Source organism: Mus caroli, unplaced genomic scaffold (genome assembly GCF_978045245.1).
Source record: "Mus caroli unplaced genomic scaffold, Mus_caroli_1 scaffold_9, whole genome shotgun sequence".
Classification (NCBI taxonomy): domain Eukaryota; kingdom Metazoa; phylum Chordata; class Mammalia; order Rodentia; family Muridae; genus Mus; species Mus caroli.
Window position 1 is genome coordinate 59,505,742 of NW_028227264.1, and position 101,271 is coordinate 59,607,012.

At 50.6% G+C, this 101,271-nt stretch overlaps 1 protein-coding gene across 3 annotated transcripts; it reads right to left on the minus strand.

Moving 5' to 3' along the window:
* Positions 1–3,283: 3,283 nt before the first annotated feature.
* Positions 3,284–67,800, minus strand: Pald1 (phosphatase domain containing paladin 1). 3 transcript variants are annotated; one of them, XM_029482796.2, is made up of 21 exons: positions 58,427–58,538; positions 56,956–57,106; positions 39,904–40,126; positions 36,796–36,898; positions 34,622–34,801; positions 33,713–33,877; positions 32,078–32,238; positions 31,852–31,927; positions 30,935–31,086; positions 30,543–30,642; positions 30,228–30,332; positions 27,361–27,456; positions 26,880–27,008; positions 26,286–26,402; positions 26,036–26,191; positions 25,563–25,745; positions 24,457–24,597; positions 24,175–24,246; positions 22,468–22,608; positions 6,864–7,019; positions 3,284–4,846 (listed from the first exon to the last, which is right to left on the minus strand). In XM_029482796.2, the coding sequence occupies exons 3-21, from the start codon at positions 40,095–40,097 to the stop codon at positions 4,694–4,696; spliced, it is 2,580 nt and encodes an 859-aa protein (XP_029338656.1). In that variant the 5' UTR covers positions 40,098–40,126; positions 56,956–57,106; positions 58,427–58,538; the 3' UTR covers positions 3,284–4,693. The 3 variants fall into 3 exon arrangements, with proteins under 3 accessions (XP_029338656.1, XP_021030024.1, XP_029338657.1); XM_021174365.2 differs by lacking the exons at positions 56,956–57,106; positions 58,427–58,538 and adding an exon at positions 67,714–67,800; XM_029482797.2 differs by lacking the exon at positions 56,956–57,106.
* Between the last annotated feature and the right edge of the window lie 33,471 nt (positions 67,801–101,271).

Sequence of the window (101,271 nt, forward strand, 5' to 3'; positions counted from 1 at the left end):
ATGGCTGAGAAGCACTGGGTCAGGGAGAAAGCTCTCACCACTCCCTTGAGATATGAAGGGGCAGGGCGGAGGGGGTGGATGGGTCAGGCACACACTAGATGCTCAATAAATAGTCACTTGGCACTCAGGGACTCCACTTTGTGTGTTGTGGGGACATGTCCCTGTAAGGGCCCTGCTCCTGCTGGGCCAACAAGCCTTCTCTGGGACAAAAATCATAAAACTGTAACCCTGTCTGTCCATAGCCGAGGGATCAAAGGCTTTGCCAGGTAGTCAGCAGTGTGCCACTGAGGGCCTCCCCAGGCAAGGATCACCCTTGGTACCACAGCCTCTGGTGAACAGGAGGAAGGGAGGGGTCATCTCACTCATTCATGGCTTCATGGGTCCCGTCACTCACTGGGAACCGTTCCAATTTTGAGGAAACTAACCCAAGGAAAGCAAAAAGCCAATAAACAGAAGGACTGAAACTTCTCTGTGAAAAAAACGTATACAAAAATAATAAACGCCAGCCCCAGTATAGGAGTTCCATGAAACCTCCTTGTAGCAGATAATTCTCCATTTAAGCTATCTCTCTCCCTAGGTTTGTGTCCCATAGGAATACGCATCTGCAAGACATTGACCAGCCAGGTGGTATACACTTGTCATCCTAGCAATTGGGAGGGAAAGGGAAGAGAATCTGTTGAAGGGTAGCCTGGGCTTAAAAAAAAAAAAAAAAAAGGATTGAGAAGTTACTAACTAGCTACACAACAACAAAAACAAAATTTGTCACCAAGGTATTGAGGAATGGTTTTTGCTGACAGGTAAATGAAGAGACCTTAACACTTTCTGGGTTTCTATGGGCTGGCTCCGGGGGTTAGGGTGCTTGCTGCCAAGCCTGAGGACCCAAGTTCAAGCCTAGAACTCACATTATGGAAGGAGAGAATTAATTTCTAAGTTACCCTCTGACTACCACATATGTACTGTGTAGCAAATGGGCCCCCATATACATACCCACGCACACCCTACAACACACACACACACAAGATAAAAAAAGTTTTAAAAAATCATCTCTTAACAACCCTAGAAAAGTTGGGCATAGTCTCACATGCATCTGTAACCCCCCATCACAGAAGGGCAGGGCAGAGACGAGAGGATCATGGGGGCTGGCTTGCCACCCCACCTAATTCAAATCAAGCTGCACATTCAGCAAGAGACCCTGCTTCCTGAGAACAGCTGCACAGACAGGTATGCTCGTATCCTTCACACGTGCACACACACCTCATACACCTTTGTCTTAGGGTTTCTATCGCTGTGATAAGTCACCACGATCAAAAGCAATCCGGGGAGGAAAGGGTTAATAAACAAGCGTGTTGAGATTGCTTTCCAGTTCCTCATCTGGAGGAGTCAGGACAGGAGACAGAAACGGGGAGGCAGGAGCTGTTGCAGAGGCTGTGGAAGGTTCTGCTCGATGACTGCTGCCCACATTCCCTCAGTGTGTGCTCTTACAGAACCCAGGACCACACCAGCCAGCATGAGATCACACACAGTAAGCTGGGCGCTTTCACATCGATCATCACTCAAGAAGATGTACCACAGGCTTGCCCTCAGGCCAATCTATTGGGGAAATGTCCTTACTTGCAGTTCCCTCTTCCAAAATGACTCTAGCTTGTGGCATAAAACCACCCAGCACAAGACACTCATGTACAAAAAGAATTTTAGGACTAGCCTTACGAGAAAGCAGAATTGGAGATTTTATTGCAGTTTTCAAGACAGAAAGGGGCTCAAGGAAGGAATAAGAGCATCCTGACAGCAAGGGTGTGGCTTCTCTAAGAGAGACTCACCGGAAGTGACACAAGCACAACTGTAGAGACTCTATAATGGAAGGTCTCACCTCACTGTCCCAAGATGAGCCATATGGGCCATTTCGACGGCTCAGGTTACACCTCCAAAGATTGCCAAGTCTCCATCTTGCTCCCCCTTTTTCTGACGTTTGTTTCAAGATGCGTATGTAGTATGATATGTGTGAGTCGGCTGATAAGTAGATAGAAAATTAGTCAATATCCCAGGCCACTAGGGAGCCTTAAAGTCAAACCACACCTGATTGTGAGTGTCCGCCATGGGCCGGGTCGCTGACTGTTGACTTCCCTCATAGGTGGGAGGCTAACTGGACTTTCCCCTGAGGGCCCAGCCGCTCCTCACAACCATCTGAAGGCAGTTCTGCTGTAACTGCATGTGTTCTTGGGGCTCGGGTAGGGGCGGTGCCGTAGTATACAGGCCCAGGAAAATGAACCCAAGTCGGGGCTCCTTCTAAACGGCTCTACGGAAGCCAATATTCATGATGGGGTGGGACTTTCCAATGAAGCTGCTTTGGTGGGAAGACAGCTATAGTGCACTTATATATTTAAAAAAAAAATTTCTTTAAAAAGGATGTGGTCCGTCATGGTGACCAGAGCAGTGAAAGCCACTCCCGTTGCGTTGAAGGTGAGAATGGACAGGAAGTGAGGCTGGACTCTAAGACCTTAAGGCCAGTTCCCAGCAGGACCCTTCTCCAAGGGTGGGTACATATCTGCAAGCTTCAGACACACAGTGCCACCCACTGGGGACAAAGGGTTCAATCATGAGGGCCAATGGGGGATGTTTGACATCCAAACCAAAATTGTATAAATAAATGCAAGAGAAGAGAACAAGGCTTCAGGGCACTGGGCGGGGCTCATGGTGTCTGCAGAGGAAGAGTGGCTGAGGCCTGTCCCTCTCAAGAGGCCCTAACTCCACTCTGACTGTCTTTCTCAAAAGCTGTAAAAAATCTCCAGCTCTGCTCCATCACAAGGCTAGACCTGGAGTTCTCATGCTCTCTCTGTCTCTGTCTCTGTCTCTGTCTCTGTCTCTGTCTCTGTCTCTCTCTCTCTCTCTCTCTCTCTCTGTGTTGGTTAGTTTTATGTCAACCTGACAGACGCTAGAGGCATTTGGGAAGGAACACACACAAACACACACACATACACACATACACACACACACACACACACACACTAGATTGGCCTGAAGGCAAGCCTCTGGTACATTCCCTTGATTGACAGTGGATGGTGGATCAGCACGACCACTTTAAACATCCAGTATAAGATGGTAGGCTGTGATTGATGACAAGGAAGGAAGATGTGACATCTATAAACACCCGCAGCCTCTAAACATCAGGGGCGCTGGTAACAAGGACATTCCATTCTCCTGCATCCACCCTGACTCTGGGGGACACATTTATCCGCACGGCTTCCATGCCTGCCTCACACTGAAGACCAATCAGCAAAGCAGCACGTTACATGTTTAGATGGTTTTAATGCTCAAAAGCTCTGTACAAAAACAAAAACAAAACAAAAAAAAAAAACCAGAAAACCATAAAGGAGTCCTCACAACACCCCTGTGAGGTAGGTAGGCAAGTATTATTCTCCAATTTTACAGACAGTGACACTGAGGCAGAGAGGTAAAGTGATCTGCCACTGGTCCCTGCATATCTCCAAGTCAGTGCCAACCACAAGAGTGTGAAGGGGCTCTCTGGCCTCTGAGTCACTGGCTAGACCTTTTCTGAAAAGCACTGACTTGCACAAAATAGACACCAGCAAACCTGAGAAGGCGTGGACAGACATACAGCAGCTTGCAAAAGAATTCAGCTAAGAGGGTCACCACTCTCCCCAGGCTGGGAACAACTTTGGCCTCTTCAAATAGCACAGCGAACAGCTGGCATCTTCCTGAAGGACAGACAGCAACCCAGAGATTCATCCTTGTCCTTCAAGGAGTAAGACAGGTAGCCAGGCTCCAGAATGTACAACCACTACTTGTGGCAAACTTCAGTCTCAGCCGAGACTCAATCAAACACAGCCCTCTCTGCCCCTCTTCCCATTGTGTGTAATAAGCTGCTCATAACTCAGCAGTGTCCCAGGGTGTCCTGGAGAAAGCAGACCAGGGGTGGGCAGGGGTGGGCCTGGACTCTTAAGGTCTGACAAGCCACCACGGCCTGTGTCCACAAGAGTCTCTCCTAAGAGTCACCTTGGTCCTGCTAACAGGCTTCCAAAACACGATCCTGCCTCTTCACTGTGTCAATGGTCTCTGTGACTTCCTTCCCCACACTAAGAGGGTCTCCTTGATGCTTCCAACTCCCTGGGCACATGGGCCAACATAGGGAAGGAACTGGGGAAAGACGGGGAGGAGAGAAGGGGAGCCATTCCCTCGGTCTTCCAGGCCGGCGACACTCACGAGCCAGAAGGAGCTGGGCAGAGCTGCCTTTAATGCAGACCTGCCTGACTCACCATCCTCCTCACCTACCTCAGGCAGCTGCCTGGGATGAAAGATTGAGAGACAAGAGCAAGCCAGTCAGAGGAAGGAAGTGAAAATACAAACGCGACCAGCCTGCTGTCCACCCAGGCAGTCTGACGACCAACAGTGAAGAGGGGACAGAGGTGGTGACTGGCTGTTTGGGGATCGAGCTCCCTGAAGGCTGCTTGCCAGTTGGTCTGTGAGGTACATGTGCTAGGCCTGGCCAGAGGCCATTACGCACCCCGAAGGTTGACAGAAAATGGTGGTGCCATCTTACACCCTACAAAAAAAACACCTCTTCCCAAAGGCTCTCGACCCCTCAAGTCTCACCAAGAAGCGGACAAGTGTCCATCCGAAGCAATGAGGTCCCCTCAGGTCCCCCAACCTGCCTAGCAAGGGGCAAGAAGAAGAAGGCCTACAGGAAGTCCCCAGCATCACAGGGCTCTGGGTCTCGACTCTGCTCCTGCCAGCGGTAGCGGAGCCTCGACAGGGGCTGCTCCTCGATGCTCTCCAGCTCAGGGAAGCCCAGCTGGTTGAGGATCTCATAGATGCCAGCTTTGGTTGCCACCTGGAGAGGGCAGAGATAGGGGCAGAGCTTCAGGGGTGGAGGTAGCATCAGGCCTACTGTCCTCAAACCGCCCTCCCCTTGCTAGGCTCGGAGGCATTTGGGTGAGTCTGGGGCCCAGAGCTGCCCTCAGCCAGCTCAGAAGCTACCACAAACCTGCATGCCCATCTATGACCACCTTGCCCCAGGCTCCCCTGGTACTGCATGGAGCATGCTGTGCAAATGCATGGGGCACTGGGCATGCCTGGCAGACCTCAGCAGCACTGGCCTGGCCAATCTAGCAAACCACATTTGGGCAGGAAGGCTGCAGAGGTAGTGCTGACGCCAGAGCCGACAGCAGCCCTTCCCTTTGGCTGGGAGGTCAGCCCAAGTCGTTTGGCCTTCTCTGACATGGAACTGGTAGTCCAGTAGCCTGGGCCTTGGCCCCAAGCTCCAACCATTCCCTACACCTTATTGGGAACAATTCCACTTGGATAAAAGAGATGATGTTGTCCTTGCTGTCCCCGGGCACGCTCACCCCTGCCTCTGTCCATCCCAGGAAAGGGACTGAAGTCCCCTGAGTTAGAGTCCCACTCCTGCCTGAGCCAGCTCCTCTCCCTTGATATCCATCCATATCTAGTTCTAGAAGTAGCCGGGGGGCAGAACAAGCATGCTCCCGACCTGGCTCTCCCTGAGTTCACAATCTAAGCAGAACTCAAACAAAAAGTGTTCTTGTCTCCAGGCTTGTCCTTGTATGTAGCTGTTAGCAGGATGCTTGCCTGGCAAGCATAATGGCCTTGGGTTTGAGCCCCAGTAATATATAAAGCTACTGGACATGGCGGTGAGCCCTTGTAATCCCGGGAAGGTAGAGGCAGGAAGATCAGAAGTCAGCTACATAGTGAGTTTGAGGCCAGCCTGGGCTACATGAGACTCTTACACCTACAATCCACCCTAGGGCTCAAAGAGGAAGCTAAGTGTGGATCTGCTCATCAGGATGGTCTCAAAACAGCCCTCATCAGATCTTGTGACCCAACACTCACCCTCGAGCACAAAGATTCACTTCACACGCTTCCCCACTCTGACACCCGAGATCAGCGCCAAGGAGCATCCTCAGCAGCCTGCTTTCCTGCCTCCCTGGCTCTGTTCCCTGCAGTTCTGAACATGCCTCCATCCAGTCCTGGGCCCTTGCACTTGTCCTAGAATCCACTGTGGCTCAGTTCCCTGGCTCCATCCCCCCACCCACTCACATCCTGGTAGCTAACTGTGGACCTGACACCATATTACAACAGCTGATGGACTGGGAGGTCAGCCGGGCCAGCTTCCTGGCTGAGGGTTAATTACAGGCTACTTTCCCGGGAAGAAAGATTCCTCTCTCTTGCCCAGCAGGTGCCGGGTTGAATTGGAAGTCCAAGCAGAGAAGGATCACAGAGGTCCCAAGAAAAGAGGAGCAATAACCAGTTTCCGTGACAATTGTTAAGAAGTCCCTGAACCTCTGCACAGACCCCTCTTACCTAAAGCATTCCTGGCTCTTGCCCGATATGGCAGAGGCACTACACGTACATCACAGAGAGGCCACCAACACTTTTGACACTATTCTACTGCTTACAAGGCTGGCCACCTCATCCATATCCAAAGTCATGGTTGGAAGGACATAGGATCAGGACAAACAACCTTGTCCTTGTCTTTATAGGGGACAGATGGGAGTTGAATAGAATAACAGACCAAAGTGTTCAGGTGTCCAGGCAGTGCTGGCCATAAGACACACAAAGCAAGCTACTAGCAGGTGTCCGTCTCACTCCCATCTCTTCCTCTCCCATCATTCATTTACTCAGCTGTCATACATCAGCTGTCTACCTAGTGAGACACTAGGCAAGGGACACAATAGCTAAGCAGGAGCCAATCCCCTAGGAAAGGAGGGGATTCCATATGGGACTCTGTCGCCTGGGACTTAGAGAGCATACTCAGGGACCAAGGGGAAAGATACAGCTGGCCTTATGAGCTCACCACCCCCAGGCCTGCCCATCTCAGCATCATTTCTCACCTCCCGCATCCAGGTGCTGAAAGGCCTCTGCCAGGAGCTGGTCTTCTCCAAGCGAAGGTAGGCATTAAAGAGGATCAGGTAGATGTAGCGCTCCAGGTACTGCAGGCTCCGCAGCTGCAACCTCTGAGCTTCCTGTGCCTCTTTGGTAGCCTTTGCCTGGAGGACAAGGAGGAGGATGTCATCAGGGACACCCACTGGTTAACAGAGACATGCTCACTCACAGCCTGAGCACCCAAGCAGAGTGATTTCAGTGGCAGGGCCTGGGGTGTTGCCTAGCCTGGACACAGAGGAGACCCACAGGGCCCACTAGTTCCTGGGGGTGTAGGGGCCTCAAACCCAGTTCCTACTGAGAAGAAAAGCCTCTACTTTCTCTCTGAAGACCACGCTGCTCCAAAGCCAGGCGGACTGCTAGGGGCATCTGCGGTATAGAGAGTGAGATGCCCAGCTCACAGTTCCCTAGGAAGAACCCTGCTGCCAATTCCTGACAACATAATCCCCAGTCTCCCAGGACTGTCTCCTCTCTCTTGGTACCCCTACATTCCTGTGGAGGCAGATGAGGCTCTGATCATGGCCTGGCAGGGACCAATGGCACAGAGCTCTGACTTGAGGAGACAGCGTCTACAACCTGCTCAGCCCAGCTCCTTTCTGACTGGAAAGGGAGAAAGCCCAGCTTGGTCACTGATCCCATTCTGACTTCCTTGCCTGTTTCTCCACAGGATCTCCTCAGATCCTGGATCTGAGGTGGGAAGGAGGGACACTCAGCCCTTAGAGATCCACCCATGTTTGGGAACAGATAAAAGAGAGGAAAAGGCCTGGGTGGAGCATGGGCCCATCAGCTCCAGGCCCGTCGGTCTCAGTATCCTTTCTCACCAGAACTCCCCCCACCCCACACCAGGTATCTTCTCTGGAAATGGTTCCATACCAGATCACGTGCCAGAGACTAGGAGATGGCAAAGTTGAATAACGAGAAGCTCCCTAGGGAAGATGGGCATCCAGGTGGGCAGCGAGGACCTGATAGTGAGAATGCGCACCCACTCGGGGCAACAACAAGGACAGTGACAAATGTATGAAGGAGCTGTGGCTTGCTAGCCTGGGAGGAAAGAAGATGCCACCAGTGTCACCTTAAAATGCAAGTGCCTAGGGTTCACCCCAGATCAGCCAATGAGGGTCTCAGAGGGGTGGGGTATGGGCGGGTGTGGGCACCGGGACTACTCAGAGCCAAAGCTGGGTACCATGGGATGCAGCATTGGAAGTCACTGAAGGTTTGGTAGTGTGAGCAGCCTGCTGGAGGAAGTCGTGGTGGGAGATTCGTGTTCAAGAGAAAGGGGGACTTTAAGGGGAAATGCTTGCAAGGTTCTCCTGGGCAGGGAAACACGCCAGGGACACTCAAAAGTGAATCCCAGAGGGAGGTCACCCAGACCTGCACTATCTCACCTCACCACCCCTCAGACCTCCACCCAGACTCAGCGCACCTCTCTGATCCAGAAACATAGTGTGGCACGGGGTGGGGGAGGGGATCCTTCAGGTGATGGCACTCACTATGGAAGGGCACAGTGAGCCCCAAGGGGCTGGAGAGAGCTGCTCTCCCAACAGCTGGGATGCAGATGGAAGCCCTCCCGTGAACACACACAGTGCTGGCCTACATACTCTGGGAAAACTCCAGGGTTGCCCCACCCCAGACGTGACATGGACCAGTGCCCTAAAACTCAAAGCTGGAGAAAGCCTGAGCGGCGCCAATCCAGTTTTTGAGGCAACTCAAGAGGAGTGGACAGCAGGATGTACCAGAACAGACTTGGGGACAGGGACAGCGCTCTGGCTCCCCAGGGAGACAGCCAGACTCACAAGCTGGCTCCAGTTCTGCCATTAGCCTCTCGGCCTCCACATTTCAGGGAACCAGTGAGAAGGCACCTATGAGCCACACTGCCTGAAGTACTGACTAGGCAGGTCGGAGGCCACCATGGTGAGAGCTACCCACCCCGCCCTCCGGGAGGTGCCAATAACTACAAAGCAGAGTGGTTGTGGGGCAAGGGAGTGGGGGTGGATAAGTAAGAGAGAGTGACCTTTAAGGTGAGGAAGAAGAGGTAGCAGGCACCCAGAGGTAGACTGGGGTCAGCAGGAAGGTATGTCAGGAGGAAGGGTGGAGAAGGGGGCAGCTTAGTTGGATTAGAAACGGGAAGACAGGGCTGGAGAGATAGCTCAGTGGTTAAGAGCACTGACTGCTTGCTCTTCTGAAGGTCCTGAGTTCAGATCCCAGCAACCACATGGTGGCTCACTAACACCCGTAATGAGATCTGACGCCCTCTTCTGGAGTGTCTGAGGACAGCTACAGTGTACTTAGATATAATAAGTAAACCTTTGGGACAGAGTGAGCAGAGGTCCTGAATTCAATTCCTAGCAACCACATGATGTCTCACAACCATCTGTGCAGCTACAGTGTACTCATATACATAAAATAAATAATCTTTAAAAAAAAAAGGAAAAGGAAAAAGAAATGAGAAGACGGGAAGACAAGCTGCTCAGTTTTGACTGCTGGTACTTGACACAACATGGGAATCACTGGGAAAAGGAACCTCAAAGAGAAATTGTCTCGATCAGGCTGGCCTGTGAGCATGCCCGTGAGGAAATCTCAGCTGGGGAACCCGACCTTGAACATTAGCGGCACCATATCACAGGCTAGGTCCTGGAATGCAGGAGAAGGAGAGCCTGCCAATCACTGCCGTGTATTAATCCAGTGCTCTCTGGTCTTGACTGTGGGTGGGACAATACCTGCAGCCTCCACTCCCCGAGCGAGCCGTAGACTGTATCCTGGAACCACGAGCCAACTAGACACTTTTAAGTACCTTTGTTGGGTATCTTATCATAGAAGTAGGAAGAGAAGCTAAGACGTGGGCTCAGAGCTTAGAAAAAGCCAGGAAGTTCCTACAAAGGGCCAGAGCAGCTGCCTGCAGGGGTTTTTGAGGACTGAATACTCTTTCAAGAATTAGCAATGTGGGGGCTGGAGAGATGACTCAGTGGTTAAGAGCACTGGCTGCTCTTCTGGAGGTCCTGAGTTCAAATCCCAGTAACCACATGGTGGCTCACAACCATCTGTAATGGAATCCTATGCCTTCTTCTTGTGTGTCTGAAGACAGCTACAGTGTACTTACAAATAATTTAAAAAAAAAACCAATTAGCATCGTGTGCTCAAAAAAAAAAAATCAATTTTGCTTAGAAACTAGACAGCAAGGCTGGAGAGATGGCTCAGAGGTTAAGAGCACTGACTGCTCTTCCAGAGGTCCTGAATTTAATTCCCAAATGGGATCTAATGCCCTCTTCTGGTGTGTCTGAAGACAGCTACAGTGTACTCATACACATAAAATAAATAAATAAAACTTTTTAAAAAACAAAACAAAACTAGGCAGCAGGTGAAAGAAAACAGAAAAAATTATATAAATATTTTAAAATATATATTAATATATAAACATACATGATTGTTATATATTTTATATATTACATATATAAATAGTATGCATATGCAAGATAAATATACATTTATATATTAATGTTAGTGCATATTATATGTTAAAATATTTTAAATATCCTATGTAATCTATTAATATTGATATATAACTTTTTTCTTTTTTTTGTTGTTTTGTTTTGTTGTTTTGTTTTGTTTTTCGAGACAGGGTTTCTCTGTATAGCCCTGGCTGTCCTGGAACTCACTTTGTAGACCAGGCTGGCCTCGAACTCAGAAATCCACCTGGTTGTGAGATGGCTCAGTGGTTAAGAGCGCTGACTGCTCTTCCAAAGATCCCGAGTTCAAATCCCAGCAACCACATGGTAGCTCACAACCATCTGTCCGTAACGAAATCTGATGCCCTCTTCTGGAGTGTCTGAAGACAGCTACAGTGTACTTACATATAATAAATAAATGAATCTTAAAAAAAAAAAAAAAGAAAAGCCATTTTAAACTCCTTCCACCAAGGTTCAGGAGAAGTGGCCAGCTCTCACCTGGCTACAGCCACACCACTGAACCACTGTCCCAAGACATCAGCAAGGATGGATGAGGTCTGAGGCCCATCCGGTGGGAGACAGAGGAAGCCTTTCAAGGGTAGAATTATCTCTAAATTCAGACATTGTGTGAAGATTCCGCCCGACACCCCCAGAGGTTCCCATGGGCACATCCTGCCTCTGGCCACAGGGCTGTGATTTGAGACAATGGCCCATCTGCCTGTCACAATCCACTTTCCTTAAAAGCATCCCATGCTGGGGCAGTTCCGGGAGGAGGCACCCAGCCACCTCCTGTACGTAAAAATAGCCCAGCTGTTTTTAAGTGGGTCCAGTCGGCCAGGCTGTCATTAGCTGCCTCGAAGCTGCACAAAGGTTTCCTGGACCCCTGAGACTGAAATCTGAAATAGAAGGGGCCCAGGAGAGACACCAGAGCTGTGGGGACCACAGGATTCTCATGCCTCTGGCCCGGCTACCATGGGCGTAGGTCTCGCTCCTCAGTATGTCTGGAAGCTCTTTGCTGAGCCTCCAGAAGTAAACATGAGGCTAAGCTTCTGTGCCCTCACCCACGCTACGCCCTCTGCCCGAGTGGCCTCACCCATGCTATGCCCTCTGCCTTAAGTGGCCTTTCTCTCCACCTGGCTCCAGTCAGCTTGTCCCTTCAGGCTGGCTCAGGACAAGCCCCATGCCCCACAGCCTGTTCTGGGCATCTAGGCACCATGATCTCCCCTCCCTTGGCCTCCTCTGCTCTCAAGTCTGGGCCTTTTCATTAAGGCAGAGTTTGTAAGTGCTTCACGGTGGTGGGCCGGGCCTTCCCCAAACAGCTGCGAAGTGGGGGGCGGGGGGGGTGGAGATCGAGGTTTGACATCAGTTTTCTGCCTCTCTGTCCCTCACTCCCACCCCAAAGGTCTACATTAAAACGTGGGATGCGGCGGGCACTTGGCTGTCACGGGAGCAACTCCCCGGCAGTCTCCTCCTGAGACAGTTTCCAGTAAGCTTTGCGAAATCTAGACTCTAGAAAGATGTTGGGAGGCTCCCCCACCCCCACCCATGTTTTCATACAACTGCCTGCACGACACTGCAGTGGTTATCTCAGGTACCCCCAAATTCATCACCCACGCCCTAACAGTTTCCTGAGAGCACCACCCCCAAACTGCTAGACCCGTAAGTGTGCCATTCGAGGAACCTTTTTCAAGCTTTAGGAGCTAAACTCTGGTTCCACATTCAATTGTCCTTTCCTCCATTCACATTTCAATCAGAAAACCCTACTGGCACCCCTTCAACACCTTTCTATAGGCTCCCTCATCAAGGGCTCCTAGACACCCCACACCAGCCACAGTCCCTGCCTGGCCCTCCTCCATGTACCAGGACCCTTTCCTTCATTTAAGAAGAACGGCTTGTCCTGGAAGACCAGCCCCAGTGGACTAAGGCCGAGTGGACGGCAAACAGGCAGATTTTCCTATTTTTACAAATACTTATCCCACCTGCTCTCTACCTCCCACTCACTACATAAGGCACCGCTGTGTCTGGCAGGGTCCTGGGAGCTGGGCTGTAGAAATGAGTCCATGCAATGAACCAGACACCCCCCAGTGCTAGCTGCTCCCCAGAGAGACAGGTCTCAGTGAGATGTTACCGGGGACAGGGGATGGTGGAATTGACCCTGTGACCCTTCTAAGTCTAGCGATGCACAGAGACCATGCCAGACACAGCAGGAAAGACCCCTGTAAGGCTAAAAGGCTTCCAGGCCAGCTAGCAGTGGGAGGAAAAGGGGGCAAGGACTCAGCTGCTGCCTGGGGCCCCTACTGCAGCACCAATTCGCTGACTCCATCCTAAGCCAGGCATGAAGAGCCTAAGGAAATAGTCCTTCCTCCTGTCACATCTTACATGACAGCTTACAACATTCCAAGGCTACTCTAATTGCAGGAGTTGGGCCCTGGAGACCCATTACCTGCTGGAATGAGGGCTCTGGGGGCAGCACTGGCTTGAGTCAGAGAGGCTGAGAAAGACCTGCCAGGGGCTCAGCGCCTGAGACAGCTCATTTTCTGCTTTTCTTAGGAAGCGACCTTAGTCCCTGGGGCGCTGAGCTAATCTTTCTGCCTCCTGGCAACTCTTGCTTGAGAGGCCTATTCCACATAACCAAGACAGTGTGCAGGCAGAAGCAACAGTGGCTTCCCCACAACCCGTCCGTCCTCTTACTGTTACCATCAAATTGTCCCCTGGGTCCTGGTGCCATCATGGAGGGAAAGGGATATAAGGCCAAGTGGAAGATAAAAGTTCTGACCCTGCTTCCAGCCTGGCACAGATCTCCCACAGGCCTCAGTTTCTTCTTCAGGTAAATGGGTCTAATAGGACCTGCCCTGACTTCTTTCCCTCCTTGCCAAGGTCTGGAATGGCCAGGCTCCAAGTTCTCAGAAAGTCAAAGCAGTACAGGTCTCTGCAAAGGGCATCTCCAGCCGACTATGCCTCAGCTTTTTCTCAAACTCATTCTGCAAGGAAGAGAGAAGGTACCATAGACTGCTTTATCTACAGACTACTAAGAGCGACTGTCGCCAGCCAAAGGCAGGGCAAGTGCCTACTGGCATTAATGTGTCTAGCAGGGCTTCCTTTGAGCCGGACCTTGGTTTCTGTCATAAATATTTTCTGCTTTCCAAGTCCAAAAGGAAACAACGGATTCCCAGCTAGGCCAACCTGCGGGCTGCTGGCCATGACGGAATACTTCAGTGGGAACACTTCTCAGACTGCTCCAAGCCACCTCTTGTCCACTCCAGCATCAAAGTGGCTCATCTCAGGAAACCGTCTTTCCTTTGCTTTTTCCATGTGAGGCAGATTTTAAAAAAAAAAAAATGTTTGTGTGCTGGAATTGATCCTGTGACTCTTGTAAGTCTAGTGTCTCCTCCACACCCCAGGACCATTTATATTATGCCACGTCTAACAAGCCAGCCACGCACAGCGTGGGCATGCGTGAGTATGTAGAGGTCCGAGGACAACTCAGGGAGTCTGTCATCTCTTTCCACCATGGAAGTCCAGGGGATCAAACTCAAAACACCAGTCTTGGTGGCAAGCGGCCTTACTCACTGGGCCTCTGAGGCAGTTCTTAAAACTCTGTGAGCACAGCTAGGTGGTGGTGGTGCACACCTTTAATCCCAGCACTGGGAGACAGAGGCAGGTAAAGCTCTCTGTGAGATCTACAGAGTGAGTTCCAGAATAGCCAAAGCTAAGAGAGAGACCCTGTCACGCATGCGCCTACACACACAGCACCCAGCCTAGACAAAGCCTCATAGTTGCCCTGGAGAATAGAGAGGCATGGCTGGGCCTCTAAGGCCAGCAACTGAGGTACCTCAACATGGATAAGACTGCCCCAGAAGGACTCCCACTTGACTCCCACCATACAACACCAATCACAGTGGTATGAAGGGCTCAGCCACCATCATGGACTGTCCAGAAGCCGAGAGAGACATCTGTGGGCCTCTCTTCACCTCACTAGAACATGGCTTAGCGTCGGCACATGCCAAGTGAGCCTAGCCTCAAACACAGCCCACTGGGTACTCAGAGCCTACAGTGTCCCACCAGTGAGGAAAGGGGAGCGTATGTGTACAAAGATCAGAATGAGAAGGCCAAAATCAAAGTCCCGGCATCTCAGCTCAGCAAGCTCTGGGAGTCCCGCTGTACCCCAGGGCCAGTTCTATTATGCCATGACTAACAAGCCAGCCACGCCCAAATTTCAATGCTATACATGCTCACGTCACGCATGGAGGGTCTCACACACACACACACACAGAGAGAGAGAGAGAGAGAGAGAGAGCAGGGACTTCCTATTTTCCTGCTTCTCTGTAGCCCCTGGGGGGTCACTTTATTGCCCAAAGCTGCCCCAATGCCGAATGCTAGCCATGTTCTCTTAACGGCTTCTGATTAACGTGAAAGTGGATTGCTGAAGCAGGCAGGGGTCTGGGAAAGACTGGTTCTGGAGGGTGAGGGGCAGAAGCCAAGTTACCACATGCTGTTGGGATCTTCAGTCTCAAGGCTGGGAGAAGCTGAGATGGACAGAAGGTGGAGGGAAAACTCGAAATGGGTGGAATGTTAACTGGGACATTCCCAGGCAGTGAGTCTGATGGAGGAGGTACATCCCAGATGGAGCCTGGGCCCGTTTCCATCCAGAGCAGAGCAGCATCTCCCACACCCACAGAGCCTACTGGCTTACTCGGTGCCAAGCTTGCCAGGCTCCGACAGAGACCAGCTGTGACCCTCCAGTTTAAAACCAGAAGTCAGGGGCTTGACTAAGCCTTAAGATACTGATGGTAAGATCTGGCTGCCAGTTTCTAGGGGTCAGTTCATGGGGTGAGCTGGGGAAGAAACGGCCCCCAATCTAGAGCCGCAGCAAGCCTTCCCCAGAGCCATCTAGAGATCGTGAGCTCAAATTCAGCATAGACCAGGGAGGGGTGTGAGTCTGGAGTAAAGACCTTTGCCTCCCAAGCCCGCTCTGCCACTAACTCACAAGGGAGTTCGTGTGGTTGCCCTCCCATTACATGGTCCACAGCCTCATCTGTAAACATACACTGGACTTCAAGGGTGTCTGAAGCTCTGAGCAATGTTAGAGGACACCCGGCCCAGAGATGATGGCCCCAGGGCCCTCCCCTCTGCTGAGTGTTCAGGTCTGCCACTTGAGCATAGCTATAGCCATCTTGTTCCAACTGAAAGACAGGGAGCAATCCCATCAGCTGAACTGAGTAACGTCAGCTTTTAGCAAGTCCAGGCTTCAGCAGCTCCACAGGTGATCCCTGGATGGAGTCAGTCAGCCAGGTGAAAATCTGCTGAGACCAATATAGACGAGGGACAGAAGAAAAAACTGGTCTAGTAATTGTGGAAGGCTCCCCCACCCTTGCCTTTGACTTATGTAAATTGGGTAGGCCAAATGGAATAGGTGACCAAAGACTGAAAACATATATGTTCCCTCACTCTGTGAGTCTTTTGGGATATGGGATCCAGATATGGAAAATAGTTGAGCATCCCCTTCAGATATATGTCTGGCCCTCAAATGGAGACCCTGATTTGTGGGGGACAAGATATGTACTTTTATGCTACATGGGGCTATAAAACATTAGCTCCCTTGGTAACGGGCCATAGTAGGGTCCCCTAGCAGGAGCACTGCAGCACTTATTAAGGGAGATCGAAATTTCAAATGTTTAAGCTAACAAAATGCCAACCAAGGCTGATATAAAAGTTTGTTTAGCAAGTCCCCCTGGCCTCAGAGAAAATGTTGAGCCAATGATTTGACTCACTGGATCAGTTCAAAGGTGGGGAATGTTGAGGTCTGACCACCCCACCCCCCAGCATAGCTGTAGCCATTTTGTTTGTTTTTTGTTTTTTGAGGCAGGGTTTCTCTGTGTAGCCCTGGCTGTCCTGGAACTCACTCTGTAGACCAGGCTGGCCTCAAACTCAGAAATCCGCCTGCCTCTGCCTCCCAAGTGATGGGATTAAAGGCGTGCACAATCACGCCGGCAGCTGTAGCCATTTTTTCCCATGCTTGTCAACAGCTATTTCATACTGTTGCTGTAACATGCCTGTCAGTCGCTGACACAGAGAAGTGACTTGACTCAGAGCAGGGTCATGCTGACCACATCCCCTGCTATGTCCTGTATGTTCTGTATGAGGGTTGTTAATCTTAGGAAATTCCACAAAGCTTTGTGTAGGACACATCAAGTTGAAAGCCAATATGAACTGTCTAAATGTCTTAAATGTCTAAAATGGCTTAAGTCAGAGCTGACCACTGGGCAACACTTCCTGCACCCGCGTATGAGCTCACTGTGGTTTTTATGGGGTTTTTTTTGTTTGTTTTCCTACATCAGGCTGCCATAAGAACAGACTGGTACCAAAAATTAGGCTCCCGAGTCCTTTTTGTGATCCTGATCGATCAGTTTGAGGTGTGTGTTCAATAAACTATTCTTGCTTAACTGAGATCAGTGTTCGTATGATTTGTATGGCAATTCCTAAACCCCGACACTGAGCCCAGCCCTCTAAGTAGAAGGGCTGAAGACTTCCAAACACTGTCCTCTGGCAGAGAGAGACCTGAACAGTCAGAGGCAGAAAAATCCTCTCCTTCAACATCTATGCCCTGATGATCCGTTCCGGCTCCTCACCTGTGTATCCACTGAACAGAGCCTATCCCGCTGTCCACTCTGATCCCAGGTGTTTCCACAGGGTAGCAACAGTAACTTTTCAGTTGGGAAATGCTTTACAGAAACCCTGTACTCTCACACATGTGTAGACCTGGACAGAACCCCTATTGTGCATGTGTAGACCTGGCCTTTGCTCTGGGCTTCTGAGCTGAGCATCTGGAACAGCTGAGGGGCCAGCTCAGCCCACCATGATCTCAGGCAGAACACAAGCCCAGGCCTTTCCACAAGGAGACATGCAGAAGACCTTGGAGGAAGGACTGCCCTTCTTGCTAATGGAGGGAGCATCCAAGTCTCCAAAAGCTGCGGTCCTCAAACTTCAGGGCCATGAGAAATCAGGAGTGCAGGTCTTCCCGGAACTAACCTTCAAGTAGAGCTGACAGACGTTCTATCAGTAACTATCCCTCAGTTTCAGTGTGTGTGTGTGTGTCTGTGTGTGTGTGTGTCTGTGTGTGTGCGCGTCTGCATGCATCTATGCCATTTTGTGGGTACCACAGAGGACAAAGGGGGATGAGATCCCTGGCTCTCCTTACAGCATCTAAGATCACAGTGGTCTCAGTGGATGGTTGCCAACACACACATACCCACACACACACACAACGGCATACTGTCAGGGTAAATGAGAACATCTGCCAGGCCCTGCGCACGGGGCTTTGTTGGTAGAGAACCTGCACAGCTTTCACCAAACCCCAGGTCCCATCCCAGCCCCGCATAAAGCAGATGTAACAAGGCAGACCTATCGCCCCAGTCCTCAGGAAGCAGAGGCAGGAGGATCAGAACTTCAAGGAATTCCAAGCCAGCCCAGGATACAGAAAACCCTGTGCCAAACATGAAAGCGAGAGCCAGGTACCCTGGTGCACACCTTTAATCCTAGCACTCAGGAAGCAGAGGCGGTGGATCTCTATGAGTTCAAGGCTAGGCTGGTCTACAGACGGAGTTCCAGGACAGCCCGAGAGAGCTTTATGAGTCCCTGTCGAGAGAGAGAGAGAAAATCTACAACACAAAAATAAGAACATCAGTCCATTATCAGGAGACATGTTAGACACACTGCTGTCTCTGTAGAAACCTAAAAAAAGTTTCAACAGGAAACCCGGAGCTGCATGTGGCCAGGGATCAATGACCAAGGGTGTGAGGTTTCTTCCTGTGGTCCTGACCATGCTTTAACTTCCCCCTCATTGCCAAGGTAACCTGGGACATGTGTACTCTAAACACGTGCGTGGGGCAGGATGTGAACTGCATCTCCATAAGCCTGGCTGCAACCAAGCAAAGCCCTGGAGTGGTCCAGGCCCCACGTCATTCCAATCCCAAGCGTCTGGGAGTACTGGCATCTCAGCACTGTGGAGCCTCCAGACACTCTGGGTCGGTCCCAGCCATCTGTATTTTTGACAAGCCCCCAGGGGAATCTGAAGTACTGAGGAGGGAGACCATAGGTCACTTTCGGTGGCATTCGGCCTTGGCTGCACCCTGGACTGCCCCTGGCAAATTTTCAAAGCTGGATTCACACACTGAGCACAAAGTAAACCAAGGTTGTTTCTAAGAAGGGCTCAAGTCCCAGATGCTAAAAGCTCCCCTGTTTTTATCCCTTAGACAAACAGATGAAAATCCTCTGAGCCTCAGGACCTCCTACTCTAAGGTACCCTTTAAGAACTTACCCTAGGGGGTTAGAGAGATGGCTCAGTGGTTAAGAGCACTGGCTGCTCCTTTCCAGGACACAGGTTCAATTCCCAACATGGAAGCTCAAGACTATCTGTAACTTCTGTTCCAGGTGATCTGACACCCTCACACAGACATACATGCAGGAAAACATCATTGTACATAAACTAACACATATATTATATACTACTTATATAATATATATTATTTAAAATAATTTATTTATCTAAGTATATATCTTTAAAAGAACTTGTCCTAGGGGTTGGAGAGATGGCTCAGGTGGGTAGATACTTGCACACAAGTGTGAGGTCCCAAGTTTGAATGCCCAGAACTCGTGGTAAGCCAGATAGAGTAGCTCTTGCCTGTAATTCCAGCATTCCTACAGTAAGCTGGGGAGGGGGAGACAGAAGAATGTCTTAAAGCTCAGAGCGATCTAGCCAACAAAAGACCCCGTCTCAAAACAAGGTGGGAGGAGCCAGAAAGGTGGCTTGGCCAGTAAGAGCGTTTGCTGTACAGGCAAGTGGTCCAAATTCAAGGTGGGAGGAGAGAACCTAGGACCCCCACATGCTCGCTGTGACAAGCCTCCCCTCCTGTCATACACACACCAACATAAATAAAATTACTTTTAAAAAGAAACACACAAGCCTGGTGTGGTGGCACACGCCTTAATCGCAGCACTTGGGAGGCAGACACAGGTGGATCTGAGTTTGAGGCCAGCCTGGTCTACAAAGTGAGTTCTAGGACAGCCAGGACTGCACAGAGAAACCCTGTCTCGAAAAACCAACCTACCAAACAAACAAACAAACACAAACACACAGACACTACCTAACTTACTGAACACCAGTGAGACCCTAGGTTCAATGGGAAAGTGATGGGGAGGAATTTTACCCTAACTTAGCTCACTTGCGCCACCTGGTGGCCACACTGGTAAGTAACTGCATTAACTTCTGATCCTCTGCATAGAGCCCCGGGGTGGGACTCTGGGATTCCATCTCATGGAATGAGCACCAACTTGGCCTCCTCCGAGATGTGAGGGGAGTCCTGGCAGGGAGATGGGAAAGGGCCTTTCTCTCTTGCTTAACTTCCTCCATTACACACTCCACTGCGAAGGCATCCAGGAGCTACCCTCCCTAACATACAGCTCGGTCCCCCTCCTTCCCCCCCATTCCCCATCCCTACCACCTCACCCCCCAGCTCCCTAACATACAGCTCGGTCCCCCTCCTTTCCCCCCATTCCCCATCCCTACCACCTCACACACACACCCCCAAGAGAAAAGCCAGCTACCTGTCTAATCTCACTTTTGGTGACAACACTGTGCTACCAGAGGACCTTCAGTGCCTTGAAACCCACCATGAACCTTTAGGTCTCCTGGCCTTTGCCCGTGCGGCCCCTGATGCCTGCAGTGACTCCTTGGGCTGTCTGAGGCTAATCTGTAGCTTCTCTCTGCAGTGCTGGCCCCCTATGCTTCCTGTTTTCTCTCTCTCGTCCTCACAACACACATCCAGGAACAGGAACTGAGGGCTTGTGAGCTTTGGAGTTGGGGTGGAGAGAACGAGGCTCTAACAGGGCCTGGCCCATGTCTTCTGGAGCAGGTCTAAGCACTGCCTGGGCCTCCAGCAGCCAGAACGGAGAGGCCTCAGCTCTCATGCAGCTCTCACGTTCTGAATGGGAATTCCAAATTGTGACCGTGAGTGTGTGCTGCCTAGTTTTATGCCAACTTGACTCAGGCCAGTGTCACTTAAGAAGAGAAACCCTCAAATGAGGCCCCACTAGATAGGCTTGTGGAAAGCCTGTGGTACATTTTTTGGATGGATGTTTGATGTGGCCCAGTCTACTGTGGGTGGTGACATCCCTGAAGAGGTGGCCCTGAGTTGTTATAAGAAAGCAGGCCGAGCAAGCCTTCAGAAACAAGTCAGTCAGCAGCTCCCCTCCATGGCCTCTGAATCAGCTCCTGCCTTCAGGGTCCTGCCTTGAAGCTCTTCCCTGACTTCCCTGGATGGTAGACTACAGGCTGGAAGATGAAATAACCCTTTCCTCCCCAAGTTGCTTTTGGTCATGGCGTTTTATCAGAGTAACAGAAACCCTTAGTGCGAGACTCAAAGGAACCTGGAGATGGGAATCTAATCACAGAGACACTGTGCCACCCAACGTGTGCCGAGTCCACTTCGGAAGCTCCTGGTCCGTCATCTCCTCCCACGCAGGGCAGACTCGAGTCTGAACTTTCCCCTAGTCTTATCCCACACACATGGCCTGCCTCCAAACAGGACCTGCCTTCTAACCCAGTCAGGATCTGACCTCAAGACCCCAAGCCAAGGCTGTTCTGGATCATTCTGCTCGTGTGTCCCCAGCTGGAGACTGAACAAGTTGCCTGTGATACAGCCTTCTCTTATCCGCCACAGGGCAGAAGCTGCCCTGAAAAAATCACCCAGCCGTGGCATTCACTGCCGCCTCTTGATGCCATACAGTACTGCCCCTACACACTAGCTACCAGGCTGAGAAACAGGGCTCTATGTTCCCACGACCAACCCAGTTTCCACACCCCCGAGGCCCGAAGCTGCAAACTCCACCACCTGTCCAGCCCTCGGGTCCAAAGAGAGGCAGAGAAGGAAACACTGGAGACCGGGGCAGACTCGAGGGCACATTCTTTCTAAATAGCTGCGAGCCCCAGATTCATGTTAAGTCTGAACCGTCCTGGAGACCTTACTTTTACAATTTAATGAATTATTAAAAAATAACTTGAGTGATGGCGCACGCCTTTAATCCCAGCACTTGAGAGGCAGAAGCAGGCGGATTTCTGAGTTCGAGGCCAGCCTGGTCTACAAAGTGAGTTCCAGGATAGCCAAGGCTACACAGAGAAACCCTGTCTTGAAAAACAAAAAACAAAAACAAAAACAAAAAACAAACAAACAAACAAAAAAAAAACTTGAGCTGGGTACTGCCTTTAGTCCCAGCACCCAGAAGGCAGAGGCAGGTGGATTTCTCTGAGTTCGAGGCCGGCCTGGTCTACAGAACGAGTTCCAGGTCAGTCAGGGCTACACAGAGAAACCCTGTCTCAAAACAAACAAACAAACAAACCAAAAATAAATAAATAGATAGATAGATAAAATAACTTTGGAGGGCTGGCAATATGGCTTGGTGGGTAAGGGTGACTACCATCAAGGCTGACCACCAAATCCATTCCCCCACAATCCACATGGTAGAAGGAAAGAATCAACTCCTACAAGTTGTCCCTGACCCCCACGCTCACGCCGCATGCACATAGATAAGTAAATATATGTAAAATAAAGTAATTTCTCTGAGCAAACAAACATCTAAGTGAGGACCAGACCTAGCCACCAAACAGAGTAGATGAACCTGTCCAGGGGCGCAGCAGCCACACCACGCAGCACTGACCTTAACCCTTGGTGACTGTCAGTCACACCACCAACCGCCTGATTCTGCTTGGCCTCTGAGACCCCAGGATCACACACTAGAATTGTATCCCATGCCACAGGGGTCTTGGGTATTCCTCTTCACTTGGCCCCTCCCACAGCAGGTTTCTAATCTGTATGTTATCCCCGGGGAGGGGGAGGGGGCTAGAGCAGGTGGGAGTGGTTAAGGGCTGCTGCCCTTTCTGTTTCCAGGTCCATATGCCTTTCTAAGAGGTGGGACCAAAACAAAAAGCAAACAAACCAACAAACAAAAGAACCAGAAACCCTGGAAGGGCCTCCTAAAGCCCACACCACCAACCTCACTCCCCCAATATGAACCACAGGCCATCCTGCAGAGCTAGGGACCCAGGGCCAGCGCTCACCTGTCGGTAGGTGGATATGATGATCTCCCGGAGGTGGTAGTGCATAGGTGTCATGGTCTCGCTGACAGTGTCCAACGCCGCATCCACCTCCTTCTTCACATGGTGGCCGTCGGGCAGCAGCTGTACCACCTTCATCACCACCTGGGGCCAGAGGAGGGGTGAGAGGACAGAAAGTCAAGGGGAGCCTCAGCCTGAGCCCTCCTGCCCACTTCCGGGCAGTAAGGGGCTATGGTATCACCTAGGTGACACATCCACAGGTTCCTACAACAGAAGGCACACATGGTGCTGACAGGGAGAACCAGGGAGATAATAGGAGAGCCGGGGAGATGATGGGAAAGCCAGAGATGATGTGAGAGCCAGGGAGATGATGTCAGTAAACCACAGGAAGGTTTTTTTTTTTTTGGTTTTTTGACACAGGATTTCTCTGTATAGCCCTGGTTGTCCTGGAACTCACTTTGTAGACCAGGCTGGCCTCGAACTCAGAAATCCGCCTGCCTCTGCCTCCCGAGTGCTGGGATTAAAGGCGTGCGTCACCACCTACACCACGCCCGGCTGCACAGGAAGGTTTGAGATGCCTCGAGTATATTATATCAAAGCTTAGGCAAGGCTCCTCATGAAGATACATCTTACTCTTTATTTTGTTACTGTTGAACAAGCTTTTTACCGACCCAGCTAGCTCACTGTGTTTGAGACAAGGATCTTACAAGCTCTAGGCAGCCCTCCAACTCCCCACGCAGTAGAGAGTGACCTTGAACTCCTCATCCTCCTGCCTCTCCCACCCAAATGCTGGATCACAGGTATGAGTCGCCACTCCCACTCAGGGTACTGGATGCTCAGCTTGATCCCAGGGCTCTGTGATGCTCAACAAAACCCTGAGCCACATCCACAGCCCCTCATTTCCTCTGCCTTGGTTTTTTTCTTATCTACTGCAGTGGGAAAGATCCAGCCCAGGGCCTCGAACAAGCCAGGCAAACACTCCACCACTCAGCTACACTCATTTATTTATTTGAAACAAAGTTTCACGGTGTAGCCCTACCTGGCCTGAAAGTTACAATATAGACCAGGATGGCCTAGAATATGATTTCTGTTAATATTTCCATCACACTAAGTAAAGAAAAAGAAGGGTGAACATCAACCATAAAAGGGAAAAAAAACGGGGATCGAAAGAGGAGCTTGCCCCGAGCCACCTCATGATTGACAGCTCTGACCTCTCTCAAGAGGTCAGGGCAGCAGAGTCCCAGGAGGGCAAGGGGCAAGCATGTGGCACATGAGCAGAGACTGACCGTGAGGTCAGCCACTGCTCAGCTATAGACCAAATGTGCAGAGAGGTGTCACGCGTCATGACGCGTGGCAGGTACAGGAGACAGAGGACTGGGTCTGAATGTTAGTGGCTGCCCAGCCAGGGCCCCTGAGCTGAATGAAGGAGGGGGACCAAGAGACCAGAGTAGCTTGCAAGCCTCCACTGGAGCGCCAACCACGGCTGGGTCTCAAGCAACTATGAGGTAGTTATGGACCATCCCAAGATTACCTAGCCACGGAAGGAAGGATCTAGACCCCATCTACTGTGACAGAGGCTTAAGAGTCAAGCTGTTTTGAGCCACAGTCTGCTTCCCAGACAGACAGCTGCCAACATGACCCAAGATTTCTGACCCGCACAGCATTCACAGGGACCAGGGGTGGGGATGTTGGGGGGAGGGACATACCCACCTGAAACTCGCCCTTGGTGAACTTGGCATCAGGCACGCTCACTAGTTCCTCCTCACCCACCTCGGGACAGCCCTGAGGGATGACGAAGCTAAGATGGAGTTTCTCCCTATTCTACACCCCCAGCCCCCACCCCCAGAAACCCTGCTGAGGGTCTGCCAGGACTGATGGAAGAAGGTCCCCTAGATGACATGAGACATGACCTCTGCCCTTCGACACTCACCATAGCCAGTACCCACCCCTGCCGGGGATGACCTCTGAACTCAAGTGGAAGGCCACACCCACCCCAATGTGCCAGCAGGCCAGCACGGCTACCACCATGGCAGTTGTGGTCCGGCCCTGGCCACTGAGGCAGCTGAAGACAAAGCCTGTGCCCGGGTCCTTGGTGAGAGCAGCTCGCAGGGCCTCCAGCAGTCGGTCAAAGTCCTGGGGTGACAAGACCACAGTCTGAGTCCAGGGGTGCCACTGGCCATCCAGATTCACAATGGAGACTGCCATCCAAATGGTAACCCCAGATTTCTGTCCCCTGGTGACTCATGATACACATAACGCACTCACAGCTCACTAGGTTACATACAAAACCATGCATGTATGAACAGCCGTGTTCATGCACACCCCCATAACTGTCTCTACCCTACGCACCCAAGACTGGGCATATAAGGAGACACACACACTTTTGGGACCCAGTATGCCAACCTTGATGCACGCATAAGTTTTCCAGTCTGGTGCTGTGTCCTTGCCTGACCAGCCACCAGGGGGCAGCACTCCACTGGCGATGCACCCAAAGAGAGCCAAGCAAAAGGCAACAGCCCTGACAACTATCACAGCAACATCCACAGGCCACACATGCCAGGCAGACACTGCCCACAGGTACACCAGCAAGTCCCAGAAAGGCAAACCACACAGACAGCCGCATCTGTCACAGACCTACAGCTGCCACACGGATACCACCTCAGTCACACAGGGTTTTCTCCATGATCACCCCACCCCACTCCGTGGATGTAACATTTACACGCAGCCCACAAACGCAAGGCAGATGCCACGAACCCTGATGGGAACTACGCCCCACACCACCATGAAACCGTGTATCATATATTTCTCCAACAGCCGTATGAGCACACGCCCTTCCCTATGACATATGGTACACATGCCTACAACACAGGACACACAGACTGGCCACGAAACACAAAGCACATGAAGATAGAAAACACAATGAGTGGGCCGTGCGTGTGCACATACGCACACATCCATAGAAAGGATGGGAACACACTTCTGAGGCCTCATATGGACCCCATTAGACAATCCCCCTGCCCCCATTATGGAGTCAAGCTGCTTTTCCCAGGCCAGAGAAGAGGAAGAGAGATCCGGTGCCCAGAGACTTGGCCCCTCACCTCCTCCCGAGGGGCGCAGAAGTCTGGCACAGGAATACGGCAGTACGTAAGGCCAAGGCAGGCCCCCTGGTGCTGGCTGAAGACCTCCTGTGGGGTCAGGCACTTCTGGAACCTGGGGGCAGTAGGGCTCTTGGTGTTGGGGACAGGTGCGCTCAGGTGGGCCTTCAGCTGGGCCTCCAGAGCCTGGACAAGAGCGGAACAGAGGGCAGAGGCCACTGAGACAGGCCAGAGAGGCAGGAGCCTGATGCAGCCATGGGTCAGAACTCAAGAGCCCCAGCCTCCTGTCAGAACCACAAAGCAGAGGCAGAAAAGCCACAGGAGTATGGTGACATGGGGACACAGGAATAGTAGTCCTGGAACAGTCCTAAGCCTCAGCTCCTCCATCCATATAACAGGAACACAGAGCCCTCTGGCTCTCTCCCTTCACCCCAAGTGCCTCTCATGCAGACCATGCAAAAGGCCAAAAAACTTACCTCCAGCTGCTCAGGGGCCAGGGCTGGGCCAGGAGGCCACAGGCTGTGCATGTGACCGTCACACTCTAACACAACCTCCTCCCTCAGGTTGATCCAGACCACCTGCCGCAGCTTCCTCTTGGCATCAGACAGGTAAGCCAGGATGTTGCCTAAGGCCTGGGATGGGGAGGGGGGGGGATGAGGAGCCATCAGGGTCAGGGCTCTCCTTTCCCTGCCCCCACATTTGAACCCCGGGCCTGAGAGCGGACACCTTGGCACTAGGCTGTGCGGTGCCATAGATAGGCATGCGAGGCACACGCCGGAAGTTGGCTACGTCCATCTCTCTGACGGTGCTGAGCGCATCCAGGGACAGAAGATCATCTGCTTCCTGTAGGGAGGATGACACCAAATTTGAAGCCCAGAGTCACCTGTCATAGCCAGTGGTGGTGACCATATCCCACCCAGTCTCAGTGAGAAGTGTGGGGTTGAGGTGGGGAAGAAATGGTGTCCTATTGGGTACAGGGCATCCTACTGGATACAGAGCATACATGGCCAGACACCTGCAGCCTTATTGATGCCCTGGCAAGGATGTGATGGTGCAGAGCCCCCAGAGAGGCTCCAGCTCAGATGTCCTACAGTCCAGTCTGACTCTGTGTCAAAGCTCTGGGCTCTGAGACTGAGGAAAAGGTACCAGGACAGCAGCCAGGGCATGGCACATTCTGCTCACACGAGAAACCCACCTCCCTCGCCACCCTCACCCCCACCCCACCCGGGGCAAGACTTCCCTAGCTCTACAGGAATCTAGAACTCCGTGGGGCCAAGGGCCAGCCAACCCAGCCCACTCCACAGACACTCAGCTACTCACCAGGGAGCCCTTGGCGATGAGGTCCCCAGGGACCAAGGGCCCCACTGAATTCAGCGCCACCGGCAGACGGTACAGCTCAGGATGGGTACACAGCCATCGACTGAAACTGAGGGCAAAGGCCAGGGGGTACTGCAGCCCGAGGCCGAGAGAGACGGGGCATTGAGGAGTGTGGGCCCACCCCGAGCCCTCCCTGCCTAGCCACAGAAAGGGAGCCCCGAAAGGTATCACTGTGACCCGGGGGAGAACGAGTAGGAGAGGGAGGAGCAGGATTTTTCTGCTCTGATGGAGATATGGAGCCCAGGTCTGGGTTGGGGGCAGAGAGAGGAAATGGGGGCGGGGGCAGAAACACTCACATGGACCCGTTCTTGGCCCTCCCAACCTTTCTCAGGGGCCAACATACACACACACAATCTCCCTCCATTCCCTGTCCCATGGGGTCCCTGTGCCTGGGGTAGGAGGGCAGGCGCTCCCTCAGCCCCACCTGCTCATGCAGATAGTAGTTAAATAGGATCAGATAGAAGTACAGCTCCAGGCTCCACAGCGCCCTCTGTTGGACAGCTTGCTGACTACCACATTCCTGAGGACAGGGAGAGGGAAGGGAGAGACAGGGTGTTAAACATGGGGCTGCCCCACCCGCTCCAGACATGTGTAGAAGAGTAGAAAAATCCCAGAAGGCACGCTCCCTAGCTCCGAGACAGTTCTGCCAGACTGGAAGTCCTTCCCTGTGTCTATCCCATTTGCCGTGGCTCATGGGTAATATAGACCCCTATAGTGACCACAAGACACTGGGCATGGGTGGCTCTAGTGCAGATGCGGCCTCTCTAGGCCAGTTCCCAGCCCTAAGACAGGAATGGGATGAGGAGACAACAGGACAACTACCTCCTCATCATGTTCCATTTCCTCTGTGTTGAATCCTTACTTTGTTTGTTTATTGAAACAGGGTTTCTCTATGTAGCCTTGGTTGTCCTAGAACTCAGAGATCTGCCTGCCTCTGCCTCTCTAGTGCTGGGATTAAAGGTGTGTGCCAACACTACCTGATTCCTTTCCCTTTCTTTTTTTTTTTTTTTTTTTTTTTCCCCCGAGACAGGGTTTCTCTGTATAGTCCTGGTTGTTATCCTGGAACTCACTTTGTAGACCAGGCTGGCCTCAAACTCAGAAATCCACCTGCCTCTGCCTCCCGAGTGCTGGGATTAAAGGCATGCACCACCACCGCCCAGCTCCTTTCCCTTTCTTGAGGGAGGCCCTCCTCTAATATCCACGAATACACACACACACACACACATACACATAAATACACATACATACAAACATACTTACACACACACACATTCCAGGGGATTATTATTATCCCTAGATAGCAAATGATAGGATTGCCTCTCTCCCAACCACAGCCCAGCATCTTTGGCAAGTGGGATGTCAGAAAGAGCCCATGCCCCACCCCCTGACCTTCAAGTGTTACAGTCCTCCAGCTAGGTCAGTAACCTAGATGGCCTAAGGAAAAGCTGGACCCCACCCCACCCCAACCCTTGGGACTCTGCACTTCCAGGGGCTGTGCAGCTTTTTCTTTAGAAAGCCAGAGATCGAGCATGCTAGGTCATGGGGTCGGGGGACACAGTCTCAATCACGCCCCTCTGCGTTGCCATGGCAATGTGACAGCTCTGCCAGCAACACATGAGCCAACCATAGGACGATGCCAGAGAAACAAAGATCCAGCATGAGCCCTGGGCCCTGCTCTGATGGCCTCCGACCCCTGGTCTAGACGAGAGGATAACCCTGGGTCTTGTTGATCCCGCTGCAGATGCAGGAGAGGATGAAGTGTCTCCAGACAAAAGCAATTACAGTATGGGGCCCTGAAGCAACTCATATGTCAGCAACTGGGGCCTGTCCAGTGACAGCAGCAGGTGACAGCCCTCTTCTAAGTGTTCCACGCATCTTTCCTCACTTGATCCCCAACAGCCCTACAGCGACTTATCTTCGAGTGGCCCACTTCACAAAACGGGCAACAAAGGCAATCTACACAGCAGATGCCCAAGCCCTCATCCCTGTAAGGGACACTACCAGGACGGTGACCAAGGCAGCTGGGTCAGGAGCCCCCAACTCTGACTCACCAGGCCCATGCAGGGTGACCTGGTCACAATCGTGTTTAAGTGACAAAGCCATCAAAAATTCAATGACAAAATCCAGGGATTCCCACTAAAACTAGAAGTGCAGGCAGCTACGCAGATAACCACACACTGCTAAAGAGAAGCCCGTGTGCTCGGTCGGGCAGCTGCGGGCTCGGGGGTAGCATCACTTTTCCCATTTCTCCATTCTGTTTTCCCCATCATGGAACACAGCTCTGGAGGACTTGGTGTTTCTGTTTGTTTGTTTGTTTGTTTTTGTTTTTGTTTTAAGTGTTAAACAAAGTAAAGGTTGTAAGGGCTTTGAGTCTTCGCATGCACCACACACAAACACAGTCAGCATCATCTTCTCCCGAGAGCTCTCACAGGAGCCGTGAGCCAGCCCAGCCCTCCTCCTGGAAAGCTGTGGAATGGACCTCGCCTGCCCTTCCCATGGGAACTCCAGCAGATTCCTCTGCAGGAAGAGCTCCTGTGTGAATCCCAAGAGCCTGTCTTTCCCAGAGGCCCCTGAATTAAAGGCTGGATCCTGAGGTGACACTGTCGGAAGGTGACAGGTTCTTAAGAGGCAGGGCCAAGCAGGAACTCTTGGATCACTGGAGATGTGTTCTAAACTGCCAGGTGCCTCTTCCTGTCCTTTTGTCCTCTATTACAAGAGACATGTCATCCCAAAACACATGCCCACAACAGTGCTGACCAGGAGAACAGTACCAAAGAACTGTAGGCACTTCCAATGGGGGGTGGGCGTGAGGGACGGGACTCTCTTCTCCTTCCCTCTGTCCCTCTCCCTTCTCTCCCTGCTGACCTGAATCACACCAAGCATTCCAGGCTGCCCCAGAACCCACAGTTGCCCTACCTCTGCAGCTGCCTGGGGTTTACAAGCCTGGATCGCCCCTGGCTGGCCTTTCCCTTTTTACTCGCTGATTCCCATACTCTTAGGTGTCTCTTTATCCTATCGTGAAACTGACTCATGGGAGGCTCTGGGAAATGTGGGAGTCCAGAGGTCTCAGCAGGCAGCCTCTGTCCGTCCTGTTTATTCTGCAGCCAAGGGACCTGCTCAGAAAAAATAAACTTCCCTCTTCCTCGTCCTTCCCGTGGCTCCAGCTGCCCACTCCCCATCCCCCACCCCACCCCCCTCCAGACATTACTGTACTGACAGAGAAGCAATCAGACTGAAAAACAACAGTCCCCAGCCGAGTCCGGCATGCTCCCCACCAACCCCCAGCCTCACCTGTCCCGGGCTCTCTGGCCTGAAGCTTTCCAGCCTCCTCTGGTTTTTTAGGACCTCCTCCTTCAGGTCATGCAACTCTGCACAGGCACTGATCACTCGATCCACCTAGGACCACAACAAGGGGACGAGGAATGGGAGAGACAGAGAAGGGGACTTTCAGAGAGAAGACGCGTAGAGAGAAAGAAACACCACACACACACACACACACACACACACACACACACACACACACACACACACAGAGAGACACACACCACCAGTAACAGAAGCAACCGCCCCATCCCGACCCTTGATGTCCTGGCCCCCCTTACTCACCTCCTCCACCATTTTTTTCCCCTGTGGCACCTTACAGATGAAGCCCTGGATCACCTGAAACTGCTCCATGGGCAGGGGTTTGGCCAACGGGGAGGCTGCCCTGATAAGGTGAGAATCAGGAGTGTAATCAGAGACCGCTGCACAGCCCGCTGCCACCCATCAGCCACTGGGAGGCATCAGATCACTTCTGAATTCTACTGGGGAAATGGAGACCCAGATGGGTCCAGTGGCCTCTCTCCAGCACACCAAACCAATCTGTGGCAAATGATGCAAAGATGCTCCGTCCTCTGGATATGATCCCATCACCCTAGAGGCAGCTTCACCCTCTCCACTTCCTGTCCTTCCAACCCCTCTGCTGGCGGGGACCCCCCGCCCCCACCCTGACCACTCACTCTAGCTGGGAGGTGGTCCTACTGTAGTGGAACATGACGAGGGTTCCCAGAACCATGCCTAGGTTGGTCCTGCCTACACCTGACTGGCAGCTGAACAGGAGGGCAGGCAGAGGCCCGTGGTTATCTCTGAGTGGCAGAAGGCTGGGGGTCTCCTGCAGAAGGGAACACGAAAGACCATCAGACAACAGTGTATGGGAAAACCCTGCAGTTGAGGCCCTCAGTCAAGTTCACGACATCTGCAGCAAGCTGGGGTCAGACAAACAGCAAGGCCTCTGATGTTCTGCTCACAGCCAGATCTGACCCATCTGTTCCCACCCAGGGCAGGAACCCAGGGGAACTCAGAGAACAGGCCAGGAACGGCATGGGATCGGAGTAGAAGCTACTCAGAGGGTCCCAGGCCCTACAATGACCTGACCCCTCCCCATTATAAATACAATTTAAGGCACTATTCCAAAATGAGTTGGGACAGAAAGCCGACCTCCCCCGCCCCCCTGAAACACAGTAAATATCAGCAACCAGGTCTCTGGAGCAAGAATCTCAAGTCTGACTGAAGAAGGGAGGAAGGAGAGGGCTATAGAGAAGGAACAGTCTCCAATACCACACAGCAAGTGTGCAGCCAAGCCATAGCTAGAATAGGGTACTCCAGGCATTAGTGCTGGACTCTGGCATGACAGAATTGCAGCTTGTGTACCCATGTGCACAGAGGCACACACAGAAACACTGCAGAAGAGTGCATATATGCACATAAGGACATAGACACAACCCTACACCCCAACACACTGGACCCCATATAAAGCATGGACAGAACTTTCCACAGATGGCCAGAGGTCACACCCACCCTGAGCATCTCCATGGAGATCAACCACCAGCACCTCTTCCTACCCGCCACTCCCAGATCCCGCCTCAGTCCCACTTACCCGAAGAACGCTGACAAAGGCATCAAACTGGGCTTCCAGGGGGGCCCCTTGCTCTGGCAAGGGGAGACGGTGGTATCTGCGGAGACAAGAAGGCAGCCCATGAGACGGGCAACAACCCTGAGTAGCAGCTCAAGGCCTCATTCTCAAGCACAGGCCTGATGTGCAGATGGGGAAACTGAGGTAGCAGCTGGAGAGCCAGCCCAGAGAGGACATGAGCTCCGGGTACCTGTAGGTGGGCTGCAGGAAGAGCGGCCGCTTAAACACCTCCTCGGTCACGCGCACGCCATCCTCACCTCGGATGGCCACGGTGTGCGGCTCCCCGCGCAGGTCCTCTGTGTTGTGGTATACGTGGTATACATTCTCTCTCAATTGGGCAAAGTCATGGATCTAGAGGGAGATGCGGGGGTTAGAGGCATCCAAGACCTCCCTTATTGGCCCTGACCAGCTCTGGTGAGCCCGCCACCCATCATACACTTCTTTTCCTCTGAGAGGGAACGACAAGGCCAGAGGTTCTCTGCCCTGCCTACAGGTATCAGACTTGAGAGCGGCCAGATACACAAGGGCCAACCAGGACCGCAATGGCGGTCAGCCAGAGGGCTTTACCCAGTGATCAGTAGAAATGCACTAAGGCTCTGAATGCCAGGGCTGGGTGAGGCTCGGCCAGGTGAAGCAGAAGTGAGAGAGGTAGAGAGAGGCTGGTCCCCAGCAAGGCCTTCCCTTAAGCATCTGTGTCTAAAGCGCTGTGACCCAGAATTCCATTCACACAGCTCTGTGGCGAGCCGCTGTCTCAGAGCCCCCACCAAGCCTCTGTGTCACGCAGGAGAGAAGAGGAAGCCCCAGAATCTCAGAAACAAGTCCAGTACACTTGACTCCTCAGGGCCCCACTTGGCAAGTGAGTAGCCAAACTTCAGTCGTGGGTCTCTGTAATGGCTTGTATAGACTCTGCCCAGGGAGTGGCACTGTTAGAAGGTGTGGCCTTGTAGGAGTAGGTGTGTCACTGTGGGTGTGGGCTTTAAGACCCTCATCCTAGCAGCCTGGAGGCCAGTTTTCTCCTAGCAGCCTTCAGATGAGGATGCAGAACTCTCAGCTCCTCCTGCACCATGCCGGCCTGGATGCCGGCATGCCCACTCCTTGATGATAATGGACTGAACCTCTGAACCCGTAAGCCAGCCCCAATTATTATTGTCTTTTATAAGACTTGCATTGGTCATGGTGTCTATTCACAGCAGTAAGACCCTAAGACAGTTCCCATGGTGGTTTGACTCACGCTTGGCCATAGGGAGTGGCCTTGGAGGAAGTGTGTCACTGTGGGGACAGGCTTTGAGGTCACATATGCTCAAGCTATGCCCACCCAGTGTGGCACACACTCTCCTGCTGCTGTCTGCTGATGAAGGAAGATGTAGAACTCTCAGCTCCTTCTCCAGCACCATGCCTGCCTGGATGCTGCCTTGCTTCCCACCATGATGATGATAGACTGAATCTCTGAAACTGTAAGCCAGCCCCAATGAAATGTCCTTTTTAAGACTTGCCATGATCATGATGATGTCTCTTCATAGCAACAGAAACCCTGACTTAGACAGTCTCCTACCCTAGGTCTCTTCTCACCCCTTCCTAAACCAGGACTGGGGAGTGAAGGAGCAGCAGTATAGGAAAGGGACAGAAAGGATGGAGGAGCCGCTCACCCCAGCAAGGCACTAAAGCTAGGGAGTGTGAGCTAGAGAAGGCTGAGTAGCTCCCCACCCCCAGAATGGTTTCAGGGGCATGTCTGGAGAACTGGGCTACAGGCTGGAGTCGCAGCTCAGATATCCGAGGCCAGCTAGGAGGAGGTGCTCTCATTCAGTCGCCACTCGCAGGCCCTCACCTCTTTCCGGATGGCCAGTTCCAGATTCTCAGCCTTGACCCCTGGACTAGGGTCCCTGAGGTTCTCATGAAGGCTCTCCTTGTCTCGAGGTGTGTAAGACACAAAGTCCTCCTCAGCACGCAAGAACACCACAGGCTCCTCCCGCACGCAGAAGATAATGCACTCCTGGCAAAAAGAAGCCATTACCCCTGTCCTGCACAGACACCCGTCCCCTGTCCAACCTCTACGCCTTTGCCCAGATAGTTCCTCCCTCATCCAGGGTGAGGACGCATCTTTCCATTCTCCTCTCAGGGCAACTATCTTCACAAGTACTCTACTAACATGCGTATTAACAAGTATTAGCATGTCAGTATGTCTGTCTTTTCTCTCTTGTGGACTACACATCACCCAGGCAGAATCGTTCTGGTCTAGGCCCACAATACCTAGCACAGAGTCCTGGCTAAATCAGTTGCCTGATACAAAGACCAGCTAAAAAAAAAAAGACTGAGCCAGCCTATCATGTGGCAGTCTCTGGAGTTGGGAAGTAGTGCCCTAGTCACCTCTCAGTCCTTCTGAGGCTCTCAAAAGCAGAGTTTATGCCAGGCGTGGGTGGCGCATGCCTTTAATCCCAGCACTCGGGAGGCAGAGGCAGGCAGATTTCTGAGTTCAAGGCCAGCCTAGTCTACAAAGTGAGTTCCAGGACAGCCAGGTCTATTCAGAGAAACTCTGTCTCGTAAAACCAAAAAAAAAAGAACGGAGTTTACCAGAGGCTTCAGACCTTGGGCAGCTCCCAACAAGACAATGCAATATGCACTCTGAAGTTCCAGGCCTCGCCCAGACCACACTCCCCCTCCCCAGCCCAAAGTGAACCGTCCCAGAGCCTCGGGGCCACCTCTTGGCATGAAAGGCCAGCCTCCTTGGGAAGCTCACCTTGAGTCCGTCCGTCTGGAGTTTCTGCAGGACCCTCCTGAACCCCAAGAGGCTGGGTTGTCCCATGCCAAACACAGGGAGGCCGCCCCGCACCTGCCGGAAGTTGGGAGCCCCACAGCTCTCCAAGGTGCCCAGTATATCCATCTTCTCGGTGATGTCACGCACCAAGAAATAGCGACCCTGAGAGAGAGAACCACAGCAGATCAATCAGGGTTTCTCCTCAGACAGAACTACATCCTGGGCTCTAGGGAACAGGGAGGCAGGAACGGAGGCAGGGCTGGAGACAAGGTCCCGCCCTCAACTTGCTTGTATGCTCATGGAACTGTGATGGGCAACACTGTTCGGTTCAGGAGAACCAGAGAAAGCTGGGGCCAGCCAGGCCTTGAAGAGAGCAGATATTGGAACTGAAACCAAAGCCAGGCTCTTGGAGAGAAGGTCATGTCTAGATTGAGATAGAAGATAATTAGGCAAGCTCCTTAGCCCCACCTGTAGGGGGTTGGTCTGGCACTGCTCACCCAGCCTCTGTTATGTAAACCTTGCTCCCCCTGTTAATTGGTCAATAAAAGCCTGTGGTTGGGCAATAGAGAGAGGCAGGTGGGTTTTCAGTTACTTGGCTGAGAATCACAGGTAGGGAAGGAGAAGAAAGGACAGGGAGGAGAGAGGAAGAAGCCAAGAGAGGCAACAGCCCGTGGTCAGGAGAAATGGCAACAGGGACATATGGCTGGGATGTAAGTTAGAACAGCTCCAAACCTGCCCAATCTAGCCTTACCGCTGGTAAATAAAACACCTGGATTGTGTGTCTTTTATATGAGCTCTCTAGTCCCAAGGACTCTCCTTTTATACCCACTAGTCCCAAGGACTGCAGACTTGGGTGAAATGACACACAGTTACCACAGGGGGTGGAGTGGGGATCAGAATACTGGCTGGTCAAGAGTTCATTCCTGGGCAAACCAGAATCCCGGGGAATCAATCCCCTGTGACCCTTGTCTGACAGACAAGGAGTGAGACCTGTACTCCCAGAGAAGCCAGGAATCCCCACAATGACTGTCACATAGTCAGTCAGTCATTCAAAGCCTTGCCATTGCTGCATGGCCCTCACCACCATTCATGGGACAACAGTAGCAAACAACAGCAGGTCTGTGAACTTTTTACCCCCTAGGAGACATGAGGTGACGGGGGGGGGGGGGATCGAAACAAAAGGCAGCTAAGCCAAATAAGGTCCTCTCAAAACTCTAAAATCGGGGGGGGGGGGGGAGTGGCCACTTTTAGAGTCTAAAACATCGATTCTCAACCTGTGGGTCACAACCCCTTTGTCAAATCTCTATCTCCGAATAGATTTATATTACGGTTCATAACCACAGCAAAATTACGGTTATAAAGTAGCAACAAAAATAATTTTATGATGGCGGGGGTCGGTCACCATGACATGAGGAACTGTCGGGAAGGATTTGCAGCATTGGGAACGTTGAGAACCACTGCTCTTAAAGAGATGGAGAATACTAGACAGGGCAGGGATGGAGAGCAGGAGCTAGAATCTGGGGTCAGGACCCCTAAGGAATTAGGGGGCATGGGATATATGGGGCCTGGCTCTGCTGACACATATATCATGGTGGCCCAGCCTCTGCATCTCTGAAACCCATTTTTTCTGTCTAACTCAATTTTCACATCTATCTGCAAACCTTTCCTGCAAAGAATTGAAAGCAAACGCGTCCTGCTTTGTTAGGCAGGTCATGCAGGCTCTGTTACAGCCTGGCAGTTCTACCATCGAAGCACTAGGTATCAGCAAGTCATGTCCAAGTGGAAGCACCTAACAGTGAACCAATAAAACTTTATTTATATCAACAGGTGGTGGGCCAGATCTGACCTGCAGTGTGTAATAAGCTGGTGCCTCAACTGGATGGCCTGTACGGTCCTTTCCCACCTCACACACTCTGGAATCCAAGGGTAGGTTAAGAAGAACTGAGGGGCTGGGGCATGGCTCAGAAGTACTTACTGGCCTAGAACCACATCAGTGAGGGATTGGGGGCATGGCTCAGTGTAGAATGCTTGCCTAGCATACGAAAAATGCCCTGCGGTCCAAAGAAGGATGGAGAGACAAAGATAGAGTGGGAAAAGATGGAAGTGGAGGAGAGGCAGAGAAGTGTGGGGTGGGGTGGGGGTAGGGCTGCCCTCACCTGCACCAGGTAGTGCTCGGGGGTGGCATCCGATAGCCGGCCCATCCTGTAATGGGCCTTGAGCAGCTCATCGTGGATCTGGAACTCCTCCTTGCAGTTGTACCTGCATAGTGAAAACTGGAGTCAGACAACCTCTGTTGGTCCCTTACACCGTCACCAGAACACACAGCAAAGCCACCTCACCCCAACCCATGTAGCTGCCCCTTCATCCTCATACCCAGAACACCAGAGCTGACACTGATACCTGAGCTATTCCACTGAAAACTACATTTCCCATCTCCCTTGCTGCTAGCACATTTCTCAGCCTCCCTTGCGGCTAACACATTTCCCAGCCTCCCTTGCAGCAAGCAGCGGTCCTGTTATTATGCTCTAGCCAATGATATGAGAGGGAGTGAGGAGGGGCAAATTCTGGGCCACTCCTAAAAGGAAACTCTTCTTTAAAAAAAAAAATATATATACACATATATATATATATATTTATTTATTTATTATTATAAATAAGTACACTATAGTTGTCTTCAGACACACCAGGCGAGAGCATCAGATCTCATTACAGATGGTTGTGAGCCACCATGTGGTTGCTGGGATTTGAACTCAGAACCTCTGGAAGAGCAGGCAGTGCTCTTAACCACTGAGCTATCTCTCCAGCTCAAAAGAAAACTCTTCTAGTCTATCTTTTGCCTTCCCCTGCCCCTGGAAGTAGAATAGTCACCCCAAAAGACACATGCTGAAGGAATTGAGGCAAGAGACAAAGGGAGCCTTGATGGTCACAGGCTGCCATACCAGCCTGGACACTCAAACTAGAGGTGAATATCTATCTTGATTCAAGCATTCTATATGGGCAATACTTTGTTATGGTGGTCTGACCCAAAGCCTGATTGAGATGACAGTGGATGGTCCATCCCTCAGGCTGTGACTGGAACAGCCCCCACGCTTCCAATACCAGAGTCCAGTGCAGTTCATCCCACAAGGTGTGAAGGGTTTGTCCTGACCCTGGCTGTTTACAGGTGTTCCGATTCCTTGGACCTTTCTTTTTTTTTTTTCTTTTTTTTTTTTTTTTTTTGGTTTTTCGAGACAGGGTTTCTCTGTGTAGCCCAGCTGTCCTGGAACTCACTCTGTAGACCAGGCTGGCCTCGAACTCAGAGATCCGCCTGCCTCTGCCTCCCAAGTGCTGGGATTAAAGGCATGCGCCACCACGCCCGGCTCCTTGGACCTTTCTATTACCACAATAGGCCTGACCACACACCAGCTGTTTAAACAAGCCCATGGTGGTTTCTGAAGCCAGTAAGTCAGGTAGGGCACAATCACTGAAGCAGGATACTATGTACTAAGACACAAAGCCACACTGCCACTGTACCATGCATGAAACCCGCCTGCTGCAGCTCAGGCACCATACAGAAGAGCTGCCAATAGGAAAGCAGTGAGCTAAGTGGGTGGGGTGAAGGAAGGCTACACAGGCAAGGGGTCTGGCTCCTGCTGACACATCATGATGGCCCACCCTCTGTGTCCCTGAAACCCACTTTCCTGTCTAGCTCAGTTTTCGGGTCTATTTGCCATGATCAGGGCTCTGCTAACCTTTCCTGCAAGGGACTGAAAGCAAACATGCCCTGCTTTGTGGAAGGGCCATGCAGGCTCTGTTACAGCCTGGCAATTCTGCCATTGAAGCATTCAGTGTCCAGCAGGTGATATAAAGTCCCAGCACTTACTGCCTCCTGAGTGCTGGGATTAAAAGTATGTGCCACTACACCGGTGACCCAGCAACCCAGCCTGACTTCCAATGTCTGTCAAGTCCCTTTTGCAGGACATTGCTCTTCTGCCTTTGTCCCAAGCACAGTAATTTATGGTAATTACTGCTATCCTGCCAAGTCCCAGCGCTAGCAACCCCACCTACAGGCCCATCTTCCAGGTCTCTGCCAAACATCCTGTGTGGAGCACATTCTTCTTCCTGCATTCCCAAAGGACCCAGAGATGAGAACGAGACTCCAGCTCCCCAGGAGGCAGACCCAGGATTCCTCCATTCTCCCATCTCTAGCTCTCAGAAGCACCCATTCCTTCACCCACACATAGATGTCCATCCTCCTGGCCCTCCTGGATGCTTATGTGTCCAGGTGGCTGAAAGCATGCTATCAAAAACAAGCCTCTGCCCCCTCGTTCCCTAAAGGTTGGTTCCCCAGCCGGAGCATGGAGGAGGAACTCCCAGCTCTCCGTTCTGAAATAATCAACTATGGAGCATCGTAATGCAACACCTTTAATCGAGCATTCGGGAGGCAGAAGCAGGTGGATCTCTGTGACAGCCTGGTCTGCATGGCAAGTCCTAAGCCAGCTAAGGTTACCACACATGAGTAAGTATTATGGGCCCAGAGACTCAGAAGAGACCCAGCCCTGCTGCTTGTTTGCTGTGTGTGGTGGTTTGAATATGTTTGGTGCATGGGAAGTGGCACTATTAGGAGGCATGGCCTTGTTGGAGGAAGTGCATCACTGTGGGGGTTGAGCTTTGAGGTCCTATGCTCAAGTTCTACCCAGTGCAGAAGAGACCCTCCTCCTGGGTGCCCGCAGAAAAGACAGTTGGCTCCTAGCTGCCTTTGGATCAAGATGAACTCAAGCCGGGCGTGGTGCACACGCCTTTAATCCCAGCACTCAGGAGGCAGAGGCAGGTGGATTTCTGAGTTCGAGGCCAGCCTGGTCTACAGAGTGAGTTCCAGGACAGCCAGGGCTACACAGAGAAACCCTGTCTCAACACCCACCCCACCCCCCCAAAAAATGAAGAACTCTCAGCTCCTCCAGCACCATGTCTGCCTGGATGCTGCCATGCTTCCCGCCTTGATGATAATAGGCTGAACCTCTGAACCTGTAAGCCAGCCCCAGTTAAATGTCTTTCATAAGATTTGCCTTGACCCTAGTGTCTCTTCACAGCAATGGAAACTTTACTAAGAACTAAGACACTGTGTGATTCCAGAAATACTGCTTAAAACTTTTCTAGGTGAGGCTGGGGAGGAAGTGGGGGCTAATCTACAAAACTGGAGGCGGTCTGTAAACAGTAAGTGCACGCAGGTTCCCCACAAAGGCCACGTCTTCCCGGAACACGATCACGTGCCCTCGGATACTCACGTGATCACAACAGGAGCCACCTTGTTGGGGATGATGGACTTGGCCTTGCTGTTGTGTAAACTTGTGGCACGGAAGGACTGCATGCCACCGAGAGAATGCTGGCTGTCCATGCTGCTGCTGCTGCCGCCCTGCAGGCCCTCCAAGGACGTGCCAGCCGAGACTGTCTGCTGTGCTGTGCTTGCCGTTGTACCCATAGTCTGCCAGGGGCCTCAGGACCCCAGACCTGCAGGTAAGAAGATGCACAGTTCAGAGGGACAGAAAAAAAAGTCAAAGCAAGAGGACCCTGGCCACCTGGGAAGAAGCAATTCCCACCACGGCTGCAGACAGAGACTCTTGGGGCACCTGCCTTTATGCCTTGCCCTGCTGACACCGAGGGAGAGTTCTCTACACAGAAACACAGGGACCAGCTCCAGAGTAGCCAGGTTCAATTCCTAGCACCCCCTCGGCAGCTCATAAATATTTAACTGTTTAACCCGGGGACCCGATGCCCTCTTCTGGCCTCTATTGGTACTACAGGCACATGTAGCACGTAAGACACATTCAGGCAAGCAAAATACCCATAGACAGAAAAATAAATTAAAAAAAAAAAAAAAAAAAAAAAAAAAAAAAAAAAAACCTGAACAGATTCAGGAAAATTTTGGGGTTTTTTTGGTTTTGTTTTGTTTTGTTTTGTTTTTTAACAACATCAAAAAAGGTAGAAGGGCTGAGGGACAGACGTCCAGCTCAGCCAGAGCGCATTTATCATTGGGTAACACAGGATACCGTCAGGAAGGGTCTGCCACCCACAGAGGTGGTTCAGAACTTCCAGGCTCAGAGTAGGAGATGAAGCTGGCTAGAGAGGGCTTGGACGGGAATGGGCTACAGGGTCCATGCGTGCCACTTGCACCTACACGAGAGGCCCTGGTCATCTCTTCTGCATCATTCCGCTAAAGCAGTCATGCAGGAAACCACTCTACCCATGAGTTTCATACAAGACCAGAAACATCCAAACTAGGCGAACATCCGTCAGCTGAAATGTTCAGAGAAAACAGCTGCCACAGAAAGCAAGACCAACATCTGGTCAGCATCGGGAGCCTTCGAGAGCTGGGGAGGTGCTTCCTCACCCAGAGAACTCCAGGCATCCTGGATTTGAAGAAAACAGGTCTCTCACCAGGCTGAGGTTAAAGTTAAAACCTGTTTAAAGCAAGCAAAGGAATATATCCGGGATGCAGTGGAAGAGCTGAGGGTGGCAGTCTTGCTAGAGCTTGAGTCTGCTAAGAACAAGGCTGGGTGTACCATATGAAGAGTAGCAGACATGGCAGAGAGGATCGTGGGAGTTTCTAGGAACTCAGAGGCCACAGGTCTCACACATGGCACAGATATTATTATGGGGGTGGGAGGACAAATTCTGATAGCACCCCACACTCTTTTACCCTTGTGAGATAGCCCACCGTGTAGCCCTTCTAAAACATGGCAACTCCCCTAGCTGCCAATCATGGATAAATGGGTCCTGCCTGCTCCTGACCACCCACTCGCGCCCCTCGCCCCACACCCCCTTCTTCTCATCACGGCAGTGGCACCCAGAGATGTGTGCAGTGGGGTCAAGTCAGGCTGTGGTCCCCAGACCTGACTCGGAACTCACTGCACTCAAGTAGACTCTTCATGCCTCCCAATACCAAAAACAGAGGCTCCACCCCCAGAGCTGTCTCCTGGCCTGGGCACTCAGAGAGAAACTGAACATCTCTTGCATCTAGCACCTTCTCCAACCACTGAAACACAGAAAGCCTTAGCAACCTTGAAAACTCCCAGGAGCCACTGGTAAACTGCCTGGGCTTCTGTAAAAGAACACTTCTTCCTGGCTCTTGGATACACTGCATGATTCTCCCACCCCTCAGAGGTACAAAGAATGAACCTTTGACATTCCCAGATAGGAAAGCAGGTAGTGCACAAAATGGCCCTTCTCAGTGGACCCCAGCAGAGGGCCCAACGGGAGCGCACTCTCTCCCCTTCAGCAGCCTCTTCAGCTGCCAGGCTCCGCACCAGCATTTCCCAGGCCTCCTCCCAGAAGCCTGGGCCAAAAGAATGTGGATAAAAACAGCTCCAAGAAAGGGACAACGGGCATGCGTCCACAGCCGGCCACAGCTGCCACAGGCCAAGCCCAGGCTCATTCCCACAGCTCAGCTCCACCCCACCCACCCTCTGCCTCTACTCCACTTTCCCTTGGACTCATAGACAACGACCAGCACCAACTGATGGCCCGCAAGGGCAGCCAAAAGACAATACAGATGTGCACAGCTGGCGGGACAAGCAGCTGGGGTAGGCAGCATCCTTTGAAAACTGAATGGGTCTTGAAAAGATGTGCAGACAAGGGAGCAAGCTCAGGACCCTCATCAGCAGCCCTCATCCAAAATCTCCTCTCCACCAGCCAGATGTGCCCTGTGGCTTGGGAGTGGTCGGCCCTCCTATGACAGCTGGAAGCCACAGACAGCTCCTCCTTGGGGTTCCTATTACACAAGAGGGTCTGCAGGTTGCTAAGGTTGGTGGTACTGGTAATTATACCTCTGTTGATCACAGAGGTCAGCACAGCAGTGGGGCTGTGGACAGGCTCCTGAGGTTCTAATGGGACATAATGGACTGGAGTGTGGACATGAAACACGGCTGTTTAGGCAGTCCATTTGCCTAGGTATGTAAACAAACTGCTGTAAACAATACACAGCCTGGTGAGGGTGGCACATGCCAGGCACAGCAGAGGAGGCAGAGGCAGGTTGAACTCTCAATGAGTTTAAAGCCAGCCTGGTCTACACAAAGTTCCAGGACAGCCAGGGCTGACCCAGAGAAAGCCTGTCTCAAAACACAAGACAGGATAACAAAATACTTGAGGACTCTAATGGCAAAGGGAAAGGTTCGTCCTCGTCTACAGACTCATTTAATGGAGGGTGGGCACCACTGTTTCTGGGCCATTGGAACAGCAGAAACTCCAGAATGGTGGCAGAGCACGCCAATGTGTGGCTCTCTAGACAGCTGGGAATTTGTCATGAAGTTTACACACGAAAGAACTGCTTATAGATGGGCTAGAGGAGGACTGGAGAGATGGCTCAGCAGATAAGACTGCTCTTCCAGAAGTCCCAAGTTCAATTCCCAGCCACCACATGGTGGCTCACAACCATCTGTACTGGGATCTAGTGCCCTCTTCTGGGATGTCTGAGGACAGATAAAGGGTTCCCATATACATAAAATAAATTTTAAAAAAAGAAAAGATGAGTAAGAGACTCGAGGACTTGTACACCCCCAACAAGCACTTAAGGTGACCTGACCGTATTCATTCATCTCCAATGACACATTTTTAAAGACTGGATTTCCCAGGCTGTCACCCAGGTGGTCAAGTGAAGCCCTGTGGTTACTTCAAAATAAGAAGTTCTGTGTTTTTGTTTGTTTGTTTGATGTTTATTTATTGTTCTGTAGCTCTGGCTGGCCAGGAACTCATTATGGAGTCCAGGGAAACCCATGGGAACCTCAGCCCCCTCTCCCCACATCCAGTCCTAGGATGATAATCATAAGCCACTCCACGCCCAGAAGTCCTGAAGTTTCTTACCAAGGTAAGCACATGACTGTCACGTGAGTCTCGGCACTTCCACTTAAAAGGCTCTACCAGAGAACAAGTTTTGGGGACGGCTCCTTGTATAGCCTCCAGAACCTTAGGACTCAGGGCCAGTGTCTGAGACCAACCTCACCAATGCCCATCAACTAACAGACAGAGGAACAAAACACTACAGATCTTGTGGGGATGCACTCAGCAACGGCAGCATTGCAGAGGGCACATCGCCGTTAACAGTCACAAACATCATACAAAGAGAAATAAGCCAGGTCCCAAAGGCCAGCTCTTGATACCACATGGCAGCACACAGCCATCTAAAAACAGCAAGAACAGGATCTTTAAGAAAGTTCAGCTGCAGGGGCCGGAGGCTGCACAGGGCCTCAATGGCACCTTGGAGAACACAGCTGACCTGGCTTGCCCAGAACAGCAGCCAGGCAGCAGACACCAGCAAAGGAAACAACTTTCAAGATCAGTGAACGCCGTGCACCTAGCACCTTCAGCCAGGGGCCAACAAGCCAGCTCTGCCCTCCACAAGGTGGAAGGAAGTGCTCCTAACAACACACAGCCCACCTTCTACCCAACAGATGCCCAGCACCTGCAGGAAGCCTCCCTGATCATGGACATGCCTCTGCCTCCTAATTCCCACAGCACCATAAAAGCCGCTTCTCACTGCCGCCACACAGCTTTCCCGAGTCTAGACCAGCTGCTTGCTTCAAAGAAGGAACAGAAGACCAGACTGACCCCCAAAAGGGCCCAGCTCCTAATCGGCAGGGCAGGAGTCTCTCCATCACTGCCCGCCCTACCAGGTGGGCCACTGTCCTGGCCAAGGCTGGCGTTCAGCAACGAGCAGACACAAACCCTGGGGTCTCACATCAGCACCAAGGGCCGTTCACCCACACAGAACATGGTTCTTTCAGGAATGACTTTCTTTTTTAAAGAATTGTTTATTTCATGTATATGAGTACATTGTCGCTGTCTTCAGACACACCAGAAGAGGCCATCAGATCCCATTACAGATGGTTGTGAGCCACCATGTGGTTGCTGGGAATTGAACTCAGGACCTCTGGAAGAGCAGTCAGTGCTCTTAACCACTGAGCCATCTCTCCAGCCCCAACTTTTTCTCTTCTTTTTTAAGTTTAATGACAGTACGAATTTCAAGACTGTGTACAGGTCATGGCGCGTCCTCTACTACAGCAGTTCTTGCAGCTCTGCGTCCCTCTGGGACCATCCCTCTGTGGAAGGCCACTGCTACAGTCCAGTGGACATTCCAGCCATCAGCAAGGAAGCCTAGGAGGTGCTTTCCAGGACAACAATGGAACGGGCATGGAGGGACTCCCCAGGTGACTCAGCTTAGCAAAGGGCGGGTCCTGTCCATCCTGCACCTGGGTTGGTCATTTGTGACCCTTGAATTCCCTTCCCCCAGCTCTTCCTCTTTAAAACCAGGAAGGCATCCATCAGAAACTAAATGAAACCTTCAGAGGGTTGGAAGGAGAGAGCCCTGTTACTGCTTCCTAAGTCTTTTGTCCTTTTTCTTTTGTGTTTTTATGGATCTTGAGGTTGAGCATAGAGCCTGTGAAAGCTTGAGTTCCAACCCCAGTACTGCATAAAACAGGCATGGTGGGACACACCTCAAATACCAAAACATTGTTGGTGGAGACAGAAGGATCAGATGTTCATGGTCTGGGGCTAGAAAGTGCGCCCAGTGGTTAAGAGCACTTGCTGTTCTTGCAGAGGACCCAGGTTCAGTTCCCAGCACACACATGGTGGTTCACAACCATCTGCAACTCTAGTTTCAAATGATTTACCAGCCTCTTCCTTTTAAAAAAATAAAATAAAAAAGATTTATTTATTTCATGTATATGAGTACAGTGTTGCTGTACACACCAGAAGAGGGCATGAGACCCCATTACAGAGTCACACCATGTGAGCCACCATGTGGTTGCTGGAAATTGAACTCAGGACCTCTGGAAGAGCAGTAGGTGCTCTTAACCACTGAGCCATCTCTCCAGTCCCTTAACAGCTTCCTCTGACCTCTAGGGCCCCTATGCATGCAAGCAAAATACACAAAACTAAATAAATAAATCTAAAAAAGAAAAAGAAAAAAGAAAACAAACCCTTTTAAGTCCATGGTCAGCTGGAGAGAGGCATTCCTTCATGGCCTGGGACATGAGAGCATGGGGCTTACTCGTTCTCAAAAGCAAGATCAACCAAGACCGACCTACTTGGGAAATATCCCTGGGAGACCCAGAACACCCTAAGGCTCCTACCAGGGTTTTTAGCCTACATCACCCTTAAGTTCAAATAGTCCATAGCTGGGGCCAATGAGATGACTCAGTGGATAAAGGTACCTGCTGCCAAGCCTGAGGACCAGAGTCTGAGCCCAGGATCCACACAGAAGAGAACCTACTTATAATTATCCTTTGGATGCCACAGGTATCACAGGTATGCTATCTGTATGCCCTGGTTCCCTCTCAATCTCTCTCTCTCTCTCTCTCTCTCTCTCTCTCTCTGTGTGTGTCTGTCTGTCTGTCTGTCTCTCTCTCTCTGATAAATAAACAATATTTTTACGTTACTTTAAAATGCCAGAATAATTTACTCCCCCAGGAAGGGCAGGCATGACTACCAAAAGCACACCATGCTAGCCAGGACCCAGATTTTTATTGTACATACTTAGGCCATGTGACTAAATTCTGGCTAACAGGACATAAGCTAACATGTTGACTTCCAGAATCCTTTCCTATGTCAGCTTTCCATCCTTTCACCCATTCTGTGCCCTGGGACACACACGAGAGCAGACATGTTGCGGCCATGTTGGGTGAAGTCGGAACCTAGGAACTGGGGCCATCCAAGTTCCCGAGGGAAACCATGAAATAGGGCCAGCACAACAGGTCCAATTGACAAAGCCCTGAGAAGCTTGGATAGCCGCAGAGAAATAAACTTCTATCTTTTGTGTAAACTCCTGTTATTTGCCTTTTCCTATGACTTACAGACGAATCTAATCCTGACTAATGCGCCCTGTTATTTTTAGTCTGGACCCTCAGTGACCGCAGACCAGATGGTCCCCGGAATGAAAGTTCTCCTCCCTTGCACAGCAATGCCAACCTTCCCTGCTGGTAGACGGGCTGCGCTGTAGACGGAGTCCGTTCTCAGGGGACAAGTGGGGAAGGAGTCACAGCACTGGGTAGTCACAGAACACATGACCGACCTGCCGCACACCAGGGGCTTGGGAGCAACGGAGGAGACAGACAGACAAGAACCTACCATTAGGTCATCTCTGCCTCCAGCTGCAGGCTCTAGGAAGTTCTGAACCAAACATCCCTTTCCCTGCTGCAGAACCTGGCCTCTGATACTACCGAAGGCAAAGGAGCTCAGAGAGTGAGTGTCCCTCTGTCCCTCGGGAGACCTTGTAAGCCCTGAGAGGCCCCACAAGGCGAGAAGCGGTCGTCAGGAGAGAGAGGCCCCAAGGCAAGCGGGTCTGCTCCACACAGAGCTAGTGGGCAGTAGTTTCCCAGAAGAGCCAGCGCAACTGCAGAGAAGCAGCTGTCCCCTTGGCTTCTGTCCTCTGCATCCCCCATGAGTCCTGAACAAACATGCTGGGGACCTCAGCAAGCAGGGCGAAGACAGCCTAGATTCTTTACGGTCAGTAGAAACCTAGACTCTCTTGCCCCATAAAGGCACCATCTGCCCAATTTCCTGAGGGCTACCCGGGCCTCAGAAGGACAGCGGCAACTTACATAAGCGTTCATGCTCCACTTGGGATTCCAGCAACCCTGCAGGGACCCGAACCCCATGTCCTCTAACCTAAACTCCCTTGTCTAGCACTGAAACCTTCCCTTCTGGGGCTAGGGAAGCAGCCAGTGAGCAGTGTGCACCTAGCATAACCACGGCCCTGGGTTCCACCCTCAGCACCACACAGAGCAGTGTGGCAGTGCACATCTGGAATCCCAACATTTAGGACGAACATCTGGAGTTCAGGGTGATCCTCGCTACAAAGCTAGCTTGAGCTACATAAGACCCTGTCTCAAAAAAAAAATCAAATAATAAAATAACACACACACACACCTCCCCCATGTCCAAGATTCTAGGCAAAACCACACTCAACTGAGTTTACCCAGACCTGGAGAAGCACCACAGTTTCTTTCTCAGCCTTGACTTACTTTCATTTATTTTTTAAATATGGATTGGTTGAATCCAGATAGGGTCTCACTATGTAGTGCTGGCTGGCCTGGAATTTTCTTTTTCCCTCCCTTCCTTCCTTCCTTCCTTTTTATCTTTTTTCTTTTTTTTTTTTTTTTAATTTTTCGAAACAAGGTTTCTCTGTGTAGCCCTGGCTGTCCTGGAACTCACTCTGTAGACCAGGCTGGCCTGGAACTCAGAAATCCACCTGCCTCTGCCTCCCAAATGCTGGGACTAAAGGCGTGTTGTGCCAACACCGCCTGGCTCACCTGTAAAATTCTATGTGTACAAGGCTGACCTTGAACTCACAGAGCTCTGTGCCTACCTCTACCTGGAATCAAAAGTGTGTGTCACCACATCCAACTACATTTCTTTAAAATTTATTTTATTGGGGGTGGGGGGCATTTTCCTGCCGTGGTGCTCATGGGGTGGTCAGAAGACAATTTGTGAGGGCTGGTTCTCTCCTTCCGCCAGTAGGTTCTGGCATCATTACTAGGAGCTGCCTTTACCCACCAAGCCATCTTGTTGGTCCCTCAGCCCTGACCTTCTGTCAGGCCTTGGGGTCGGCCTCGCCTTCTCTGTGGCCATCTTTGTTTCCGTGTGGATAGTGAAGGGATGGACCAGATGGATGGTTGTCAATCATCTGGCAGCTGACTCCTTCAGGCATGTCAAGACTTCCTGATGGTGCAGTGCTCAGCCCAATACATGCAGAGCCACTGAGCTGGATTCTGCCTCAGGGTGGAACTGCAGATCCTCCATCCCTAGACCTGCTCCAGAGATGCTCCCAGGAAGAGACGCTAGCATGACCAACCTTTTCGGCTTCTCTGGGCCACAACTCGTGAATTTTCAGGAGCTGAAGTGTCCAATTGACACAGGGTGTGTCCAAGCTGACGCTTATAATTGTGAGACCATACAGGCATGTACTGCGTCATAATGGGACATAAAGGTGCCGTCTACAAAGGGCACTGTCCTGAACTGTGCAATTTAGTTACCAAAAAAAAAAAAAATCTCAAAATCTGGTGTTGGGTCATGTGATGGTTTGTATATGCTTGGCCTGGGGAGTGGCACTATTAGGAGGTGTGGCCTTGTTGAAGTAGGTGTGTCACTGTGGGTGTGGGCTTTAAGACTCTCACCCTAGCTGCCTGGAAGCCAGTATTCTGCTAGCAGCCTTCAGATGAAGATGTAGAACTCTCAGCTCCTCCTGCAACATGCCTGCCTGGATGCTGCCATGTTCCCGCCTGGATGATAATGGACTGAACCTCTGAACCTGTAAGCCAGCCCCAATTAGATGTTGTCCTTATAAGAGTTGCCTTGGGCCGGGCAGTGGTGATGCATGCCTTTAATCCCAGCACTTGAGAAGCAGAGGCAGACAGATTTCTGAGTTCAAGGCCAGTCTGATCTACAGAGTGAGTTCCAGGACAGCCAGGGCTATACAGAGAAACCCTACCTGGAAAAAACAAAAACAAAAACAAAATGAACAAAAACAAAAACAAAACGAACAACAAAAAAAAAGTTGCCTTGGTCCTAGTGTCTGTTCACAGCAGTAAAACCCTAACTAAGACAGATCATGTTCACAGTTATCTCCTTTAACAGATCTCCCAGGACACAGGCTCTTCCTTGCTTCTCTGTCATGATCTTCTTGGGTTCCACATCTGGAATGGCCTCCCCTACCCTCAGACCCCGCCACACGTCACTCACCCATAACCACCAGAAAAGCCTCGCTGCTCTCAGCTCACACTCCAGTCCCTATAACAAAGCCCCCAACCCAACCCCACACAGTCAATGTGTGTTGTTTATAAGTACAGCAGCCCATAGATTTGAACCTGATATATGTAGTTTCAAAACATCTCTTTACTGGGTGAATTTCACATTTCTTGCCCCTCCAGAGCCCTGTGAGGAAGAGGGCTATTGGCCCATTCAGCGGATGGAACAAACTGAGGTCCCATGTACCCATCTGAAAAGCCACTTAGCTTCTCACAGGACACAGAGAAGCCGGGAGGCAGAGAGCATGATGGGTGGAGGGAGTGTCCTTCCCAGGGCCACAGCCTCCCACATGCTCCTGGAAGCAGATGCCCAGGAATTAACAATGGAGCTAAAAATAGGCTGATGCATCTTGAGGACAGTGGCTGAGTGAGTGGCCAGCTGCAGGAAACATCTGCCCCAGCTTCAGAACAAATACAGGGAAGTCACCAAGCTCCAGGGTTCCCCTGATGGGGGACCAAAGGGCTGGAGTGGAGTCAGAAAACTTTCAGAGTGGGGAGGGAGTGGTGAGAAGATGCTTCTCTCTCTCTCTCTCTCTCTCTCTCTCTCTCTCTCTCTCTCTCTCTCTCTCTCTCTCACACACACACACACACACACACACACCTGACTCTAGTCCACACACATATGTATATACACATGTGAACACATGTGAACACATGTGAACACATGCTCACTTGTGTGCACACATACTCACTTGTGTGTACACATACACATGTGTGTACACGTATACACACATGTTTTCAGGTCTATACCTAGGGCTCAGACTGAACCCTTCCTTCCCAGGCCTTGCTCTTCAACTCCTAACTACAGGCACAAACACACATGTGCGTGGATGCTCACAGTAGAGTTAGACACACACACACACACACACACCCTTCAGAAACCAACGTGTATCTTAGCTTTGAAGCTAAAGGTGCTTTAGAGGTTCCATTCTGTTCTCTGTTACAGAAGAGGAAACTGAGGCCCAGTGGTGGCCAGAGACCTGCCCACATTCACCAACAGTAGGCATTGGGATGGAACCAAGAGTCTCCTACCCACCTGTCCCCTGCACTTCTCTGGTTATCTGCTTGCTCGCCCAGAACCAGGGAGGGCCCTGTTTCTGGCAAGTGGTAAGAACAGATCCCCATCAAAAGGACTTGGGGGAGACTCAAGGAAGAACTTCCCTGAGCCGGCCCAGCTGTCTCCTCCAAACTATGACCCTCCCCAGAACCCACAATGCACTGCGCTCTTCACTGTCACAGGAATAGCAACATCAAGGGGCCTTTGTAGAACATCAATAACAGAAATACGGAGCAGAAGAACATCTCACTACAAGGCCGGAATGGAGTCTTGGAAATCCTAGTCACTGGTGGGTAGCCTCTCCGCTGGCAGGCCTACCCAGTTTGGATGGCCCGGGGCCTCTCACCAGCCTATGTCACTTTTGGTCTTGCTTTCACTCATTCCACGGCCTCCTGCTCAGCCTCTCCCCCTCTTCCCCCATTCAGAGTGAGGGAAGCTTACACCCTCCCCCAGAAAGTCCTGGGGCTCAAGCCTTCAGATACATCCCAGGGCCTGGCCAGAGCCTGGCACAAAGAGGTCACTTGAGTAAACAAAGGATATACAGAACAGAAGGCTGGATTCCTAGGAGTCTCTCATTGAGAATGATCAAGACAACACAAGGCAATTTTAATTTTAGCCTGGGGTGAGAAACACAGTCCCTATACGACAAGGCCCACCTCAGGTAACTATTCATTGAAAATGACAAGCAAGCAGGGCGGTGGTGGCGCACGCCTTTAATCCCAGCACTTGGGAGGCAGAGACAGGCGGATTTCTGAGTTCGAGGCCAGCCTGGTCTACAAAGTGAGTTCCAGGACAGCCAGGGCTACACAGAGAAACCCTGTCTCGAAAAACCAAAAAAAATAAATAAATAAAATAAAATAAAATAAAAATAATAATAATAAAAAAAAGAAAATGACAAGCAGAGGCGTCCTCGATCACACACAGCAAAGGATTGTGAGGGAGGGTCACAGAGCCCAGAGACTGTGAACAGTAGAGGAGTAGGTGTTCTATCTGAAACTACACCCCACCCACGGGTGGGTCTCAGCCACTTGCCTGAGACCCTTGGGCTTCTTCTCCTGAGTCACACTCTCCTCTTTCTCAGAGGTGCCAGAAAAAAACAGGCTCCACCTGCACACCTTCCACACCCTCATCCGTGCCCACCAGAGATGCAGAGGCTCTGAGCAGAATTTGGAAGTTTAAGCAAATCTTTCGGTTGTTGCCCTGCTCTGTGTGTGTGTGTCTGTCTGTCTGTGTGGGTGTCTTGTTTGCAAGAGTCTATGTGTGTAGTGACAGTGTCTATGTGCACATGTGTACTTACAGGGACCCGAGGCAGACACTGACAGACATCAGGTCTTTTCCTCAATCACCCTCTACTGTATTCATTGGCGCAGGATCTGTCTGCTGAACCCAGGGCTCTACCTAGCCAGCTTTTTTTCCCAGAGACTCCAAGACCCTGCTTTCCAAAAGGCCAGTCCAGACACCCAGCACTGGTGCTGAGGACTTGAAATCCTCCCCTCACATCTACAATGGCAAGCCTTTTACCAGCTAATCCTCTCCCCAGCCCTGGGCTTTGTTTTTTGTTTTAAGCTTTATTTACTTATCTTAGGTAAATGAGTATCTGCATGTACACCTGCACGCCAGGCATCAGATCCCATTACAGATGGTTGTGAGCCACCATGTGGTTGCTGGGAATTGAACTCAGGACCTCTGGAAGAGCAGACAGTGCTCTTAACCACTCAGCCATCTCTCCAGCCCCTGATTTTCTTTGTTTTGGGCTTTGTTTTCTTCTCTTTTGTTTTGAAGACAAGGTCGTGCGTAGCCCAGGCTGTCCTTGAACACACTATGAATCCAAAGATAGCCTTAACCTCCCAATCTTCACGCCTCCACCTCCCACATGGATCACATTTTTGCATCACCCCAAGTCTCCAAACAACAAAATGTTACCACCAGACACTATAATGTGCTCTAGCTGGGTTGTAGAAGACGGGAAAAGAATGATGACAGGTAAGCTGGGGAGACGGCTCAGTAGGTAAAGTGCTTGCTGAACACTCAAGGTGCCGAGTTCAGTGCGCAGCATCCACATAAGGAAATCCTCGTGCACCTTTTATCCCGACCCCAGGAATACTGAGACAGAGATTCCTGAGGCTTGCGAGCCAGCCAGACTGTCTCAGTCAGTGAGAGAGAGCAGCTGAGAAAGATAGCTTGCCAGTGCTAACCTCTGACTGCCACATGGAAGCACCCCATGGGCAAGAAAACATCTGCATTGGTATTGAGATTGACACTAGTAAACTAGAAGAGGAAAGAGGAAGAAGAGGAGGAGCAGGAGGAGGAGGACGACGACAACAACCAGGTGATGTGGAGTCCCCCCAAGATAGCAGACACTGAACAAAGGCCAGCAGCTATCTGTCACAGGACTGCAGTTCTGTAGGCATGCTTCTCGGGGTCCCGGGTCCCCAGCATCTTCATTCCAGGTCACCCAGATGGGAACACACGGGACAGCATGCTGCTTTCCTTGATAGGCTGGTATTTTATGGTACAAAAGCCACCGTGGGTAAAAATGTCACAGCCATGGCACGTAGTAAGGCAGTGTCCCACATGGGCTAGCCTGTGTTCCCCATAGACACTGTGACAAAATATACCCATGTCATCTAAAAGTGTTCTCAGTGAGGCAGTGAAAGTTACCCAGAACCGCAACTTTTCAGTATCTCTGTGCCTACCCAGTTCAGCTGCCTGCCCCAGGGTGAGAGGGGTCTGGAGGGACGCTGTACCAGAGCTGGTTATGAGCCAGAGTCAACCTGGCTTTTTGGGTCCAAAATCTCAAGGCATAAAGATTAGTGAGGTGATAAATGTAATAGTAACAGTAATCCTCAAGCCGGGGTCTGGCTCAGTCAGTAGAATGCTTGCCTAGCACACACAAGGTCCTGAGTTCAATCCCCAGTGCCCCAGAAACTGTGTATGGTGGTACAAGCTACAAGGTGGTGCCAGGAGGATCAGAAATTCAAGGCTATCCTTGGCTACACAGGGAATTCAAGGCCAGCCTGGGCTACAAGACCTGCCAGGTGTGATGGCAGATCCCAGCACACATGAGGCTGATGCAGATGGATCTCTCATGAGTTTGAAGCCATAGAGAAACCCTGTCTGAGAGTGGTTCTTCTTGCCTAGTGAGCCAGGATTTCCCCAAAGGCCTGCACCTGAGGTTACAAAGTCACAGAAAAGCCATTCGAAATGTAACAGAGAAAGATTCCCTAATGTTTCCAAACTCTCTGCTCACTTCTAAGAATCTGCTCACCTGACACCCAGCCTGAGAAGCTAAATTCAGCTCCCGGGACCCAGAAGGGAGAAAGAACCAAGTCCGGAAAGTCACCCTCTAACCTCTGTGCCGACTCCATAGCTCGCGGGTGACTCCCAGCAGGTGCAGGCTGGTCTACCTACCAAGCTCCAGGCAGCCAGAGCCACATAGAGAGACTGGATCTAAAAAATAAATAACAGAGTTCACTGCTCAGTCAAAAGTGTACCCAGGGGGCTGGTGAGATGGCTCAGTGGGTAAGAGCACCCGACTGCTCTTCCAAAGGTCCAGAGTTCAAATCCCAGCAACCACATGGTGGCTCACAACCATCCGTAACGAGATCTGGCGCCCTCTTCTGGAGTGTCTGAAGATAGCTACAGTGTACTTACATATAATAAATAAATCTTTAAAAAAAAAAAAAGTGTACCCAGGTGACTAAATCATCTCCTTCCACCCAGGAATTGATGGGCCGAAGTCCTTCTCCACACACTGAACCAAGCAAATAGATCCCAGCCCACTGAATGCAAAACCAGAAATAGACACCCAGCAGGCTTCCCCTGGGCCAGACATGAAAGGGACTTGGAAAAACAGAAACAATGTCACTCCAGCTGAGCGCACACACAACACACATCTGCCAGGAAACAGTTTGCAACAGTTTGCAAATGCTGGGGATGCGGGGCAGGGATACCCAGGTGGTTTTCTAGTCTTTCCAAATACTTTTTATCGTCTCTGATTTTTTGAGGGTTGTTCTGGTTGGTTGAATTGGTTTGGTTTGGTTTTGTGGTGCTTGGGAACAAACCCTTGACATCATGCATTCAAAGGGAAAAGTCTGTTTCTGCTTTCTCCGTTGATTTTCTTATTTTCTCCATTTCTCCTACCACAGACATACTCCATACACAGTAAGGCCATTGGGACAAGCAGCCACGATTCGCTATCAACTTTATAGCCAAGGACATGCCAGTACCTCCCCCAGAAGCGGGTCCGCCCTTGAGTCCCGAGGACAGACTCATAAACACCTTCCTGTAGGAAAAACCAGGACCTTGAAAGTCAGCAAGATTCGGGTTCTCTGCCAGCGCTGTCCTGCTCCAGAGGCCTGGCCAGGCCCTGACTTCTCCGCACCCCATTTCCTACAGGGTAATGAGGGTTAAATGGGGTCATTCTGTGCTGTCTTGGCCAGGTCAGCGCTCTCGTTCACAAAGGCAGCACAGACTCCCCAGAAGAAACTGGACACAAGGGCAGCCATGAAGCTTGCTCACCTCACACCACTGGCCTGTCTCTGGCCCGGACCACAGTCATACAGTCCTTGGACCCCACTGATGGGACTCCAGGCAGGAAAGGTGGATGGCTTATTCAGACAGGAAGTGACCTCGCCGGATGAAAAACGGGCCAGCATTCCATTGGGAGCCCCCACCTGCTAGTGACCCGTGGGGTCATGGGAGCCGGGAGTGTGTGGACACATGGAAGCTGGGGAGGAAATAGGATTTACTGCAAAAGCCAGGCACAGGGCAGACCCCTGGGCAGGGAAGTGATTTCATTTCACACTCTGTCCTCTTTGCTTCCGCCTCTGGTACAGAAGGGACTTAACCCTGAGAAGGCCACGTTTCTCCAAATCCAGGCCAGCTCCACACATGCTGGGGGTAGAAAATTCAGGCTTTCTCCTCTCCCCTGACACCTTAGTCATTCCAATTCACAGATGAGGAAACTGAGGCTCAAAAAGGCCAGAGACTCCAGCACGTTTTCCACTACCCTGAGCTGCAGAAGATGTTAACTACCCATCAGGGAAGACTCCTGAAGAGGGTGAGGGAACGGAGCCTGAAAAATAATGGTGGTGTTTCCAGAAGGGACCCCACACACACACAGACACGTATGTTCATCATTGTTCAGAGCGTCCTAGGAATCACATGGTACCTGGGTCTAGAACAGAGGGTGGGAGGGGGACCCCAAGTACCTTGGGCTCTGTACCAAGATGCCAGGTGTCACTCCATAGGTGAGGTGTGCTGCCCAGGCTCAGCCACCACATGGAAGCATGGCCACAGCCTAAGTCAGCTTCAGGTGGCCACGTGGAAAGGCACCCTAGCAAGGATTTGAAGTTTCCCTGGGATGGGGAGCCTGAGGCTTGGTCCCTTTATGATACCACCCCACCGGCTCTAAGAGAAGAGAAAGGAGTTTCCATAGCAACAGCAGCCCAGACCAGGTGTATCCCCTGACACCAGCCAGATCTGGCCCCTAGACTCCAGCCTCTGCCCCAGAACCTTGCAGCCTGGACTGAAGCATTGTCCTTCGAGGCCAGAGTCTCTAAGACAAAAATAATGCTGGCTTGGGCTGGAGAGATGGCTCTGTCGTTAAGAGCACTGGCTGCTCAAGTCTGTAACTCCAGTCCCAGGAGGTCTTGATCTCTTCTGGTCTCCCCACCCCCATCCGCTGCCAAGCATCAGTAAACAGGCACACATTCAGGCAAAGCACCCATGCACAGCAATGGCTATCTGGAGTTGTTAACTTGACTACACCTAGAATTAGCTAAGACCCCAGCAGCTGGGCACACCTCTGAGGGTTTTTCCTGACTGGATCATTTGAGGTCAGAAAATCCACCCTATCTATATCTGGGTCACCCCTTTGGTGGCAGCCTGCATACAAGGACATGGAGAAGGAGATGTGGGCATTTTGCCTTCTTCCCCTCCCTCTTGCCAGCAAGCTCCTCCTTTGACTGGTAACAGAGCCTATTTGTTCAGGATTCCAAGGTATACTGATACCTAGCTAAGACATCCAACCTCGGGGACTGAACAACTATTGGAGTTCTGGACCTTCTGTTCAGTGACTAACCAGACCACAGCCCGTAAGCAACTCCAATAAATCCCCTTTACACAGAGATAGAGACGGAGATTCTGTCGTCTTTCGGTTCTCTTCCTCCAGAAACCCCTGACTAATACATGCACATAGAATAAATAATACAAATATAAAAATAATGAGGATAGCCAGCCAGGCTGAGATGACCTCAGCCAGACCCACACACATGTCCCCAGACACCTGCCTCTGTGCTCTTGTTCCCTAGACTGTGCAGGCCACCAAATGCAGATGGGTGGCAAAGCATACTGGCACGGAATTAAACTGGAGTGACACCTAATGCCAAGCTCACCCCACTCATCATGACAAATGGTGGCACTATGGCCCTGACAGGCTAAGCCCAGCCCCCCTCCCCTTCCCCCCTCCCCACACCCACCTCTCTCTGTCCTTCCTAACTCTGGGCCAACAGGGCAGCAGGGAGAGGCACCAGGCAGCATGGGAAGATGGCGGTTTGGTTTCTTCTCCTCTTCCTGTTTATCTGTCCTCACCATCCTGAAGTCCTTGGCACTGTTAGTTCAGGGAAAGTCCTGCCAAGAGGGACATCCTGCATTATAGCCATTCTGGCCTGGGCTTTCCCTGCGAGCCTCATGCTGGGCGCTCTGAGGGCTGTGTGCCTAGAGGCCCCTGCCTGGCACTGAGGCTCCTGCACAGCAAGGAGGGGGCACCTGGACCCTGGCTCCCCAGAGGCTCCATGTACAAATGACAGAGGTGACGAAAAGGACTTCAGGCAGGACCTAAAAGCTTGCTCTGTAGCCAGTGACACAGACAGAACCTAGGCTACACGGTCCGTTAACCCTGTCATCCAACCCTGTTCAGCAATGTAACCTTGGCCATATTATGAACTTCTCTGAGCCAGGTCCAGGTGGCACCTGATAAGTAACAGCAACTGTCAGCCTCTTCCCTGGTACTGCCTCCTCACTCAACCCTCAAACGTGAACCGTGGGCTGAAGAGATGGCTCAGCAGTTACAATCCTCTTCCAGATCCAGAGGACCCAGGTTTGATCCAGAGCACACACACAAAATGGCTCACAACCATCCGTAACTCCAGTTCCAAGGAACCGGATGCCCTCTGCTGAGCACCGTGTGTACCAGGCATACCCATAACACCCATACACATAAGATAAAAATATTTTTTTTAAAAAAATTAAAAGAATAATTCCATGGCAGCCTGGGCTATGTAACAAGACTCTCTCACAAACAACAAGGAGAACAATAATGGCCCAGAAAGAAAGGAAATTCTGGCAGGCGCTATCACGTGGAGAAACCCTGAGGACACTGGTGTTTCAATAAGCCAGAAGCGTGAGGAGGGTCACCGTGTGCCTCCGAGTCTTGTCACCCCATAACAGTTCATCACGGAGCCAGGAAGCAGGACAGAAGCTTCCAGGAATGGAAGAGATGGTGTCTCATCGGCATAGAGTTGCTGGTTGAGAAGATGAGGTTGGGGACATGGCACCGTTGGCAGAGTGTTTGCCTCGCCTGTACAAAGCCTTCGGTCATTCCTTACCACTGCATAACACCAGGAGTGGTGATACGCACACATAATCCAGAACTGGACAGCTGGAGAAGATCAGGAATCCAAGGCTAGCCTCTGCTACACAGTGATTTGAGTCCAGCCTGAGGTACATGAGGGCTTGTTGAAAGACAGACAGACAGACAGACAGACAGACAGACAGACAGACAGAAACAGAGAGAGACAAGGACAAACTGAAACCTGACCACCTGCCCTGCTGGGACTAGGGATGGGGGCAGAGAGGAGGAGGAGGAGGAGGAGGAAGGCGGAGACTACTTTCTGAGCGGGCGTGTCTTATGCCACAAGGCACAGTTCCCCTCCCCCACTCCAGCCTGACCTGGAAGTTGCAGCCACGGTGGGGGTGGGGAAGACTAGGGAGTCTGGACAGACTGAGTGACACTTCACTTCCTGTTGTAGGCCCTCTGTCAGCTCCTCGGCTTCCTTCTTGGTAGAACAAGGATCTCCAGCTTATTAGCCAGCAGCTCACTCCTGGGCATCTCTGCTGAGCACTCCTGGTCCTCAGAAGGCACAAGACAACATTATCACAACACCCACAGGTTAGACACCAGGCACGGCACGCGTCCACCCCAGGAACACGGGAGGACGCAGTTTGTGGCTGCTCTTGCAGAGGACTCGGGTCTGTTTTCCAGCACATGGTAACTCATAACCTTCCATAGCTACAGTTCCACAGATCCAGTGCCCTGTCTGACTCAGTGAGCTCCGAGACTCACAACGGTGCAGAGACATACACAGATAAAATAAAAGTACACCTTAATTGTAAGGACCACTTTGTACTGACGTGCAGTCTGGGCGGGGGTTTGTTCCCATGTTTATAGCCCAATCCCTTCCCCAGGAAGGCCATAGCATCACACACAGCACAAAGAAAGACTGTGGCTCAAGTCAGAACATGCAGTGGGGAGGCACAACTAAGCCACCTCACCCCCACAGGAGCATGGCCGGTGCCTGAGTAAGGTCAAGTCTCCAAACAGGCTGGACCACGGTGGAGCGGAGAACATCTGTGTGTTCTGGGCTAAGCCCATCGCTGCAGAGCCAAGTCCTGACTCCCACAAGAAGTGGGCTGAAGAACCATTGCATACAACTTCAATAGTGCCTTTATTCTCCCCTTATCGGCAAGCCAACAAAACACCCTGCCAGGAGTCAAGGGTGACCTACCAAGACAGACATGCAGAGTCATTCATGGGTAACTGGGCTTAACTGGGAGGTCTGGTTACCCTAATCCATCCACCCAGCCCCAAGCCACTGATATACATAGTCTGTCCACGATGTAGGTAGGAGGAGCAAGCAGTGTGGCAGGAGAGACCAGGACCCCAGGACTCTGCCACCCACCCAGCACTGGCAACCTCTTTCCCACAACAGCAGGGCTCACCACCCATGGCTGACTTTCTAGTGTCCTTTGTATTTCTGCTTTCTTAGGCACCCAAGGCCTTGCGCAAGACAGGCAAGTGCTCTACTACCTAGCCCTGCTCAAAGCACCTCAAATTTGCTTCCTGGTTAAATAAAACCTAAATTCTAAGGCACTTAGGTCTATTATGCATATGTAAATTACATTGAAATATGAGTAATGTAAACAAGTGAGTACTTTTCTCTCTCTGTGAATGCGGAATTTCTTTGAAAGGGAATCTGGGGCTGGGCTGCAGGGTAGCTCACTCTATAGAATGTTTACTTTGCAGGCATGAAGCTCTAGGTTGGATCTCCAGGGCAGCAGTGCCTGTAATCCCAGCACTGGAAAGGTGGAGGCTGGAAAATAAGGGGTTCAAGGTCACCCTCTGCTACATACTAAGCCAAAGCCAGCCTGAAATCCATCAGACATTGTCTTGGTGGGGATTGGGGGCATCAATCTACAAAAACACACAAAGTGTGACTGGCGTTAGTTATATGAAGTGTCCACAATCAGAAAATCTACAGAGACAGAGAGTGGACTCATGGATCGGGGTGTAGACACTATTAATGGTACAGGGTATCTTTGGGGATTCGTGAAAATGCTATATCAATAGACCCCGGTGACAGGTGAGCCATCTGGAATATTAAACAGAAGCTGCTGAACTGAACGCCTCAGAGGGGTGCACTGAGATTTGTATGAATCATTCTCAAGCCAGGGGTGGTAGCACGTGCCTAAAATCTCAGCACGCAAGAGGCAGGAGGGTCACAGGAAGTTCTGGGCCAGCCTGAGCTACAAAGAGTTCCAGGCCAGCCTGAGCTATATAGCCAAACCTTATGGAAAGATAGAAAGAAAGAGAGAGAAAGAGAGAAAGAGAGAGAGAGAGAGAGAGAGAGAGAGAAGGAGGAAGGAAGGAAGGAAGGAAGGAAGAGTTCTATCTCAAAAATGTAGGTTAAACAAGGCCAGGCTGTGGGGCTCCTCAGTGACAGCTCTGTCCCATCCCCATTTGGTGTCCCTAAATTACAAGTCAACCCAATCTGAGTAAACAGGGGCTGATTAAATAGGTGGTGGCACCTGGACAGTCATCTCAACCCCCCTGGCCAAGAAGTACTTCAGACAATAGCATTAAACCACTAAACCAAATTTATTTATTTATTTATTTGGTTTTTCGAGATAGGGTTTCTCTGTGTAGCCCTGGCTGTCCTGGAACTCACTCTGTAGACCAGGCTGGCCTCGAACTCAGAAATCCGCCTGCCTCTGCTTCCCAAATGCTGGGATTAAAGGCATGCGCCACCATGCCCGGCTCCAAATTATTAAGATAGGAGAAAGATGCAAGGTCAGAAGGGCAGGGGCTGTTTACTATCTAGGACACTGTCACGGAGGAAGGGACCACAGAACTTCAGAGTGCCCAGAACCGACTGTCAGGGATTTGCTAGTGCCATTCGTGCCACAGGGCCCCTTCCTACAGAGGTGTGGGCAGGCCCAGCCCTCCACCCACACACATGCCAGAGAGCATTTCTGCACTGTGGATGCCCCATCCAAGCACTCCTAGAAGAGCCGGCTAAGCAAGCAGTTTCTGGGATTTGCAGAAAACCTCTGCCCCTGCTCCTTTGCCTCAAAGACACCAAAGCTCTTCCGTACACCTAACAATTGCCCTGGCAGGACCTTATTCCTTTACTAGAATACTTCACAGATATAAGAAACGGGGCGAGAAGTCTGCTTGTTGCTGCTGACTGGACATATCCACACAGATCCTCAGCTTTGAACCTAACTACTTGGTGGTGATGAACCACCACCAAGCAGTGTTTGATAGGGCAAATGCTTCTGTACTCATACCTGGTCAGGCTTGGAGCAAGCACCTTTACCCACTGTGCCATCTCAACTATCACAATATCTGTATCTATATCTAAATCTAAGTATCTATATACAGAGAAAGAGACAGACAGACAGACAGATAGATAGGCATGGTAGCAAATGCCTGTAATCCCAGGACTTGGAAGATTGAGGCAGGAGGATTGCCCAGGCAGAAACAGTCAGTCTGGACTGTTCCAAGCTGCTAGCCTGGGCTAATATATGAGATTCTGCCTCAAAACCACAAACAAAAACAAACAAACAAAAAGGAGGTTAGAGGGATAGCTCAGTATGGTTGCTACATAACCCTGAGGGCCTGAGTTCAAATCCCAAGAACCATGTAAAAGCCAGACACAGTCATGCGCATCTGTAATCCTAGTCCTCCTCAGAGGGTGCCTGCTCGTCAACAGAGACCCCGCTTCAAACAGAGCAGAAGCCAAAGACCAATACCCATGGTTTTCCTGATCTACACGCACGCACGCACACACCGTGATGTCACACCGTGATGTTAGCGCCCGCACTCACGGGTGGGGTGTGCCGATATAAACACAAAAGGCAAAGCCTGTACCTATGAGGGAGCTCACCCATAAAGCACTTTGCTTCCAAGCACTGGAACTGAGTTGGATCAGGTACCAAAAATTGAACTTGGTGAGGCGTGGTGGTTTTACCCCTCGGCTGGAGAGCCAGATTCCTGGGGCTCACTGGCCAGCCAGCCTAGCCGACTTGGGAAACTCCAGGTCAGTAATAAATCCTGTCTCAAAAACAAGGGGGGGGGAAGCCTGGAAGCCTGGCATGGTAGTACACGTCTTTAATCCCAGCACGAGAGAGAGAGAGAGAGAGAGAGAGAGAGAGAGGCAGGTGGGTCTCTGTGAGTTCAAGGCTAGTGTGGTCTACAAAGCGAGTCCAGGATAGCCAGGGTTGCTTACACTGAGAAACATGGTCTCGGAAAAACAAACAACAAGAAATAAATAAATAAACCAAGGTGGGTGGAGCCTGAGGAAGAACACCCAAAGAGTGGCCTCTGAGCTTATTTTCTGAACTCTGCAGTCATGCTGAGCACGGGGACACGTGTACGTGTTTTCACCCATTCTGCCATACAGGTGGTCAGAGTGGGCAAACAACTAGACCACCACCCAAGCTGAAGCCCATGAGAGCCCAGGGGTGAGGCGTGATGCACACTTCTCTACAACCCAGTAGCTGGTGTCCCAAGCTGGCCCTTTGCCATGCAACCTTGAGCTCACTGACAAGCCGTAGGGGAGTCAGGCTGAGCTACACACACAGGAAGCTCCAAAGCTCCAAGAACCCCTGATCGCGTTCCCATGGGTATTATGATCACAAGGACAGGCCCAGAACCTGGAAGCCAGAGCAAGGCTAACCCACACAGCCGACCACGGCTGGCTTGAAGGTCTTCCAGGTCCTACCACCAGAACGAGGCACTGTAGTCCCAGGACCACCCCTTGGAAGGAACAGAAGGGTCTGAAGATGGATGGTTGGTGGCGCACGCCTTTAATTCCAGCACTCGGGAGGCAGAGGCTGGTGGATTTCTGAGTTCGAGGCCAGCCTGGTCTACAAAGTGAGTTCCAGGACAGCCAGGACTACACAGAGAAACCCTGTCTCAAAAAAAAAAACAAAAAAACAAAACAAAACAGAGAGAGGGGGAAAAAACAGAGAGAGGGGGATGGAGAGAGAGAGAAAGAGAGAGAGAGAGAGAGAGAGAGAGAGAGAGAGGAGTTAACTCAGTTGTGGGGGAGGGGATCTAAGTCCAGGAAAAGGAAAAATGAGGAAATTCCCCCTCCCTCTGTGCTTTCCAAAGAGAATCTTCCAAAACAGCCCTGGTATTCCTGCCCTCTAATTGGGGAAGGGAAGCCGGAGGCAGGTGGGGGCTGGGGGTGAGTAGATCAGGCGCTGCAGGACACTTCAGGACACTCACCATTCTGCCTCTGGAGAAGCATTTCTAAGAGTCCCAGTCATCCATTTCCAAGTCCCCTCCTCTTTGGGAACTGTCTCTCCCAGTGGCTTACCCAGTCCCCAAAGGCCAGAGCGTGTTGGAACACCACGCTGACACAGTGAGCCCGGACACCATATATCTGTTGCAGAGTTGCCCTAGCTACAGGTCAGACTGGATCCCGGTGCCACAGGAAAGTTCACAGGCCACCCCACCTCTACCCCATCAGTCCCTGTGCTGGGATAAGTCACCTAACCTTGGCTAAGCCTACCTAAGTGACTGACTGACCACCCAGGTTAACTGTGTCCTCTAGATCCAACCCCAGGCAGTAGGCACATGGTGGAGTGTGGTGAAATTCAGGGCTGTGCCTCGCTTGCTTGTCTCCTATTTGACCAGAGTCTAACCCACTTCTTCATACCTACCTGCACTTCATCGACGTATGTGCAAGTGAATATACATACGCATGTGTGGCCAGGCGTGGAGGCCGGAGGTTGACACTAGATGTCTTCCTGAATCACTTTCCATTTTACGTTTTTTGGAGACTGTGTCTCACTAAACCTGGTTCTCAGCAGTTAGGCTAAGCAGGCTGACCAGGAAGCCTCAGGAATTCTCCTCTCCATTTTCCCAGCACTACACAAGCCTGAAGCCAGCACTTTGGTGGGTTTTAGCAATGGGACTTACACGTGTGCTTGCGTGAGACCCAACTTTACCAACTGAGCCATATATCTGACTGCTGCTGGATGCTCCGTACGTCAGATGGGACCCACACGGAAGAACCCAAATCAAAATGACATTTGGTCCTTTGTCCCCATTCAACACAATGCAATCATTGGTGTCTCTGGTGTCAACAGCCACTCTGCTAGAAAATGTAATCCTAAAGATGGCTGTGGCACCCACTGTCTCCCTAGAACATCCTGGGAGCCAGACAGTCTCCAGGCATCTCCGTACACACTGGCCTTACGCTCTTGGACATGCTTACAGGGGAATCCCTCTCCCTAGCCTGTTACATAAGGAAAATAAGCCACAGAGACGTGTGCTTTTGGAGGGTCACAGAGCTAGGACAGGGATTCAGATCTGATGGTCTGCTAACAGAACTGTCTTCTTCAAGTTAGGGAAGCTGGACAGGGGTGGTGCTGTCAGGACACACTGTGGGGGTAAGATCTCCAAGTGACAAGGATGTTCCTCACTTACTTTTTCTTTACCAAGTCCCAGACAATGGCCTGGCTGGGCAAAGTTGCAAAGCCAGCTGCAGCCAGGAGCCTACAGATCCCATGTCCCAGGCCCACCCCTATGCCATGCTGGCCACATGAAACATGCAAAGCCGGTCTCCAAATGCCTTGCTAGGCGAGAGGCAGGGAGAGGCAGCGCTGCCCACCGGGAGACCAGAGCCATGATTTGGGACTATTCTTAGCTAACCACTGGCTCTCCTCCCAGAGGCCCAGCAGGCAGAAAGCCCAAGCTTCCACACGCCCAGCCTGCCACTTCCTGACCCTTTCTGAGGACCCCAGGACAAGGAGGAGCCACTGGCAGAGATAAAGAGAGAGGAGGGGACAGAGGGGGCTGCCGCTTCCAACAAAGACGTGTACAGTGTCTACACACCACAATTTGCCCGGGCTCCCGGCCAAACACCTGGCTGCTAAAGACTCTGGGCAGTCCTGATTGCAACCCTGTGGACTGATGGAAAGTCACTAACTTGTCATGAACTGTCTTCCAGTTAACCCTCCAGGGAGCTGGGGCTCAGAATGAGGTAACTGCCACAGTAAGTGACTGTGGAAGGTCACAAGAGCATTTGGTGTCAAGCTGTATCAGGGTCAGGCTGGCTCCAAAGGTGCCAAGCTGGGCAGAGAAGACATGAGCACAGGCAGAACGTGGGAGCCTCTGCTCTGTCCACGCCAGAAGGAGAAAACTCTCATCCCAGACTTCCATAGATCTCCCGCTGGTATACAGAGACAACTACCTAAGGCTCCAGGGGCTTAGGGAAGTTCAGCAGGAAAGCCCCACAGCCAAGCAGGGCACAGCAGCACAAAGTGGCAGGAAGGTTCGCAGAAGTCCTGGGGTCACAAAGCGATGCCATCAAAGGCTGAAGAAGCTTCTACTGGTGCCCCAGGCAGACTCTCAGCCCGGTAACTGAGAGGGCAGGAGGCTGCACACCTTCACACTAAAACAGAACACTTTGGGGTCGTCTAACCATCTCCAACATGGGATAGAAAAATTCAACAATGAGTGTGGTGGAGCATGCTTGAGACCTTAGTACCCAGGAGGTAGGGACAGGAGGATGGGGAGTCTAAGGCTCTCCTTGGCTACATAGTAAGTTCAAAGCTAGCCTGGGATACATGAGGCAGGAAGGAAGCCATGCCACACAGCATCTGAGTACCTGTCTCTCCACGCTGAACAAGATAACGTCTGGCTCAGCAGTCATAACCACAGCAACAGTCACTTGGGACTATGTCTCAGCATCTACAGCTAGCCAGACCCTAGCCTGGACTAGCAGGTGCCTCTGGCCAGTGTATGCGCCCCCGCCCACCAGAGGCGGAGCACAACTGGCTCCAGGTCTATCTAGTTCTTGAGAACCTTGAGACCTGGTGTCAATTTAAATGCATGTCTGTTCTTCAGTGGGTCTACCTATTTACACATCTGCTGCCCAAGCCGACTGCGATGCCAGGAACACAAGCCTGTCTCTAAGTGTCTGTGGTTATCACTAGTTCTCCTTCACATGCTCACAAACACTGTCCCTCACATGTCTATGCTTGTGGGGTGCCAGCCCACCTCGTTCTGTGCCTGTTCTCTGGTAAATATGTCCAGTTCTTCCCTGTGTCTGCCCACAGGGCTCTTATACACCTGCATATGAGCTCATGTCCCACCCACACGGCTCTCTCTCCTGGGCCTGGGTAGCTCCCACTAGAAGAACAGTGCCCCAAGACCTTTGCCTGAGATACACTACCGCCTTCTCCAAAGTATGGGGAACAACAGGGACGGAGCAAAGTCTCAGACACTACAGAGCGGCAGAGTAGGGTTAGAGTTGCCCCGAGCCCCACCCTGTCCACTCCATCACCAGAGAAGGGAGCAAAGTTGGGCCACCTCAGGCCGGTCTGCCCCGACAGGAAACCGCGTCTGGCCAATGCCTCCCACCCTTCCCTCCAGCCCCCACGAAGGAGACTCTTCAAAAAGGAAGTCAGGGCTTCCTCCTGGAAGGCTGGCTCAAACCTCAGCAGCCCCAAACCTGCGCTCCATCTGACTGGAGTAAACAAATGGGTCTTTGGACACCACCACCACCCCCAAAGCAAACAAAATATGGGGGTGGGGTGGACACACAGAAGCAGGAAGTCCTTGTCAGCCATCCTACGCTTGTTGCCCCCATCCCATCCCATCCCATCCCCCTACCCCCACCCCCGCCCCAGCACCACCGCCGCACGAGGCGAGGTGCAAAGAGGTCCTGATTAGTAATGCTAATGAGGAGGATGGGGTTGCCTGCACCGGGACATTTAAACACAGCTATCTGCAAAGTCACAGGACACCCAGAGAGAGTACCCTCGCTGCGCCTGTGTTTTGCAATTCCCTTGAGGAACCTCCTGGCATTTCCTTCTAGGGCTACCAGCCCAGGGCTGGTATCAAACTCCCTATCAGAGAACTGGCCAAGTGTTTCTCTCTTGTCTTCCCTTGCAGGACCGAGCCACAAGAGGACAGAGCCCTTCCAAGTCCTCCCACCTCCCACACTGTCTGTGCATGGCCCGGAGCCCACAGCCACAGGTGCTCTGTCACTGGCTGTGGGCAGACAAGGACCGGCCCATACTCTCTGGCTGGAAGACCAGAGATGCCTCAAGCTCACCCCGGGCCAGGCTTTTGTGGAGTCTGATTTCCAAAACAAGGGCAGCTTGGCCACTACAAGGAACTAGGACAGTCAGTGTCCCAAACACTACCTTTCTATTAAGCCCATGTCTTTTCGGGGGAGGGGGTGTCATCCTCAGGCACATGAATGTACTCACGCTGCACGCACACCCTCGCTCACACCAAGGAAACCCCGCCTCAAAAGAGACCAAACCGAGCGGCGAGTCAAAGTCAGTGCCTGCCAGGCCCCTGAGTTTGCTCCCTTGTCCCTGGGCCTCAAGGGTCCTGCAGATAAGTCTGGGGACCCCATGCCGGGGTCGCAACGCGGCTATCTTTCCTAACTTCTTCGGAAGCCCAGCCCAGCTGGCCCGGAGGGCTCCCAGGCCATGAAGTGCGGGTGTCGCCACTCCATGTTGTCCCCCACTCCGAGGGAAGCCAGAGTACAGGAGATGAGTCCGGGATCGACCTGCGCACAACCCGGGAGCAGCTCCGGCTTTGAGAAAGCATGGTGGCGCCAGCCTGGGGCAGGCCTGGGTGGCTCGGACGCCTCCGTCCCAGACCGAGGGACCCCGATCCTCCCTCGGCGTGGCCCACGCGTGCTTACCTGGCAGCCGCAGCTCCGGGGGAGCGTCGCGCTCTGCGGCCGGGGACTGCGGGCGCCGAGGCGGGCTGCGGGCACTACCCGCGCGGGCTCCAGATGACTCCGCCCACCCTCCCAGCCCATCCGGGGGCGGAGGCAGCTCCTGCTGTGTCCAGGCGGCGCAGACCCCGCCAGCCTGGGGCCACCAAGGCCAGGATCACCCCCAGAACCCCGCCCCGAATCCGGACCCCCCCTCCCACGCCAGGGCGGGCGCGGTCACAGCTTCGGCCTCCGCCCACTGGGAGGGGGCGCGGACTTAAAGATACACTCACCCTACTACGGTCGGATAGGCACAACTCCCCTCCCCCCTCCCACCCCACCCCCCAACCCCCGCTTTCAACCCAGCCGGTTCCGGGCCAGCATCCTCCGTCTGCTCGCCCTACGCCTGGAGGAAAACTCAAGGGTAAAGGGAACCTGCGGGAGAAGCAAGTTCCTCTTTCCTTGTCTGGTCGGTTCCTTCTGGAAGATACCCAAGGCCGGCTTCCAACCTCCATAGCTGGAGAAAAATGCTTAGGCTGGTGGCGCCACACCCCCTCCCCTACTCCAGGGCCCCCGTTATGTCTGTAGCCCCGGGCTTCCCCTTTCTGCTTCTCCTGGACTCCAGAATCAGCATTTCTCCTGTGCCACTTGGGCTAGGTAGGGAAGGTCTGACGCCTCTCCGAATAGACGTCGAAGGATGAAGCCCTCAAAGAGCAGGTGGTCACCTTGACCGCTGGCTTAGGAAAATTGCAGCTCCCAGTCTTTGGAAGAAGAGCAACCCCACTACCCCTACCCAACGCCTCCAAGTGGTGATGGGCCCTGGGGCTCTGGTGAGGTCTGGATCCAGCATCTGGGCAGGTACCTGACCCTTGACCTTGGATCACCCACGGGCACTTACTCACCCCTGCTTAGGTCTCAGGAAAGCCTCTTTGATGTATGGAATGTGGTCTCTCTCTCTCTCTCTCTCTCTCTCTCTCTCTCTCTCTCTCTCCCTACACTGAGGAATAGTTCCTTCCTGCCTCTACCTGCTTGGCCCCAGTCAGAGCTAGAGGGTTCTTGGCACGCTCTGCAGGGAGTTGTGACCAGGACGAAAACTTTGCAGGCCTGGCCTTTAGCCAAAGTCAAGCTAGGGAACTTGAACTATGCAGAAGGAGGGCCTTGCAACCCTAAAAGGACTCATTAAGGGTGGTCTGGCCAGATACCCAGCATGTCTGCAGCGGTATCTCATCTGTGTAATCTTAGCATGTACCTATGTACCTATCATTGTTCACACACACACACACACACGGTCTCATATATCCATCCCAAGTTGATTTTGTTCAATATTTAGTTAAGAATAACCTAGAAATTCTAAATCCCTCCTCCTGAATGCTGGGATTTTAGGCATGGTCCCTCATTCTGGCTTATGCAGTGCTGGGTGTTGAAATCAAGTATTCTTGTGTATGCTGGGCATGCAAACACTCTAGCATATCCCTAGCCCTCACTATTCCTGTTTTAATACATGGGGAAACTGAGGCCCCGGGACTACCTGCCCTTCTGTCAGACTCCCTTCTGCCCATCCAAGGTGTGTGAGGAAGAAAGAGAAAGCCCAGAGGGTTGCTTAAGGACCATGGTCATCTTGGCTCCAGCCACACTTCACTCAGATTGGCCTACAGTTCCTTAGCTGGGCTGTGTGACCCCCACCTTCTGCGTCTTTGAGAGAGATGTTTGAGGAGCTACTGAGCTGGGGACCAGAGGCCTAAGTACAGTGTGTAGCATATTGTCAGGCTCCATCCTTGGGCACAGTGTTCTTCCTGGTTCCTCTGTCACAGCTCCATGTCCCCATCCACTCAAGTCCCAAATGGGTCCCCTGAGGGCCTGAGGACAGGTTTCAGAACAGTTTGCTAACAGCACCATAGCCAGGCATGTGCAAACACATGGTATAGAATGCACACACAGAGAGACTAGAACATACACATACATGCACAGTGCCCTGCACTGTCCCGAAGAAACGATCCCTGGCTGTGTGCCTCTAAGGACGGCACCTGGAGAGTCACAGCATGTGTGATCTGTCTTTGGTCCCCAGCATATGCCTGACACATCATCTTCAGTGAGTGAAGATGTGTTATTCACACGTGTCTCTGCTCTTGTTGAATCCAGCAGAGAAGCCCTCTGTGGTGGCTCGCAAGAACAGCTGTAATCACAGCCCTTCAAACTCTAACCAACAGCCTCACAGCTTGGTGGAAAGGCCTCAGGAACTAGGAGGCAGAGACTTGGAGACATCTCAGGTACAGGACACAGGTGCCTTACCAGTTCCCATGTATGCCCCTGCTCTGCAGCCCTGGCTGTGGGCTGGGACAGGGAAGTCCCATGAGCCACAAGGACTAAACTCAGGCCTTGAGGGCCAGAGTCACCCCCACTTGCTTCTAAGATGGGGAGAGAGGTCACAGAGCAGCCAAGGGCACGATGAGCAGAAACCCTGTACTCTCTCCAGGCCCAGTAGAAATCAAGAATCAAGAAGCGGCTCTTCTAGCTAAGCCAGCCTGGAGCCTCTCAAATGCTGTAGACGTTTCTACAGCGCCAGAGCAAAGCTGGGTCTCCTAAGAAAGGACCGGGGGCTGGTGAGATGGCTCAGGGGGCTGGTGAGATGGCTCAGGGGGTAAGAGCACCCAACTGCTCTTCCGAAGGTCCAGAGTTCAAATCCCAGCAACCACATGGTGGCTTACAACCATCCGTAAAGAGATCTGACTCCCTCTTCTGGAGTGTCTGAAGACAGCTACAGTGTACTTACATATAATCAATAAATAAATCTTAAAAAAAAAAAGAAAGGACCCATGGGTCACAGAACAGAACCTGAGAAAACAGAGTATTCAGGATCCAATTCCACACCCTCAGTACCCTACACAGGCTTAAGGAGTGGGGAACCCTGTACAGATGTGTTTGTATGGAACACATCTGCACAATCAAGACTTGTACTGCTCCTCTGCACAAATATGAGGAAGGGATTGTGTGTCTGTACAGGGTTTCAGCGAGAGTGTGGGTATGTGTGTGTGTGTGTGTGTATGTCTGTGCATGTGTGTGTGTATGTGTGCATTATGTACATGTGTGTGCATGTGTGTACATGTGTGTACATGTGTATGTGTGTATACATGAATCTAAATAAAAATGCATATACAACACAGAAAGAGCACCCACCCCAGTACAGAGTCAGTCAGCCGCAATGGCAGCTGTCACTGCAAATGCATCTTGTGGGGCCCCAGGACAGTTCAGCCCTAGCCAGGTTTCAGAGCTCTTGAGAGAGAGAGAGAGAGAGAGAGAGAGAGAGAGAGAGAGAGAGCTCTCAAATCTAGTCCTTGAGCAGAAGCTGTGGGAACCGGGTCTCCCTCATGGGAACACTCAAGCCACAAGTTATTTTCTGACAGGCACAAATGACTGTCCGGAAGACAGAGGCACTGAATCCAAACCAAAGTTGACACTTGACAGGGGAGAAGAAGCAGGCCTCACAGCTCCTCTCGACTCCCATCAGGCCCCGCAAGTCTGGGCTCACGGGACACAGCAGATGAAGACAGCCTGGTCTTGCTCTTGGTGACCACAAGACTATCACAGTACTCCAGGGAAGGTGTCAGCAGCTTTCCCCAAGCCTGGTGATCAGCTAACTCCCAATGCAGATGGTTCTTCTGGCTTCTTCACAGTCCCAGGCCCATTGCTCTGCCTCAGGATCCCGGGCCTAGGTGAGTGAGTCCTATTGTGTGCCACCCATGTGTAAAACCAGCTTTGAACCAGGAAGACACAGGCCTGGAGAGGTGGCTCCCAGTCCCCACAAGTTCCCAGCAGTTCTTGCTTCCTGGGACCACCTCGAGGATTAAAAGGGTACCAGTGCTTACTGGTGACAGCTGCCATCAACGCTCACACTGGGAACCCAGCCCTGAACCTGCCCAAGGCAGAGGCCTTCTCTGGCTGAGTTTAGGAGCCCAGTTCTCCTTGGACCACTCTCTGGTACACTCACTAGATCTGTCTGCTTTAGACTCTGCCTCATGCCTACCCTGCAAGGCAGTGGGACCCGAGCACATCCCCTAGACTGTAGGTACTTTCAGGAACCTAGAGCTCAGAATCTCCAGAATTCACACTCACACCACAACCTACCCCCTAGCTCAAATTGGTCAAAGTTTAAATTCAAGCCATTTGTTTGTTTGTTTGTTTTTCCTTTTTCTTTTTCTGGTGTTGTAGATAGAACTTGGGGCCTTAAGTAAAACAAGGCTCTACTACCAAAGGGCAGCCTTGTGGTTGTTTGAATAGAAATGGCCCCATAGACTTGATTGTTTCAATGCTTGGCCCGTAGGGAATGGCACTCTTAGGAGGTGAGGTCTTGTTGGAGCGGGTATGGCCTTGTGTCACTGTGGGAGCAGGCTTTGAGGTCTCCTATGCTCGAGCTATACCCAGTGTGATACACAATCTCCTTCTACTGCCTATGGATCAAGAGGTAAAACTCTCAGCTCCTTCTCCAGCACCATGTCTGCCTGCACGCTGTCATGCTTCCTGCCATGATGATAATGGACTGAACCTCTGAACCTGTAAGCCAGTCCCAACGAAATGTTTGCCTTCTTTTTTTTTTTTTTAAGATTTATTTATTATATGTAAGTACACTGTAGCTGTCTTCAGACACTCCAGAAAAGGGAGTCAGATCTCATTACGGATGGTTGTGAGCCACCATGTGGTTGCTGGGATTTGAACTCTGGACCTTCGGAAGAGCAGTCGGGTGCTCTTACCCACTGAGCCATCTCACCAGCCCAATGTTTGCCTTCTTAAGAGTTACCATAGTCTCTCTTCACAGCAATAAAACCCAAACTAAGACAAGCCTCAAACCCTCAGAATGCCTAAAAACCAAGACTCAAATTAAATACTGTCTTCTGGTTCTATCTTTTCTTTTTTTCCTTTTATTTTTTTTTATTATTATTTATTTATTTATTTTTGTTTTTTTTTTTTTTTGAGACAGGATTTCTCTGCATAGCCCTGGCTGTCCTGGAACTCACTTTGTAGACCAGGCTGGCCTCGAACTCAGAAATCCGCCTGCCTCTGCCTCTGCCTCCTGAGTGCTGGGATTAAAGGCCTGTGCCACCACGCCCAGCTTTTCTTTAAAAAAAAAAAAAAAAAAAAAAAAAGATTTTATTTTGTGTATGTGAGTACCCTGCCACTGTCTTCAGACACCACCAGAACAGACTAGAAGAGGGCATCGGATCCCTTTATAGATGGTTGTGAGCCACCATGTGGTTGCTGAGAATTGAACTCAGAACCTCTGGAAGAGCAGTCAGTGCTCTTAACCTCTGAGCCACCTCTCTAGCCCTGGTTCTTTCTTTTCTGTTTTCAGTTTGGCTTTTGCTTTTGAGGTAGGGTCTTGTGGAGCCCTGGCTGGCTTCAGACTCCCTGTGTAGCTTAGGATGCCCTTGAAGTCCTGGCCCGCCAGCATCTTCTTCCACACGGCTGGGATTACAGGTGAGAATCAGTCTCCACACCTGGAGCCTAGAGCGCAGCCACGTTAGATAGCTGAGGTGCAGCCCTGCCAGCTCCATGGCTTTGGTCTTCAAGCATCTTCCCCTGGCCTGACCCTGAGCACCTGTGGAGAGATTAAGAGCAAGCTGATTGGTCAGCCCTAAGCAATTGGTTCCTGCAAGAGGAGGGATGGGACCAGGGTACCAGAAAAGCAAGGAGACCCAGCTTTCTAGACCAGCTTGAGCTAAAGGAAATGTTTGCAAAGGCCCTGCCAGCTCCAGCAATATGAGGATCCAGTCGTCTGCAGGAAAACAAGTCTGAGCTCTCAATCAGTTTCTCTTACTTACCTGTGTGACTTCAGGCAAGTGGCTTGACTTCTCTGAGTTACCATTTCCACATCTGTGAAGAAGCCACACCTACCCTGATATCATTTTGAGATTAAAAAAAATACAAATCCCTTCACCGACAACCGTCCCAATGCACCGCCGAACAGAGAAAGAATGGTGATTATTTTCAGCAATAGAAGGTTCTCTCTCGCCCGGACAGTGGTGGCACGTGCTTTTAATCCCAGGACTTGGGAGGCAGAGGCAGGCAGATTTCTGAGTTCAAGGCCAGCCTGGTCTACAAAGTGAGTTCCAGGACAGCCAGGGCTACACAGAGAAACCCTGTCTCGAAACCCCCCCCCCAGGCTCTCTCTCGGACATGATATTCATCCCCCTCCCCTCCAGGGTTCCCAAGCCAGCATGTATCCCAAGACCTTCTGAACATGCAAAAGTGCTGGGCCCCTGCCGACGTCAGGCAAGGCTCCAAGTGGCTTTCTGCTGGGACTCAGTGCAGAATCCCAGGCTCTGGACACTGAGAAGAATGGGCACAGGCAGGGGCCACCACCCTGCGGCAGAGAGACCATCCATCCCTGAACAAACTGCTGTCATTCCCGCCCACCCACCCATTCTCTCCCCTAAATAGCTTAACTCTGTTGCCTGGTTGTCTCCAGGCAGCCCAGTGCAGGCTTCCAAGGATGCCTCAGAATGGCAGTGCCATTTATGAAGATCCCCCAGGGGAAGCAGGCAACTGGGGGAGGTCACAGGAGCCAGGGAGGCCTGACATAACTTCCCAGGGGCCCTCTGGTGATTAAGTTTGTCCATAGAAACAGAACTCCTGGAGTGAGTAGCATCTCCCTGCATCTAAGACATGGTGAACGGCTGCTTACCAGAAAGATGCCACAGAGGCGGAAAGCCATAGGGTAGGTCCTGGACATTGGGAACTTGAGACAAGCAGGAACCCAGGAAGGAGATTAGGAAGGTTACCTGGGCTCAGTCTCTGGCAATCCAGCCTCAGTACCAACCCTCCTGGGATGGGCCTCTGATTTGCCTCTAAGTCTCAGAGAACCCCGGGGTTAGAAGAGACACTGACAAGCCTTTTGCCAGTTTGTGTACAGACGACACAGGAAGAGACCCTCTGACCTCACACCTCCACTCAGAAATAGGCCTGGAGATGTGCCTCTGTGGCTGCAAAATGCCACAGAGACAAGGCTGGTCACCATTTGCAACGGTACAAGTTTGGAAAATGAAAAGATCAAGGGACAGAGAGCTGCTGGGCTGGCTAACAAGCAAAGAGCATGTGTGGCTATTTTACTTTGATTTTTTTTTAATTTTTTATTTCACGTGTATCAGTGTTTTGTCTGCATGTGTGCACATGCACCGTGTACATGCCTGGTGCCTTCAGAGGCCAGAGGAGGACGATGAATTCCTTGCAACTTGAGTTATAGAGGGTTGCGAACCACCATGTGGGTTCTGGGAATTGAACTCGGTTCCTCTGGAGAAGCAGCCTGTGTATGTTTTTTTGTTTGTTTGTTTGTTTGTTTGTTTGTTTGTTTTTAAGATTTATTTATTATTATAAGTTCACTGTAGCTGTCTTCAAACGCACCAGAAGAGGGCATCAAATCTCATTATGGGTGGTTGTGAACCACTATGTGGTTGCTGGGATTTGAACTCAGTACCTTTGGAAGAGCAGTCGATGTTTTCACCCACTGAGCCATCTCACCAGCCTGCAGCCTGTGTTTCTACCCACTGAGAAATTCTCCAGCCCAGCTATCTTGTTTTAAGATTATTTATTTATTTGTTTGTATACACCATACAAGCAAACAAACAAGCCAGACTTTGTCTCTAGAGGGTGTGATGGAAACTCCAGGTCATGCCCAGCTCACCCAGGCAGCTGCACACACAGACCGGAAGCTGGAATAAACTTGGAAACACTGTATCCAGAGATATGGGCACAGCCAGCTGGAGACAGTAACCAGGCAGCAGGGTTTTTTTTGTTTTGTTTTGTTTTTTAAGAGACAGGGTTTTTCTGTGTAGTCCCGGCTGCCCTGAAACTGTTCTATAGACCAGGCTGGCCTCAGACTCACAGAGACCTGCCTGCCTCTGCCTCCTGAGTGCTGGGATTAAAGGTGTGTGCCACCACTGCCTGGCATACGGAACACACTATTGAGAGAGAATACCGCCTGTGCAGACAACACTTGTATACAGATGTTGCTTTTGTTCTCTGCAGTGTTGGGACAGAATCCAGGGTCTCATGGACCATAGACTAGTACTCTACCACTGAGCCACACTCCCCAGAACACCATGGACACTCACTCAGTATGTGCAACACCCTAGGTTTTAGACTCAATCCCTGCCCTACAGTAGCCTCACACAAATAAATAAAACACATACAACTAGCATATATATATATGTGTGTGTGTGTGTGTGTGTGTGTGTGTGTGTGTGTGCGCGTGTGCGTGTGTGTGTATACTATACATACACACGTGTGTGTGTGTGTGTGTGTGTGTGTGTGTAATACATACATATGTATACACAATTTTTAACTTAAATCAATGTCTTGCCTTGTTGTCCATCCTAGTCTTAAAGTCCTGCATTACAATTATCTCTCAGCCTTAGCCTTCCAAATACTGGAACTAGAGTCGTATACCACCAAACCCAGTTCTATAATTTTTATTTTACTTTTTTTAAATTTTTAACTAATTGAGTAATTGATTTGGTTTTTCAAGACAGGGTTTCTCTATATAACAACCCTAGCTGTCCTTAAACTCGATTTTTAGACCAGACTGGCCTTGAATTCACAGAGATCCACCTGCCTCTGCCTCCCAAGTGCTGGGGTTAAAGGTGTGCGCCAAGGTCAGCCTTTTGAAAGCTCTGGAAAGGGCTGGTGAGATGGCTCAATGGGTAAGAGCACCCGACTGCTCTTCCAAAGGTCCAGAGTTCAAATCCCAGCAACCACATGGTGGCTCACAACCATCTGTAATGAGACCTGGCGCCCTCTTCTGGAGTGTCTGAAGACAGCTACAGTGTACTTACATATAATAAATAAATAAATCAAAAAAAAAAAAAAAAGAAAGCTCTGGAAGTGGGTGTCATGAGAGTTTAGCCTTAGCAGGAGGCTACATTCAGGGGCAGGGAACAGGGTTGCCCTCTAGCATCTTTTTGTGTAGATGGACTATTTTTACCTCGTGTATTTACGCTAAATTCTAATTATTGAGTCATTTTAAATGTTGACCATTTCTTTATCGGCACATATCCAAAGCAACATTAAGTCTACAGTCCATTGTCCAGATACGATGGCTTGCAAGCTTTCCCCTCCTGGAGCTGGAGAGATGCCTTGGTGGTTAGAGCACCTTCCTCTTCCACCTCCTCCTCCTCCTCCCTCCTCTTCCTCCTCCTCCTCCTCGTCCTCCTCCTCCTCCCTTCCTCCTCTTCCCTTCCTCCTCCTCCCTTCCTCCTCCTCCCTTCCTCCTCCTCCTTCTAAGCAGTGGTTAGAGACAGGGTTTCTCTGTGTTCTCCTCCTGGGTGTCCTGAAACTCACTCTGCAGACCAGACTGGCCTCGAACTCACTGAACTCCACCTGCCTCTGCTTCTGTAGTGCTAAGATTAAATGAGTGTACTTCCATCGCAGCCAACAAGGTAGGCTTGGTTCTGCCTGTCTCCTTCCTTCTTGACTGTTTTGAGCAAGTCATTATCAGAAATCTCTCAATCTCTCAGTGTCTCTGTGTCTCTGTGTCTGTCTCTGTCTCTCTCTGTCTCTGTCTCTCTCTGTCTCTGTCTCTCTCTCTTTGTCTCTCTCTCTCTGTCTCTCTCTCTGTCTCTCTCTCTCTGAGAGAGTCTCATGTAGCCCAAGCTTACCCTCTGCCTCCACCTCCCAAATGCTGGTGTGCCCCCAGTATACCTGATTTGCCCAGGCCAATCAATGTCTTCAGTCCAGCGGCTGGAAGCTCTGCTCCTTAGAAGAGACGGATGCTTCCGACCACCTTGCCAGCTTGCACTCAGCAGAGACATGGACAACTTCCAGATCTGTTTATCCCCGCCCCCCAAACACCCTCAGCTAGACTGCAGCCCCTGACATTCCCATTTGCTGGAATCAGGGCTCTGGTAGAGAGCTGTCTGGAGCCCTCCGCAAAGCAGACCTCCACAGTCACTCTCAATCCTACAGGAAGGAGCAAACAGGCACAGTGACAGACAGTTCTTCCCCTGCAGCAAACACTAGCAGAAGCCCTGGACACCTTTCCAGGATGGGTGGGGTCTAGTTTGACTAGAAACCACTGGGCCAAAAAACCCTGAGCCCTCTCCTGACTATATCCAGCTAATGCAACTTGGTTACCCGCCCCCAAGTCCCACTCCCACCCATGATGTGTTAGTCTGAATCATTGGCAGGAATGGAGGTGATGCCAGTCCCTCTGAACCTAAGGTTGCCCGGGCCCAGCTCAGAGGGCTTCCCAGGGCTGAGGCTCACACTTCTCCTCACCTCCAGCCAGAGCTGGGAAACAAGCCCAGATACCCTGTCATAGGCTTGTTCGCTTCCTGGAACCCCAGTTTCCTTCTCTACTCGGGAAAGAGAAGGGAAGTCCTGCCTCATAGGGCCCCCATGAAGGAATGTGAGAAAAATGTGGCTTCTGCCTGCTCCTCTGCCCCTCTGACAGGACCCTGTGAAGGGGCCCCTCACAGTTAGGGGAGGGAGCTCTATGCTTGGGATCTAGCAGAAGGAAGCCCATCCCTGCCTTTCTTCTTCTTCTTCTTCTTCTTCTTCTTCTTCTTCTTCTTCTTCTTCTTCTTCTTCTTCTTCTTCTTCTTCTTCTTCTTCTTCTTCTTCTTCTTCTTTTTTGGTTTTTTGAGATAGGGTTTTTCTGTGTAGCCCTGGCTGTCCTGGAACTCACTCTATAGACCAGGCTGGCCTCGAACTCAGAAATCCGCCTGCCTCTGCCTCCCAAGTGCTGGGATTAAATGCATGCACCACCATGCCCAGCACCTTTCTTCTTTTTAAAGATTTATTTATTTCTATTTTATTCTCATTGGTGTTTTGCCTGCAGGTATCTTTGAAGGTGCCAGATCCTCCACAACTGGAACTACAGACAGTTGTTAGCTGTCATGTGAGTATTGGGGACTGAACCCAGGTCCTCTAAAAGAGCAGTTAGTGCTCTTAACCACTGAGCCCTCTCCAGCCCGCCCCTGCCTTCCTTTCAATCAATCAGTCAGCCCTCTCTAACTGAAGGGAAAATAGGGCCAAGCTCCAAAGAACCAAGAGCCATGATCAACCTTCTGAAAACCCAAGTCCCAGTCCCAATTCCTGCCTCCCTGGGAGTAGGCTGGTGCTTTAGTTTCCATCCCTCCGAAGAGACACCGTGACTGTGGCAACTCTAATAAAGGAAAGCATTTCATTGGTGCTGGCTTAGAGTTCAGAGGTTTAGTCCACTGTCATCATGGCAGGACACATAGTGCCAGCAGACATGGTGCTGGAGAGGTAGGTGAGAGTTCTACATCCTGATCAGTAGACAGCAGGAAGAGAGTCACACTGGGCGTGGCTTGACCATCTGAAATCCCAAAGCCCACCCCCAGTGACACACTTCCTTCAACAAGGCCACCCAACAGTGCTGTTCTTTATGATTCGATGGGGACCATTTTCATTCAGACAGCTGGGCATATCAAGGAACCTTCTGGTCTCAGCCTCCTGGTCTGTGCAATGGGCACAATCACCTTTGCCTTATGTTCTCCTCAACTCCACCTATGAAGAGGGGAGGGGCAGATGTCTATTTGGTGGCAGGTGACAAACTTCAGGTGACTTAGAGGCATTGTTAGAATGGGCAGGCGGATCCACTTCCATAGAACTTAGGGCTCGATCTCCCTTCATTCCAGAGCCCCCCGCCCCGCCCCTCCTTAAGATTCCTCTCCTTCCTTCCCTGGTTGAGAGACTTCAGAGTGGCCATTTCAGTCCTAAGGCTAACTCTGCTACTGTCTTCACTATACAAATGCACAAATTGTGATAACATACCATTGAGGAATTTTCCTGGCATCCCCAAGTCTGTTGGTTCCCTTATGTTCAGCTCTCGCTCTCGCTCTCTCTCTCTCTCTATCTCTCTCTCTATCTCTCTCTCTCTCTCGTGCGCACAAACACACCATATCACTCACACACACACACACACACACACCACTCACCGCATACACACACACCATATCACACAAATATACACACACACTACACCACATACATACCACATGCACCATACCAAAACATACACACACACACACCACATGCACCATACCAAACACACACACACACACACACACACACACCACTCACCACCAGTGGTGAGTCAGTAGCCTAGTTTTCAAATATTTGAGAAATGCCATCCCATAACTGGCTCCCAGACTCCCTAGCTAAACTCTCCCGCTCTCAGGAGCTGTGGGAACGCTGGGAACAGGAGAGTTCTGAGCACTTTTCCTACTTCCCCTGTGGGATTTTTTCCCAAGATGGTCAAGAAAGGAGTCTTTGTCTCCCCACCCAGCACCTCCCACACACGGGGTAGCTGACTCCCTCCCAGCTCTAACTTTGCACCTATCTGGCACTTCCCATTAAGAAACTGTGGTCGGATCCTGAGCCCCCAGCCTGCCTCCCAGCCTGTCACCTGCTACCTCCTGACTTCTGCTTTGATGAGGGAACAGCATGGGGTTGCAGCAAGCTGGAAGTTGGGGGTGGGCAGGGGCGGGGGAGGGGGCGGGGGGGGGGGGTGTGGGAGACAGGACAGGCAGGAGAGGGTGGTAGTCAGAGCCAGGAGGGAGAGATGGAAACTCCGGCAGCTCAGAGAGCTTCCTGCTCTAGGGCCTTGTGAGCATGCAAATGTTAAGTGAGGGGCTAGTGAGATGGCTCAGTGCTTAAGGGCACTGACTGCTCTTCTGAAGGTCCTGAGTTCAAATTCCACCAACCACATGGTGGGTCACAACCATCTGTAACTAGATCTGACTCCTTCTTCTGGAGTGTCTGAAGACAGCTACAGTGTACTTACATGTAATAATAAATAAATCTTTGGGTCGGATAGAGCGGGGCCGAAGCAAGCGGAGGTCCATGAATCAGTTTAAAACACTGGAAGGACATGGGAGGGGAGTGCGGGGGTGGGGAGAGGAATATTCAACAGCATTGCTGACTCCAGGACCTGGGTTCACTCCAACACCAACGTGTCAGCTCACAAATGTCTGTAACTCCACTCTCGGAACTCAATGCTTCTTCTAGAGTTCAAGGAGACCAGACACACAGAGAATTGCCCCCAAATATACAAACGGGTAAAATACCCATACACATAAAACAAAAAATAAAAACAATTTTTTTTAAAAAAGGATGCACTGGAAGGCAGAGGCAGAAGTGCACACCTATGATTCCATCAGCAACTACATAGTAAGTTCAAGGCCAGCCTGCGTTACCGGAGACCTTGTTCCAACAACAGATATTTAATCAGTGGTTGGGGATATAGATGTAGCCCAGTTGATAGAGTGTTGACCTATGGCCTGGGTTCAATCCCCAAGCAGAATAAAAACAAGAATATTGAGGATACCTGTAATCCCAGCATTTGAGAGGTAGAGGTCAGAGGTTCAGAAGTTCAAGGTTAGCCTCAGCTACATAGAAAGTTTGAAGCTGGCCTAGGCTAATGTGAAACCTTCTCTCATTATATATCTTGGAATGGTGGCACACACCTTTAATCCCAGCACTTGAGAGGCAGAGGCGGGCAGATCTCTGTGAGTTGGAAGCCAGCCTAATCTTCAGGACAGCCAAGTCTCCTGGGTGAGTCCTATCTAAAAATGAGAGTGTGTGTGTATGAGTGTGTGTGAGTGTGAATGTGTGTGAGCTTACTAGCACTCACCTACAATCCCAGCACATAGAAAACTGAGGCAGGAGGATTGTGAAGTTCTAGGCTACATACTAAGACTCTGTGTCAAAAACAAGCCAACAAATACTTACAGAGCTAAGCTTAAGTCTTATTATAATTCATTGCTTCAAATTTTTCCATTTATTTATTTGTTTGGTTTTTTATTTTAGTTTAATTCTTTCTCCAGCCGTCACCCTCACCCCACACACAAGGTTCTCACAACATGGCCTGAAACTCTCTATGTGGACTAGACTGGCCTCAGAGTCACAGACAGCCATCGACTCAGACAACTGAAAGCTCATGACACAGTGCCTGGCCTGATCCCATTCATAGTAGTGTGCAAGTGTGTGTGTGTGTGTGTGTGTGTGTATGTGTGTGTGTGTGTATGGCCTGATCCAATTCATTTTTAGTGCATGTGTGTGTGCCTGTGTGTTGTGTGTGCATGTGTGTGAATGTGTATGTGTGCCCGTGTGTGTGTGCACGTGTGTGCATGTGCACACGTGTGCATTGCGAGTGTGCGTGGCCTGATCCCATTCGGTTTTAGTGTGTGTGTGTGTGTGTGTGTGTGTGTGTGTGTAGTGTGTACTTGCTTACACCTTTTCCTCACATGACAGGCTTCCCCGAACTCTGACTCTCTAGTTTTCTGAGATCTTTTTAAAAAATATTTATGGAAGCCGGGCGTGGTGGCGCACGCCTTTAATCCCAGCACTCAGGAGGCAGAGGCAGGCAGATTTCTGAGTTCGAGGCCAGCCTGGTCTACAGAGTGAGTTCCAGGACAGCCAGGGCTACACAGACAGAGAAACCCTGTTTTGAAAAACCAAAAAAAAAAAAAAAAAAAGATGAAGATGAAGAAGAAGAAGAAGAAGAAGAAGAAGAAGACAACGACTTTTACTTCAGTCCTCTGGAAAAGCAGCCAGTGCTAACTGCTAAGCTATCTGGCCCCAAGTTATGTATATTTCATATTTCATGCATACATGTGTTTGGCCGGTCTGAGGCCAGCATGTAGGACTTGGTTCATTCATAGCATGTACTCTAGGAACAGCAAAATGGCTCAGTAACAGTAGCTGTCCGCTAGTGGGTCCCAACTCATTTCGGGGGAGTTTGCCAACCCTTTCACAGGGGTCGATCCCGAAAAGCAGCCACATTACAGTTATGAAGTAGCAGAAAAAATGATTTTATGGCTGGGGGAGGGGGGAGTGTCACCACAACATGAGGATCTGTTGAAGGGTCGCAGCACTCGGAAGGTTGAGGACCGCTGGCTCGGAAGGTCAAAGTGGTTGCTGCCTGATGGCCTGAGTGCCATCTCAGGAACCCATGGTAAGGGAAGAAAGCCAACTGCCACCAAGTGTCCTCTAGTCTCCTCCACATGTGCATGTGAACACACACACAGAAATACAATTAAAACCGAATAGCAAGAAAGCATCCTTCCTGTCAGTGAGCTACACCACCAGCCCTGTCCCATACACCACTTTTTTTTTTTTACCACAATTGGAAACAAACAAACAAGCAAGACAACCCACAAAGTGGGAGAAAATAATTGTCAAAAAAAAAAAAAAAAAAAAAAGTAGGCCTCCCCAGGAAGAAGCCCCAGGAGTCCTGACAGCTGGCTCTGAGTCAGGCCGACCAGAGGAGGTGGAGACCCCACACAGTGTGGGAAAGCAGAGTGATTCTGAAAATTCTCCCTCCACTGTGGTCTTCAAGCCACCCCCATAGCAACCCTGGGCCAGGGGCAGGTCCATGAAAGCCAGGAACTTTTCATCTCAGACCTACCTCAGGAGGCCAGACCAGGAGGCTACGGAGAACTGTGTGGCCTTGAAACTGGTACCCAGGCCCTGGAGCTGCCCTTAGCAGGAAATGAAGGCCTGTGAGAGCCCAGCAGGCTTCCAGCACAGCCTAGACCTTCTCTCCTACTGGTCCCCACCCTGAAGAGGCCCCATCCTACACCCTCCGCCACCTCTGGAACTCTTCATCTAACCTCTGGAGCTAGGAATGTGGTCCAGGTTCACGGTGATGCTGTGAGGAGTCTAAGAGTAGCTGTGAATCCATTTCTTTCTTTTTTAATAAATGCTTTGTTTTGTTTTGTTTTTTAAAGATATATTATGGGGCTGGAGAAATGGCTCAGCAGTTAAGAGCACTGACTGCTCTTTCAGAGGTCCTGAGTTCAATTCCCAACAACTATATGGTGGTTCACAACCGTCTGTAACGGGATCCGATGCCCTCTTCTGATGTGTCTGAAGACAGACAGTGGGCTGGTGAGATGGCTCAGTGGGTAAGAGCACCCGATTGCTCTTCTGAAGGTCCAGAGTTCAAATCCCAGCAACCACATGGTGGCTCGCAACCATCCGTAACGAGATCTGGCGCCCTCTTCTGGAGTGTCTGAGACAGCTACAGTGTACTTACATATAATAAATAAATAAATCTAAAAAAAAAAAAGAGAGTGAAGACAGACAGTGTACACATGTACATAAAATAAATATTTAAAAAAAACAGAAACAAGCTGGGCGTGGTGGCGCACGCCTTTAATCCCAGCACTCGGGAGGCAGAGGCAGGCAGATTTCTGAGTCCGAGGCCAGCCTGGTCTACAAAGTGAGTTCCAGGACAGCCAGGCTATACAGAGAAACCCTGTCTTGAAAAAAAAAAACAAAAACAAAAACAAAAAAAAAACAGAAACAAACAGAAAAACAACAAAACAAAACAAACAAACAAACAAAAAACCAAAAAACACAAGTATCAGGTGTTTTCAACTACCTAGAGTAAAGACCAGCCTAGGTTGCATGAGACCCTGACTCAACCAAACAAAAACCAAGGCTAGACTGGTCAAGACTGGGCATAGAGGTTCATGCCTTTAATCCCAGCACTTGGGAGGCAGAGGCAGGCAGATTTCTGAGTTCGAGCCAGCCTGGTCTACAAAGTGAGTTCCAGGACAGCCAGGCTATACAAAGAAACCCTGTCTCAAAAAAATAAAAAATAAAAATAATAATAAAATTAAATTAAAGCAAAGTTACTGATCAGCTGCATCTCAGGCATCGTGAAAATGTACCACAGAGCGGTCATAGAGAGGTCCCTGCCACATACAGAAGACTCCACCACAGTGGTCTGCCAAGATCAAAGCTATAAGGTCATCGGTGTGTGAGGAAGACACCAGCTAAGATGGCACCAGGGACCCTTCTGGGGTGCTGGGATGTTCTTCAGAGCTTTCTAGGCAGGGACTACCGAGGCCTAAGCCTACAGCAGGAAGACTCAGGGAGCTGAACTACTGGCTTCCGTTCGTGTATTTAGCGCCACCTAGTGGTACAAGCCTGTCATCCCCAAGGCAGAGGCAGAAGGAGCGTTAGCTTAAGGCCAGCCTGGGCACAAAGTGAGTTGAAGGCCCAGCCCAGGCAACTTAGTGAGACGTTTTTTCTCAAAGTAAACAATAAAAAGAAACCTAGTCATGGGCTGGTGAGATGGCTCAGTGGGTAAGAGCACCCGACTGCTCTTCTGAAGGTCCAGAGTTCAAATTCCAGCAACCACATGGTGGCTCACAACCATCCGTAATGAGATCTGACGCCCTCTTCTGGGGTGTCTGAAGACTGCTACAGTGTACTTATATATAATAAATCAATAAATTAATTAAAAAAAAAAAAGAAACCTAGTCATACATCTCAGAGGTCGAGTGGCTTGCCTAGCATGTGTGAGACCCGAGGTTCAATCAGCCCCTAGTGCCAGACCAGCTCTCTCCGGCCTCTTCTGTCACTTTGCTTTGTTGCCACATCACCTACGAAATGAAGTGTCACATCTTTTAGTTCCTTAAACCAGCCGAGTGTGCCCTTCCTCCTCCAGGTCTCTGTGTTGCAGGCCTTTCTTCCTTCAGACCCCTCATCATTCTGGTGGGGTGTTTGCTTAAATGTCACTGCCTTGAAGAAGCCTTCCCTTCCCTGTCCCGGAAGTCCCGCCTCAGCCCCTCTCTATTGCATCATGCTATATTCCCCCCCCACCCCCCGTTGGTACCCAGTACTGTCCTCACAGGACAGGCTTTCCCTGTTCTCTGACTCCCTTCAGGAGGATGTGAACCTGAGAGGAAACCCTGACCATCCTGGTTTGAACATATTTCCACAAAGAGCCTCTCAGTTACTAACTAAACATTCGTGACTAAGCTGGTCATTACCAGAGCTCATCAGAACTGCACTCCGAGGTGACAGGAAGGGATTCAATATTTGTTTTTGTTCTCTACCCCATCCCTTTAAAATAAAGAGACCTACTATGTGCCTGGACAATCTGAAGCCTTGAAGGGTGTATCATGGGACAGGGGAGGAAAGAGTGTGCCCAGGACAGGCTCAGGAATGGCTCCATTTCTGAGTTCCTAGGGTCAATGCCCCGTTATGGGTGCTAGGGGTGGCAATGGAGGCAGCTGAGCAGAGGTCTGGGCCTTAGCAGAAATCCACCCACTTCTAAAAACCCAGAAATCATTAGTCAAAGCCAAGCACCTGTTGTAGAGCCAGCTGTCATTAGCCAATGGCACTAGATATAGGAGGCACAGGGCCAGGACATGTCAGGAGTCGGCTATGCCCCCCTTCCTTGAGAGGGAGGCTCCTTGGCCTGTCTGAGTTGCAGGCCATAGCGCTCAGTGCTGTGTGGTCTCCTTGAAACAAAGTACCATGTCGCTCAGGCTGGCTTCCAACTTGCTATGTGGCCAAGAGTGACTTTGAACTCCTGGTTCTCCTGTCTCTGTCTTCCCAGGATTGAGATTTCGGGTATGTCTCACCCAGTTTTGCACCATTGTGTGTTTATGTGTATGTGTGCACCGCTCTGCAGTACAACAGTGGGCAGCTTCTCTCCCAGATGGGCTGGGGGATGGAGTAGGGGGAAGGACAATGTCTTAGTCAGGGATTCTATTATTGTGAACAGACACCATGACCATGGCAACTCTTTTTTTTTTTGATTTTTAATATTTTTATTACATATTTTCCTCAATTACATTTCCAATGCTATCCCAAAAGTCCCCCATAGCGCCCCCCACTTCCCTACCCACCCATTCCCATTCTTTTGGCCCTGGCATTCCCCTATATTGGGGCATATAAAGTTTGCAAGTCCAATGGGCCTATCTTTCCATTGATGGCCGACTAGGCCATCTTTCGATACATATGCAGCTAGAGACAAGAGCTCCAGGGTTCTGGTTAGTACATCATGTTGTTCCAACAATAGGGTTGCAGATCCCTTTAGCTCCTTGGGTACTTTCTCTAGCTTCTCCATTGGGAGCCCTGTGATACATCCAATAGCTGACTGTGAACATCCACTCCTGTGTTTGCTAGGCCCCGGCGACCATGGCAACTCTTATAAAGGACAACATTTAACTGGGCTGGCTTACAGTTCAGAGATTCAGTCCATTATCATCATGGTAGGAAGCATGGCAGCATCTAGGCAGACATGGAGAAAGAACTGAGAGTTCTACATCTTGATCCAAAGACAGCCAGAAAGAGAAGGAGTTTGAGCATAGGACCCCAAAGTTCACCCCCACAGTGACATACTTCCTCCAATGAGGCCACTCCTCTGAATAGTAGCACTTCCCATGGGCCAAGCGTATTCAAACCACCACAGAGAATAAGAGCCCTCTTTCACTGAGCATTTACTATGTCCACAAGCCACCCTCAACTCTTTCCAGCTATTTGTTTTGTCATATTGAATTTGTATTGTTTGGTTTTATTTACAGAGTTTTCCTCTGTAGCCCAGGCTGCTTTTGCACTCACTATGTTGCCTAGGCTGGCCCTGAACTCATGACATCCCTCTTGCCTTACTGCTGGGATTACAGGTCACAAGCCATCACACCTGGCTGCCATGAACTTCTTCAATCCGAGTCTCATGAGCCCTCTGAGGCATGAGCTGTTTCCCCTTTGCAGAAGAGGAGAATAAAGGCAGCGACCAGTGAACTCATTTCCTGAAAGTCTCCTAACAAGCTCTGAAGCAAAAGTTAGAACTTAACCAATGGCGCTCCAAAGCCTCGACCCCAGCACCAGGAACAGCATCTCTGCTACTGGTACGCCAGACCTCTCTCTGTATAGTGCCCGGGGAAGATGGCCACAGGTGATGGCTTTCCCTGGTCTCTGCTAAAAATGTGCAGGAATAACCCCAGTGGAAAGTCCCAAGGAAGCAAGAGAGATGCAGGGGGCCCGGTCCAGGACAGCAGGATAAAAGAGGGCAGCCTGGCTCAGCATCTGCCATTTGGCTCTCAGCTGGACCCAGCACTGGGGAAGAAGGATTCTCAGCTAAGGACTAAAGTAGGGATTGGGTCTGGAAGCCATCTGATAGACCACCTCAGTGGCCAGCCTGGTGCTTCCTCTCCTTTACTTATAGGTAATCCTGTGCCCACTCCGAGCCTGGCACCAGGCTAGGCCCAGAGAATTCCTAATTACACAAATAATAAACCAGAGTGCCCTTATAGGCCCTGTGCTCTGCAGGGAAGCAAGCAGTAATCAATAGCCCTTTGAAGCCAGGCAGTGGTGCCACACAGGTTTAAGCCCTCTCTCAGGCACTCAGGAGGGAGGTGGATCTCTGAGTTTGAGGCCAGCCTGGTCTAGGGAGTGAGTTCCAGGACAGCCAGGGCTACATAGAAAAACCTTATCTTGAAAAATAAGCCGGCTGGCAAGATGACTCAGTGGTTAAGAGCGCCGACTGCTTTTCCGAAGGTCCCGAGTTCAAATTCCAGCAACCACATGGTGGCTCACAACCATCTGTCCTTAACGAAATCTGATGCCCTCTTCTGGAGTATCTGAGGACAGCTACAATGTACTTACATATAATAAATAAATAAATCTTTAAAAAAAAAAAAAAGAAAAAGAAGCAAGCAACCCCTTTGAACAATGTGACTGTTCCTGCCTGCATTTCATATGTCTTTTCAAGTAAAATATAGGGGTTACCTTAGGGAGAATGATGGGAGTCAACTGTCTTTAGACAGGGAGAGGGAACTCTCCAAAGAGGTCACATTTAAGGGCTGTTCAACACTGGGAAGGCAGAGGCAGGAGAATTGCCATGAGCTCAAGGTAAAACCAGAAGACTGGTCAAGATGTGGAGGGAAGCTTAAAAGCAGAGAGGGAGCGTCTGGAAAGACGGACAGACAGACGGCTCAGTGGCTAAAGAGCACTGGTTGCTCTTCCAGAGGTCCTGAGTTCATTTTCCACTAAGCACATGGTGGCTCACAATCACATATAATGGGATCTGATGCCCTCTTCTGGTATACATGTGTACTACAGACAGAGAACTCATACATATCTTTTTTAAAAAGTGTGTGTGTGTGTGTGTGTGTGTGTGTGTGTGTGTGTGTGTGTGAGAGAGAGAGAGAGAGAGAGAGAGAGAGAGAGAGAGAGAGAGAGAGAGAGAGAGAGAGAGAAACAGCCTTTGAAACAGTTTCCCACCATCCAAGCCGGGGAAGCCTTGGGTAGGTGTGGACAGAAAAGAGTGGAGTGAAGGGTGACTCTCAGGACAATGCCTTCAGCAACTTAGCAATGAGGGAAAGTGTAGAGGCTAGTAGATGGTTGAGGGTCAGGCTGCAGAGTGAGAGTGGGGGTAGGGCATGGTGGTATATCCAACAACAATGGCTGTGTGGTCAGAGGAAGGAAGATGTGGAAGACTCAGGTGGAGCATTCTAGAACTTTCTTTGGTCTCTTCCACATGCACTCCAGTTTCTGAAGTCACACGAACATCTGCTGCCAAGGTCACATGCACACTGCTCTCTGCCAGCAAGCTGTTTAGAAAACTTGGAAGCCAAAGACCATGCCAAGATGCCAAGAGTCCCTTCCCCTACCTGGCCTTGAATACCCAGCCCAGCAGAGGACAAAGGAAGATAAAGCCCAGGAAACATTCGGATGTGACATTTCGCTTTCTAATCAGTCAAAAAATATTACATATATCCAATAAACAACCTGTTAGTTTTAAATCACACACATTCTGTGTACGGTGACGAAATCCTCAGCTACCTCATGCCCAGGATATGAACTGTCCACTCTCCCAGATTATCTATACAGTATAGTTCATCTTCCCTTGAGTCACTTAGCAACCATCTCAGGTCAACTGTGACTGTTGGTCAGTGTTTATGTTCCTGTAACTTTTATTTTGGGGGAAGGGAGATGGCTTTGCTTTTTGAGACAGGGTTTCTTTGTATAACAGAGCCCTGGCTATGCTGCACTGGCTCTATAGACCAGGCTGGCCTCCAACTCACAGAGATCTGCACACCACTGCCTCCCAAGTGCTGGGATTAAAGGCCTGGGCCACCATACCCAGTCTAGCTATTTAATTTTTGAAACAGGGTCTCACTATGTATCTCTGGCCAGCCTGCAGTTTGTAGGGATTCTTGGTTCTTCTGTCTCTCAGGATGGGGATTATAGGCATATAATCAGCTCTGGGTGTATAGGTATGCATGTGTATATGTGTGTGTGTATGTATGTGTGTGTTTGTGTATGTGCATGCATGTGTATATGTATGTGCATATGTGTGCATATGTATATGTGTGTGTTCTCAGAGAAGTATGTATATGTGTATGTGTGCGTATGTTTGTGCATGCATGCCTGTGTGTGTGCCTGTGTATGCATATGTGTGTGTGTATGTGTGTGTGTGGTGTTTATGTGTGTGTATTCTCAGATTCTCAGGTGAGTATGTGTATGTGTGCATGTGTGTGCCTGTGCATGTGTGTGTGCATATGTTTCTCTGTGTGTGTGTCTGGTGTGCAGGTGTATATGTATGTATATGTGAGCGTGTATATATGTGTGTGTATTCAAGAGGGAGTATGTGTTTGTGTGTTGACAGTCTCACTGCCCAGGCTAGCCTCAAACTCATTATCATCCTGTCTCAGTCTCCTGAGTGCTAGGCTTATAGGCATGTGCATCACAGCTCGCTCAAGTGACCCCAGTGAAGCAGAGTCCATAGGCTCTTGTCTATAATCCCAGTGCTAGGCATGCTGAAGCAGGAGGATTGCCATCTAGACTACACAGTAAAGTGTAGAAAAAGTGTAGCCCGTCCAGAAAAAATAAACAAAAAAAACCCATAAAACCTGGGCTGGAGAGATGGCTCAGCAGTTAAGAGCACTGACTGCTCTTCCAGAGGTCCTGAGTTCAATTCCCAGCAACCACATGGTGGCTCACAACCATCTGTAATGGAATCTGATGCCCTCTTGAAGACAGCTACAGTGTACTCATATAAATAAAATAAATTAATTAAAACAAAACAAAACCCCCCACAAACCCCACAAAATCCAACATCCCCCTCTAAAATTTAAAGATCAAATAACCTTCCTTTACTTAATACAATACATGTTATATCGTGTACTTAGTCATTCTTATTAATCACTTACTGGGTCTAATTTATACATTTTTTTTAGAATGTAAAAAAAATGGCTTGGAACTGGCTTGGAACTTGCTATGTAACCCAGGCTAGCCTGGAACTCACAGAGGTCTGCTTGCTCTGCCTCCTGAGTGCTGGGATCACAGGAGTTAGCTAGTGCCTAACCACCACACCCAGTTTTTCTTTTAATACCAATGTGACCTTGGGCAGGAACGGAAGCGGTGAGATCCTCAGTGTTTTCACCTGTGAAATGGGAATAAGTACGCCTCCTGAGAACAACTGGAAAGTCGCCCCCTTGAAGCTTCCTGTCACCGGTGCTGGGATGACCTGGAGCTGACGCAGCTGGCTCTGTTGTGCTGTCATTTGAGAGAATTTCACTCTGACGTAAGGGTGGTGCACATCTGACATGGAATTGATACAGCGGCCTTCCTTCATTGTTTTATGAGAGTTCCACTCATTCATGTGTATTTAACTTAGCCTGGAATTCACTATGTAGACCGGGATGGCCTTGAACTCACAGAGATCCTCCTGCCTCTGCCTCCTGAGTTCTGGGTTGAAAGGTGAGCGTCACAACAGCTGGCTTCTCTCACACTTTTCTTTAGTCTTGCTTGGAAAGCACACAAGTTTGGCACAGCCCCATCTCACCTCAATCTCCAGGTATCTAGAAGCAGATACCAGCCATAAGAATAAAGAACTCCTAGCTTGGCTGGGGTGAGAACAGATTTTCACTTCCAAGGAATTAGCTGTTCTCTAAAGTACTTCCTGCCCCGTTGAGAGTCCCTGGCTAATCGCATTAGCTGTCTCAGTATGCGCACCTCTCCTGAGATGCCTTTGAAGTCCTGGCCCTTTGATGTGAGTGGGGAATGCAGTTTGCCTGGAGATCCTGAGACCCCTGTGGTCAGTGGCCCACAGAGCATGGGTGCTTGCTGCGAGTCTGAGCTGCAGGTGCTGCCTCTCTGCTTGCGGTGACGCAGGGTGGGCTTTAGAGTCAAAGAGCTGAAGGCTAGTGCCAATCTTGCCATTAACCATTGTGACCTTCGGTCGGTTACCCAGCCTCTGAGCCTCCCATGCTTCCCCTTCAAATGAGGATTATAGAAACACCTCATGGGGGGTGGGGCGGGGCAGTCCCTCATCTCACCTGCTCAAGAGCAAGACTCTCTGAAAAGACAAATCTTCCTGGGTCCCCTGCAGCCCTGAAATGAGACTGCCTTCCAAAGACCTTAGAGAATTGTAACTTTATTCAAAAATATTCTCTTAACCGTGTTTTTCTCTCAGACTTATAAACAAACATATGAAGAACATCATTATATATTTCCATTTTTGACACTTTGTTTTAGGAACATGTTTGTTCAGTCTTCTCTGTTTGTTTGTTTGTTTTTTAGTTTTGCTTTTGAGAGCCCTGGATATCCTGGAACGTGCTATGTAAACCAGGCTGCCCTTGAACTTGTTGCGAATCCCTGCCTCTTTCTCTCAAACGCTGGAATTACAGGCTACTGGGAACCAAACCTGAGACTTCTGGGAGAGCAGCCAGTGCTCTAAACCACAGAGTCATCTCCCCAGTTCCCCAAAATGCAATCTTTTAAAATGTTTTCAGTAAAGCATCACAGAATGGCTGTGTAAGTCTTTACTGTTTATCCTTTTAGAATTATTAAAGATCCAAGGAACACTTAATAAAAGCAAAAAGTATTCCACAACTCTGTGTGTACAGTTGTCTGGTTTTGTTTGTCTGTTTTTGTTTGTTTGTTTGTTTGTTTGTTTGTTTGGGCAACGTCCCTCGGTATACAGCTGGTATACAACTTTAACTGGAATGAAGGCACATGTCTTTAATCCCAGCACTCCAGTAAACCGAGCAGGTGGATCTCTGTGAGGGTAGCATGGTCTACATAGTAAGTTCCAGAACAGTCAGGCTACATAGTGAAACCCTGTCTCAATCAATTAATTGATCGATCAATAATCAATCAATCAATCAAGAACACAGTCTCACAGAGTCTGACTGTTCTGAGCCCCCTACTTGGTATAGACCAGGCTTGAACTCATGACCATCCTCCTGCCTCAACCTCCTGAGTGCTGAGACTGTAGGCTCAAGCCACCAGAGAGCTCTGTCTTTTCTGTTTCTGTTTGTTTCTTGGTTTGGGTTTTGAGACAAGTCTTGTGTGGCTCGGGCTAGCTTCTCACTGGTACTTACTAAGTAGTGAAGGATGCTTTTCAACTCCTGATCTCCAGCCTGCTCTTTGAAGTGCTGGCATTGTAGCCAGATGCTTGCTTTTGCTCTTAGTAGGTAACTGACCTGATCATTATCATAAAGCAATTTGGGGGGACAGTGAGCACCTTCGCTCCCAGAAAACAGTTCTGCTGTCATTATATCCCCCTACACAGACACACAGACATGGGGGGACCTCTTTTTAACCCAGGGCTCAGAGCTGAATCTGCACCTCACCTTCAGCCCTGTGACTTCCTCCAAGGGACAAGGGGTAGGCAGGGAGGCGGGAGACAGCAGATAGAGGCTGTGGGAATCTCAGAAGCTCCACAGTGGGAGGAGAAGCCATCTTCCTGGTGGCCTCTGTGTTTGTTTCACAAAACCTTCCCACTCCCTGGGGTTCCCAGGCCAAGGGAGCCTTTCCCTCCTGACCCTGTGGGAAGGAAGCACCTGGCTGGGCTCCTGCTGGACAGAGCCCAGGATGAGGAGTCTCAGGCACTTTAGATCTGCCTGGCCCCTGGCGCTAGACCGGCTCAATCCAGTCTGTCAGGCCAAGATGGTGCTAGCCCACCTCAGGACACGGCTCCCATGATGCTCCTGAGAGGTTCACTACAGGGACATGTATGGGCCATGAGTCCGAATACTGATTCATCACGACAGACGTCCTCTGGTCCTCTGTCATGTTCCTACAAGATTTGGGGAGAAGACTCAGACTAGAGGAAAGTGTGACCTGGGCTCCTGTCCTTTTGGCAACCACAGCACCGAGAAGCATCTGCCCTGACTTCATCCCTTCCACCTGTGTCCCCACCCCTACCCCAGTGCAAGCACTAGGAAACGTACTCATGGAACAAACAGGTCCTGTTTCCTTCTGTGTGTCACAGATAGGCCAGTGGCCCACTGATGAATTCGTGCTATAGCTCAAGGATGGGGCTGGGGGCTGAGGAGGGGACAGTTAAAAATGAGCAAATGGTCACAATGAGTTCATCTCTGCTGTGGTGGGATGTGCCGTGGAGATGCCCAAGCATCTACCACACAGCATTGGCACACAGGAGGCTCTTCAGCGGCAGGCAGCCAGTGGATGAGGGAAGGCCCCCCTGGGGCTGTGTGGGGAGCCCTGGCCTGGGTTTACAACACAGGAGAACTTGGGGTGGATCCTAGCATGACTGCCTGTTAGAAACTCTTCCCTAAGTGAGCGGCCAAGCCTTCTGAGCCTCGGTTTTTCTGTCTGTAATGCGGAAGTCAACATCCTATCAGTTCCTAGGACTAACAAGGGATCCACACTTAGCCTGCTTCCAGTTTACACAACCAGGGCCATATATGTCAGTCTAGGTGATCTAATCATGGGTGAGAGTCACCATAGGGGACAGTTAGGAGTGGTAGGGGCAATCTAAACCCTCCTGAGTCTCCACTTTCTGATTCTGGCTCTTTCTCAAATCCAATATTCATCTGAGTTTACAAATCATTTGGGTTTTTTGTTGTTGTTGTTGTTGTTGTTTTTGTTTTTTCTGTTTTTCCAGGCAGTTTTTCTGTGTAGCCCTGGCTGTTCTGGAACTCATTCTGTAGACCAGGCTGGCCCTGAACTCACAGAGATATTCACCTGCCTCTGCCTCCTGAGTGCTGGGATTAAAGGCGTGCACCATTATCATCCATGGGATTTCCTATTGTTAATGATTTAATAATAACCTTTAAAAAGTGGCAAAATAAAATAAAATGTTCTGGCCAACTGGCCTCAGGCAGTTTGTCATCTCCACCCACAAGTGCCAGGCCCTTTGCAGTGCACTCAAACCATGTAACCGGCCTGCTGGCCAAAAGCCCTTGCAGTTTTAAGGCCTCCTCTCCTAAACAAAAAACAGACAGGGCTCGCTCCTGAGGGACAGGGTGTCCTGGAGGAGCAGGGGGCAGTGACCCTGGAGCTGGATTCTGAGGATTGTTTGGTTTCAGACTCTGGGGACAAGGACGGAGGTGTATATTTTACATAACCAAAACAGACCTGGCTTCCAGGTTCTCCCAACCGCCTCGCCCTCAGTCTCTACCTGGCATACCCTGCCCCCAACCCTGAACTTTCCAGCCCCTGATGGTCTTCCCTGTGTAATCCAGACATTTTGGTCCTTGTCTCTTCTTTTCTCTCCCTTCATGCACACACACCCTTCTCTCTCCACCCCTTACCCTCCCCCCGCCCCCCCCCCCTTTCCTCACAGCGACTTCCCTGGCCTTGGTTCCTGGGGCCAATGAATTCCCCTGCCCAAGAACAGCTTCCCAGTAAACCTGCCTATTCTGGTTCGAATCTGCTCATTCGGTGAGAATGCACTTATACATTTACTTATCACTTGGGTTTTTTGTTTTGTTTTCTTTTTTTTTTTTAAAGCAGAATCTTGCTAGGTTTATCAGGCTAGCCTTGAACTTATAACAATCTCCCTGTTTCAGCCTCTGGAGAATGGAAATTACAGGCGTGTGAACACCATCCCTCTCTATTTATTGAACTAAGTAATTAATAAGGGCAGGCTGGTCTCAACTTCTCTTTGTAAAATGAGGATGACTGTGAACTCATCCCGTCCCCGCCCCCGCCCCGCCCCCATCCCCGCCCTCACCCCCGCCCCCGCCCCTGAGTGCTGGGATTATACCAAGCCTGGATACTGTGGTTTTGGGAATGGAATCCGGGGCTTCACCTATGCAAGGCAAGCAAACTCTCTTGGCCAGTCAAGTTGGATCCCCACCCTAATGAGATGAGCTCTCACCGGGTTACCAGGGCTTGTCTCAAACTTGTGGGCTCAGGTCACTTACCCCTTTCGACAGCCTTCTAAGTAGTCGCCGAGACTATTGCTCACAATCCCCAAACTCTGATAACAGTAATGCTTTGTGTAAATAAAGAGACAAAAAGATTTGGGGCAAAAGAAAAAGAAAGGAAGGAAGGCAGAAAAGAAGGAAGGGAGGGAGGAAGGAAGGAAGGGAGGAAGGAAGGAAGAGAGGAGGGAAGGATGGAAGGAAGAAAGGGAGGGAGGAAGGAAGAAAAGAAGGAGGGAGGGAGGAAGGAAGGAAGGGAGGAAGGAAGAGAGGAGGGAAGGATGGAAGGAAGAAAGGGAGGGAGGAAGGAAGAAAAGAAGGAAGGAGAGAGGAAGGGAGGAAGGAAGGAAGAGAGGAGGGAAGGATGGGAGGGAGGAAGGAAGGAAAGAAGGAAGGAGGGAGGGAGGGAGGGAGGGAGGGAGGGAGGAAGGAAGGAAGGAAGGAAGGAAGGAAGGAAGGAAGGAAGGGAGGGAGGAGGGAAGGATGGAAGGAAGAAAGGGAGGAAGGAAGGAGGGAGGGAGGAAGGAAGGAAGGAAGGAAGGAAGGAAGGAAGGAAGGAAGAGAGGAGGGAAGGATGGAAGGAAGAAAAGGAGGGAGGAAGGAAGAAAAGAAGGAAGGAGGGAGGGAGGGAGGGAGGGAGGAAGGAAGGAAGGAAGGAAGGGAGGGAGGAAGGAGCTGTCAACGTCAGAAGTGGGCAGTCATTTTTGTGGGGCTGGAGCACACTTGGGGTGAGGTGGGAGGCTGGAGGGGAGGATTGTGAGAGACAGACTGGAGAGCAGGAGCTGTCAATACCTCAAGACCACAGAGAGCCACTAGAGCCCAGCAGGGGCGGAGACAGGGACCTCTCAGCTCTGAGTGTCCATCTCACAGATGGGGTGGAACCCTGAAAGTGCAGTCAAGAAGCAAGCCCCGTGTTGGGACATCGCTCTTCTCCTGCTTCTAGGAAACTTCATCTGGAGGCTGTCATGGATACATGGACACTGCTAAACACTGCATGCCCTGTCTGTCTGTCTGTCTGTCTGTCTGTCTGTCTGACTGATGACTATCATTTTTGAGGTAGGGTCTCACTAGGACAACTGCTGAACAATACTTTATTCATTTACCTATTTATTTATTTGTGAGGTAGGGTCTTACTATGTAGACCCGGCAGGCCTGGGACTCAGAAAGATCCACCTGCATCAGCCTCCAGGTTGCTGGGACTGCAGGCACTTGCCTCTATGCCGGCTGGTAGGTGTTTTATTTTGAAGCTTTTCTATATAGCTGGAGACTGTACAGAGAAGAGGGTGTGCCCCCACCCCAAAGTATTGGTGGGAACCTAGGTCCTTGCACACACGAAGCAAGCACCCTACTATACATTCACATACCCAAACCCTTTGAGACAGGGTCTCTCACTAAGTTGTTGAGGCAGGCCTCAGCTTCTCAGTAGCTGGTATTACAGGTCTTCAGCCCCAGCTCCTGGAGGGGACTTTTTTTTTTTTTTAAAGATTTATTTATTATTATAAGTTCACTGTAGCTGTCTTCAAATGCACCAGAAGAGGGTATCAGATCTCATTATGGGTGGTTGTGAGCCATCATGTGGTTGCTGGGATTTGAACTCAGTACCTTTGGAAGAGCAGTCGGTGCTCTTACCCACTGAACCATCTCACAAGCCCCGTTTTGTTTTTCGAGACAGGGTTTCTCTTTATAGTCCTTGCTGTGCTAGAACCCACTCTGTAGACCTCGAACTCAGGCTGGCCTCGAACTCAGAAATCCGCCTGCCTCTGCCTCCCAAGTGCTGGGATTAAAGGCGTGCACCACCACGGCCTGGCTCTGGAGGGGACTTTTAATCTGTGTTGTCAGAGTTGGGGTTTACTGAAGAGAGGCTTCAGCCCAGGTCTTACTTTCTTTTTTTTTTTTTTTTTGGTTTTTCGAGACAGGGTTTCTCTGTGTAGCCCTGGCTGTCCTGGCACTCACTTTGTAGACCAGGCTGGCCTCGAACTCAGAAATCCGCCTGCCTCTGCCTCCCGAGTGCTGGGATTAAAGGCGTGCGCCACCACGCCCGGCTCAGGTCTTACTTTCTAAATCGCAGTCCCTTGAATCATTTGGTACATGCTGTAAATGGATGCTAGAAGCTGTGCCAGGCACTGCAGGGATGGATGCAGGAAGGCAGATGATCTCCGCCTTCACGAAGAACTCGACATTGAGTTCTTCCTCTCGGTGTGGCTTCCGAGCACTGACACATACAGTTGCTCAGGAGTAGCTAGGAAGAGTTTACCCAGGTACCAACATCAGCAGTGGCTCAAGTCTCTTATACAAAATACTTTCATGTCTACATATAAACTATATGACTCCCCAGACGCTCTTTACAAAGTCTCATGTAGCCCAGGCTGACCTTGAACTAGGTAGCTAAGAATGACCTTGAACTTCTGATCTTCCTGCTCCTACCTCCCAGATGCTGCGATTACAGGTGTCTGCACCACCACACCAAGTTTATGAAGTACTGGGGAATTGAACCCAGGGCCTTGCCCGTGCTAGGGAAGTACTCTATCAACTAAGCTACACGCCTAGCCCTTCTCATACACTTTAGACTATCTCCCAGTGATTTATAAAACCTAATACAAAAAAAAAAAAAAAAAAGCTGGGCAAAAGGTTATTACCCTCTCTATGTTGGTTTCCCTACAATATTTCTTTTTCTTTTTTTTTTGGTTTTTTTTTTTTTGGTTTTTTTGTTTTGTTTTGTTTTTTGAGACAGGGTTTCTCTGTGTAGCTCTGGCTGTCCTGGAACTCACTCTGTCCACCAGGCTGGCCTCGAACTCAGAAATCCACCTGCCTCTGCCTCCCAAGTGTTGGGATTAAAGGTGTGTGCCACCACTGCCTGGCACCTACAATATTTTCTAACCAAAATGGTTGAACCTACAGATTCAAAACCTGCAGACACAAAGGGTCAACTATATGTGAAGGCAGTCAGTGTCAAATTGGGAGAGACAGGGGCAGGTGCATCTCTGTGAGTTTGAGGCCAGCCTGGTCTACAGAGCAAGTTCCAGGATAGCTAGTGCCACACAGAGAAACTCTGCCTTGAAAAACCAAAAACCAAAACCAAACAAATAAAAAAGTAGAAATAGCCGGGCGTGGTGGCGCACGCCTTTAATCCCAGCACTCGGGAGGCAGAGGCAGGTGGATTTCTGAGTTCGAGGCCAGCCTGGTCTACAGAGTGAGTTCCAGGACAGCCAGGGCTATACAGAGAAACCCTGTCTCAAAAAACCAAAAAAAAAAAAAAAAAAAAAAAAGTAGAAATAATGAATGTGTCTGAGGTACCGGGCTGTGGCATGACCCGATTTAATGAACTGTCAGGTGCTACACATGGTGTGTTTCCCTGAGTGAACTATCTACAGCACCTGTATTATTTACACATTAGTATTTATCTTCGTTTTATAGTCACTCAAGCAGCAGCGTCAAAACGCATCTGGCAAGAAGGCTCAGCAGATAAAGGAACTTTCTGCTAAACGTCACACATGCCACACACATCACACACAGTCATGGTGCATGTCTGGTCTGTACGCATACTTGAATGAATAAGTCAGTGTGGTGGTCGCTTTTAATAGAGTGAATGACCGATCCAATACATTGAGGTGGTTGAGAGGAGGATCCGGGTGGGTTTGCTTTCTAAAGCCTGACCTCAGGGCCCTAGAGCACTCAGGCCCAAACCACACTAATGCTCAGGGTAGGGGGGGGGGGGGCACGGCCAGCGGGAAGCCTTCCCAATCTCAAGAGACTTTGCCCCTACTCCCCTGTGGCAGCTGTGCGGGGCCTCAAAGGTTATCTCTCAGGTCAGTCCGTCTGGGGAAGTGAGAAAGTGCCACCCTCTGCCTGAGAAAAAAAGCACTTCTGGCCTTTCAGGAAACAGCCCTGGGACTGACTAGCGAAATGTCCTTAATTAACAGAGAACACTGATGTGATTGTAAGTCTGTGTCGGGACAAGGCTGTGGAGTCTTGGATCGCCTTCCAGTGGAGCAAGAGAAGGAGGAGATGGCACAAGCTTTGTCAGACAGTCCAGGGAGAAAGCCCAGACCCCCATGCAGCTGGCCGCCAATACACACAAGGAATGAGCTCTGTCTGCAGCCCCGGTCACGAGAGGGCAAGGCTTAGGAAGCCTAAAAAATACTCTTCCTACAAGATATATTTGTATGCAGGAAGTGGTGGTGCACACCTTTAATCCCAGCACTCAGGAGGCAGAGGCAGGCGAGGCAGAGCCAGGTGGATTTCTGAGTTTGAGGGCAGCCTGGTCTACAAAGTGAGTTCCAGGACAGCCAAGGCTACACAGAGAAACTCTGTCTCGGAAAAACCAAAAAAAAAGATACATTTGTACAACGTTTTTTTCTGAGATGGGGCCCCATTTGTTTCTTTTTTTTTTTTTTTTTTTTGCCATTTACTTTTTTTTTTTTTTTTTTAAGATTTATTTATTTATTATATGTAAGTACACTGTAGCTGTCTTCAGACACTCCAGGAGAGGGCGCCAGATCTCGTTACGGACCTTCGGAAGAGCAGTCGGGTGCTCTTACCCACTGAGCCATCTCACCAGCCCCCATTTGTTTCTTTCAGTTTGGTTATTATGTAGCTGAGGCACGCCTGGGAGCTCTGATGTTTGGGTCTCCATCACCTGGGATTCTTGTATTGCTTAGGTTTTGTTTTGTTTTTTAAATGCAAAAAACATTTTGCATGGTGACATATGCACTTAAGAGGCAGAGGCAAGTGGATCTCTCTGAGTTCAAGGCCAGCCTGGTCTACATAGTGAATTCCGAGATAGCCAGGACTACACAGGAAAAACCTGTCTTAAAAAGCCAGAAAGAGAGAGACAGAGACAGAGACAGAGACAGAGAGACAGAGACAGAGAGAGACAGAGACACAGAGACATAGATAGAGAGACTGAGAGAAGGAAATTTAACATTTTTTTTAAAAAAATGTGGGCTGGTGAGATGGCTCAGTGGGTAAGAGCACCCGACTGCTCTTCCAAAGGTCCAGAGTTCAAATCCCAGCAACCACATGGTGGCTCACAACCATCCGTAATGAGATCTGGTGCCCTCTTCTGGAGTGTCTGAAGACAGCTACAGTGTACTTACATATAATAAATAAATAAATCAAAAAAAATGTTTATTTATTTTATGTATATGAAAACACTATTGCTCTCTTCAGACACACCAGAAGAGGGCATCAGATTCCATTACAGATGGTTGTGAGCCACCATGTGATTGCTAGGAATTGAACTCGGGATCTTTGGAAGAGCAGCCAGTGCTCTTAACTGCTGAGCCATCTCTCCAGCCCCCATGCCTTCTGTTCCAGCCTCCATTTATTAAAACTTTAAAACATGTATTTACATATTTGTGTGTGTTGTGCCATGGCAGAGGGCAGGCTGCAGGAATCGATCATCCTTCACTACGTGGGTCTCAGGGATCGAACTCAGATCTCCAGCTTTGGCTGCAAGCACTTTTATCCACTGAGCCCTCTCACAAGTTCTTTCTTTTCCTTCTCTTCCCAGCTCTCTTTTAAGGGGAAGCACCATCAGTTGGCACATGGTTCTGGGGGATGGGTAGACCTGCCTCTCCCTCCTGATGGCTCTGTCTAGTGTCTC

What these genes read in the sequence shown, in the direction of transcription:
- Pald1 (XM_021174365.2), bottom strand. Translation starts at nt 40,097, where the DNA reads ATGGGTACAACGGCAAGCACAGCACAGCAGACAGTCTCGGCTGGCACG. An exon ending in CCGAGCACTACCTGGTGCAG is followed by an intron (nt 34,802 to 36,795) that starts GTGAGGGCAGCC and finishes TCTCTCTCTCAG; the next exon opens with GGTCGCTATTTCTTGGTGCG. An exon ending in TCAGCACCTGGATGCGGGAG is followed by an intron (nt 4,847 to 6,863) that starts GTGAGAAATGAT and finishes TGCCCTCTCCAG; the next exon opens with GTGGCAACCAAAGCTGGCAT.